Source organism: Haliotis asinina, chromosome 14 (genome assembly GCF_037392515.1).
Source record: "Haliotis asinina isolate JCU_RB_2024 chromosome 14, JCU_Hal_asi_v2, whole genome shotgun sequence".
NCBI classification, from domain to species: domain Eukaryota; kingdom Metazoa; phylum Mollusca; class Gastropoda; order Lepetellida; family Haliotidae; genus Haliotis; species Haliotis asinina.
The window spans coordinates 4995992-5140170 of NC_090293.1; the positions used below are offsets into that span (position 1 = coordinate 4995992).

Here is a 144179-nt window from a genome sequence, read left to right on the forward strand (position 1 = left end):
AAAAAATCAGTAAATACAGATATTTACTGATCATCCACATTTACAGTGGGCATATACATGGTGCCAACACTATTTAAAACTGTTTCATGAACACAAACATATATTGTAAAGGAGTTCAATTAATCAAATAATTGTCACACGGATAATTTTAATTCATGAATATATGCACTGTAGTAAATACGTGTTTGTCAAGTGTGTCTGACATAAGGATAAACTTCAGTCCTTGATCCATGGTTCAACGAGTAATCTACAGTACTGACCCTATATACAGATACATAACTCCATCTGGACATTTGGGACAATGTATTAAACATAAAAGCAAATATTTCCTTAAATATCCTGAGAAAAACATCTTGGAGAAACTTGGCCATCGGGTATTTAGACCACACTTATATGTCTCCGTCTGTAGCAACTGCTCTCCTCTTGTTTTCTGTCTGTTATCACACGTGTGAATGGAAACAAGGAGCAACAGGTTAAACTTCAGCTTCAGGCACATGGATCAGCTGACGTTCAATACTGGTCAAATACCTACATTCCTGCAACTGATATACCCGCCTAAACTGTAGATATAACTGGTCAATTGCCACATACTTGTTAGATCAATGCATATTAACGATCGCGATTTTGTGTAGCAAATCCTACCCCCTCGATTTATTGACAAGAGACAAACTTCCTATAAGCTTCTTTCACTGGTCTTGAGCCTCAGGGGCGGTGGGATAGTCTACAGGTTGGGATAGTTCGCCCATAATGCTGAAGATCCGGGTTTGATTCACCACATGGTTACAATTTATATACTCACTCACTCACCAGCTCCATCTGTTGGAGTATACATTTCAGAACTTTACGTGAAGTTATGAAAAAACATGATTTATAACCACGTTTATGCCATAGACAGAATCACACAAAGAACTGTTTGTATTAGGTTTAGTCCGTAAGTGATGCTGTCATTGGTAGAATCAACAAAATGAAAAAGTGGAAACCACTTCTGAGAATAAACCCAGTCGGTACCAGGCAGCACGGGACGTTTGTTGTTATTCCCAATGGAATGGTCTCAAATGACAGAACTCTTACATGTAAGCTTTATTATATATACTTGCAACAAGAGTGGGATGCATCTCCTCAAAACGTTATTCAGAGACTTATCAGTTCAATGAAGAGACATTGCACAGTTTGTGTTGCTGCTAACGGTGGTCATACACGTAACTGAATTTCCATTTTGACTCCATCTTTCTGTCATTGTCAGCTGGATTAAAACGTCACTGTTTTGCTGGATTGCTTCTTGTTGTTTTCCTTCAGCATTCCTTGGACTACAAAAGTATCTCCAATTTACACAGACTGTTAAAGTATGCTCTTGGAAATCAAACTCATTCATATGGTGCGTTTTCTATGATGTTCAACATATAAGAGATTGGTATACGTGGTATATCACATACTGCTACAAATAAGAACATTGTGTAAACTAAGGGAGAAATCTGCCCAAACCATTCAACGGTGCAACCAATGTTTGCCTTGACTCTTCAAAGGTCAGGTGCAACCAAAAAGTCAAACATTATAAATTTTGTTTTAAAAGTTACAATTACAGTTATCACTTGTTCACGATATGTAAAATGCATTGGTGATTGTGAAAAAACATATAAACACAATTATAAGCGTATAATCACAAATCAAAAGTGCAATCTTTTGAACTTGGGTCTACCTCCCTCGAAACGAAGCAGCCGCGATACCGAACCCAGTCAGGACCGGTGGCCACTGGTTCATTTCCGATTCGCTTAGCCGGCTCCTTTATGGCTTGTAGCCAAGCCCGATAGGTGTTAATTTCAAATTGCAGATGGTCAGTAATTGAAGTTGTGCATTGCATGTTGTCATCAGCAGACAGGTAGGCAGACATATAGGTGTCAATAAACTAGACATTGAGTTTCCTCTGTGACAGAATGTGCTTATCACAATCAACACGATGGGGTTTTTTATCATTTACTTGTTTATGTACACGACATTATACTCCGGTCAGGCATACTGTTTCAAGCTCCGCGAACCTACTTACTGCGCATGCGGTTTTAGCGCAGCGCAGCATAGCTGTTGAAACCACTTTTTTCCAAACCGATAAGTGAATTGTTTAGCGGGCTTTTTTCATTGCGTTTTTTTCCTACTTTATAGGTTGAATTGGCATTTTTGTTCATTTGTTTCGGTAAGTGCACACATAAAGGTTTCAGAATCTGCAAAGTTTACGTTGCATGTGACCTTTAAACCTGAAGCCATGTCCATTCCTCCTTTGTAATACATAAAATCCGTACAAGGAGAGATAGATTGATGGTTCCAGCAAATGCACCACTAACTCCCTGTCTCAAGGATGAATCACAATCCTTAACACTTATCAGGGACTTTCTCGGCATTTATTTTACGTTTTTGAGACAAGAGGAACTAATTCCATGCGAATTCCCTAAAACCCAGTGGATTTTCCGGCAGTTCCGCAATCTCAGAAACGAACCGAGTTCCGTTCTATCGAAGCATTTGACTTTGAAAAATTGCTAACCACTATCCCAAATAACAAACTTTAACACCCTGGATACCGAGGGGGTTTTTTTTCAGGCGCACATAAGGTTTGAAAAGTGAACTTTGTGCGAGAATTGCTCTCGCGTGGTCCTGGAACTGCGTACGGCTATAAAAGTACACAGGAATGTAGAATAATTTATTTCCTATCCGTTGGTATAAATGTAACTGCAACTACCTTAGGGGATTTGAGAAATAGACACTGCTAAATGTTATCGTTAACTTTAGTGTGCGTTAAAACACAGTAAATTTCTGGCCTATTTTTCAGTTTAGCGGACTTATGCCCCTTTATCTTTGTACCTCCATCGCCTCGCTGTCGATATGTGACGTCATCTAGAAACAATCATTTCTTAGAATTCATTGCGGGTCTTTTTTAATGTTGTACGTTATGTATTAACACATACATCCATGTCAAGCTGTATTTTCTTCGCTCACACTTACCGTAAAAATGCCCAATAAAAGAAGAAATAAAAGAAGAATAATCGTAGATTCGTGCTTTTATCGATGCCCGATAGAAACGGACCACCACCCCAACCCCCCCACCCGACCCCCCCCCCCCTTCCAAAAAAAAAAAAGAAAAGAAACGCATCCATTAATTACCTATTGTGTTCGAACAATCGACAAAATATGTAACAGAAGTGATGATAACATAATTTTACACAATTCCACAAGTTAAAAAGCGATTTTACCAGAAAATGTTGATGTTGATGAGATTTCTTACAAGGATTAGAAAGGAATCGTCACAACGCAACACAAATCACCTTCAAATTGAAACTGCGCGGCAAAGAGCGTTCACTGTCTGGCTATAAAAATCCAGAATATTCATTTTGAAGGAGTTTCAAGGTCACCACGTCACGTCTTGACTCTGCGAAACAGAACATCGCCATTGAAAGAATGCATGCTGGAGATTACCAATCTTCTGTGACCAGGCGTCTGTCAGTATGCTGGTCTGAGCAAGATATCACAGCTTGCAGCTCGTTGCAACCAAACAGGTATGTGTCCGTCCCAGTGGAGGCAGACCTTGATTTACCACTGCAGCCCAAGATCAGTACATCCGGATACCACAGTTGCGTGATCGCACTGCCACGGGTGGGAGCAGAGCAGACAGGGTGGCTGGTCTTCAGGGGATATCCGGTCAAACTGTACGGAACAGGATGAAAGAGATTGGTCTGTGAGCCACGAAAACCGACGTCGAGGTCGTGCTACGTCAAGCTCAGCGTCTCCGTTATTTATAAGTATCCACTTGGTTGTATAGACATTACCTTCTGCTAAACTGGTGTAAACTTTCATGCACTATAGTCTATTTATGGACGAGTTATACATGTTTGAAAATACATTTTCGCAACAGATTTCTCCTCTATGTGTTTCTTGCCTTTGATAGTACATTTATACCAACGGATATGAAACATATAATATTCTACATTTCTGTATAATTTTATAGCCGTACACAAACCCAGAACCACGCGAGCGCAATTCTCGCACAGCGTTCACATTTCAAACCTTACGAAACTGTGAGCCTGAAAAAAAATCTCGGCATACAGGGGGTGATTAAGTTATATCACGGATGCCTGTGAAAACCCTAATCCGAGCAAGGCAAAGCAACTCAATGGCAGACAGCATGAAGTGCTACAGTGTTGCAGGGACACGATCAGGCAAGTCCAGGTCCGTGACATCCAATCCTCATCATTAGGGGGTGACGTCAAGCATGGTAGTTGTGGAACCCTGCTTTCAAATCCCACCACGGTTATTTGATAGTATCTTGCTATAAAACATGAGCGTGGACACGTCATAAGACATGTGAGACGCTTTTGAGCTAGTGTACATCACAGATGATATAAGACGTGTGTTGGTTTGATTGCGATTGAGTTGCTGACTAATAGCGCATCGTCAGCAAGTATGATGTTGCACGCAATGATTTGTTATTCAATACAGACATAACTTAATGAACAGTGTCAGAAAGGTATCCTCAAGGTTCACGGCAACGTAATAGATATGAGACACGGAATCAAGTAATGAAGTATTCATGGATGGACATTAGCTCTGGGAGAGACACAAAACCCCAGGATCTTCAGCCAAAGACAGAAATAACGATCCAGGAAACAGTAGATTAGTGAAATGCTCTTGGCACCATGGATGTACGGATGAGCATTCGCAATTTGTCTGAGCTGTGAAAAATGTTGTTCATCAATATTTAAACACAATTTGTCATTCTATACATGTTCAGATGTCACTTCTGGGTACATGTTTAGGGCTGGTTGAGTGAGTATTGAATTGCGGTGGGAGGTATTGCATGTGTTAGACGTAGATATGTCTACGTGGTGATTTCAGGCTATAGTTGGTGTCTACCCTTTCCTGATCAGACCAGGAGACGTGGTAGACTGGATCCCAAAACTTCTACATGTCAAGTCTTCTTCAAAACGTCAAGGCAGAATTACGCATTTACCTATGAGAATACTGAAACAGCCCAGGGGTTGGAAGATTGAGGGAGCTATTGGGAGTAGAGGAATACAGGGTGTAGATAAAAACAGGTTCGGTAACTACTTATTACTTATAAAGCAAGATGAAAGAGTATCATGTGTGTACAGTTACAACATGATCCAAGCTCAACAAGTGAGTGAGTGAGTTACAATTTATCGTCACATCGGCAATATTGCAGCCAAGTCGTGACGAGAAAAAGTAATAATGATATTGTAGAATGAATGAATATAAGAAACTAAAACCCTGTTGACGAAGAACAGTAAAACCACTAGTATATATCACAGATATCCATTTAAGACTAGTAATTAAATCTAAAACAGTTTAACTATAGAGGACAATACAATCTAAAAATGGGCTATAGACTGCCAACAACAGAAGGTAGATCACAACACTAGGGACCAAGGGGACTTACACTACTTTTGCTACCTGCATGGACCCTAGCTGGATTTAAACCACCCCTCAGTTGTTAGAAAGTTAGACACATCTAGCCATACATTTAAAAGGACACATATACTACGACTGAAACAGCGGAGAGTTTGAACTTACTTTGAATGTTTGTGGACTTACGTACCCTATCAGGAGGACAATAATTTTACAGTACTATAACCCCCCTCGAGGATACAGCCACTAACTATCTTAGTTATCAATTTAGACTTCCAATCATAAAATATTTACCTATTTACCAGTCTCTTATCAAATTTAATTCTTTTATAAATGCAAAAATTAAACGAGAACTTGTGTTATTAAAAAGATCCTTCATAGTTCGTGCTTTGAAATATTTATTCTTTGTGATGGAATATTCGACAAAGTCAATCCAAGCTCAACGAATTAGTGGAGAAATGCAACAGTTATAATTTTAAACATTTAATATAAATTAATTACTTGATAAATACTTCGGTAAAATGAAGTTACTAACTGAGTCTTCCCACTTTGAAATAGACTAAAACTGTAGTGTATAACCTATAACACCAAACTGGAGAGATTCAACAGCAGGCTCAACCAGACGTTGCCCCAACGCCATCCAGATATCTTCAGATGAAATGAAGCGATTAAAAAGAATGAGCCTGCAGAAACAGGAAAACGTATCTACTGACATTAGAACAATCAGACACTGTGTTCTGACATTTAAAATTGAAACCAGTTCTGACTTTGATATAAGATACATACATTTTAAAAAATCGTATAAAATACTGATATATTACATGTTAAGATATTTATATGCCAATAAACAGTTCACCATGCAGCTATAATCTCCCTAATTAGGCCTAATACTAGTCGGACTGGATCATCCAGTGCACTTAAGGTAAGGGACAGGGGATTTGCTGTGCACTGGACCGTGTATTTTGTTGTTTTAGTCTGTAGAAGTTTTGGAACGTTGAAGTTTTGGCGTAGACTCATAGAAAAAAATGAAAAAACGTTGCTTTCATGATCAAGCATTGAATTGTTGAATTGTTCAATCCAGAGTCGATAAGCTGAAAGCTCTCGTCGGGAGCGCGACCTGAAACAACAAACTAAACAACGCCTTACAGCTGCATGTGAGTCGATAGCTTAAGAATGAAGATTTTGCATTTCACTTCTAAATGCCCTTCAAAGACTTGAGTCGATAGCTGCTGCAATATCCGCCTCTAAAACAAACAAGACCACTGACATGGTTGAGATGTAGCAAACAAATACTCAACACTTGAAAAACATCTGATCGATTCCAACGAATAGTGTACATAGCATGTTTGGGCCCATAGCATTTTAGCATTACTATCGTCTTTCATTTCGGAGTGCCCATCACGTTGTCATGAGTATGTTTGATTAGAAATTAGGCTTATGTTAGACAAAAAAACAGCCCATTTTTATTTACTGATTCATTTACTTATTAAATGATTTTGACTTGTTGAACACATGTGTGATAAATATACTCGTCAAACAGGATGAACAAATGCTTATTAATCTGATCTGTTTCCATAGACGAACCCATTAGTGAATGATATCCTAGGTCCAAGACCAAAGGGCCACAAAATATACGTGTGCCACATCTGAACATTTTCTGTGCTGTTTTTTCGAAGACAACACACAAACTAACTTGAAATCGTAGGTAGAACTCCCCAATGTTATCTACAAGTACAGCTTGTTCTCATTAAGTGAGTGCTAATGTAATTCGTGACCGTGTCACAACAGGTTGGGTCTATTACAGTGAAGGGGTGCACCTTTGCCATTTGATCGTCAACATGTCTAACAGCCGAAACGAGGTTGCCGTTTGACATCTCAGTGTCGAGAAATGATCAGCAATGTCTCAACTCGACCTGCCGTTCGTACCAATTGACTTCATGCATGTGTAGAGTATCTCAGGTCAAGTTGAACAAGCTGTAGAAACAACTGATCACATTCAAATAGATTAGTGGAAGAACAGCACGTTAGATGTCTTCCATTTGGAAGTTATCACAGATGGGCCCAGACAACATCTTGATGATTATTGAGAGTACTTTACATTTTCTGTAAGAATACTACATGAATAGGCTTATGTCACAATAACATAGGATGCATATAACACCTGTTACAACTAACCAACCTTTAGACTTATTTTTATGAAAAATAGGCCTCAGACTGCAAGTGGAATTGACTTGGTGTCCCGCTGGGATTCGCACTTGCGAACATAGGAGAGCTGAGACTGTAGTTGGAGTTAGTTGCATGGGTTTAGTAATCAAACCTGTCAAAAGTATGTCTTATTCGTAGGTTTTTGTAGTTGAACTTTCTGTAAATTACATGTGAGTAAAATAGATAGAGACTATTTAAACATACATTTCTGTTAATGAAAGTATTGATCACACATCCTTAAAAGGTTGTGACATTTTACAGTCAAAAACAGATGATGTTTATGTACACAGGTTCCATGACATAGGTGGTAGCAATATATATATATTTTACATCCGTGATAATTTGTTGTATATATGCAGTAGATTATACCCGTATACACGGTTTCGTTGATACAAATATGTATTGAACGAGTTATCATGACTGGTACCATTACTCTGATAACATGACCACCACCAGTGCGACCGTCTCCAATACTAGTACTAGAACAGCACAGTGTTACCGGTATACCGCAATACCAGTCGATACCTATTGTAATATCTTCTCCGAGAACCTGTGCATTAGGTGAAGAACATATATAAACTTTTTGTGATAATGCACTCCCCAGGTGTGTCGCGTCACTCTTTGAAGCTGTTAGTCAGTTGTACTCTTCAAGAATAGATGTTTCAAAGTTTACACAGTCAATATCAGGATCACGATTCATCTATCTAGTCAATACATCTATCTTGGCAATTCATATTGCCCACAGTTCCTGTCACCTTCGGTGTACAGATGAATTCTAAATAAGCAAATAATAAAGAACCGCAGCAAGGACATCTTGAGGTTATCATTTATGAGTTAATTGCGAATATACTATGAAACTTGGCATACATTGCGACCAAAGACACCCTCAGGTGTAAGCAAACTGTGTCAATCACACTGCTGAAGGCTCAGGAGAGTCTTCTTCCTTAGCGACAGGAAGTTACTGACATCGATTGCTCTCGGGATTTTAATGAAGCCTGTGAGAGAACCTCATGGGCGTGGCAGATGTTACTCTTACGGTTTCATCAACTGACAACAAGTGGATACCTTCAGTTAGATATGTTATCAATCCATGGGTGTGACCATGGACGAGTCGCATAATACAAACGTTGATCCTCTTGTGATGTTGTGATCAGAAAGTGTGACCATGGACGAGTCGTATAATAGAAACGTTGATCCTCTTGTGATGATGTGATCAGAAAGTGTGACCATGGACGAGTCGCATAATACAAACGTTGATCCTCTTGTGATGATGTTATCAGAAAGTGTGACCATGGACGAGTCGTATAATACAAACGTTGATCCTCTTGTGATGATGTGATCAGAAAGTGTGACCATGGACGAGTCGTATAATACAAACGTTGATCCTCTTGTGATGATGTGATCAGAAAGTGTGACCATGGACGAGTCGCATAATACAAACGTTGATCCTCTTGTGATGATGTGATCAGAAAGTGTGATCATGGAGCTGATGGCATATATTCAATGAATTTATTCAGTACTTTGGCCACATGACCTATTTACAACAGCATGCTAGAATGAATGAGGGACCTGGTATTAAATGCATTTTAGAGTGAGTTGCAATTTTACGTCACATGGGCAATTCTTCAGCAAGATAGTGACGAGAAACATTTGGTTTAACCATTACTAACGTCTGTTTCAAAAGACAGTGAAACAGTAGCAAGTTATCACAATGGAAATAAAAAACCTAATCAATTCAATTGATAAAACACTAACAACACAAAGATCAATAATACATGTAACACCAATAAAATACGAGCAACTGACCGCCAGTCACCAAATCCAGACCATCATACTGGGGATCATGGGAACTTACGTTTTTATATACAGATTTACTGACGTTCGTATTTGTGCTACTTAACAAATTTATCATACTTTGAGTAGCAATAAACAGACTTGTTCGGCAAAAACTACACATTAGAGATGGATACTTACTATAAATAAACATTACATGAAACTCATCTCCCATACCACAATAACATTGAGGGCAACGCGTATTCAGACTTACATGATGCGTGTATATATGTTACAGGGAATTTATGAAACCAAGGATTTCACGTCTTTCGTCTTATTCGTTTTCCTTCGCGTTGACCAACGTTTTCTCACTGGGAAGTTCATAAACCAGTTTTAAAGAAACGTTTATTCCTTAGAAGGCGTTTTAGATTTTTTGAAAAAGTGTTAGACACATTAAATCTTGGCCCCTCCGTTACAGAATGAGTTCGACTTTTTACAGTGGCATTTTTCAGTCTGTGTCGGGGATGTCGACAGGGAGATCCTTTATTGGCTTACCTATTTAGAATGTGTGCAGAATCGCTTGCCATTTTTATTAAACGTAAAGACGTATACCCGGGATTAATGTGAAAGGTGATACAATCTTCTAGCTCAACAGATGAGAACAAAGTGTATCAGAACTCATGAAGACTCCGAAAGAATTCGCTATTTGCTCCGGGTTGAAGGTCAGTTATGACAAAATTTCAGCAGCTGTGATAGTATCAATAAACGGTTCGTGTGATAAACTGAGATAGAAGAAATAGAACTGTGCTGATTAACGATTGGATTAAAAACGGTAGACGTATTATCATTTTGTAAATACATGAAAAGAAAATGGGTAAAAAGACTACTTTCCTCAGTGGGTTTTATTGGAACACCCACTGTGATATCCATTCGAATGTGTGAGTATATGTTATGTACAAAAAGAATTATTGCAAATGGCAATTTTCATATATGCGTGAAATCCATTACCCACACAGGTTTGTTCATGAGTTCTTTACTTGAGTAATTTCGGTAATTTCATGAAATCCGTTTGAATTCTTAGGAATTCATGAAATGCCTGAGGACACAGTGATTTCAAGACATCACTGATTCTTTTAAAAGTCACATACAAGGTAAAACACAACTTTGCAGATTCTGATACCTTTCGGCATGCACTTACTGGAACAAACCATCCAAAATGACAATTCAACCTATAAAGTTGACAAAACGCGATGAAAAAACCCCCGTGAAATTGGAGTTCAAACGATTCACTAAATTTCACCCAGCGCTAGGTGAAAAAGTGGTTTCAACAGTTGGGCTGCGCGCATAACGCATTCGCAGTGAATAGGTTCGCGGAGCTTGAAACAGTATGCATACCCAGAGTCTGAGGTCGTGAGCAGTAGTCTAATCTTGGTTGTGTACACAAACTGTGTACACAACTAATCTACTCGTTACATAAAAAGACCTTGTTGATTGTGGGAAGCAGCCTCTGTCACAGAGAAAGCTCAATGTCTCGTTTCTTGACACCTGTCTGTCTGCTAGAGACAATATGCAATACACAGCTTCAGTCATTGACCACATGCAATTTAAACGTAACACCTATCAGGCTATATGCCATAAACAACATAAATTCATTTATCACTCGTGCACCCGAGTCCTGTCTCTGCCTCATGATGTAATTAGGCAGGTCTGATACTTTTACACATGACATGTTTTTATGTCTGTGGGTTGCAAAGAAACTACATGTACATCCATTTTTCTCGGGTGACTGGATCTGACGGAAACTGGCACAAACTCTTGTCAGTTTCAAGTGCTGCTTTGTACTTGGTCGAATGACAGTTTCCAGTAGTTCACAATCTCTCCTGAGATGATTTTTTATTGGATCGAACGGAAATTCAGAGAACATGTACTAGTATTTACAAAACCCAACATCTCTACATACATTGTTTATGGATAGCAACTTCTTCTAGTGTATATGATTTTGTTTGACAACGGTATATGAATCCATACTGAAACGACGCATCAGGTACAATAAATGAAGCTGTTATCCACAAAGAATCTTACTTTCTTGTGACTCGCAATACTTCTAAAATGCCCATAAAACAGATATTTGTTCTGAACACACTATGAGCCCTCGGCGTATCAGCAAATGAACCAGCCAATCGGAAGCCGTCGTTACACTTGAGAGCACATCTACCCGCTATGACTGGGTTCGGTCTCCCATGGGCTTCGTTTCGGGGAAAGTAAGCCCAAGTACAAAATATTGCACTTTTGAATAAGACTGTATGCTCATAATATTGTTTATTTGTTTTTTTACAAGCAGCAATGTATATTATACGTCATGAATAAGTCATAACTGTGTTTTAATCATATTTGATTTTTTGGTTGCATGTGGCCTTTAAGGGTTTCGTGAAACACCTGGTTTCACAATTCCCTGTAACATATACTTCTTCTCTATCAGACCAGTTGTTCAGTTGTTGGTGATCTATAACCTATTTTCATATTCTTTCTTGTCCAAATCGTGCTGTTAGTTTCAACTTCGTATGCTAGTTATACATTCGAATTGTGATACTCTGGGTTTTTTTTACCGGACTTTCACGACGAGTTTTACAATGTATAAGTATTCTTTACAATCATGTTTGTTCTCGTCACGATATGGTAGACATAATACCGATGTGACGTTAAATGTTAACTCACTCACTCACTCACTTATCAGACCAGTTGAACCAATGAATATCTTTGGAACACTGTAAGTGGCATCACACACAACAAGAGCAAAATGCAGAATAACATAAAACGCAAAATGTTGTTCTTGGTCAAGTAAGAATACACTTTGAAAAAGTAACACCTGACAGGACTTAACGAATAGCCATATGGACGAACTGATAGATTAGTTCTTCAGTTCTTTGTCCTCATCTCTGGGCTGAAACTGATGACAGGCAAGGTAAGTTTGATAAAAAGACGACTAAATGATTCTTGAAACTCGGTAACGTCACCGTTTTTCCCATTATCAAACAGCGTAACAAGCATGCATATCAACCATAGCTTTACCTTTGGTGTTACATTCGTAAACTGGACTTCGTATTCGTGGTGAAACACACGAGTGAATACGGCATGTATGTTTCTAACAATACTATGATCTCACGACTTTTCAGTTTGAAACTTTGGCTGAAAAGAAACAACAAGGACGAATTAATCTATTCGTTTTGAAGTAATGAACCCGTATCCGTTTCTGTGGGTCATCTCTATATAAAGACAACGTCTTTCATTCTTCCGGAGCAACAACACGATACCCACACAAAGCATACTTGAGGCGTGATGGGAGCTAGAAACTAAACCTCTCAGCCCCGCCTAACGTCAGGACTTAGCTTGGTCTATACGTCACACTAGGAATCGTGACTATTAATCGATTATACCACTTGTTTCTCTGTTCCATACACAGAAGTGTCAGAAGCTGTCTTACCGCGGAGATAGTAGTAGGTAACATACATTAACATTAGCTTAAGACTATCTTAGCGTTAAGGGAGCTTTCAAAATCTAGGCCCTGGAAAATGGAATTTAAACGAGATGTAAAAAACTTCTTCATAAGACCTTACAAGTATCGTTATTGTCTATGGCTCTGGGTGTTCTCCTTGGTCACTTAGAGGCGACATAGATTTGGGAAAAGAGAGAAACCATAAACGGAAGACTGATGGACAGCGGGATTGTGTAGTCTCTGTAATATTCCTGTATTGGTTATACAACAAGAACATATTGGACCAGAAGGTCAACACTCGCATGATGTATGTTATCAGTACATTCTGAAGAAATGTGAAAGAAACGTTCCACAAATACGTGAATGAAAGTCAAACAAAACGTTCGTAAAATATGGCAAAATGTCTGAGATCAAGATTACGATATATCAAATATGGATGTTATAAATCAGTTGAACGACTAAAGGAATATTCTAGCACGACATTGTGACATACTCGATTCTGATTGGTTGACTGCTGCACGTGACCGTCCTTAAACCTAATTCAAAGGACCGCTAATTACATGTCGACCGCTTCACCTATGATACATAGCACTCGCTGACCTTTTTGTTTGTAAACAAACATGTCGTTTGAATTAGACATAGGCGATGTTCACCTTGGTACCTTCTACGAGATATTCGGAGGAACTTGATCTAAAACCGGAATGGTTCGATGACGACCTACTGGAATCAAGCGGTACAAATGAAATACAGGTACATCTTTCGGCACTCATTGAGTGTCACTGAATTAACGCTAGATTCCACATAGAGCGGTGCCGGGTATTACAGAACTGCTAACATCACATCACGCCTAAGTTAGTAATTCCCCCGATGTTTCATCACTCGTAACACAAATAAATACACAAAACGAACCTCACAATATCTATCTTTATATGCGGGGATGGAATTTTGTTCAGTGACGGCCGCTTGTTCGGTAATACTCGACACCGCTCTACAAAACAGTCGTACAAGACTGTACTGCATACGGTTGCCACTCCATAACAAAGCACAAAACAGTGTGAATTAAAACGAAAACGAAATTTATTATTATAAACAGCAATAAACTTAAAATACATTAGACCCGTGAAGGTCAGGGTTAGAATAGGCCTTCAGCAACCCATGCTTGCCATAAAAGGCGACTATGCTTGTCGTAAGAGGCGACTAACGGGATCGGGTGGTCAGGCTTGCTGTCTTGGTTGACACATGTCATTGGTTCCCAATAGCGCAGATCGATGCTCATGTTGTTGATCACTGGATTGTCTGGTCCAGACTCGATTATTTTACAGACCGCCGCCATATAGCTGGAATATTGCTGAGTGCGGCGTAAAACTAAACTCATTCACTCACTAAAATACATTAACATTATTTCCCCAGACACAACACTACGCCTTTACTCAGTCATCCTTCGCACCGGCAATCAAAACACTCGGCCTATCCCTAACCTGATGCCTTTGGTCCCCGCTGCATCGTCGGTTGTTGCACCATCCACAGCTACTGTAAACGTGTCCAATATTAAAACTGGTATGTCTGGTCTATTCCAAATTGGCAACAGCAGCGTGGTGATTAATAATTTCTTCCGTGAGTAAGTTTGAAAGTTTGAAGCGTCAACACTTTACAGTCGTTCCTACTTGTAGGTCATGGGTGAGTCTATAGTAATGTACTCTAGGGGTGAGGTGATGTTTCGGTTGCATATAATTGTATAAAATTGTTTAGGGGTTCTGCACTATGTAACTGACAGCATTGTATCCATAAGTAAGAGGCACAAACAAGTTGTTGGAGCATTCAAAATAAAGAGCCTGTACTTTGCAAATGTTTTGTCTAAATCATTGCACATCTTGTTCTTGAGTGAATCGATTCCTGGAAAAAGGCCCCATCACAACCCTGTGCTCTTGCGCGCGAAAGTGTCCGGATTTCAAACGCGTGTCAGTCGTGCTAGAATGGAGATGAAGGCATTCTGTTTTCATTTTTGCGGTCCTTTATGTGTTGATTTAAGACCGGTTAATGTTTCATTTAAAGCCGAACGCGTTACCGGTCTTAAATCAACACATAAAGGACCGCAAAAATGAAAACAGAATGCCTTTATCTCCTAAATGTTTGTTCTGAATTGCATTAGAAACAGGAGGCGACTGATGTGAAACTATTGTTATAGGTGGAGCCTAGGGTGTTGCAGTAGACGGTGTCCGGAAAGGTTCTGACCAGTCTGTGTATACCGCTTGCATGTGCCGGTGGAAATTTATACACTTGATTAGGCCTCAGGATAGAACATAATAGTCCGCCGTCTTTGATTGAGACAAGATACAAACGACTATCACAAATGGCTCAATTACAAGTCTTGTACATGTAGTAGCGTTAGGATGCGGTTCCTTGAGACAAGAACCACAACGCCGATGGGGTGTGAGGTGACGGACGTTTTGTTACAAGAAATGTAATACAGAAGAACCAAGTCTAAAACATGGTACAACAACAATATGAGTTTGCAATCAGTAATTGATGCCATTACTACATAATAACTTAATTAATGTACATGTATGCATATACATAATTTAAACACACACACACACGCGCGCGCGCGCACACACACACACACACACACACACACACACACATATATATATATATACCTCTACATCATGACCACGTTATCTGTGGGATGGATAAATACGGATAAATGCAGATAATGATATTTAAAAGAGTGACTACAGTAAAAGCTACAAACAACAACATCTAACCACACATACACACAAACATCCACAAAAGCATTCACTGGTAAGGTTGATAAAAATATCAATGACAATAATGCTCCAAATTAGTAGGAATATGGAAAGTAACATCATTGCTAAATGTTATACTTAAATGACATAGAAACTGATAATTATATGTGATGCTATGGTGTAGATAATTATATAATATAGCAATTACACAACTCATTGTACTGTGAGTCAAATTGTAACCTAAACCAAACTCACTGTACTGTGAGCTACATACAAACTAAAACAACTCACTCTTATCACTTAGTATAAATATTATAACATAACTCACTATACTGTGAGTTACCATCACATAAAATATTTACACGTAATGGAAAGTGAACGCTGACATAAAACATACTTTAAACAATAGTCAATATAACCATCAGCTGTGAAATACAGGTAACAAACCACAAGAAATATATACACAAGACTAGAGATTACTCACCTTTATACATGAAATACAGTCAAGATCACCATGATGATCTCGATCCAAATGAATATGTGAAAAACCACAACCTGTGCGACGATGACCACATGATAGACTGACAAAGAACCAGATCAAATTCACCTATAAATTCCTTGATACCTTACACGCTTGGGTGAACACAAAACAATAGAACCTATACACTAGCCTGAGCAAGGGACATGCTTTAAAAGGGACTGAAAGGAGAAATGCATGCAGTTCAAATGAGTATTACTGAAATAGATTACATTTTGGGACTACATTGATGTTTAGAGAGCTTGTTTAGAGTTTAGTTGGATCACAATGTTTGGGGTTTTCACTCACGTTGTTATGGGTCACATTTCGTATTTTAGCGGCACGCCTTCTTAAGGTAGCACTTTAGAGTTGCCTCCCTTTAGGCGCTCTTCTGTATACGAGTACATGTATGTATGTATTTTGACTGTTGGTGAACACGAGCCAAACGAGAAAGTTCTAAGTTAATGGCGATGCAGTGGCACAGTGCTCGAACGTTCCAGAGTCTGTGACTGTATATATAAGGCTGTTGTTGTGTTGACGGGACAAACATACGGACTGGAGTTGTGTCACCATTCCGCCAATCTACATCTGTCTGCCTCTTCATCGAGGGCATTGACCTACATTCAAGACCCGTTCGCTGTGAAATATTTAGTAGACTGTTTCTTACTGAAAACGAAGACTTGTGATATATATTATATGTGTGATCAATACTTCAGATTTGACTCAGTTGTATTGTACTAAAAGCCTCTATTGTGAATCCTTGTTTCTTGCTATTTGTCTGCTCAGTGCATGTTATTGAACATTTTAGAGTTGTCCTTGTTCTATTTTGCTGGTTCATAGGCCCCGGGGATTACTTATACCTTTTGTCAAAGCACAGATCGTAGCAGACACCAACACCAACACCAACACCAACACCAACACCAACACCAACACTTCACTCCAGTCCTGAGACAGCTCCATTTGCTTTCTACCTAACAACGCGTCATCTCAAGATCCTCTGCTTGGCCTACTCTGCACTCCACTCCGACTCAGCTCCTGCTTATCTCAAAGAACGTCTGACTCCGCATCTCCCAAACACGCACTCCTCGCTCATCTCAACAACAACTTTTAGTTCCTTTTACAAGAACTAAACTGGCTGGTGAACACCTTACCACAGGTGATCATGTCCTCTGAAACGTCCGATGTCTTCTCCCAGAAATTAATAACTTTTCTATTCCAGCAGCAGCTACCCTCCTTTCTCCCTTATGTAAAGCAGCATTGGACAGCTTGTGCTGCATAACAGGTGGTATACAAACATAGTATTAGTGGTAGAATGTTTTACAGATAATATGCAGCAGAAAGGGTTCGGGTGATCCAGGTGGCACAGTCAGGCTGGTAAGGCAGATCATCAACTCAAGGCCCTTGCCCCCTCTACACGCAGCCAAGACAGCGACTGGGACTGCCTAGTCCAACCCACCAATATATATATTAGTTCAACTCCAAAATAGAACTATCTTTCCAAACTCCTTAAAATTCCACCATTTCTAAATACAGTTACAGTACTCTTGTCCAAAGTTACCTCTAGTCCCCATTTTCAGCAGTACCTTTCCAAAAAAATATTTTTTTTGTATACCCATGACCGAGTTAGCAATCATCAGCAAACAACAATAGCAAACTTTCCTGTAACGGGTCATGAACAAAAATACTCCTTAAGCTACTCTTAATTCATTTATGAATAAAATGAACAAAATAGGACTTAACATGCAACCCTTCCTAACACCAGACGATGTTTTTAATATGTCTATTATGAGATTTGACACAAGCTTGAATCTTAAGATACATGTAGCTGAGAACATTGTACAATATACCACCAATGCCCTTATTATATGTAAAATGTATAATAACTTATATCTGTTTATCAAATAAAAGGCTCATCTTTTAATCCATCGATAAATATCTTTTTTCTTCACAAACATTCCACCTGTATTTAACAACATTGTTTTGTTCACACACATGGTGATGGTTTTCAACAGGAATTTTAACTTTGTAAATAACAGGAAGGTGGTCTGATTCGCTTCTTCAATCCACAAATCGATCAGCAACATAATCAAACAGAAGAAACAATAACAACCAAACTCGTGTCATTATTTGTAATACAAGTAAAAGCCCCATTCATGTCGCCCGACTTCCGACCATTAACAATGTGTATACCCCATACACGACACAGGTCTAACAAATCTAATCCGTACCGGCTTGTAACCAGGTCTTGAGTTGCACGAGGTGCAAAGTGACCTTCAGTATAAAGGACACCCAAGTGCAATAGGTCAACATCCGACTCACCATCAATTGTAGTCATCGTTGCCCCCAGTTCGACGATTAAACGGGTTGGGGAAACCTAGTGAACGGCCTATTATAGCATAATTGGCCGATAACGAAATAGGCCGAACGAGCTATATTTGCACGTTTCCCACGCAGTCGAAATGTGAAATGCATCGGTTTTCGACTGAGCACCCGACAGTTTACGGTCATGAAAAAGTTCCCGTTTTATTGTGTCAGTCACTCTAAAGATTAACTGATTAAATATAGATGATTTGTTTGATGAATACGTTCAAAAGCTGCCGTTAATCACATATATAGAATTATCCGGTGGGAAAATGTTACTGTTGGTGAAAATATCTGATATAGCATGCGACAAGAACTCACCTCAATTTGGACGGGGTTACTGATCAATATGGTCACCTGAAACAGACATTTTTTAGTGATAAGAATAGTTTTATAACAGGATTAGTCTCTTTGCATGGCGCTGAAATCCGGGCACAGTGTCCGCTCACAGCGCTGCCTACATGACAATCCCCGTTCAGAGCAAGCAACCGTATGTACCCAAACACTGGACAACCCCCTGTGGATCACATGGTCACTGCGCTTGTTACTCGCAATGTACCCTCAGTACCAGCACTTCCACCCGGGGACTTGTGTTACAGGTGGATGAACTGAGACAATAGAAAGCTCAATATCCGCTAGAAGTCATCTGAATTCATAATGACATGGTCATTAGTACATGAACATTACACATAAAGAAAAAGGCTTATGACAGACACCAAGTAATACAACGAATTACCGTTCTCCGCACCGCACAAGCAGAGGACACAACAACGTCATCAATTTTCTCCTGGATGTTATGCAGAAAATTGATATTCATTGCCTCAGTACCCGTTATGATGTCAGTGTTTAACACAATTGTTAAACGATCGCCTCCTCCTCTGCCCCCGGTTCAGCAATGTCGCTATGTGGTGCTTCATGACATCAGCAGATACAGACTTGGTCTTGTTTTCGATAGTTTCAAACGTCTCTTTATCCGTTTTTAAAACAAAAACGGGCTTCAATCGATAAGCCTTTCCCAGGTCTTCAAAGGTGTTCAGGCTGGATAAGTACTGAATCCTGGAACATACGGACATGTATCGATAAACAAATATTGTTACGAGTGTGTATTTTCTATATATTTCTGTTATTAATTCAGTATTAATTATTATTGGGTCACAATGTTTAGTGTTTTGAATAGTAAATATTATGGGTCACATTTCGTTTTAATATCTGGTCAACACTTTTAGCATTCTGGTTTTCCGGAATTTGTCTGCTTCTAGTTTTCGATGTTTACTTCCAGGAGACTTATTCTAGGGCATTCTACAGTGTTGACGATGTTTGTGTGTGCCCGAACTTTCGGGAAATGACTTAGTTTATATATAAAGGCTGGTTGCCGTGTTGAGGGCGACACTCACATTCATTCATATTTGATGGAGTTACTGCCATGCTTACCCGTCAACGCCAGACCTACATTATCTGCTGTCGCACCGATCGCTGTGTTGACATTCTGCCATAGCTGTTCTCTCTCACACCAAGACTTTGGTGAGTTTGCTATATTGTATTTTGTGACCCATTGACTTAGATTTTGTCTCTCTTGAATTGTACCTGAAATCTGCATTGTTATATGGACTTGTGACTTTGTATACCTTGCTCTCGTTACAAAACAATAATAGAATTTGAACGTAAACAACTTGTCTTTGTTCTGTTTTGCTGGTTCACAGGGGATTTCTTACATAGTTTGTCACGGGAAATTCTTAATCGTAACAAAATTGGAGGCTCGTCCGGGATAGAATTCATTTGACATTTGAGACCATTTGTGAAATATATTCCAAATTTCTGCAATTTTGCACAAGTTAATTGTTGAACCAGTAAAATGGTGTTTGAACTTGAGAAGTTTGTATTGTCCCCTGACTCTGAGACAATTAGTCAGTTGAGGAAGTCAGATTTATTGCAAATTTCTTCAGATCTCAAACTTGATGCCAAACCTGCAATGAGGCATTTCAGATTTTGAAAATTCTTTGAACCACTATATTGATGAAGGAATTTTTGAGGATGATGTTTTGGAAATGGTGCCAGAGGAAGGTTCAAACCAGTTGGAAATGATAAAATTAGAAATAGAACTCAAAAGGATGGAAATAGAAAAAGAAATGAAAAAGTTTGAGATGGAGTAAGAAATAGCAAAAGATATAGAACTGAAAAAAAATTGGCAATTGACAAAGAAATTAAGCTGAAAAAACTTGAAAACCCATCCCAGTCCTTAGATTCTTCCACTTTTGACATTGCAAGGCATGCTAGGTTTGTACCTCCTTTTAATGAGAAAGAAGCAGACAAATATTTTCTACATTTTGAGAAAGTTGCAGAAAATCTCAAGTGGCCTAGGTCATGGACTATGCTATTGCAAACTGTTTGGAAGGGTAAAGCTCAGGATGCTTATTCAGCTTTGTCAGTACAACAAAGCTCAGATTGTGATCTTGTCAAGAGTACACTTTTTGAAAGCTTACGAGTTAGTACCTGAGGCTTATCCTCAAAAATTCATAAATGCTCACAAAAGGGACAATGAGACTTCTGTAGACTTTGCTAGAGAAAAAGAAACATTGTTGGACAAGTGGTGTGGGTCTAAGGAGGTCACAGATTTTGATGGTTTGAGACAGTTAGTATTGATGGAAGAATTCAAGCAGAGTGTTCATGCTGACCTTAAGACCTGTTTGGAAGAACAAAAAGTTGATGACTTACATAAGGCAGCAATGTTGGCAGATGATTATTGTTTGACTCACAAGAGTTCTTTTAGGTCTCCGGGTAATACAAGGTTTTCTGGCAAAAAGGGCTTTTCCCCAGTTAAAACTTCAGGACATGCAGGTTACAGTGGTGTTAGAACAGGTTCAAATTCTAGTGGCAAGCAGTTACATACTTTTCAGTCTAAGCCTAAGACTACCAGTGGTTCTGATCCTGTTTGTGCGTATTGTAAGAAGCCAGGTCATTTGATGTCTGCATGTTACAAACTCCAGTTTAAAAATCAGGCTACAGGTTCCCCAAATGCTTTTGTGTCCATCACACCTAAGCCTTTCTTTCCAGGTGGTTCTGAAGAGAGTTTTGTCTGTGAGAGTAAGTCTCCAGATTCCTGTAGTTCGGAAGGAGTTTTTGCCCTTTGTGTATAAGGGTTCTGTGTCACTTATGGGTTATAATTCTACCCCACGTCCCGTTATTAACTTGAGGGATACTGGAGCTCTTCAATCTCTGATTTTGAAGGATATTTTGCCTTTTTCTTATGAGTCTTCAGCTAACTCAGATGTTTTGCTTCAGGGTATAGGTGGAAATTCTTCTGTTCCTCTCCATTGTGTGAATTTGACCTCAGATCTGATTTCAGGTGAGGTGAAAGTTGGTGTTCTTGAATCTCCTAGTTCCAAGTGTTGATTTGTTGATCGGTAATGATCTTATGGGGGCTAAAGTTGGCGCTGATCCTATTGTCACTGTTTTGCCGGAGAGTTCAGTAGGACTGAATTTTGGTACATTTCTTTTGGCCCAGTTTGAGAAATGATGTGGGTGAATTTTGAAAGACCTGTCATGCATGCCAAATTGTTGGAAAACCGAATCAGAAAATTCCTTCCGCTCCCTTGAAACCTATACCGGCTTTTGAGGAACCTTTCAGTAGAGTTATTATTGATTGTGTTGGTCCACTACCTAAGACTAAATCTGGTAATCAGTATTTACTCACAATTACGTGTGCTTCTACCAGATATCCTGAAGCAATTCCGCTTCGTAGGATTGTTGCTCCTGTGATTGTCAAGGCTTTGATCAAGTTTTTCACCTTAGTTGGTTTGCCAGATGTTGTTCAGTCTGATCAGGGCTCAAATTTTATGTCTAAGGTGTTTCAACAAGTTATGTACCAGTTACGTATTAAGCAAGTTAAGTCTAGTGCTTATCATCCAGAGTCACAGGGAGCTTTAGAGAGATTTCATCAAACTTTGAAGAATATGATCAAGACTTATTGTTTTGAGACAGAGAAAAATTGGGATGAGGGTGTGCATTTGTTGTTGTTTGCTGTCAGAGAGTCAGTTCAGGAAAGTTTAGTGTTTAGCCCCTTTGAACTTGTATTTGGTCACAGTGTGCGTGGGCCACTAAAACACTTAAAAGAACAATGGCTCGATGACAGATCTGAGATCAATCTCTTCGACTATGTGTCTACATTTAGGGACAGATTAACAAAAGCAAGTGAGTTGGCCAGAAGAGACTTGAAAGTTTCACAAGATAAAATGAAGCTAAACTATGAAAGAAAGTCAAAAGAAAGAAATTTTACTTGTGGTGAGAAAGTGTTAGTTTTGCTTCCCATACCTTGTCAGCCACTGAGAGCAAGATAACAAGGTTCATATGTTGTTGACAAAATGGTTAGTGACACAAACTATGTCATCTTGACGCCTGGTCGTCTTAAACAAAAGAGATTGTGTCATGTCAACATGATTAAGATGATTGTGTTAGCAATGTGAAGTTTGATGATCTTAGTGATAATGTTTCACCAAAGCTGAGAAATTCTGATGTGTTAGCTCACCTTGATGAGAAACTATCACATCTATCTCCTGAACAGAAAGTTCAGATGTCAGATTTGATTTATGAGTTCTCTCACTTATTTCCTGATGTGTCTGTTCGAACTGATGTTCTTAGCCATGATATACATGTACTTGATGCTGTGCCTGTAAAACAACACCCATATCGGATGAATCCAGTGAAGCGTGAAATTCTACGGAAGGAGGTGAAATATATGTTGGACAAAGGCATTATTAAACCAGTCCATGGAGTTCACCATGTGTCCTTGTGCCGAAGAGTGGAGGTGGTTGGCGCTGCTGTGCTGCCATGAAAGCTGTCAATGCACTCTCACGAACTGACTCGTATCCTATTCCGAGAGTGGACGATTGCATTGATCGCATTGGTCAAGCCAAATATATAAGTAAGTTTGACTTACTGAAGGACTTCTGGCAGATTCCACTTACAGACCGTGCAAAGAAAATATCAGCATTCGCTACGCCAGATGGACTGTATCAATACAAAGTGATGCCGTTTGGTCTGAAGAACACTCAAGCGACGTTCCAGAGACTCGTCAACAATGTCACATCAGGCCTTGATCGTGTCGAGGCTTACATGGATGATGTCATCGATTACGACATGGAGTGGGATGACTCGTGCTTTGTTCGAAAGACTGTCTGAGGCAAAGTTAGCCGTGAATCTCGCCAAGTGTGAATTCGGAAAGCCACAAGTGGAATTTTAGGGCATGTTGTAGGGCACGGCCAGGTACAACCAGTTCATGCTAAAGTTGAAGCAATTGTACATTTTCCAGTACCTCAATCAAAGAGAGAACTCATGAGATTCTTGGGTATGGCTGGCTATTAAAGAAAGTTTTTTCAAAACTTCTCAGATGTTGTATTTCCACTTACTAACCTTTTGGGGAAAAAGGTAAAATTTCAGTGGGATAGCAGTTGTCAGACTGCATTTGAAAAAGTCAAAGCCATACTTATGAATTCTCCAGTATTGCAGGCACCAAAGTTTGAGATCGCTAGATGCAAGTGACGTTGGTGCAGGTGCTGTCCTGATTTCAAGAGGATGATTTAGGGATTGAAGATCCAGTTTGTTATTTTTCAAAGAAATTTGACAACCACTAAAGAAATTATTCTACCATTGAGAAAGAGACATTAGGTCTTTTGTTAGCTTTACAGCATTTTGAAGTGTACCTTGGTACCACCACTTTGCCAATTGAAGTTTTTACTGATCACAATCCCTTGACTTGTCTTCACAAAATGAAGAAAAAAATCAGAGACTTATGAGGTGGAGTTTGATCGTGCAAGGGTTCAATCTTGTGATCAAACACATTAAAGGCAAAGACAATGTTTGTGCTGTGCTGATGCACTTTCTAGGGTAGGAATGTTTGATGACTTGGTGATGCTGTATGTATATAACAGCATTTTGTCATTGTAATTTTGCAAGAAGTTTATCGTATTGCTCATATTATTAAATGTCATGTTATTATGTCATTATAGCTACGATTATAACAGAAAGTTTCTGCGAAACTTTCTTTTCCTCAAGGGGGATAGTGTTGCAAGTGTGTATTTTCTGTATATTTTTGTTATTAATTCAGTAATAATTATTATTGGGTCACAATGTTTAGTGCTTTGAATAGTAACTATTATTATGGGTCACCTTTCGTTTTAATAGCTGGTCAACACTTTTAGCATTCTGGTTTTCGTAACCGTAACAACATTATATCTGTATGATATCATATTTTGTGTGTTCCATGTATATGTTCATGATGTAATTGGCCCTTTGTATCACAAAATTATGATGGTGTGCTTTGGGGATGATTCCAGGTGAATGTTCATAATATTTTTTCAACCTAACCAGGTTTCGACATTTCTGTTCTGATCGATATTCTGGTAGTTTCCAGGATAATGTCTCTGCCTTCACCTTTGCTGTCATGTCCAGATATTGATATCGTTCTGGTGTCATCTATAAAGTCTTGCACGGGCTTTGGGCCGTGGTCTGGGTGTGGAGGTCCCTGATTGTCAGTTTTTGATACTGTGTCATGTTCATACCAAGAGGAGTTCGCTGAATTTTGTGTACATTTCTTTTGTAAGCACGTGATGGACCCTCCTCCATCCTGCTCTATACAAATACAGGCACATATGTCAACACGACATCAAAGATGAACTTGTAGTTGGGATTAAGTACATGACTGTAACACCGCAGCTGATTGGTGTACGAGGGCGTGGTGTTATTGGTTATACGCTCACGGGTGAAAGGCACCAAGAGTTCCCTGCTGGTACCAAAGAGGAGGATTTCCACCATGTGGTGGTCAGCACGCTGACATGTTGCAAGGGCCTTTGGACTGACATAATTCAGTGCATATGCCTTGTACTTCAGTATCAAATCCTCGGAACTTTACTTTACCAGCTTTCCCACAAGACACAGCTGTGTTGTGTGGGGGCGCCTGTGATGCAGTTTTAGTGTCAGTCACGTCAACTTCACCTTTGCTGTGGCCTGCTTCCTACTTGTGCCCTTCCCCTTATTGTTGCCAATGGGACCCTCTGCGGTCACACTCTGTGTGGATTTTGCCTCATCTTTGCCCAGGGAACAACTACTGACAAGTTCCTGAATGGTATCGGACCCAGCCCTGTGGGAAGTATACTGTTTGTATACATGGTGTAAATGGTCCTCCACGAATACCTGACGATAAGGCCGAAAGACATGATATCGTGATGACAACTTATCATATGTTTCAATTGTATAAGTTTCATTTGTTTGAAGGGGCCAGTTTTGTGGGGACAAGTGTGATTCCTTTTGCAGGTTATATGCAGGCTATGGACCCCAATGCACAACTGTCGTTATACAGCTCAAACGACTCTTGCTGTCTGTTGAAACTCTCCACTTTTGTTTTAACACCTGGTCGTCATTAAATGTCGCTAAGTCATGATCAGTGTTCAGTTTAACTGGACTTGGATGTCCAGCCATGACAAGAGATATATATATAAAGCTACAGGAGCAGTTCTTACTAAACATTCTGCAACTTTCTTGCTTCCGGTTGCCAAGTAGCAAAACACATTGTTTTTAAATGATATCGGGGCTATGGTTGATGGTTGTTTACAATATTTGTTCCATGCATTTTGCAATTGACAAATCGGTGGCATTATCAGAACAACCCTTCAGAAAGTTCACGCGCTCACTAGTTTGTTTCGCTAACCATTCTGCTGGTACTCATACTTGATTAATGTGTCAACATCCGGGCACTTTGTTGCCTTGGCTTCATGCAAAAACATTACGTACATTTTGTGTTTTCCCAAAGCATAGGCTATTTCGTACAAGTCATCATTTCGATATTTCCCACTTTGAATGGTCTTTGTTATGTTATCAAGTTATCTTTATCATGGTTTGATAACAAATGTATCTTGCATGTTCAAGCTGTGCACAATGCAGACTTGGTTTATTTCAACAGTTCATTCTCTTTCAATTTGTTCACAGTGTTTGCAGGCATCTTGCGCCACGTAATTTTCAGTACCTGAAAGTCTTTTCGTGATGAGAAACTGTCATGTTCTGTACAGCCACAGAGCATCTTGCAGTCACCGTGCTTTCTGACACCTGCTGTGCTTTCTGGCCCTTTTTATGTCTAATATTTGTGTATTGTATGGCGTTCCTATCCAATCAAACCGTGGATGAATTGTCACGAAGAGCCTGTGCGCCGACACGCTTAACTGTACTTGCGAGTTTTGAAGGATTAGAATTGTCAATTCACACTATCACTGGCAAATATACGTGAATCTTAAACGTGGCCAGTTAGTTGTTCATAAATATTTGGCCCCACTTCTCCAAATCTGTTTAATGTTTGGCAACATACAGGAGCACGCACGAAACACTTCTTGCCACTCTGACGCATGTGCACTTATGTTCTTAGTTTCTAGACGTACTTCTAGTAATGTCATTTTGAGTACACTACTACTGTCGTTTTATTAGCTACTGGTGTAGATTGCCTCATATGGACAGGTCGAGATATCCTATGGCCTGTTACGAAATGTTGAAACAGTTCAGTGAACAAGGTAAACTTTGTTGGGTTTCACATCTTCGTAAGTTAATCTTTGAAACTGGATTTGCTTATGTCTGGAATAACCAAGATTGTGGTAATGTTAAGATTTTTCATCTATGTTTACACAGAGATTCAAAGATATGGAGTATCAAAATCGGCATTCCAAGATTTCAATATCATCCTTTTTGAATAACTATGGTAATTGTAAGCCCTTTTGGGAGTTGAGAAGTATATATTAGAGCTGTTCTAGTCAAAGGATCTCCTGGCAGTATACTGTAAATTTCGTTCTGCATCGCATAAATAAAATGTTCAGTTACTTCGGGTTTTTTTTTTTGAAAGACCATAACCAACTCTTATGTTCGAAGTGTAATTGAGGATTTGAGGAGGATGAATTCCATTTCGTTTTGTTATGTCCTCATTATAAGGCTTCTAGAGAATTGTTTATACCACCATATTATAATAACAATCCATCCCACGATAAATGTGTCTCATTAATGTCAGCAACAAATTCTGCTCATATACGGAGGATATCTTTGTTCCTCAAAAGAAATTTACCATGTTAAATCGTTGAACATTATATATTAATTATATTTTGTGTACTGGATGAGTTGTAAGGAGTATGTATTAGAACTGTTAGAGGTAGAGGATCAGTTGAGACATTTCTTGGTGCTTTACATAGATAAAGTGTTCATGCTCAACGTTTTAAGCGAACGTTTTAAGCGTTTGAGATCTGTTGAAGATAGAGAAATCTCATTTCCCTTTGTTATGTCCTCTTTGTATGACATATATAGATCTGTTAGTGCTACGATATTATTATAACAATCTATATCATAAGTCAGTTCACTACTGTCAACAATAAATTATGTTCTTATGAAGAGGCATTACTTTTCCCAAAAGAAATGCATCATGTTAAATAGTCTTGCATTGTAGATCAACAATGTATTGCGCACTGTATTACTTGTAACTAGTATATATTGCAGTTGCTTCAGTTAAATGATCTCTTAAGTGTGTACTAATGTGTTGTGCATTGCATAAACTGAGCTAGCTGTTATATTGTTTGGAAGATCACACCCAACTTTCATGCTCGAAGTATGGTGCAACATCTGTGGATAAATGTTTTTCCATCTGTTATATACTTATTATAAAAGGGCATTTTGTACAATAATCTAATAACAATTCATCCTATGATAAATTTTGTTTCCTTAATGTCACCAACATATTCTGTTCAACCGAAGAAGATAGCATTGGTTCCTCAAAGAAATGCTTCTTGTTGAGTATTGTATTGTATTGTATTGTATTGTAGACCTATTGCACTGTGATGTTTGTACCCTAGCACTAAGGGCCATGAGACCTCAAATGCAAATAAACCTGTCACTTGAATAGGTACGAATGGTCAGGAATGGCTTCCGTGGCATACTACGTCGCCAACAACAGTTTCTGCCATCAGTGTATATTGTTGTATAGTCCGACAAGTTCACGAAAAACCCCAATGTTAGCAACGTATACCTGTGCAAATCAAATTGTTTTAAACGTTTCAGCAAGTTTTCAGTGAAAGTTACTACTACAAATGTTGAAATAGATCCCAATTAGATCCGTAGATCAGGAAAGAAATATGCTATATACTGAGTGGACTGCATGAGATGTGACGACACGGTGGCTACCCGTGTCAATGGTACTGTGGTGACCGCATGGGACGCTGGTAATAGAGTGCGAATAACAGGCACCACGATGGCTAGGCCATCCGTATACTCCCAGTGTTGTTTCATTCCAAACAGATATTCGCCGTGCAGATTAAAAGGGAGATATCATCGCGCATGTTCAAAGACTAGTATACTTTACTTACAACACTGAATCAGTATATACATGCTTTATACAATATCCCAGGTTTCTCTTTTAAACAACAAGTATTCGATATTAATGTATTCACAATCATCATCATCATCATCATCATCATCATCATCATCATCTTTATTCTCAAAAACCACTGACGGTGGTACCTAAGACAGTAACATGCAAATAAATACAACAAATACATTGACAGCAGGGATGTACATAGACGTTGATAATACGTACATATACAAAGATATATTATAACTAAGTGAAAAGCGTAGATGTTACAAATTGGATTTTATTTGCAGCCTTTTGAAAACAGGCCTAATATATTTTGCGAAGTTACAAAAGGGACATATCTGAGAAGAATACAGACACAGTATCGATCTGTGACGTATAGTGCTGCTGAAATGCACTGACAACAACTGGCAGTGAACACAGAGGGATGATGTCATCCAAGCGAAGATGTAGCAGATTCATAGTGTGAGTTGTTATTTGATGCAGTATTACTGAAAAGTAAGTGCCACTTTTATCATTCTTCAATGTCTTATAAAAACCGATAGTAAGAAGGAAATTACATTGAAATTATTGAGATAATTTGCATATACACATGTTTATGATACAACATGCCAGAGGGTTTATTATGACATTTAAGATCCCGCAAACCGACGGATTAAACATGAGTGTTTATCCCGAGGTTAAGGTTTTAAATCTCATAAAAACCCGAAGATTAATGTTTTATCAGACTTACAAACTGACTGAACCTATACTTTAGATATTAGTTCATGATATTTGGTATTTACTGTTCTGAAATCAACTGGCATGAGACTGACCACAGGCACCTTTCCTTGCACGTGCGCTCCCCGCACTGCCTGTTTTGTGATGACACACGATTCATACTGACAAACAATGTCAGTATTAACAGCGATCCTTCGAAGTCAAGTGGATGAAACCGTTAAGCTAGTAAGCGAACAGTTGCAGTATCGGCACTGTATTTTGGAAGTGATCGATCTTATGACATTTTAAGATCCCATTCAGTGATAGCAAGTTCTAGCAATCTTCAAACAATGTGATGATTCTAAGTGAAGGGACGTTTATGTTACATCCCTGGGATTGTTAAATAATCCATGGTATTTTGTAAATATTATGTGATAGTTTGTGTAGTGGCGTGACATCATGTAACCCCTTGCATTGCATTGAATGCCTTTTTCGTAGACATGGTTTTTCATGGCAAAATCATTTATTCCAGTCAAAACGAATGTAAATATTAGAGTCTTGATCAGGCAGTCTAGTGACTGACACCATAAACATCAATCTGCTAAAAGCACGAAAGCATGTGTCAGCCAAGTCAGCGAGCCTAACTATTAGGGCTGTGCAATATTACTGGTAAAAAGGTACAATATCCCGCGATATGATTATCGCGATATGGATAAGATTCTGCAATATATTGGGTCATCGCGAGTTGGCTCCCTTTGCATTATCTGAATTCCATGGCAACAAATATGCTTTAAACGGGCCAAATATGCTTTTATTTCTGTTGGATTCATTTCACAAATGAAAGTGTTTGTAAGTGGCTCTAAAAGAGCCAAATATTCTACCAAATGCTTTGAGTTTTGTGTGTTTGAATGGTTTCGTGTGTGACGATTTTGAGATGCTGAGTGGCCTCATATGGACCAAACCTTTCAGAAAAGCATGATTTTTGGATGTCAGCTTCTTGTTATGAATAATACATAACACGGCATTTCGGAGCGTATTCTTCCTCTTTCACCAAGTCATGAAGTAGCAAGCACACACACACCGAAACGCCGTGTTATTCACAACAGGAAGCTGACATCCATTAACTTTGGTTTTCTTTCCTTCATTCCCCTCCTACACGCCTTTCAAAGTTTTAACAAATATTTTATTTGGACTCATTAGTAGAACCTCTGGCTCCGAGTCACAATTGTGATTGTGTTATAATGAGACATATGTTATCAGTGTAACATTTAACAAAGGCCAATAAATTGTGTAGGACAATAATGAGCGTCTTGTCAAGGAGCTTAAATTTTGGAGGTCACATCAGATTTTAAGCTCAAGTAATTCACCTTAACCATGTTTATTTTGCAAAGGTTCATGTTAACATATATTAGGTTTATACTGGAGTTGAATCTGAATGAATCACTGTCATACCGTAAACATGTTTACATAAACATATTGCATTGAAGTGCATACTGTTGGAGAAAACAATGCTAAAGGTGAACACCATGTTACACTACTACCATTATCATCGTAAAACGTTGTTGCAAAACAGTACACCAAATAAATATTCTACATTAAGGCTCTGTATGATTTTATATGTCGGTAAACCACTGACATACAGCCATACACAATGAGGACGGGGAGCCCGAAAGTATGGTGTAACAGCAAAAAGGTGATGTCACACACACAGAGCTATTATGAATTTATGACGTAAGCACTTGGACAGGAACCTAATAGTCAATATATCAAAATGTGTATTGCAATATGTCTTACATTATTGCAATGTATCGCAATATGAAAATTAGGGCAATATGCAACCCTACTAAACATAGTTCCCTCACTGCAAAATGACAAACGCTAAGACTACAGAGGCATACTGGGATCTTGTCTCAGACCTGGTTCGTGCCCCTGTGTTGGAATAAGCATGTATGTTTATGAAAAAAACTGTTTATGAATATTTATATATGTCTTCAGTCTCCATTTACTTATTTTCTGAAAATGCTCGAAATGTGTATTTATGAAATTACCATGGAGACCAAAAAAAACCCCAAAATGTTATATTGCTAAAAATAAAAACAAATCGAGATGAAGTTAAAATGTTATTTGCTATGCCGAAACAAACTAAAAGTTAAAACCCTAATGTGTTAGGTATTACCGCACATCGGAACTAAAGCTTCCGACAAAAGGACACACGTACGTACCCACCCCTGTCGGCTGTAGGGGTTTCGGGAGGATACCTAATTATTAAAGTTGGAAATCTGAGAGTACGTCTGAGGTAGCGAGAAAGCTGCTCCTCAGTACTGGGGGATTATAAATCACATTGTTTAAAAGGAAGAAAGGCTTTTAACCAACTGATATAAATCTTAACAGAAGTATGTAGACTGTGATGAATGGGATTTTGCAAAGAGGAAAAGTCAAAATGTAATTAAGTATGGAATTCCCGATGAATATGAAATTAACAAGAGAATGCCAGACTGATGTCAAGTCTCGGTGGACCATAATCTCGCGACAAGCAGAGATGCTGGAAGTGAATGTTTCCAAATACCTGCAAATTAAATTATCATACGCTTTTTCATATACTAGTACTTGGAAATAAGGTGGCGATCAACATGGCGTTGGTATAGCTTGGAAGCTGTTGCATTTCTCTCGCAATTACTAGTTCTCATCACACAGATACATGAGACTCATTAACCAGTTCAGACCATGACTTACTTTTCAGCCGATCCGAATTTTTGCAAGTGAAAGTGAAAAGAGACACTACAAATACATATGGTTACACTAAATTTCTGGTCTGGTAAATGGTCTCTATACTAGAAAAACGAATACTGACTGATTCTATTTCGAGAGCCATCGAACGAAGCCCATTTAGACTGAATTTAACATCACACAAACATTTAATTCCTGATCCGACTTGATTAAAAATGAATGAGCATCCAGAGCAGAAAATTCAATATGCTGGTCTTTCGCTTCCCAAACAGCCACATTATCGGGTAAATTCATAACCTGAGTGGTATGTGAAGTTCGTTGATTAATTGGTAATTGGTATACCGAATGAATTAATTTGATAAACAACAAGGAGAGTGGAATGAGTTTATAAAGGAACAATAAGCGAAATTAAAATTGATTCTGCCGTGCGAGAACAGTGAAAAGTGCGTTCCCGATAGTTTTAACTTGAATCCTTAGAATCAACGTGAAACAACATTCTGCATTGATTCAATTCCTTAGTTATATACCGTATATTTAAAGCTTTTTTTCAACTTCCGTAACTGGGGGAAAAGATTACTCAATTTTTTTAATTCCCCAATACATGTCATCAATTTCTTGTCGAATTGTTGCTAGATGCCAGGCGATCGAACCAAATTTTATAGTCATAAACTACGTTTCTACACATCTTGTATGTTTCCAGCAATTATCTTAATATTTGTATGGTTCAGTACCGAACTATCAGGAGAGGATGAACTACGTATTTGTTTGACCAAATCTGGCAAACTTGCATTTATATGGCACGAGAAATATTAGCTGCATGCGATTATGATTGTTTCCCAGTCGTTCTATATAGTCAACTAGCCGTGTTAAAAAGTGAAAGACTTCTTGATTCAATATATGGATAGTATTACTAGAAATGCGACGTTCATATTGGAGCATAGAATGATGTAACTTTAAATGAATCAGAAATATTGTATATGGACAAGTTTTATGGGTGAACAACTTCTGTGTCCAGATGATGTGACATTTCGATACAGATTCTTATATCGTACTTGCTTGATAACTATACAAGAATCGTTCTAATTTCTAAATATTGCTACACAAAAAAAGTTACAAAAATATTGTATCTGAACATGTGACAAGGGTGGAGCAGGCTCGACCACCTTGAATAGTTGAACGTTTGTATCGCAATCGTGCAGTGACACAACTGGCAAGAGGAGCTTTCCCTGTCCTGTACAGCCCAAGTCATCTTCTAATGTAGACAGGTGTCCAGTAAACCCATGTGAGTACTCTTCTGTTGTTTCCCTTAAAATGGATTTTACCAATTTTCCTTAATCAGGATGAAGCAGTAATGAAGTGTTGAATCTCCAATACCCACGCCCTCATTGATTGATAGTGTTTGAAAAGGTAAACAAAAACCGCACCAATTTTATAACCTTGTCAGAGTTCAGACTTATAAGGCATATGTCCTGTGAAAGTATAACAAAATTTAGCCTTGCTTGTTGTGTGGGATTTCCTTGTCACCACTGATTTAGATGAGATAACCTTCGCAGACAGGAATATGAAAAAAAGAAGAATTGACAGATTTTCATTATATCTTTAAAAAATTGTCTAGAAAGAATTAAACGTTTGGATTGTCGTCTAAAAGGAAAGTTTTTGGCCATGAAAACAGCAGTTATACCTTCTTTCCCTAAACCAAATAAAGATCGATCTTTACTAAAATTTGGAGGACAATGACTCTCTTAAATTTCCTTTCTAAGATAATCAGCACTTACAAACGGGTTAATAAAACACGAGAATCACTTATACATGGTAATCAGCCTGGAGTTATTTCATTCAAAACAATTAGTGAAAACACAGTGAGTGAGTTTAGTTTTACGCCGCACTCAGCAATATTACAGCTATATGGCGGCGGTCTGTAAATAATCGAGTCTGGACCAGACAATCCAGTGATCAACAACATGAGCATCGACCTGCGCAATTGGGAACCGATGACATGTGTCAACCAAGTCAGCGAGTCTGACCACCCGATCCCGTTAGTCGCCTCTTACGACAAGCTGAGTCGCCTTTTATGGCAAGCATGGGTTGCTGAAGGCCTATTCTACCCCGGGACCTTCACGGGTCGAAAACACAAGGCTATGATATTTTGTTTGAAACCAAACAAAGACATATTTCAGATGTACTGATTTTGATTGATTTTGAAAAGGTCTCTAAAAGGTTTAATGGTTAAGTGTTGAAAAACATGGTTTTGGCCCACAGATTATAAGCCGGATAGATTTCTTAACTTTAGACTCACTGCCAAGCAATACATCAATAGAACAAGATATGCCCCTGCGGAAATAAAAATTGGATCAACTTTTCTATTCCACGAAACATCACTATCATTTGGAAAAATTTATTTTTGGTGAAGATCACCCAGATTTCAAAAGAAAATGGTTATGTCTTTTTCAAAATGATTTAACCAACAAAACGTGAGTGAGTGGTGAGTTTTCCTTAACTGTTACGGTTAATAATTTACCGTGACAACAATGTAAGAAATCCCCTTATGAACCAGGAAAACAGAACAAAGACAAGTTAAAAATATTCAGATATTATTATTATTATGTAACGAGAGCAAGGTATACAGAGTCGCAAGTCAATATAGCAGATTTCAGGTACAATTCAAGAGAGACAAAATCTAAGTCAGTGGGTCACAACATACAATATAGCAAACTCACCAAAGTCTTGGTGTGACAGAGCATCAACTATGGCAGAATGTCAACACAGCGATCGGTGCGACAGCAGATAATGTAGGTCAAGCGTTGACGGGTTTTGATGATCAAGCGTAGCAGTAACTCCGGCAAATATGAATGAGTGTGAGTGTCGCCCGCAACAGGGCAACCAGTCTTTATTTATATTTACTAAGTCACTTCCCGAAAGTTCGGGCACAAACGAACATCCGCAATAAATTCCGGAAAACGAGAATGCCAAAAGTGTTGACGAGCTATTAAAACGAAATGTGATCCATCATATTTAATATTCATAACACTAAATGTTGTGACCCAATAATAATTATTACTGAATTAATAACAAAAATATACAGAAAATACACACACGTAACATTATATTGAACACGAAAAAAAACCATGTAGTTTTAGTGAAATTAATTATTCTCGTCCATGGGCCAATATGTTTTTCACCCATGGGCGAGATTTTTTAAAATCGCTGTCAGTTAGCAGAATCAAGTCACAACAAGCTGAAATTTGTGTCATGATACTTATTAACAGTTTCTCATTCATCTACAACCTCCAAAACATTTATTCTGGATGAAATTAAACACTTTCGCCCATGGGCCTGCCCATGGGCCTGCCCATGGGCCCACCCATTGGCCACTGTTCGCTCATGGGCGAGCGAGTTTAAATTTTGGGTTTTCGAACAATGTTTTTTTCATTTTTTCATCCTTAGCACATATACATAACAGCTGCCTGTTTAATTTTGCCTAATCCCTTGTGAGAGAGTGGCCACAGTGCTGAGAGTTTCTGGACTTTTGTGAGTCCAGAATTAAATTGTGACGTGTTTAAGGAAGACACATTTGGTTCTTCCTCTGAAATAAATATCCCACGACAGTTTGTTTGGTTTAGTTCATTGATGACCTCATTTAAGAAAAGACAAAATATTGTCAGGCAGAGCATGCATCCTTGTTGCGTTCCACTACAACAGTTAAAGTATTGTGTCGAGTTGGTATTAGTTCTCACAAACGATTACTTATGTATCATCCCATACAAAAATGCTGTCAACTGTTGACAGTCCTTTTTTTTAAATCAGCTGATTTTCATATATTACATTATTGTCATCAGACCACCTTTGAAGACGGTCGTTGGTAGATTTAGTAAATATTGCCAACAAAACGGGTAATAAATAAATGCCTCTATAATTATTCACACTGTTCTTATCACCATTTTGTTTACAGCGGACGACATACAACAGCTCTACACCATGATTCAGACTTAAATATCTCGTTAAACCGTCTCACACATATAGGAACAATGACATCGAGAGAATTCTAAAATGGCTATGAAGGAATCCCATCACATCCCGCTGCTCTATTTGTTTTCACATTAAGTATGGTTGTCTTCATCACCTGATATCTCTCTGTTAACCTGTCCAGGAGATCCACGTTCACAAGCTTCACATATTTCAGTGTCAATTATTTCCGATGAAATTTATCTGTCTGCATATATTTTTAAAGACTCTTCTGTAATGCGTAATTGTTTCATAGTCTTCATCTAGATCTGAATCTGAATCTATCTTTCGCCAAATACTTGTCCGTCTTTGCTCAGGCGAAATGATAAAAATACAACACTAAAATAAAACAGCTCCGGTGCACTGACTACAATACCTTTGAGAGCAATTCATCTGGGGATAAATGTTGTCTTTGACTTTTGGGGTGGGTACCTGCTCAGGTGCTATACGAACCAGATACGTGGCTGTTACTTGTAGGACACGTACTGAGGATTCCTATTTCATCAACAGAACCAACTGAAGCTTCTCTGTCTGTATGACCCCGACATGGTACAGAATCATCAGTATTATTTCTTGGTGCCGGCGGTCGTTGTCACGGCCACACAGATATGCACAGATGTCAGACTGCTACCCAAGGTACAGCGCGGTGTAAGAGTGACGCCCCCTTACTTTCTGCGCACTAAGGCATCCGGTCTCATGGCATGTGCTGCGGAATGTATGCTCAGGAGGCGCTGTAAGGCATTCAGTCATCAAAGTGGGGCCTGCTATTTACTGCAATACAACAGTTCGTCAAGCGACCTTAATACAGACCCGGATACATCGACACTCTTATCAGACATAGACCACTGGCCACAGGCATGTATGTGTGCGTTCGTGCGTGTGTATGGTCCGTGACTTCTGTGGTATATAATAAAGTAACTGTGCATGATTTGATATTATGCCATATTTTATTGTTATAACATAATAACATGATTCGTGGTGTTTTCCTTAATCACTGTTTAACTGCTGACATAGAAATTTCGAAATCTGTAAGATTTGACACTTGAAGAGATGTGGTGTCAAAAGTCAGTTCACAAATTCAACAGCGTGTATGTCGTTGATGCAGGTTTGACAACGAAGACGAATACACGACACTAAGCGATTGAGAAAAGCATGGGGAATAATATCCCATGTCTGAAGCAATGCTTGTTCCAATTCTGCTTAGCCAATGGCTGATTCTGGGGTTTGATGTAAACGTCGCTCCATTTCAGCTCAAACCTGCTGAATAGGGAACGGATGCGGAGAAACAGATGGCATTCATGGCGAGTACCTTCTCGCACCCAGCCGTGTCTCATGTGCTGTCTGCACCAGTGTAGACGTGCCCGTCGGTGACTTTGGAACAAAATTGGATTGCAGGCCGTCGCGGCCGGATGGTGTGCTCCCTCTGTCGCTTCCGTACGGTTCTAGGTCTGATTGGACGGAAGCCAGGAGTGGTCCGGGCAGTCACACTAGCAGACTGGAATTGATTCTTTAGATGATTCAGCCGAATGTGGTTGTCTTGCCCAAAGTGACGTCACGCGTGAATAGCCGGTGAGAGCATCCATAGAGATAATATCGTGTTTTCATGGACACCGAAATCTCTTGCCATTTCATTTTCGGTCAATCCAGTCTCCAGCCGTTTCATGACATACACGCTGTTTAGGCTGAAATAAACGACTTTCCACCTATTTGAAAGGTTAGAGAATAATCAATCGTTCTTCAATGTTCAATATCATGTGTCAGAACTCATGCAAAAGGTAAGTTCACAAGGTGCGCGTGTTAAGCGCGATACCTGGCATCAACTTCAGTGCAAAGTTCTTTGCTACATGTTTATTCACTGTTGATTTTATAACGTTTCAAATTACTTACATTGTATGTAATTTTATGTTATGCACGGTTACCTTTTACCGTTATACATGCTACAGACGTTGCGGGCCACAGGTGTAGTTATGTATGAGTACGTATATCACAAGATAACTGACGCTGTTTGTACGAACAGGTGAGATGTCATGGACGTCAAATACCGCATGTATGAATGCATGTTTGAATGAGATGGAGGGGAGGAAAGGGAGAGAGAGAAGCGTCTCAGATTACAACTTGCCAAATTCAGATTTATTGACATCTTTCTGTAATAGCATTAAAGGTATTTTATGCGTAATGTACTTGGTTTATGTATGACGGGTTATTTTTTTCCTTATAAACAAACGGCACATATGTTCTTTACAGAGTTTGATAGGAGCCTGTGCTTCACACACCTGTCCAGACAATGCGAGATGTCAAGAACGTTCACCAACAGAGCACACATGCATAGTTACAGGTGAGAAGAAGGGAACTGCACAGAGGAGCTCGCGAAGGAGATGTGTTGATCTCTCGATCATATCACTAGTGTTCCATACCCTGAAACTCCTGCACCTTGTCGAAGAAGTATCATGTTTCTCAAATTGTACAGGGATGTCTAGAGGGTCCTTTGTTATGCTATTCTCATATTCACTCTTACTTCGAAGCATGTTTTGTTATGTCCATTCTAGATAACGCTGGTTTGTTGTTTTAAAGGAAACCTATGAACTTCTGTGGAATATGTTGAGTCCAAAGGCTAGCGGGTTACACTCTTTTAGTACTGTGATAGAATAAAAGTCGAAGTAAAGAATCCATTTTCATTAACTAACTCAGAAATTTCGTTGTTACTATATCGAAATGTTTTGGGGTTTTTTTTTCTAGAAACATTATATCGAACAGACTAATTGTTTACAATATTTGCTTAATCGTTGCAATGGTATTATTGTATTATTACCAGATTGCCTCAGGTACCCAGACGTCAGTGACGCTACACTGACAGGAACAACTAATCCACCAGCAGAAACCCCCGTTGGCACCGTCATGAATTACATTTGTCATGCTGGTTTTCTACAGGAGAGTAGCACTGTCACATGTCTGGCTAACGGAACCTGGTCATCTGTTAGATGTCGACGTGAGTAATGCGGCCGAGGCATCTCTTTTCAAGGAGTGAGTTACATTTTACGCCGCTGTTAGCAATATTCCAGCAACATCACCGCAGGGGACACCAAAATTGGATTCACATATGTGTCCATGTGGGGAATCGAACCGACCGTTGTTATCAAAGATGATTACAATTGTTCAAACGTACTAAATCGAAACGTCCAGACTGGGTCTTGAATTGGCATGGAAATGCTGTCGGGTGATACTGCAACCGCGTGAATACGCGACTGCGTGTGATTGTAGTACTGTTAGGCCTCTACTTGAATTGAGGAGGAAACCGTGAGCATAGAATTAATTCTGGAGTGCAAGTGTTGGACAGTCTATAAGATTATATAAAATATTCATGCAAGATGTGAAGAGAATTCCATCGGGTGCCCCCCCCCCCATAAAGTGAACCGCTTTTTGACACGTATTTTCTCATCGATAGACAAACCGAATTTATTAAAACGTTGATGATATCCCAGGGTTACTCTGTGATTTAAAAAAAATAGATTTAGTTTCTCTCCCGCTACTTGTTAAAAAAACTGTTCACGTTTTGCGGGATACCCGATATATCTCCTTCCCGTCATCTATTCTCCTTGGCAACTGGTTAGGCCACAATCTGACCTAACACTGACACACTTTAAAAATCAGAAAATAATGAATTACAATATAAACAAGAATTTATTCAATCATAAAATAAGTACAATGCATGCAAATCCTTATTTTCAGATGGATCAAAGGGTGGTGGCTCTGTAGCTTGTGCCACTGTCATTGCATCCAGAACAATATCTTCTAGAATACTGGACAACAGCTCTATCTTTACAGCAGTGGCACACTCGCTATATTAACAGCCTTAATATATATATTATAACACCCTAGATAGTGAGAATGTATGATTTCGGACTGTCTTTCGTGCCTCCAGGTGATTCAAAAGCATTCTTCCAGATATCCACTTTAGTTAGAAATTATTGAATTGTATAATGATCTTGCATCTGGTCAATACAACATTGTCCTCTGTTGGTTGCATAGACATGTTAGTATTTCTGGTAACATAATGGCTGATCTCGCTGCCAAGGCAGTACACAACAAATCTGTTCCACCACTTCGCATTCCTTACTATGATTATAAAGCTAGCACTAGAACTTTAAGAAGTGGGACACGTCGGTAATTAAAAAAATTACATGAAATAACACCGTACATTGGTTGCACCTTAGGTTGTCAGTCCATATTTGAACATGTGTCATCATGCAACGATGTCAAACTGACCGTACTAGATATACATACAAATACTTGTTAAAAGGTGAACATCCTCCGTTTTGTATCCCTTGTGATGACAGAGTCACGGTCAGGCATATCCTGCTTGACTGTGTGGAATTCTCCATCATAGGGGATAAATATTTTACTGTAAAAACAGTTAAGGATCTTTTTGATACTTTAGTTCTCGTGTAATTATGACGTATTAGAGGAAATAGATTTAATTGATGACGTCTGATTAATATGTTCGTAATATAAATGTATTTTAATGATTGGTAGATTAAATTAGTAAATTTGATTGTTAGTGGCTGCATCCTTGAAGGGTGTTAAAACATTCGTGCTGTAACAATATTGTCCTCCTGAGAGGGTACGTAAGGCTTAAAACTTTCAAAGTCTGTTTAGCTCTACACATTTTTGGATCATAAAATATTTGTTGTTTTATTATGGCTAACTATCAGTACAATCGCCAATGGCTGAAGGCATGGTATAAATCGAGTTAGGGTCCATGCAGGTATCAAAGGTACTGTGAGTCCCCATGGTCCCTAGGATTCCGTTCCTTCCCTTTGTCTAGCTGGTTTCATCAGCTTACTGTCTAGCCGATTTCGCTTGACAATGTTACAACAATTTTTATCGAAACGTCGCTTCCACGAATAAAAGTTGTTATTAATAACGTTTGTTCTATATTGCAGTTCCCAACTTTTAGAATGTCACTCAAAGAAGTAATTAATCTTTGTAACACAATTGTCTTTTCGAACCACTTTCTTGGATATATACACAGTGTTGATAGGGAATGTCGCCCAAACATTTCATTTGTAGAGGAACATTCTTTGTCGACAGACGACGAGTTCTTTGTTGTAACAGATTGCAACTTAAAACGTTATCAAACAGGTGATGTTATATCTGTGTTAGCATCTACACCGAAACGTCGCTGAAATTGCAGTAAAGAAAGCCATCCACCACCAAATTGTTTCTCTGCATGATACAAGCTTCTAAATGCTACTCAAAGAAATTTCATTTGCTTTTGCATATACATATTAAATGTTACTGTGCTAAACTCACTTTTGAAAACAAAAACATATTACGAAAGTAAAACACGATTCTCTACAATTAACAGTAACCTTCCATTATTCTGGCATGCCCTGTGCACTAATTATGTGCGTGAACTATTAATATTTCAGCGCCGCCAACGTCTTGTGCTGAAGTAAAACACAGGGGCATTTCCAGTACAGATGGAGAATTCTGGCTTGATTTCGGGAAGAATCAAACGGCGAGAATATACTGTTACAACATGCAATCAACAAATCCACAAGAGTTCATAACATTGGCCAAACCCAACAGAGGCTATTACCCCGATGTACAAAATCTTCGCTGCAACAGAGAAAAGCCATTAGCCAAACCAGGTTGTGGAACAAGAATCTTTACGAAGATAAGAATAGAATTACAGGTAATGAATAATAAATAGTTATCAGAGACCACTGCATGTCCAACACCTTGCTAGTGGGTACCCTTTCTTTGCTCAAACAGCGTATCTTAAAACACATGATGGCATCGCTCGTTGCTTCAACTACTGTCTTCGCCATTCCTGTGGCTTTGACTCCCAGGCCCATCCATGGTACGACCCTTAACATGTCCAGGGCGTAATAAAGAAATGATGCGTTTCAACTTCTGTGGAATAAGCCCATATGCAACCTCACAGGAATTCTAGCCATCAAACTTGATCTTCCTCTTTTTGATACAGCCAATGAATTTATTGTGTCACTGAATTTTCTGTCACTTTTGACAGTAATGTGATTGGCAAGATTCAGGAAACGTATTCTAAACATGCGTACCTAGCCTTTGAAGTGTCTCGCTTGTGTCCCAAGTACACTATCGTCAGAATCCTCATTGTTCTCGGTGCCCTTGATTCGGTACCTCCTTGTCTATTGGCACAGATCAGGCGAACTCAGCACCGGGGGCACAGTCCTTCTGACACTCTGGGTAATGCAAGAGACTGCAGTGTTTGGGAGTATACATATTCTCTAGAAAGTTCTTCGTGGGTTAGACAAGGTAGCTTTTCCTGGGAGTAGTTCCAGTCGCTGTCTGGGCTGCGTGTAGATGGGGCAAGGGCCTTAAGTTGATGATGAGCCCTACCAGCCTGACTGTGCCAACGCCGAAACTTTTGGCATGTGCCCAGCGATTTACACAACATGGGGGCTGCGGATGGCTGAGCCATCAAGACTGACCAAGGGGCTATATAAAGGGAGATGACCAGGCAGAAAGAGGACGAGAGACGACCGGGATAATTTTTATGAATGTGGAAACGGCTTGCGTCTGCCTTGCAACTCTTGACACAAGAGCACCCTCCGAAGAAAGGGTTAAGAGTTACCTCGAACAGCAAGCATCTCTGTAAGGTTTCCGATTTCTCTCTGCAGAATCGTGCCCCTTGAACAGACCAAGCACCAGTTCGCCCTGATTGTGTTAAAGTGTATCATCTCAGTGAGTGTCGCCGAATCGGTTTCACAACTCCTAAATACAGCCGTGATGTTCATACAACCACACACTCACAAACTCTTTTTAATTACAGAATTTAACTGTGATAGTTAAAGATACGACATTCGCGCGTGGCCCACCAGAGCTGAAGCCATACGGTGGAGCCTACGACTGTTACACCAACAACAGAAAATGTGGTCCTAAAGGAACGTTCAACATTGACCTTTCAGGAACCGGATTCCGACTGAATCCCAATGTAAGATCATACATTACAAGTTATTCCTAAATTCCACAGCACCACACAGCCAGCCTAACCCGAACGACTTTTTAACCGAGCAGCATTTATCTCTAACCTTTGGGCTTCATGATTTATGTGCAACCCTCTTCTATATCGGGACACAGGTATAGGTAACAAGAAGTCTTGTTTTAACGGCCGAGGAATTCCCTTCAGAGAGTTACTTCCCTTTGGTGTGCTCGTCAATTCAAATATTCGTCCCGATTTGCCAACAGATTGACCAACAACCAGGACTGATATATTATTTTGCTGTTGGTACTGACTTAGTTTTTGTATAATTAGCTCTCACGACATGACAATTTCTATAGTCATCTATAGTATTTGGGTGCCGCTTTTTAAAAAAATGTTATCATATCGAATAACAGTCAAATAACTCCAAATTAGTTTGTGAATGTAATGTAAAGCTTTGACGCTTTTGACTTTGACTTTGAGTTTTCTAATCATAAACATTTCTGTTTCTGTTTCAACAGCAAACCTGGAAAACTGAAGACTATTATCCAATTGCAAGAGTTGAGTGGGTTGATTCTGCGAGGGTTAATCTATTTTGTGGTGGCTACTGCGGATGGTGTTTGCCAGAAGGCTCGCTCAAGCTTGAACTGAACAATAGTTAAGGTACAAAGATGCATAATGACTGATCCAGGGTATACCGCCACAGGCATTTGTGAAACACTGAATATGTTTTCTGTAACCGGCCTCTTTGTTCCATGTGTTTCATTAACACAAAGCGTCAACCTGGATCACAACGTGTATCCTCGTGTCATGTCTTTTGGCCGAGGATCGAACCATCAACTTTCTGATCCAGGTAGACGTTGTACCCGATGGGCCATGAAGGTAGTGTTCAAATAACCAAACCCCAACAAAAAGCACAAGCAACCACCAAATGAATAGTAGATCACAAAATTTGTTTGTTTCTTTTTTGCTTAAGCCCGCATTTAGCAATATTACAGCGGTCTGAATAATCGAGTTTGGCCCAGACAATCCACTGATCAGCAGCATGAGCATCGATTTACGCAAATGTTATTGAAACATATAACGATGCGCCCGATTAAGCATTAAGAGGTGGTCAACAGCATGAGCATCGACCGACGCAATTTGGGATACGATGACACGAGTCAACCATGTCAACGAGCCTGGCCATCCGATCCTTTGGTTGTCTCCTACGACAAGCCTGTGTTACTCGAGACAAATTCTAACCCAGATCTTCACGTGTGCTTGTAAATGTAATGTCGTGTACCTTGACAGCACCATATATTACCATATCTCCGAACATGAATCCTTTAGAATTTTGAGAAAATAACTAAATAACGAAATACAATATTACATACAACCACATTTTAGACATTCTCTATGCAGTTGTGTTGTGAATAATTTATATCATCCCTACTTCATAATGTTGCATTACATCAGAATGTGTATTTTGGTCAACAGAAATTGTATATTGTGTTAGTAAGTTCGGTTTCATATTGCTTTTAGCAATATTCCAGCAATATCACGGAGGGGGACACCAGAAATGGGCTTTGCACATCGTGACCAAGTGGGGAATCGAACCCGGGTCTTCTGCGTGATCGTCGAACACCTTAACTATGAGTCTATCCTACCGCCCCTTCATCTTTTGTGAATTGTCGTCCAAGTGCATGTAAGAAGTTCTGAGCTTAGGTCGACTACATAATCTCTGCGACCTGTACGGTGGATTTTTCATTTCAGTTTTCTTTTCTTCAAACGTTATTGGAAAATATATATCACAAACCACTATGTTAAGATCCCAGCGTGTTATAATTCAAAGAGTTGATTTACTGTAAACAGAGTTTAATAAAAACGCTGTGTACTTGTAGCGTATATGCTTATTGGTTTTGTATATAATACCCTCTGAAGCCTTACACATTGCTGGGGACTGAATGCCATTAGTGAATCTCTCAAAGTGATTAAAAGTTCTCCACAGCAAGAACCATGTCATCATCATCATCATTCGCATAATGAGTTTAAGAGGAGCCAAAAGCAAAAACCATACATTTGTACGCATGTGTAACAAAACCAAAATACATTAATTAGAAAGTCTTCAACAACATTGATTTGATGTTTACACGCATTTAAGTGAGTGAATTAACTTTACGCCGCACTCAGCAATATTCAAGCTACGTGGCAGCGGTCTGTAAATATCGAGTCTGGACCAGACAATCCAGTGATGAACAGCATGCGCATCAATTTATGCTTTGGGGATACGATGACAAAGGCAGCGAACCTGACCACACGATCCCGTCAGTGACATATTACGGCAAGATTGGGTTACAGAAGATCTATCATCTCTGTCATCTTCACGGATAGGGCAGTTAAGCATGATTTTGACGGTTCATTGCTGTTCTAGAGGTGGCCTAAATACAGGATTCCTTCGGATCCGGGGTAACCGAGGCAACAGTATACTGGCACTGTAATTAAAAAGTGTTTCCGGTGTTGTTGTTGTTGTGTCCGGTGTTCAAGGTAATCAAGGGACAGGACTGAAACCAAACATTAGATTCTAGGGAATCAGGACATGGGACTCAAGTCAAGCGTATGTTTCAGTCATTCATGCCGAATCAAGTCTTTAATTGGCATTAATCTTAAAACTATGATAATATACCTGACCAGAGAAGACAAATACATGACAACACGAACACAGAACACGAGACTAGTCTCTGACTTGAAGTTTTTTTATAACGTGAACATCTTTGAGTCACACAATACATCTAGTATAATTCGCAAATGATTAAAAAGTTAAACCATTTGGAGATTACAATCCACAATATTTCTAAAATTTATTCTCCTGCAGGAGACTCGCAGATGACGTTTCCTAGTTGCGTACATTTCCTGTTGAACCATTTCCCATCGGAGGAGCGCAACCGTGCGCATGTCCCTGTGGACCTCCATTTAGTGGGACCCTGAGACGAAGCCCAGTTGTCAAAACTGAACTTGGATCCATCCAGCCACTCAAACAATTCTGACGATGAGCTGTACTTGGTACCTGAAACACACATTTGCATAACGCTTACCAAAGCTAATTTAAATTATGTTCTTGATATTGCTACGGTTGAGTAGTTTTCGGGTGGCGCTCAAAGTGTTTTGTGTTTATGTTTTAAAAAGAGAAAAATAAATATTTTGAAAATTGCTTTGAAGTGACTTTCATGTCACAAATATTGGTGTACATCTTGCCTGTATGGTGCTGGCTAATATATCTAAGTAGTATGGCAGCTTGAACACAGTGGGTTTGTATGTCACAATCTGAACACTTTTCAAACTATTTACATCGTTTTTCTGTCCCAATGCACGAAACGTCTGTTTTCTTTTCCATCACATTATATCAAGTTTATATTGTATTATCCATAAAAGTTTCTCGATTTTTACGCTTAGTCTAATTATTACATGCTAGTCGTAATCTGTGATAATCTTGTTATTTTACTGCCCTTCATTCAATACTGTGAACTGCCAACTGAACCTCTATCCTCTACAACAATATACGTTGTGCCATATCCACAATGGCTGCATTACCAAGGAAAACATGTTTTTGCTGGGATACGTCGTTCACGGTTTTGGCCACAAAATCGTTTTCCGTCTGACTCTGGATGGTGACCATGCTACTGACGCCTCTGAAAGAAAACAATACATTACTAGTACCCAGTGTAAAGAGTGCGTGGATGAGTTTAGTTATATGCCGCATTCAGCAATATTCCAGCTATACGGCGGCGCTCTGTAAATAATCGAGTCTGGACCAGACAATCCAGTGACCAACAACATGAGCATCGGGAATCGATGACATGTGTCAACCAAGTCAGCGAGCCTGCCCATCCGATCCCGTTAGTCACCTCTTACGACAAGCATGGGTGGCTGAAGGTCTGTTCTACCCCGGGACCTTCTTGGGTCCCCAGTGTACAGAAGCAACAAAAACAATTATAAAAATATCATGATGAGAAAGTCTTGTGGTACTGACAATCGCATCATAATTTAGAGCAGAATCTGGCATCTGAACCCATGATCTGCCATGGGGTAGTGGGGCAGTTGGGTAAACTGATTGGCTTATCATCAGGAATCCATAAACTAACTAACCAAACGGAAAAGCCAAATTGTACAGCATCAGTATCCTTATGTTTACTGACTGAGTTTGGCTTGACGCTAATTTAGCAATATTTCAGCAATATTCCAGCGAGGGACACCAGAAATGGGCTTCGCAGTGTTTACTTCGATACATGCATTTCCTATAATGTGGGTGATAACTCACTGCGTGCACAATGCCTGAGCAACGTCAAAGGTTTTGGCAAAACCACCGGTATAAAGGTAACAGCTGCTGCTGTCCTCTAGATACTTCCACCCTGAAAACCATAAAAAAAGTAGATTTAAACGTGACGCAAAGCCTTATCTCGAATCCCAGCATTATTATCATGCTTCTTGGTTTCATCAAACTGATAAACGTCTACGACTTGCATTACTTCGGTCCCTCCTCCCGCATCAAACAGAACAGTTATGATTTGACTTACATACTGTTTATAGCAGTTACTGCCTACTGTCTGATAACTTTAGTTTGACCGAAGTCCAGAAGTTTGTAAGAGAATAATACAGCATACAGCGTTATTGAAAACAACGTTTTGTTCATTGCATTGAGCCACGTTTCGTGTAGATTCTTACACTGTTTTCAAGCGTTAAGTATTTTACTGTTCATTTCTTAATCCCTCCTGCTTATTGGCTTCATGGCATGTGATATTCAACTTCACAGCTGACCTCATTTAGGTGCTATTCAATTACATGATGTTGTTAATGTTAAGCTGGTGTTTTTCACAACATTGTATCTGTACATGTTTCTCAGTTGATGGCTGTAGTAAGATTAAGCTTGACAGCGGTTGTTAGACAAAAAGGTTGTATGTTTTATTATTGGCTGTTGTCTGCCATGTCAAATGCAGAAAGTCTTCCTTGCATTGAAATAGAAGCATTCTCTTCAACGCTACAGACCATAACTAACCTGTTGAACATCTCTTGCTCGCTGAGACCGATTCTGGAATATAGAGGACGCCAGTGTTATGATGTTCTGCATCTAGTTTATAAAGTATAGGAGTAGAAACGCCATTCATCTGACGCACAGGTTCGTTCTTATAATATACAGGCGATTTCAGGCACAAAAGACATAAATGATTCTAAAACTGTTAAGTAGGTTTTTAACATACCCAGTAAACACACAGCGCCATTTTTCTCGCCACCTTGTACAGCTGCTTTGTCGTAGAGTAAATCTGAAGATAATTCTGAAAAACAACAGCTATATGTCTGCAAAAATGTGAATGATTTGCTGTGTTAGTCTCGGGATACTTCACTTCCTTTATCAGTACCCGGCTGATAGTGCACAATATACAATGACATATCAAATCTATCTTACAAGTTTGTGACAGGGAATATGTCTACTTTAAAACGCATTAGTACATCCAAAAGAAAAACAACATACCACTGCTAATACATTTAGAGCGTCCTTCAAGTGAAATCAATACAATCATTATACACTTTTAAAACAAAGTAGGATCTTAAAATCTTCAGTGAGAAAAATAATTAAACTGTGAAACTGGGACACGCGAGTGAGGTTTGCATTAGTCGATGAAAGTCAAATGACATTGGATTTTGTGAGATGATTGACCAAGGATACCTGACGTCTATGTCGCCATGTATCGCGATGAGTTAAAGTCATTAACGCGTCAATCCGTCTCCATTCTCAACATAATCCAGTAATCGACGATGCATGCTCCTAATCAAACGTCCAGCGTCAGCTTGGTTATTTCATCCCACTTTTCCTGCAGAGCAGCGGCTAGTTCCATGAAAGTATAGTATAGGACGGGGGCGCACGCGTCGTCCAAGGATATCCCAGACGTAATAGATGTGTGACAAGTCCAAGGATATCTCAGACTTAATGGATGTGTGACAAGTCCAAGGATATCTCAGACTTAATGGATGTGTGACAAGTCCAAGGATATCTCAGACTTAATGGATGTTTGACAAGGCCAAGGATATCTCAGACTTAATGGATGTGTGACAAGTCCAATGATATCTCAGACTTTATGGATGGTGACCAGTCCAAGTGTATCCTAGACTTAATAGATGTGTGATTAGTCTGAAATTAAGTGTTTGTCAGGATATGAGATTAACAATACGAGCAATAGGTGTTCCTCCATTTTGACAATTGAACAGGGGTATTACTGAGCCCTTCCCAAGTCTAAACTAGTGAGTGAGTGAGTGAGTTGAGTTTTACGCCGCACTCAGCAATATTCCAGCTATATGGAATAAACGTCTACACGAGTTTTACACAACTTCCGGTCTGTTTCACTGTACTTTTCGTATTTTATACCAGCTATGTTCAAATGGTCAACAGCAAAGCAGCTTCTACAGACGTCATAACTGAAATAATGGAATAGTCATGTTCTAAATTCAGCTACAATGATGGCAACTTTGTTCCCAGATAATATCACCTCAAAATGGAATATCCCAAACTTAGTTTAATAGTATCTGATGACCCATGCAATGACATAGTGAGTCGTGGAAATAATTTTAAGTATATTTTAATAAAAAAAACACTAATTAAAGCACAGAAACAATGTTCCAACTAAAAACATTAATGTGTCTTATACTCACTGTAGAACTTTTTATTTTCTTCTCCCCTGTCCAGTAGTCCACCGAGTCTCCATATACATAGACGTGTTGAAGGATCTCAGCCTGAAAAACAATTCTTACAAATCACTTATCATGCATATACCAACGAATATAGACTTGTCCCTTCCGTTCAGAAAGGACAGATAACTTACTAGAAAATGCGTGGTGGCGAGGATAAATGATAAAATGTTGGCAACGCCACATAATCTAAACTGAAAAGGATGACAGTTTTTACCAATTTTGTACATAGCAGCATTTCATAATGTTTATGGAGTTTTCAAAGAACCGAATTTCTGTCGAGGCAGATCCCTTCATAATGATAGACAAGAATAAGATGCAAGCAGCACTTAAAATATTAATGTACACTTGTGTGGTATCACTGGGTGGTTGAATACGCGTTTTAACAAACACATGAAGCATATTGACCATGTTTAAACAGTTATGGGTTAATGGTGACATCGACCTACCTTGTTGTTGTCCGTGACCGAGACCAGAGTGCCCATCCGTGTGTAGCAGGCATACTGGGCTTCAAACTGACTGCCCAGGGAGTTGATCACTGCGTAGCAGGATCCGGATTCGAACCGATTTCCAAGACCTTCGGCACCACAACTCTCTGTTTAAGAAGAACAATAATGATCGTCATGATTATTCTAATTTTTATTATCATGGCCACTAGTACTAGCGGGTGGTTCGATTCCCACATGGACACAATGTATGAAGCCCATTTCTGGTGTCCCAGAATACACTGATTTTTGTGATAAATTCACAATATGGTATGACTATTATGAATGGCAGTAAACGTCGAGGAAACACAACCTACTAAATATATTTGAAGGACATTTGAAATATGATGTAGAGGGTATTACCTCCTGTTGGCGGCTTGGCACCAACAGCAAACTGACACAGTGCCCTGTATTCCGACGAGAGGGGGCGGTCGTCCCATTTGTACAGAACACTTGCCCGAATAACTGAAATCAGGTGAAAAAAAGTCAGGCGAAAAGGATCGAAGATCGTCGAATCGCTGAACGAATATATGAGCTGCATGTAGACGATTTCTACTCGTCTGTCACTGAAAGCCCTCCCTTTTCATCATGTCCTACTCCTCATCATCATCCTCCCTTCACTACTACTACTACTACTACTACTACTGCTGCTGCTGCTGCTACTACTACTAATACTGCTGCTGCTACTACCACTACTACTGCTGCTGCTACTTCTACTTCTACTACTACTGCTGCTGCTGTTGCTACTACTACTACTACAACTACTACTACTGCTGCTACTACTACTTCTACTACTACTACAACAACAACTACTGCTGCTGCTACTGCTACTACTACTACTGCTGCTGCTGCTATTACTACTACTACTATTCACAAATGTGCCAAAACAGAATTACCTTACAGTACCTTGAAAGCGTGAAAACCAGGAATGATACATTTAACCTACACTCATGTTTGGATAGCGACACAGGTGCTATTCGAGAATAGGATGAGTTTGGTATTACCTTTTGGTATTACGTAATTATTGTTTCGTTAGGCCATAATGTGGGGATTTGCTCACCGTATCCATCCTGGTTGTCGCTGGTCCCTTGACCACTCTGAGTGTTGTCGTAGTTGCTGAAGGGTGTTCCGTCCACAAACACCAGCGTCCCTTCTTCTGCAATATCATTGAGGCCAAACCACGCGTCTGCCATCTTGGGTCGCATGTACTCTACCACTGCATCCTGGCATCATTGAGAAACAACGGTAAACCTCAAATTCGCGTATAAGTGCTTTCAAACACATTCAAACAGGCCAACCATCGCTTCATCTATACTCAAAGTATACAAACAAGTAGGGGAACCTGAACTTTCAATTTGGACAGGAAGTGTACGCGTTGATAAACGTTTCAAGTACATACATCTTATGAACGCACCACCAGTTCCGCTATTACCACATGCACAACGCGGTAGCCCCATACACGTGCATGGGGTCCCATTCTTCATTTGGACGATTTTCAAGAAGGTCGACAAATCACATAGAACTTTCATTTTGACACTCATCTTGCATCACACATCTGTTGACCCGTGAAGGTCCCGGGGTAGAACAGGCCTTCAGCAACCCATGCTTGCCATGAAAGGCGACTATGCTTGTCGTAAGAGGCGACTAACGGCATCGTTTCGGCACGCTTGCTGACTTGGTTGACAGATGTCATCGGTTCCCAATTGTAAAGATCGATGTTCATATTGTTGATCACTGGATTGTCTGGTCCAGACTCGATTATTTACAGACCGACGCCATATAGCTGGAATATTTTTGAGTGCGGCGTAAACTCACTCACTCACTCACAAACATCTGTTAACGTTTGTTTCTAGTCGTTTGTTTTAAAATGAAAATCGTACACATGCAAATTACATGCAAAATCGACTACATTCCAAAAAGCTATGGTTGTAAGGAAGTGCAAGTGGTGATGCACACTCAAAACATTCAATAATATAATACTAGTATATCATATCAACATTGAATCTCCTATATAATTTTAATCGTAAATAAAAAAATGAAGTTCCCCTACTTTTTTAAGAGTATGTAACAAAGATCAGGTCACTGATAAAAAAGTATATTTTAGGACGTTTATAATGAGTTTCCTTGCGTTTCACCTTTGACTTATTTTTAGTGTTATTCGTCCAGCAGTTTGTCATACCTGTGTCTTTACATTTAGTCATATTCGTCCAGCAGTTTGTCATACCTGTGACTTTACATTTAGTGTTATTCGTCCAGCAGTTTGTCATACCTGTGACTTTACATTTAGTGTTATTCGTCCAGCAGTTTGTCATTCCTGTGACTTTACATTTAGTGTTATTCGTCCAGCAGTTTATCATACCTGTGACTTTACATTTAGTCATATTCGTCCAGCACATTTAGTGTTATTCGTCCAGCAGTTTGTCATACCTGTGTCTTTACATTTAGTGTTATTCGTCCAACAGTTTGTCATACCTGTGACTTTACATTTAGTGTCATTCGTCCAGCAGTTTATCATACCTGTGACTTTACATTTAGTCATATTCGTCCAACAGTTTTTCATACCTCTGACTTTACGTTAGTGTTATCTGTCCAAACGTTCATCAAACCTGTGTCTTCACATGTAGTGATATTCGTCCAGCAGTTTATCACACCTTTGACTTTACATTAGTGTTAAGAATTCCTTGTATCTGTTGTAGACAGACCTTGTGACGTTCAATCAATGTTCAAACAATGTGATAATACAACTACATACAATGTAACGATTCCGCAACATTATAAAAGCCAGTACCGACTGGACATGGTGGCATTTCAGTAAATGTACAGATGACATCCACTCATAGCCATTCATGGTCATGGAGCTAGAGGCTTCAGAGTTGACAGCCAACATGTTTGAACCAACAGAAAAGTACCGAACAATAGCAGACTAAATGGAGGATATGATATGTGCACCCATGGCATACTATGTTTACGACACGAGGCACTAGTGTCGTAAACATGGTATGTTATGGACAGGAATATAATATTCTGTTTATTACCGAAGTCGTAATATTGAGAAAAATAAACCCAAATCTACTTTCAAACAAGGGCTGACTACACACCGTCGCCGCATGTAGAACGCAACGTCACAGCAGAACCGTGACGTCATGGCATTGTTCATGACGTCACGTTACCATGACAAAGTGATATTTTGCCCTATAGCCGTGATGAAATAGGTGATACAATCTGGGTGACTTCGTATGAAAACATGAATCCGATATGTTAGCCGTCGTAGGCAATAAAAATAATACTGCATATTGACAGATATTGAGACACTCAACTCATTTGCACTGTCCTACCTGAATTTCTTCTGAGCTGATGGTAGCAAGGTTCCCGCCAAGGTTAACACAAGACCTTTGGGCATCAGCGTAAGAGCCCTCCTCTGGCGTCAGATAATAGCACTGACTGTTGATCACAATACCGGCATTCTCAGGTCCACATGACTGTAGACTTGCACTGGTTGGCTCTGACCAAATATACGGTACAAACGGTATCTCAGTTACATGCTTTAAGTATAGGACAAAACACGTCTCCGAGGTTTTCGTAGACAATGTAAAACCGGAGGGGGGATTTTCTACCAAAACGGAGGAGAAGTGTTTTCTCTAACATATATACCGTAAGTGGTGGAAAATTACAATGTAGATTTACTGAAGCTACATAACAATAACTGAAGCGTGCGTGAAATAAATTTAACGACAGTTACTATAAGAAGATAATTTAACCCTACTACTTTCGTCGGCCCAGAGGCCGAGCTTTGGACGTCTGTCTACGAATTAGAGATTTGCGGTTCCAATCTCCCTTGGGAAAGCATTTGTATATTGTATTTAACTGTGAGTAAAATCTTGACAGATTTGATTTCAATTGATTTCAAACACTTATGTATCATTTGAATGTTGATGATCATATAAAGTTAGGAAACATTAGGTGGGAGGGGAGATGAAAATTGTTTGAGAGATGCGTTTAAGTAGTGAATGCCCTCCAAATTAAAATACAAAGTAAGTCACCCCACCCCTACCCAAGATCATCAAATATCCCTCCCTCTGCCCTCTTCCCCCAAATACATTATGAACGATACTCTACTTGCTTGCAATATTAATTATGACACAATCTATCAACAGCTTTAAACAAAAGCCTAACTGTTAAATCATCAGATTTCTTAAGTGATTCCGCTATCTTGCCTAAATATCGTTTCTTACACGAATACTGAATAGGTTCAGTTATTTTGATGATACCTATTCCTGTCTGATATACAGAGTTCCTGTCCGTGTCGCCACAGGTTGTGTCGTTTTTCCCCGAGCAGGGCTTGCTGCACTCGTCGGGCGTCTCGCCATATGCTCCATAAGTGTGTCCACAGTAACAACGGTTACCGTTCTGAAGTCCAGCATAGGCGTATTTCTTCCTATAGCATCTATATAACAGTATTACGTGTTGTTGTTGTTTACCAGTTGCATGTACTTGTATAAATATACATATTGGCCCCGATTTCTCGAAACAAATTTAAATCTGAGTTTGGCCTTAATTCTGAGTTTTTACTTAAATTTGAGAAAACGCATTTCACAGAGTGAACTGAAATCGACATAAAACTCAAATTATAGGAGACAATTTGAGTTATCTGGGCTTATATATTTTAAAAATGCAGTTGGGTTAAAAACTCAGCGGTTTCAAATTGTGAAACTCAGGTTGAGATTTGAGTAAAAGCTTAAGTTTGTTTCGAGAAGTCGGGGCCTGATTGAAGTGTTTAATCACAATACCCCCCAAACCATATGTCGATAGTGCATATTGTATAATAATAGAGGAACGTGCAATTATTATTAAATTACTTAAAGTTTTTTAAACTTCTTAGGCCAATTGCAGGCATGCGTTCATAGAAATCATTCATTTTTGCTAAATGTTAAATTTGATATTGCTCGATCCAAAGTGCAGTGGCTCTGCACGTTGATATATCTAGATGCTTAGAAACAGAGGTAAACACGTGTACTATACTTCCCACCCAAAGTTTAGACTCACCAGGGTATTTATATATAGACAACTTACGTCAGGAAGCTGTTCCAATGTAGATTTTGCAAAATATTCCATACTGTTTAAAGTTACTGTTTAGGCATGAACTGAAGTATTGTAAAATAACTTCGTAACGTCAAAAAATATTGTCGTGGGTTTAATAAATTATAAAAATCTGTCAAAGTTGGCGAATTCTTAACAAAACGCTACACCCAAGCGCAACTGCTTACATGCATCATATCTGCACATGCTTTTCAGCAATCTGATGCATTATCTTGTTGAATTCATCAGCACAGGGTTTGAAGTTGGTTCCCCCATGTTAGTTTCAAAAAAACAATCTTGGATGTAAACATATATAAACAGAGAGAGAGAGAGATACAGACACACAGAGAGACAGAGTGAGTGAGAGAGAGAGACAGACAGAGAGAGACAGAGTGAGAGAGACAGACAGAGAGAGAGAGAGTAAGTGTTTTAATTCAGTCTAAACTTTGAATGGTTGTGTACTGCATGCGGTTGCAATGTTGCAACGGATTCTATTGCGTGTTTATGTACCTTTCGGAACAATGTTCTATCGTCATAGACGTCCAGAGATCTATCCTTTCAAATGGCAGATCGTGATGATCAGAGACATCTTTGTAACAACCCTTGAGGACTGGCTCTGTGAAGCATTAAGTTCAAGTTCAAGTACAATGTATAATAATATCCTTTCTTGCACACAATATAAGTCATCTCAGAGTGAAATGTATTTTTTCTGTGATATGTACCGTAATATAGCATTCTCTGTAGTGGTTCATATTTTGAATAAATTGTTTACGGATATTGATGAGCGTTGCTTTAAGCGACGTAAAACTCACTCACTCACTCACTCACTCGTGAATTTCCAGGATTGATAACTGATGTCTAACTGATCCGTCCCCGTGCCATTATGACAATGACATTGGTAGGACGTCGTGTGACGTTGTCAGTAGCCATAACAAGTTTCTGACCCTCCTTACATCCTACTGAGCTCATGTTACAACAATCAACGTTCGCGTAAGCGAGTAAGTTTAGTTTTACACCGCTAGTAGCAATATTCATGGAGGGCAACAGAAATAGGTTCTAGAAAAGGGCATTAGGCTACCCCACCGCCCCCATTCGCCCATAAACATGCCAGAGACCTTGAGAAGGAAGTGCAACATACTTGGATATTCAGGGGCAGCTGGACACGAGGGTGTGGAGGGCCCTGTTGGGTAGTTGGTCGGCGCGATTGGAGCTCCTAAACCCTGCAAAATATGTAACTTGGGATGACAGTTGTCATTTGAAAAGTTCAAACGTACTAAAATATATAATCTTAACGGAGTTGGATTAATCCCTTGGATGCCATAGGGAAATATATGTCCTTCCTCTTCACCCCTCGCTTTGAAGTCCAATAAAATTCTAAATATACCAGGCACATAAATATACTTCACAGTTTTTAATTCTGTGCAAAAATTCCCTGGGTTTTGATACCATCCACTAATACCTCAGACCAAGCTTAAGTGCGTAAAACTACCTTTCAAAATAGGCTTCATCGTAAATGTCGTACTGCATTTGGAAATTAAACAACGGATGCCTTTCTAAACTAAAAATCAAAGCAAAACATGCGTCCGTGAATGGCTTTTCGTCGTAAACGATAATTTTTTCAGTTAAGGGGAAACACGGCAACGCGTAAGCTGGGTTCTGTCTTTACATGTAGCAAGTTGCCGCAGCGCACATTGACTCGGGAACCAGACCGGAAGCGAGAAGTTGGACCGTCGCTTATATCATTATAGAAGGAGAGTTATCGCCCCTCGCAACAAAAAGATCGCCCATTAAAATACTGGGGCTCTATTTTCTGAGCTCCCTTAGCGCTAAGATAGTCGTAAGTTTATTTTAATGTATAGCACTCAAGGCTATCTTAGCCCCAAGAGAGCTTCGAAAATATACGCCCTGGAAGGCCACTGGAGATCACGAAGTTAATCTAGCATGCCTTTGTAAAAGAGGGATTTAACAAAGTGACATGGCAAGTGATGGCTCCGGACTGCACAGTATGTCTGTGAATCTTACTGCAATAAAGAATTCATCTCACAATCATTTTCCCATTTATCATGAAAACATACTTTGAAAGATTAATTTTACTTTACTGTCTCCAGCCCCAAGTTACATGAAATGTGTGATGTGAATCAATGTAAGCCAAAAGTCACTGTGTTCTGTAATCTGATTGGTTGAAAAACATCATCAAATGGTATTTTGATTCCCGGAAACTACAAGACTGTTCGCTGCATATTGACACGTAGAAACATCGCAGACAATTCTTTTGTTGTGCCATTAACAGTGATGACGTCATTCAAATCATATTGTGACGTAAAGTTAGAATGACGTCATAAATGAACAACTCCAGATGCTGCCATGGGAACCAACTGAAACGGACAGCTGACGACACTTCATTGTTGTACTCGTATGGGATGTAAGAGTCATTTTCAAAATATGCCAACATTTAGTTCTCACGAAATGACAAAATGAAATGATTGAAAAGTTATGTTTTCAATCTTTAGATAGCATCATGTGCTATTGCTCTTTCTAAACATAAGAAAATTAGGTCTTAATTGCAATTATTTTTTTTTTAAAATATGTTGTTTTCTGAAATCACCAAATTTACCTTTCTTTCCCGTAACAACACTTTAGATGATGTAACATGTTATAAAAATGATATTTCTTACAATATTGTGTGACAGACATAAAGATAAGCTTAGATTGTATGTAGATCCACATAAATGTTTGAATTTGCATGGATTTCTTTGCTTAAATAGATTTGTATGTATACTTTTATACTATGACACATAGAACTAAGTTTCCATTTTGTTTTGGGTTTTTTTTGGCAAAAGCTCACTCAAGAAAATATTTTATTACATTAATGGTATTGAAAACATTCATACTTCTTGATGCAGTATCTTTAAAGCAATATGATTATTTAAAACCTTTAAATAATACAAAAAATATTTTTGTTACGGGAAACATACGCTTGTTACAGGAAAATGCTTAACAATCTGTTTTTCACATTAAATAAACATCAATATATTGAACCCCCCAAAATGTGAGTTTACACTGGTTTACACCTAAGAATATATTAAGACATATGCATATTTAATACAAATTTCCCCTGTGAACTGCTGTTTTTCTTTACCGTAACATACACGTTCTTTACAGTAATAGAATTAATTCTTTACTGTAACGGTTGCATTCATTGTAGATAAATCAGTATGTATATCTAGCAAATGCTGTTAATTGCATACGCATACGGTAGAGAATAATATTCATGTAATGATCACTCCTACTGAGGGTAAGATATTAGTAAAACCGTGAACATGATAATAACAGCAACAGATATATTCTTTTCCGTAACAATTACCATTCTCTACTGGAACAGTCTGAGGGGGGAAAATATCACTTATCATCTGTTTTTCACAATGTATACACATGATATATTGAACCAAAAGTGTGACGGGTTCACACCTAATAATATATCAAGATACAAGTTTATAGCATACATAGTTCCTGTTTAAACATCTGATTTTCCTTTCCTGTTACAAATTTTAGCGTTACAGGAAAGAATGTAATAGGAAAGAAGTACATCAACACAAATTACATTATGAGGAAATTAATGTCCCTCGCAAAAATTGGATTTTGAAAGTTTCAGATGTTTCATAGTTCAAATGCAATCACGGAAACAAAATTTTGCAATATTGTACATGTCAGTGCAACAGCATTGCTACAGGAAAGATACTTAATAAATATATGCTCCTAATATTTTACGCACTTGCACGTGAATACATTTCAAATTTCAAATATTCAATAACACCCGGAAATTGGCCAACACATGATGTTTATCTCCTAATTGTACGCTTGTCTGAATCTTACCTCGGGGGTTCTAATTTTACAAGTAGCTGGCTTTGGTATGGGCGCTGATTTCTGAAACAAATATAAGTTTTTACTGAATCGTTCCTTATTTGGTTATATTTCTAAAGCGTCCAGTGAGTTAGGGTCTATTTTGATATTATTTACGTTTCACCCGATACCGTTGAGGACACAAAGCAACATGTTGTTTGTCTTATTAAATCAAGGCTAGAGTGTGTGAATGAATTTAGTCTTACGCCGCTGAAAATTAGCACTATTTCAGCTATAACACGGTGGACGACGCCAGAATGAGCTTCACACACCCTACCCACGTGGGGAATGAAACTCGGAAACAGAAAACGGCTCTCATTGGTCTATTTCCACATTGCGATTATCACCTGAAAAATGACAATTGTGTGTTATCGCTTATGTAGAAATGAGAGCCGTTTTCTGTTTCCGAGTCATTCAGTGATTGGAACCTACTGATGTTTACCGAGGGCCGGAAGTTTGTTCAAAGAAAAGGGTAGTGCTAATGCGAGGCTCAGTTTTCAAGTATGAAACGCAGTCAAATTGAATGTAGTGATCAGAAAGATAAAAGAAAGCTCAACAAGCTCTAGACATATTTTTATGAAAAACGTAAGGTTCGATTGAACCATCCGTTAAAATAGTCAGACTGTCCAGTTTTCGATCGATCAGGTTTACGGCAGCAGCATTGACGCCCCATGTATATTTTATGTAATGGGTGTAGCGGTACAATCCATATTTTTTCACTGATTTCGTTCAAATTTGAAAGATATGTCAATCATAACATATACAAACAATATAGGATTGCAAAAATCTACATTTCTGTTTTCTTTAAATTATTGTTCAAACAGATATTCGAACCCCAGTACTTACATCCTCCTCCGTGGTGTATGGTCAATTCACGTAGGCATCCTTGTAACAGTTAACGGTGTCGTCGCTCCCACCAATGCGTGTGATCTTGATGTATGGGCACTTCCTACCTGGGCAGATCTCATGGTCAATACGGTCAGCCGTCCCGACTATCTTCACGAACAGCAGACTAGTTAAACAGTTCAGAAAATAAACACTGTTTAACCGAAAGCTCCAACACAGTTTGTAATGTAACTGGACACGAATGTTGGACAAAACATATAAGTGTAAAACTCGTGACCATGAGAGCTGTGTTGATTGGTTCACTCACTAATATCTCCACGACCCTGACACTCAAGTGCCTGAACAAGAAGTAATGATAAAAATTATGCATTCTTGACAAAAAAAAGTTGTAGACTAAACATGTTAGATTTACATTTGATTTATCCGCCCATGTTACCTGTTAACGGTTCTGTAACTTGATCTGGGTTTCAGTTTTCTTCTCAGTTATCAGAAGAGGCTGAAACTACTTCCCCTTGTTTTTGTTTCATATCAGCTATAAAATCATTTGGGAAATTGCTCCAAATGAGACAATTCCAATTGTTTGCATCTGAATAGTCACCCCAAGGTCCTACCCTCTTGCCTTGTCCCAGAAGTAAGCTGTTCCAGAAGAATCCATGTCAAGCTTTTCAATGGATGGCATTTGGGTGGCAGGTGAATCTTCGTTGATCACAGGAAATGTACTTTGGAAGGTAAACCTTTCCACATCTTTGGGGTAACACAAACCGATACGGAAGAAATCGCCCCTAGAAAAAAAGTCAAAATGTTACGATTAAGGTGAATATTTGCTTTGAGAAAACAGGACATTTTGTTTATATTGATTAGACAATTGAGTGGTGAAATGAAGTGATGTCTATGTATATATCTCTGTCATGTCATGTATCTAATGTAACATATATATCAGGTACATCATGTCTATTGAAACGGTTAATAAATTTTAACTGATTGGCAAAACATGGTCTTTCCTGAGTGAAGTGGAACCTCTGCTTTCCATTATCCGATTCAGGCCTTTATCCTTTATGTAGGAACCTCATTCAAGCAATGATAATTCCCTGTTACTAATACAAATATAAAGTATACAGAAACAAGAGATCCCATCCACCACGGGACTGTGTGGTAGCCTAGTATTTAAGGCGTTCGCTCGTCACGCCATAGCCCCGTGTCCGAATCCTCATAAGGGTTCATTGTGTGAAGCCCATTTGTGTTGTCTCCAGCCATGATAGTGCTGGAATATTGCTAAGAGGTGCATAAAACCCATCTCACTCACTCACTCAATCCCGTCGACCCGTTCTTCTTTAAAAGGGAACATAAAACTATATACTTGTTATCAACCAACAAAAATAGAATTTAAAGTAGTTGCTATGCTTTATGTTCACTCATTTTAGGCATGTGTGTGTTTTTCTGAAGTAAAATTATACTTGAAACCTACTTCTTTAGATTCTCGCCAATGACCTCGAGTTCCGTTGGAGCTGTCCCGTTGAAGTAAGCTGTGTAGGACAAGCCTTTTATGACTAGGTAGTTGATTTTCCTCAGACCTGAAACATTGTGATCGCAATACAAAGCCGGAGAAAGCATTTATGGTTCTATATATTAAACAATTGCAGTGAGGCAATCCTGGCTTGAAATCACCAGATAATATACTACGCCCTAAGAATTCTTAACTTTCATCGTAGCCAGTGTGTTAAGCCAATGGGTTGCTAGAAGTTCTCAGGGTTTGGAACGTTTCGAGAATAGCTAGCCTGGTGTCATCGCTTATTGGTGAAATCCATACAACTTTCACAGCTATTTGTCCCCTTATACGAAATGGTTTATGTTTCTAGGGGTGGTTTCGACAGTTCGTTACATTACTTTAGATTTGACTCAGATACATTGTACATGAAACCTCTATTGCTAATCTTTGCATCTTGTCCTGTCCAATACAAAATATTAAATATTTTAGACTTGTCAGTGTGATATTTTGTTGGTCCTGGTGGGATTTCCTACACCCTTTGTCACGGCAAATTATTAATGGTAACACATGTAATGGAGTATAATCTGCAATAGTTCTCTTGCAGCCGGTTCCAAACTGACTTAATGTTCTCAGGGTTTGGAACATTTCGAGAATAGCTAGCCTGGTGTCATCGCTTATTGGTGAAATTCATACAACTTTCACAGCTGATTGTCCCCTTATACGAAATGGTTTATGTTTCTAGGACGTTATTGTGCACCGGCTTTCTGTTTATGTAATTCTAAATGTATACATGTTACCGAGGATCTGAAATGCATCTGCTGGCCGGTCGTCTCTCCTCATCAACACTGCGTAGTTCTTCGGACGTGTTGTCATGACCCCTCCTTTCCCGTCCAGTATAACCTGGGAGAGAATGCAGCGTAATACTATTCAAGCCATACGTGTAACAGTTATAAGTAGATATGGCGATGAATACATGAGTTACGAGAGTGTATTTTCTGTAAATTGTATTATTGATTAAGTGATAATTATTTCTGGGTCACAATGTTTAGAGTTTTGAGTGTTTATTATATGTCACATTTCGTGCCATAAATGTTCCGTGCTATTACTAGTTTGGCAGCAGGCTTAAAGGTAGCGCTTTAGTGATGTGTTTACTTCCTCGAGTCGCGAAAGTTCTACGCTAATGGCGATGGTGGCACATGTGCTCGAATATTCAAGAATCGGTTACTGTATATATAAAGGCTGGTTGTGTTGACACACACGAGGACATTCACGGATAACAGGAGTACATCAAACTGCCTGCATTTGTCAACTCTCGACCTACATGACTGCTGCTTGATCGCTCGCCATGTTACATTCATTATAACTGTTTCTCACTCTCAAACCAAGACTTTGGTGTGTTGATATTATATCTGTGACACATTACTTTAGATTTGACTCAGATACATTGTACATGAAACCTCTATTGCTAATCTTTGCATCTTGTCCTGTCCAATACAAAATATTAAATATTTTAGACTTGTCAGTGTGATATTTTGTTGGTCCTGGTGGGATTTCCTACACCCTTTGTCACGGCAAATTATTAATGGTAACACATGTAATGGAGTATAATCTGCAATAGTTCTGCTGCAGCCGGTTCCAAACTGACTTAATGTAATATCAACATACTTATTTTAATCAACAACACACTGATAAATAATCACATCGGTTGAGCATTCTCTGAGTAAAATGTCCTGAGATCAAACTTTAATGATAGAATGCACCGTTCTAAGCCTGTGCTAAGGCTTGCATCATTAGCGACCTCTTCAAATCAAGATTGTGAATAAAGTAAACATCGTTCCAGGCACAAACCTTGCATGAAATTGGCTCATAAACCACGTATTCTTCATTGTAACTAAGATTTCAAGGTATTCCTGTGGAAGATATGCCACACTTTAATAAAATTGGCAAATATGTAAAAAAGAATTGGGAGACTATGTATAAACATATTTCAAACACATGGCCGTTTGTCCACCGCTTATGGAAAAGGGAGTGATGAGACTGATCCTTGTCAGTAAGTTGGTATGAAAGTCTCGGGGTTATGATTGGTGCCTAATTAGATTTTTTTTATATATTGTTAGGGAGTGAGTCTAGTTTTACTTCACTTTTAGCACATTCCAGCAATATCATGGCAGGAAACACATTGCGCTCATGTGGACATTCGCTCATGTCGAACCCGGGCCTTCGCCGTGACGAGGGAACGCTTTAACCACAAGGCACCCAAACACCCTCGCATATTGTTATGTTTAAGTACATGGTGACCGTGCATCGAAAAATGTTCGTAACTAATATTTGTGGACAGAACATCTCGCGGCAACCCGGGACAAGAGAATCATCATGCACTATACCAGTTATACCATAGAGAATACGAGAACCATGACCTTATCGACAATGTTAAAGTTACACCATAGAGGACACGAGAACCATGACCTTATCGACAATGTTAAAGTTATACCATAGAGAATACGAGAACCATGACCTAATCGACAATGTTAAAGTTATACGATAGAGAATACGAGAACCATGACCTTATCGACAATGTTAAAGTCATACCATAGAGAATACGAGAACCATGACCTTATCGACAATGTTAAAGTTATACCATAGAGGACACGAGAACCATGACCTTATCGACAATGTTAAAGTCATACCATAGAGGACACGAGAACCATGACCTTAACGACAATGTTAAAGTCATACCATAGAGGACACGAGAACCATGACCTCATCGACAATGTTAAAGTCACACCATAGAGGTCACGAGAACCATGACCTTATCAACCATGACCTTATCGACAATGTTAAAGTTATACCATAGAGAATACGAGAACCATGACCTTATCGACAATGTTAAAGTTATACCATAGAGAATACGAGAACCATGCCCTTATCAACAATGTTAAAGTCATACCATAGAGGACACGAGAACCATGACCTTATCGACAATGTTAAAGTTATACCATAAAGAATACGAGAACCATGGCCTTATCGACAATGTTAAAGTTATACCATAGAGGTCACGAGAACCATGACCTTATCGACAATGTTAAAGTTATACCATAGAGGACACGAGAACCATGGCCTTATCGACAATGTTAAAGTTATACCATAGAGGACACGAGAACCATGACCTTATCGACAATGTTAAAGTTATACCATAGAGGACACGAGAACCATGACCTCATCGACAATGTTAAAGTTATACCATAGAGGTCACGAGAACCATGACCTTATCGACAATGTTAAAGTTATACCATAGAGAATACGAGAACCATGCCCTTATCGACAATGTTAAAGTTATACCATAGAGGACACGAGAACCATGGCCGTATCGACAATGTTAAAGTTATACCATAGAGGACACGAGAACCATGCCCTTATCGACAATGTTAAAGTTATACCATAGAGAATACGAGAACCATGACCTTATCGACAATGTTAAAGTTATGCCATAGAGGTCACGAGATCCAGGACCTTATCGACAATGTTAAAGTTATACCATTGAGAATACGAGAACCATGACCTTATCGACAATGTTAAAGTTATACCAAAGAGGTCACGAGAACCATGCCCTTATCGACAATGTTAAAGTTATACCATAGAGAATACGAGAACCATGCCCTTATCGACAATGTTAAAGTTATACCATAGAGGTCACGAGAACCATGACCTTATCGACAATGTTAAAGTTATACCATAGAGAATACGAGAACCATGACCTTATCGACAATGTTAAAGTTATACCATAGAGGTCACGAGAACCATGACCTTATCGACAATGTTAAAGTTATACCATAGAGGTCACGAGAACCATGCCCTTATCGACAATGTTAAAGTTATACCATAGAGAATACGAGAACCATGCCCTTATCGACAATGTTAAAGTTATACCATAGAGGATACGAGAACCATGACCTTATCGACAATGTTAAAGTTATACCAGAGAGGTCACGAGAACCATGCCCTTATCGACAATGTTAAAGTTTTACCATAGAGAATACGAGAACCATGCCCTTATCGACAATGTTAAAGTTATACCATAGAGGTCACGAGAACCATGCCCTTATCGACAATGTTAAAGTTGTATCATAGAGAATACGAGAACCATGGCCTTATCGACAATGTTGAAGTTGTACCATAGAGGTCACGAGAACCATGCCCTTATCGACAATGTTAAAGTTATACCATAGAGGTCACGAGAACCATGACCTTATCGACAATGTTAAAGTTATACCAGAGAGGTCACGAGAACCATGCCCTTATCGACAATGTTAAAGTTATACCATAAAGAATACGAGAACCATGGCCTTATCGACAATGTTAAAGTTATACCATAGAGGTCACGAGAACCATGGCCTTATCGACAATGTTAAAGTTATACCATAGAGGTCACGAGAACCATGCCCTTATCGACAATGTTAAAGTTATACCATAGAGGTCACGAGAACCATGACCTTATCGACAATGTTAAAGTTATACCATAGAGAATACGAGAACCATGGCCTTATCGACAATGTTAAAGTTATACCATAGAGGTCACGAGAACCATGGCCTTATCGACAATGTTAAAGTTATACCATAGAGAATACGAGAACCATGACCTTATCGACAATGTTAAAGTTATACCATAGAGGTCACGAGAACCATGGCCTTATCGACAATGTTAAAGTTATACCATAGAGAATACGAGAACCATGACCTTATCGACAATGTTAAAGTTATACCATAGAGGTCACGAGAACCATGCCCTTATCGACAATGTTAAAGGTCACATGCAACGTAAAACACAACTTTGCAGATTCTGGTACCTTTCGGTATGCAATTACCGAAATAAATCATAAAAAATGCCAATTCAAACTATAAAGTTGAAAAAAACCCGATGAAAAAAAAGCCCGCGAAATCGGAGTTCAAACGTTTCACTAAATTCCCCCCAGCGCTATGGGGAAAACTGGTTTCAACAGCTGTGCTGCGCTGCGTCCATAACGCATGCGCAGTGAATAGATTCGCGGAGCTTAAAACAGTATGCATACTGAGCAGGAGTCTAATCTTGGTTGTGTACACAAACAAGTAAATAATCTGCTCGTTACATAAAAAAAACATGTTGATTGTGGTGAGCAGTCTCTGTCACAGAGAAAGCTCAGTGTCTGGTTTATTCACACCTATATGTCTGTCTATCTGTCTGCAATACACAGCTTCAATCATTGACCACGTGCGATTTGAACTTAACACCTATCAGACTATACGATATAAAGAAAATAAGTTGATTTATGACTCGTGCACCCAAGTCCCGTTTCTGCCACATTATGTAATTAGGCACGTGTGATACACATGACATGTTTTTATGTCTGTGGGTTGCAAACAAACTACATCCATTTTTTTTCGGATGACTGGATCTGACGGAAACTGGTGCAAACTCTTGTCAGTTTCAACTCCTGCTTTGTACTTGGACGAATGCCAGATTCCAGCCGCGCAGTAGTTTACTATCTCTACTGACGTGATTTTTTTATTGGATCGAGCGCAAATTCAGAGAATATGTATTTTCCAAACCCAACATCTCTATATACATTCTTCATGGATAACAACTTCTTTTAGTGTATATGATTTTGTTTGACAACAGTATATGAATCCATACTGAAACGACGGATCAAGTACACTAAAAGAAGTTGTTATCCATTAAGAATTTTACTTTCTGGTGACTGGCTATACTTCTAAAATGCCCATCAAACAGATCATCTTTCTGTACACACAATGAAACCTAGCATATCAGCAAATGAAACAGCCAATCGGAAGCCGTCGTTTCACTTGAGTGCATATCCACCCGCTATGACTGGGTTCGGTCTCCCGAGGGCTTCGTTTCGGGGGAAGTAAGCCCAAGTACAAAATATTGCACTTTTGAATCGCGATTGTACGCTTATAATTGTGTTTATTTGTTTCTTTAAAAGCAACAGTGTATATTATATGTCATGAATAAGTGATAAATGTGTTTTAATTATGTTTGATTTTTTGGTTGCATGTGACCTTTAAACTTATACCATAGAGGACATGAGAACCATGCCCTTATCGACAATGTTAAAGTCATACCATATTGGACACGAGAACCATGCCCTTCTCGGTACTAATGCAGTCATACCAAACCGAAAGTGAGAATCATGCCCTTCTGGTCAATATTCTAGTCATGCTATGAAGAAAATAGCTTCACTCACAGCACCCATATGGCTATTGACTATTTTATTACTAAAACAACACGTGGTATATACCGACTGATTTACAAATACATCTGATAATCTAATGCTATCTTAAAACCCTTTGATGAAATTAATCTAGGGATCCGACTTAAATGTTTTCAGTGTATTTATTTAAACTGTAATTATATAGCACATGGGATAATTTTAGTGTACCTTTATATGTTAGTTTGTGCCAATAGGATAACGTTCACTGAGAACTCACGTACCCTGGCATATCCATATGGGCAGACTGCCATGTTCCATGTCTCCTCGTACCGACATCTGCCAGTGGTGAAGAACCGTTCATTCTTCACCACCTGTGTCCCAGCTGTTCCGGTCACGCTGCCATCGTAGTCATGGAAATTGGCTTGTTTATTGCCATCATGATTGGCGAACCCAGGTACAGACAGGTTGCCATTGTAAACCCAGTTTCCTCCAACCTCGAAACAACTCAAATATATAAATATATATACACTTCTACACTTCTAATTTGATCATTTTGATCGTAATCAATACAGTGTTGGTCATACTCTTAAACACTCTTAATTAAAAAGTAAACATACACGTGTTTACTGGAAGAGTAAAAGTAGTAAAAGAGTAAAATAATTAGAAGAAGAATTATGCGCGAATCTTTCCACTGAGATGTTAAAAGTTGCAGTTATTATCTAAGACGCATCTGCCATGGTCAACATTCTTATCTTTCCGTAAAACACATTGATACCAATATATGAAAAGCAGACTAAAGATACGCAGGACATGCTTTACTGTCACTTGTTTGTGACTTTCAGCTTTTAAAACATGAACGTGATATATATGCAGACAGACATAGCTATGAAGAAACTCAATGGTTTTATCAACAGCGGATCTCCATGAATCTGTAGAGTGCTTGCATCTCAGTACACAGTGGATGGGTTAGAATTTGTACACCATGTCTCTAAGATATTGCGCTTTATAATAAACTGTTGAGGTTTATCCGGGATATCTCCGTAATTCACCATGCAGTGAGCAGAAACACGTAGTGTCACACACTGAGAGAGAGAGAGAGAGAGACAGAGAGACAGAGAGAGACAGAGAGACAGAGAGAGGGACACAGGGAGAGAGAGACACACACACACAGAGACACATACAGACACACACAGAGATAGACACAGACACACACACAGGCAGACAGACAGACACTCACACACACATATACACACACTTTCTCTAAATCATCATAACCCCATACTGATAGTGCATAAACTATGACGATCCTTATAGGCACCTTGTCACAAAACCCATATCTGATGCCGGACACCCCACTAGTAGGAGACGGATGGTAAGTAGCACTCCGTCTCAGGCTGACTGCCCCCGCAGCTCTGAACAGCGAGTCCGTGTACTTGAATGTGTAATTGTTAAAGAAGCAGTTGGTAGCAATGCCGGGGCCTTGGTAGAAAACCAGTCCCTGTAGAACCTCGTCCCTGTAGAGAAAGGACCATACAAGAAGCAAACGGAGATATTAAAGTGCATAAAGATGGACGTCGAGAATAGACCGACCACTTTTGGGACACCCGTCGTATAAGCTCGATTTCAGGGAGGGAAATATATGGGTACTTCGAGCGAAGAGGGCTTAGATTGAATCGTGCAAACCACCAACATTTGTCGACATACATGGGGCCCTTAGGTCCAGCTTCAAGCTTCTTGCCACACAGTATCTCGGGGTACATGGGACCTGTGTGTTTTTGAAGAATTCGAAGTTCAGTTTCTATAAAACACGCCATGGACACAGACTGACATCATTTACTTGCCCATTACCCGCGCATGAAACTTCATTTTGAAACATCCTTCAGTTACAATCGTATTCTGAATTATGACTTTGTTTGGTGTTCTCAGGATACTCGAGGCAACCTGACAATTCTATAAGGCAAGCCAACATTACTAAAGGCATCTTACAATACCGAAGGCAACTTAACAATACTAAAGGCAAGCTGACAATACTAAAAACATCCTGACAATGTCAGAGGCATTTTGAGCACCCTTATCGATCCCGACAATACTAAAAGGTAACCTGACAAAAATTAAGGCGACCCGACAATATTAAAGGCTACCTGGCGATACTAAAGGCATCCTGACAATACGAAAGGCATCCTGGCAATACTTAAGACATCCTTACAATATCACTGGCATTCTGACGATACTTCAGCCATCTTGACAATACTGAAAGCATCCTGACAATATCAGAGGCAACCTAACAATACAAAATGAATATTGACGATACCAAACGACATACTGGCAATACTTGAGGCATCCTGACAAAACTAAAGGCGAAGTGACAACACTAAAGGCTTACTGACAATACTTAAAGGGAACCTGACAAATACACACATGAGCATTAATTAAGCACCACCGATTTTCAAGATTGTGTTTAACACAAGACACTGGTCATTCATGATATGGAAACCAAACGCATAGTTCTAATTTCGTTAACTGAACCATCTAAAGTGTCAATCCCTGAACTACCAACACTGCAGCTACTTTCGGCTGTAATTAATTGACGGTCATATGGGAACACTAAAACGTTGTCAATAATCATGTCCAAAACTATGGTCACACAGACAATGTCTGTGGTTCAACGGACAAAAAGTTCTCAAAAAAATTCACTGTTCAATCCTAAGCCAACAGTAAATGGGGACATCAGTATTATCCTCACCTCGCACGGATAAATGCTGCAACCAACCTCCTCATGCTGGAAATCAAACGCCGAATGCGTATCATTGGAATCCTCTGCCATTCCTCAGGAAGAGCCTCGGCTAATTCCTGTGGATTTTGAACAGATGGATCCATTACTTGAACCTGACGCCTCAGATGGTCCCATAAATCCTCAACTGGGTTGAGGTAAGGGCTCCCAGGCCGAGATAATTTGTCAGCTGCGTTGTTCTGCAAGTATGCGAAAACAGCTCTGGAACGAGGACGGGTGTAGCATTATCGTCCATAAATACTGGCCGACTGGCGAGGGTGTGGTTATCAAAATGCGGGACAACAGCAGCTTCCAGCACTTCCTGTTGGTATCTCTGACCATTGAGTGTCCCTTGAATGGTGATAAGATTCAGCTTACAGTCATATGAGATACACCCCCACACCATTACAGATCCACAGCCAAAGGGTTCAGCTGCATGGATCATCCGCTGTTGAGATGCCTCATTACTCCTCCAAACTCGCCAACGGCCATCACTAACGTGAAGAAGAAAACGGCTTTCATCGGACCAATGGATCCTGCGCCATGTCCTCAGAGTGTGGTTTTGACGTTGATTACACCACGCCAAACGTTGACCCTTTTGTCTGTCAGTGAGTAAGGGACGTCTGGACGACGTGCACGGAGTCCAGCGTACCCGAGCCTCCTTCGGATGGTGCTTGTTGAGAGACACCCACTCTCCATTGTTCTCTCAGATCTTTGGCACTGGTCATGGGCCTGCGTCTCACTAGGCGAACTAGGGCACGGTCATTACGGGGAGTGGTCTTTCTCGGCCTTCCTGATCGTGGACGATCCTTGACCTAACTAGTGGCCGCATGTTGCCTATGAAGACGACTAATGACAGCGTGATTGACATTCAATCTGGACATAATGCCGCGACAGGACAAACCAGCTTCATGCATACCAATAATCTGCCATTTGGTATTTTCAGAAAGCCTATGCCTCGTGATGTCCAAAATAAGTTCAATTTCAGCACTGTTCACTTATTGATGCGTCGATAAGAAAGCAATGAGAATACTTCATTTCGCCTTTTTATACCCATCAGCCACCTGTACCATGACAAAACTTTAGCATGAAAAGCATGCACGTGTCAGCACCTGAATTTCATGCTAACCGCATGTATATTTAGATATAACTGGTTGACTTCTCTGTTTTGATCCCTTTTTGTTACAATCGACAATTATTTTTGGTGGTGCCTAATTAATGCTCATGTGTATATTAAAGGCATCTTTACAATACGGAAGTACATCCTTAAAATACTAAACGGCAATCTGACAATACCAAAAGCATCCTGACAATACCGGGGGCAACTAAACAATACTAAAGGCAGCCGGACAATAAATGGAAACACATCCTGACAATACTTAAGGTATCCTGACAATACGTAAGACATTCTTACAAAATCAGTGGCATTCTGGCAATACCTAACCAATCCTGACAATACTAAAAGGTAACCTGTCAAATAAAAAGGCAACCCTAGACGCAACTTGACAATACAAAAGGCAACCCTAGAGGCAACTTGACAATACAAAAGGCAAAATAACTAAAGTCATGCAGACAATACTGAAAGACAACCCGACAATACGAGAGGCAACCTAACGATGCAAGAATGCGTCCTGACAGTACTTGAGTCATCCTGAGAATACTAAAATGCAAACTGACTTTACTAGAAAACACATTTTGACAATAACACTGATTCCTTTCAGTTATCAGGGGTGTAAAATGTGTCAACGAGCCAAGTCTGGATGTTAATCAGCTGGAGCACGTGTGTGCATCTGCTGGTAACTGTATTTGCTGCCATTTCGGGGACAATCGGGAGTGCTCTTTCTGTCAAAGTTCAATTTCCTTTCAAAACGTTGTTTATCAGGGTGACAATGTATAGTACATGTTCCTTTCCATATGAGTCACCTTTCAGTGTCTAAAATCGACGCCCGATGCAAATCCTTATTTTTACTTTTGACTAGACGGTATGTTGTTGTATTTCTTCAAGGGGAAGCTAGCACTGTGGTAGAATATATTCGTCCTTTTGAGAACACCTGGTACCATCATTAGTCGGTAGTAATTCACCGTAATGGATGCTTGTAATATATTTCTTTTAATATGGATGTCTTCCGATTATTAAAGGATATAACTGGGTGATTGTTACATACTATTCTTGTGATTATTCAACGATCGTCGACCGTTTTTATCAAACACGTTTGCAATGCGTTACAAACTCGTGTATATATTTAAAATTATGAGATATAACTCACGGCATTCCAGTCCGGGAACGATTGAATGGCTTCTGTCGGAGACCAACGTTGTCCGTTTCGCCAACGAAGATTGAATTCTTAACTTCAGTGTATGTATGTTCAACTCCTCTGGACATGGAAAGTCCACGATTCGAGTCTGCTATCCTGAAAAATCAATTTGATGTCCGCCACAATGTTCATGCGCCAGAGTTAAGGGCGGTGGGGTAGCCAAATTGTTAAAGAGCACATATACTCCAGTGGGTGCAAATGCATTGACATCGTTATAAATGAAACCCCGTCATTAAAACTGCTCAATTCGATCTTTAATTACCTCAAATCGACCTTTTTGACAACAGTGCACAATTCTCAACCGCAAACGAAACCAATCAGAGCGGCGCGTCTCCGTGACGTAATAGTAGGTATAGATATGAGGGTCCTTGCAGAATTCATCTACATTTCAGGAGGTAAACTATTTTCTTTACAGGTTTGTAAAAACCTGAAATCGCGACAGCTATTGTGAAAACTGAAAGCTCTATGTTCTCACAATCTACTATCATTTAATTTTGTCTCGGGCTTTGCCTATTTTCCGAGTTACAACCCTTGTTTTCATAGACGATTTTGTCAAAATCACTTGGTGTCGCTAGGTTGTAATCCATCTTAGTTGGTATAAACCTATTTGTCATCATGCTCAGTTAATGAATTTATAACAGGTATAATTAGTGGTAACATCCCTTAGATTATCCGACAAAGGTCCCCATTTGGCATTTCTTGTTTCTGGATCGATCAAAAGATTAACCGATAACATGCCGATTGATTAATTACTTTTATGCGGATTTCAATGGGGATTTGTCAAAAGGTAGTGTTTATGTATGTACATTTACTAATCTATACTGAATACACTCTGTCGTGTCTATGTCTATATAAAACAACGCCCTTCTTTGAAAGGATAACCGCCAATACATTGATTGATGCTCATTACTGGCTAACTAAATTACCTTATTAAAACAATGACGCACATTATACAATTAGTTGCCAGGTGTGCTATCTTGGGTGACCAATGAGACTATACAGCAATGTGAAAAACCTGAAGCGATACAATTCGTATATTAGACCTGGGAAATCTGCAGATGAATTATATATCACTCGTTTTTGTGGATATTGATGGAAACATTCTTCGAACAAGGTAAGAACCTGGCATTGCTCCTATAACTTTAATTTGTTTTAATTTTAATATTTGCATTTTGTTTTTATTAAGTTGTCGTAGCTTTCAACAGAATCATTTTTTTCGTTGTGAAGTTGTAATGATACAGACGACATACACTAGGGCGTGCGTGCGAATTATGATTCATATAAGCAAACTATAAAATGCCTAGATGTTACATTCCTGTTACACATTCGCAGATCGCTGTGTCATGCAAACTCCTTTTGGTCATGATTCAAACACACATTTAACTACTAGTAGAAAGTAGTTTTGATTTTCTAACTCGATGTAAACAAACCATAATCTCATTAATTCAAATTGAGTTTAGTCCGTGACTTCACGATTTTCAAAACTCGCGGCGCCCTTTCTGAAGATAAATGCTATTTAAGTTTGTTTTCACCGACTTACAAAATCAAAATTACTTTTCACTGTAGTAAAATATGTTTTTCAATATCACTCTTGGAATCGAGGCGAGGGTCGATTTAATATTACTTGCAATAATATTGGCACTTCGACCACAATTTCGCGTCCGAGGAAGAAAGCGTTAGATTCATGCAAAATCTCAATTTTCTATCCTGGAAGCGTGGTAGGGGGCGAATCATCCGAGAGAGTATATATCACAGGCTTCCACAACACTCGCTTCGCACACAACCAGCAAAAACTTGTGGAAATCTGTGCATAGTGACACCATCACCCGACCCCAAGGAGCAATTGACCGCAACACAACAATTCGGCTTGTCTGTGGTGACGTCAAGAAATCATCAAAATGACGAGCTTCCTATACATTTTCTGTAAAACTAACTGAAAATCGTTCCTTCTAGGACGTCACTGCAGGGCTCTGGCGACAAAGCTACGTAACATGTCGGTGGTTTCGTTTGCGGACGAGAGAGAAGCAGACGGCTTTTTAGCAACTTTTACGCGCTTGGTGTTAATTAACTACAATTTTTAAAAAAAAAAAAAAAAGAATGGTGTTCCGTTTATGACTAACCAGAAATTGTTCATATGCAGTGGTAAAAAGAGTACCAAAAATTGAGCTTAGTCGTTCTTTAAGGCGCTCGTTTTGGTCGATCCTTTAGCTTTCCCGTTGCTCCATCGCCCGTGATTCCGTTTGATCTCACTGGACATCATGGCGTTAAATAGGGCCTAAATACCTGGCTCAAAATCGTCACGCTCTACTCCCGCACAGGACATAATAAATACACAATAATGTTTTCAATGGGGATAAATTATTGTACATGTGCTGGAAGTGTTGATCATAGCAAGTCATTAGTGTTTCAATGCTGAAGTGGACTTACGTGAAGCGATCACCAGATTTCCGCCTTTAGTCCATACATTGTGTATCCTGTTTTTATAAGCCCGGAACCTGGTGGAAACATAAATGACATGCATGTTCACCTTTCCCCTGTCCTCAGTTACAGTTTGATTATGAGACGGATAGTAGTGACGGATAGCAGTAACAAACAGAAATGACGGATATTAGTGACGGATAGTGTGTGTGTGTGTGCGTGCGTGCGTGCGTTAGTCCATGGCGGCGTAGGGTAATTTGGTTGTTAGAATTTATATAAAAGAGTGTACATATAAGAAGATGGTATTTATTCTAGATCTTTGTATACAGTATTCACGAAAGGTACGTTTTGTTGAAGTTTGTAATTAACATTTTATTCTTTCTAATTTAAAAAAAGTGAGGCACATTTTCACTCTTGGATTCGTACTGTGAGCGGAATAAGTAACATTGTAAGTAATTACGTTTCACAAAAAAATTGTATTTGGTGACAAGATTGCTTAAAAAATTATGACAATGCTTCATAAGTTGATCGTTACTAACACAGCTTTCAAAAGTGATGGGCAATACAATGTCTGTCCTGGTTTGTTTTGGAATATTAAATACCTGTCGTACGGGTGTGACATGGCCAATAGCAACATACCTGTTCATGTACGAAGTGACTAATTTCCCATCAGCTCGTGGAGGGTCCCTTGGCTCGTGGGTGGTCTCGTGTTGCTTCACTCCGTTCGGGGGAACATACACTTTACCGATATATTCCCCTTCGGACAGTCGATTATCAACACGCAGTCCTCGCTATAAGACGGGAGAAAAAAGCCCATGGTTTAACGATACAGACATCATCAACAAGCAGTCCTCGCTATAAGACGGGCGAGAAAAGCCGATGGTTTAACGATACAGATATCATCAAAACGTAGTCCTCGTTATACGACGGGTGGGAAAAGCCCATGTTTTAACGATAAAGATATCACCAAGACGTAGTCCTCGCTATAAGACGGGTGGGAAAAGCCCATGGTTTAACAACACAGATAAAGACGGAAGAGACTGTCCTATACCATCAAATACATGATTCATCATTAAGATGAACTAATCGGTTACAAAGCGCGGCTTATATTTTCACTGTCCCAGTTATGGATGCAACCAAATTGACAACAAAGCTTCACATTTGGTGTTAGTGGCTTTTCGAAACTAGGCAGGATGTGTGGATTTCAACTTCATTACATACCCTAGTGACCTTTCCACGTGGCCTTGATAATTCAAGAATACTTCCAGTCATGATGTCGTTCCGCGGCATTTTAGAAGTTGTTATCGATGACCAAGAGCTTTATAGATAAATCTTTTACACACAACATTTCGGGATTATTCCAAATCCCTTGGGTTCACCTGAAGAAGGGATCTGGATTGACCCCGAAACGTTGTGTGTTAAAGATTAATGGAGATTTATCCATAAAAGATCTGGGTCACTTCCAGTCATATTTCAATGAACTGCTCCGAGGTTTTATGCAGCTTTACAACATACCCCGTGACAAGAATGGGCCACATTGTTTTCAAACTCCAGGATCTTGGAATAGTAGGCATGTTTGTAGCCAACCAGCTTCCTCTCCTCCTGTCTCTCCCGTGAGGGACCAATGGGCAGATAGGAGTTGATGTACCAGAAGCCAGTATTCTGGAATACATTGAGGGATCAGACCGGCTTACCAATAATCTTCGAAGGATTATTATCCCAAATGAATATATTCCAACTTGCCTGACAGATAATCCTTAATCCCAGGTTGCCAGCATTAATCTTTAAATTACAGTTTTGTTTATAAACTATGAGAAAATGTGGGTTTTCTTATCTCAAGTTCAAACATTAGACATGTCTGTTGAATCGTATGTGACGACTTAACATTGAATGACGCCATCTTGAATAATGTGAAACACTATGCTGATATGACGACACATCTTCAAGAACAGCTACAGAACATCAGCCGGTGAGAATACGATGAAGACTATGAACATTGAGAAGGCGAGTACTGTATTGCCGGTATACGACACAGCGTGTTTGCAAAACGTATTGCAATATATTTTTCTGAGAACCGGTACATGTGTTCCCTATAGTATTTGACAAACGGCATACACAACATGTTATGAATTGTATTGAAATCAAACAATCAATGATACAACCCATTTTTTAAGGTGAATGTTATCTGAAACCTGTCGAAGATATTATCTGCATCTACAATCAGACCCATTTACTGTTCAACACTTAAACCCACAATATATCGCAACAACTATCGGAGTACAAATATATCTCACCATATGACAATAAAGGCTATTTGCCAATACACAGCCCTGTTAGTGAGCTTTACGGAACAAATATACCACTACCCATGTCCATATGAGTAGCATGGACAAATGTTCTCCCCATCCTCCATATGGCACTTACATCGGATCCTGCTGCAGCGTTGTTCCTGACGTAGTTGTTGGGATGAGTCACCCAAAAGGTAGACAGGGCACTGGAAATTAACAAAACGTATACAACAATCATATAGTACTATATGGTTCTAAATTGTACAACGATAAGACACTAGACTTCACAATTGTAAGGCTGTAGACTTTACAAGAATGAGGCACTAGACCTTACACCGATGAGGCACGAGGTGTACTAAACTTCACAATGATAAGGTAATAGAGTTAAAAATGGCAAGGCAGTAGATTCCGCAATCTAGAACCAAGGTATTCTAACCTATAGACATCTACATCAGTGCAGTTTTCAGTCTCTAAACCGCCGCATTATGTGCACAAGCCAGTCTGCAAATAGCCTAGCCTGGACCGGACAATCCAGTGATTGAAACCATAAGCATCGATTTACGCAACTGAGATTCGATGACAAGCAATCAACAGGTGACCATATGGTTGTTTCCTCATATCTGGAATCCCCACTGGGTTTTAAAGAGAAAACACGTGTACATGACCAGTGACAACCTTTAGGGATAAACACTATCCCTAAAAGTTGACACTGGTCATGGTACATCAGACATACTGCTTCCCAGCACTAACATCCCTAAGTGAGCGGTATTGGCCTGGCAGGTTATCAGTGGTGAACATGAGTCTTATTTATGCAACTATATGCCTTTCAGTTTGCTGTGTCAGGACAGGACACAGGACTCACTATCTACGCACACACACAGCAATTATGGCGATAGGCTCGGAGAGTGTGAGTTCGAATCCCGGATGAGAGAAAATACGTATATGTTATATTTGACCAATTATGTTAAAACACTGTGTATGAATTCTACACATCCGTCGCAAAAGTAAAACTAAATTAATGCGGTATTTTCAAAGGAAATATTTTGCCTTTGAATGTATTCAGAGATAACGAAGATCCATATAGATTTCTTCAAAGTATCTTTCTTTATAGCACCAGTTAGGCATGTCATATGTCTTGTGTAATGAACATCCATGAAACTACATACCAAAGCTTTTCTGATTACGTCACTTACTCGCAATATTCCTTCATCGTAGCATTGCACCACTCTTGACGCATGTCTGCGAGTGTATGTGTCCCGTGCTGGGTTCCGATACCGAGGTTACCGTCGAAGATGTTCCACTGTTCGGCGCTGTCCTCAAGGAAGTAGCTGTCACCATGTGTCAGGTAACACACGTTGTCGCTAACCTGTCAAATCATCACTGCTTTATTCAACGATCAAGGTTACGCATGACCAACTGAATCTTCCAAAAAGTTTGATTGAATGACATGTTAAGGTTTTTAAAAACAAACTGACATATCAGTGAAAAAGTGTTTTGACTTACACCATATATTCCCGATGGGTATCTTTAGTCAGTGGTTCTGGCAGTCTGAATGGTATTTAATTTCAGGTGTGTTATGTTTATGGCAAGAGTGTATGACTTGTATTTTCATGTGGGCACATCATACTCAACAGTATTGAGTAGGTAATTTTCATTTGACATGCATCTTTCTTGCAGCATTAATGAAAAAAGGGCGATTGGTCCAGCACAAGTATCTTTGATCCTAAAGTTCTGACTTCTTCGATGGGCATTTTAAAGGAGATGAAGAAAGGTGATACTTTTATGGATATACAACTTCCTTTTTTGTGAAAGGCGACGTTTCGTCATAGATTCTAATGTCGTCAAGCAAGTGATGACCCCGCTTCACAACGACAAATGAATCTATGTCGAAACGTCGCATTTCAAAGAATAAAGAAGTTGCACATGTATATCCATAACATTATCATCATTCCTAAAGTTCGGTTTGTCCTGAGACGCAAAATAAAGAAAGTTCAGTCCCAGAGCTCTCATTGTTGAGAGCATTGATGAGATGGAGCACTCCGTCAGCAAGAGAACGCAACAATGGACCAGTGTTTGTAAACTACCCACCTCTACATGATCAGATCCATGCACCGTTATACAGCGCGTCAGGGTATGATGGATGGAGTTACTGCGGAACCAGTTGCCCTTCACGTCGTCACACATATGGAAGTGAAGCGCGTAGGCTCCTGAATAAGTAAAACGAGAGTTATCCCATTTATATGATCTACAGGTCAAGGTCAACACGACGTGAAACTGTTAGTGCTGCAGAGTTGTATGACAGTAGGCTGCCCAAGCTCTCTGTAATCAAAAATGTCATTCCAATATTATGCTGATACTTACACTGTACCCATATAAAATGTGTGAGGTCTATGTCACCATGCTGGTTAACCAATCCATTTGTTCAACTCTATTTTGGGGGGTGGGGGGAGCACTTTAGTGCTGTTTAGGGTATAATGGACGGTTTCGTCAAGCGTATGTTACCTCTGTGTCTTCCCTTGCTAACAAATGGGATAAAACCAACCAGCAAGTTGTAGCTAAGTCTTGTCTTGTTCTTAATCAGGTAGGCAATGTTTCGGAACTTACCAACGAATTTCTGTTGCCCCATATGATAAAGTTCAACTCCTTCGATATGTGCAGCAGCGAACCCTTTAACGATCTAAATGAAGACAGTTGCAATGTCAGAAAAAGCAGGAATAAACAGCGACACGCGATTGTTATTTACAGAGATCCGTATTTTAGAGACGGTGACTTGCTGTGAGCTTTTAGTTTGTGTATGCAAACTGCTTATGAATACAGAAAATATATTACACTGAAACAACTATCTCGATATAAAACGAAAATGCTGTTGTCATTTTCTTTTCTAATATTTCAGTGATAAGAGATGCAAACAGTTATGCTAATTTCATCAAAGGGCAGAATTGCTTTTTGGAGCATTGTCATCTGCGTCTCCTGAAGTGAAACGCCTTTCGTTAGCGCAATATATGGAAAATACATTTTGAAGTATAAATTCACACTTCACCTTTACTTGTCCACCATGCATATCTCTCTTGAATATTTTGCAAAGGAACTTGTCCTGCTTATCGTTCTCGTAGCATTCATCTTCCAACAGGCCCTCAATCAAGATGTTGCGCGTCAGGAGCCCAACTTCCGCTCTCTCATCCACTCCGTGAGTTATCTCCCCATAGTGAACATACTTGAAGGAATCTGCAGCGAGACAGAAATATGTCTTAGATATTGCTTTTAGAAAAATAAAATCAGCTGTCAATATGCCATCAACCTATCCCATATAAGGATGTACATTAAACCATTTTCGATGTTTCTGATGTGTGCTAATAACACACTGTTGAGTTCCTGCAAATGAACATGAAACCTTATGAACGCTAATGCCATACTCTGGCGTTTCTGCCATGGAGATATACTATACTGGTTGATATATAGGGTCATACCATTGCTTGTTACAAACAATAGCAGTGCAAAACATACGTAAAAGGAACAATGCACTCACGATCCAGGCGGACTTCATTGACCTGACAGTCGTCACATTCAACTAGTGTAAACTCTTCTGCCTGACGCCAGTCATAATCGGTCGATGCCACCACAATCTTGTCATCTACAAATAAGCGGGTCTTTAATGTAGCAAGCATTAATACTATAGTTCAATACTTCCCATCAAGCCGTCAACGACATGTGGGTATGATAAACACGATAGGTTAATAGCTGATTCACCCTTGAGGTACATATGTGAAGTGTAACATAAATACTATATGTAGATTCTAATACTACAGTAAACTACAATTGTACTGTAATAATATAATCCGACACGTGTTATTATTCAAATAAAGAACTTAACATCCATATATTTTCGCCTCTATGTGTATCACTTCTAAATGCCATACAAAGACTCAGTTTTACGTCAGTCTAAATTGGAAATTACTGTTTTTGGTACTCATTTTCGTTCTGGAGGCTTGTCAATGATTTATGAGTTGTATCAATAACTGCTGATACTGACTGATTCGCTGCTATTATGGAGCGCGCCCAGTCATAATCATACCTGTGATTAATATAATTTCACCAAGCAGATAAACGTCGGAGATTTTGATCACTTTGAGCATATGGAAATATCTTCAAGTGAATGAGTGAGTTTAATTTTACGCCGTACCCAGCAATATTCCAGCTGTGTGACGGTGGTCTGTAAATAATCGAGTCTTGACCAGACACTCAACAGGGCAACATCCCACACATTAATCAGCGGACCTGACCATCCGATTCTTGTAGTCGCCTTTTACGACAAGAATGGTTTTCTGAAGTTAAGTTCTAACCCGGATAGACATCTTCCAGAAGACATTCCATGTACCACTCTGCCAAATTTGTATTGATTGTACCTTTTACCACAAGCATGTTAAACCACAAGGGAAACAAATTGTCAGTTTCTGTGTTGTGAAACTGAAACTACAAAACATAAAAAAAAACATAAACTTAAAACGGACAACAGAATTTATGGCCTTATACCTCTTTCTGTGAGTAAATGGTGCACAAGGAAGAATGATGATTTTGATCTGTTAAAAAATGTGCGCTTAAAATTTGGATTTGAAAAAAACATTACATATGCTGCTTTGCATACAACGTGCCAAAGGGTCACTGAACACAGTCATGATGTACACGACAAAACAACACTATTGCATTGTTGCTATTTGCGTGGTTTGTGTTTACCTGTCTAACGTGGGTGTTTAGTATATTTACCCTGGCATTTTATTATACTAGGCGTTGTTAATATAGGGTCAAATGATGTACCGTGCATGTAAACAAACGTTTCTCAGAAATAATAGAACTAACAGTACCATGATGATGTTAAATGTGTTGACAAACGTGAAGTTTGTAAAACATTCAATTTTATCGACAAAGAATTTACAACTTTTAAGAAATAGATTAATTTTACCTGTACCTTGACCTTCATTAATGACGCCGTGAATAGTTCCGTTTTAATGAACCATTTGGACTGACCAATGTTTAAGGCCATGTGGAAATGTGAAAGACGCGGTCCGATCGATCACATGAAACCATAACATGAAGTCACATCTTGATGTTGCCTTTCAGAATGTAATTTGTGTATTGCTTAAGCAGGTTAAATTTCAGTAAGACATTTGCGTATTACCGAATGTTTCTTACCGGGTTTCCAGGACGTGACGTCAGCGTTCAGCTTAATCCTAGGCCTTACGACGTCATCCGATAGAACACGAACCTCAAGATCTTTTTTCTTCTTAACATCGGCTGACACTTTGCCTACCACGCTGAATTTCAGGCTGTGGGTATTGTCCAATATGGACAGCTCGCTCGTGGACACAAACTCTTCTTTCTTCTGGAAGCGAACGTGCTCCTCCTGTGTGGACGACGCATCCCCTACAACACAAAGTGAAAACGTATGTACTATGATACACAACACGTGTTCGGATATGTACCCAACTGTATTCTTTCCTTGCTCAAAATTTACTTCCAAAGCACATCCCGTTTCTTTCAACACATCAGGTGTAATAATACATATATACTGAATTACTCTTACACTTCAGATCATGACAGATGAATTCAATAAGGGTTTTCCAATGACGTCACTTTGATGACGTCAGTTCTGAATTACACACCTGTCCTTGTGATGAAGGCATACGCTTCTCGTCCTCTGACTTGCCTCAGGAGTGATGACGTCAGACCCCACACACTTTCCACGGCTTCGTAGATCGTGTCCCAGTCACGTGACACTGACCCCCTGCCAAAGTCTCCGTTTACAGCGACTACCAGTATCTTACCATCGGGTATGCCTGTCAAAAGCAGTCATACTATGTGAGACATTCTACATTATATTTCAACAATTTTTCTTTTCAGTTTACCAAAATGTTGTGTTCTCTTCATAAAACATCAAAGATATAATTTCACGCACATTTGTAAAAGAACCATTAGCATCTGTAACCAAAGCTAGGTCAGCTCGTCACAGGCCATCGTGACGTCCTGTACGACGCCACATCGGGATCGACGTCATACCATATATCACATCATTTGATCAGGTCCAGGTTACAATAGTGGCAGTCAGTATCCCATAGGTGTCTTAAGAGGCGACTAACGGGTGGTTATTTTCGCTCATTTGTCTGACACATGTCATCGGTTCCCAGTTGCGTAGATCGATGCTTATGCTACCCATCACTGGATTGTCTGGTCCAGACTCGATTTTTTACAGCCCGCCACCATAGCTGGAATATTGCTGAGTGCGGCGTAAAACTAAACTCACTCACTCACTTGTTGAAACCTCACTCACTCACTTGTTGAAACAGCACGTTTCCATGTAAATCGTATATATTCGATTATACCGGGAGAAAAAAATAAGGGATCACATGCAATTTCAGATTTTAATCACTTCAAACATAAAAAGGTATGTTAAATGGTTTTAGTATAAATATAGGAAGTATAGAATATCCCCCACGTGCTCTCGCAACTGTCTGGCAACGTCCGGACATATTTCTAATCAAGTTAGGTCATTTAGATGTCGTCTCCTTATAGACAGATGCGATCATTTATCAGTATACCAGCAGTATATTTTATAAATGAACGAGAAGGTGAAACAACACAACTACACCTACCGTTGATGAAGTCATGGAACATGTCTCCAGCTGTCTGGATATTCTTTTCGTCTGTCTTAAAGACTCCAAAGTCGTAAATGTTGCCGTCCAGGTTAAAGACGATGCCAAACAATCCCTTTCCGCTCTCCCACTGGAACTTACTCTCCTGCAACAGGCACAAATCTCGTTGCATACACGTCGATACGTGGAGATATCTACAGTGGTGACGTAACTCAGCTCAACTATCTGACTGACTTTTAAGAAGCTGGTCAGTGAAAGTGAAGTGACAAGATCTTTTGTGGATAATAACACGTTTTGACAACAGCATAATATACTGAGTCAAAAAAGAAACTTCACAAAATGTAAGTTTTAAAAATAATGAATAATGTTTCTCTGATGTATTCTATGTATGTATCCGAAATGGGATCCCTATCTTCCGACTCTAGACAAACGTCAGCAAAACCCACTCAAACCCATCCATTCGTCGTGCAAATGACGTTAGTCCAAATCAGGTTTTGCACGTGCAGTCGATAACGTAATCTTCGCATCAAGGTTTCTTCATTTGCACGTGTTTGCATTGGCCTCAAAAGTTGAAAAACACCCTTAAACCACAGTTCTAACGGTACTTTACATGCCACGATTGTCAAATATGCAAGGTGAACGTGGCATGTTGCAGGTGGGAAGATCAGTTATTGACGTCGCATGAGCAATGGGATGCAACCGTCGTACTGCATATGACGAGGTCGTCTACAACAAACTAGTATCACTTCTGATCACCCAAGGTCGGGTCGTCCACGTGTGACGTTACGAGCCGAAGACCGTCAAATCGTCATACGTCACCTACGTGACAGATTTCTGCCGGCTACACGAACCAGGGTTGAGATGCTTAGTGGTCGACTGTCCTCACAGACCATTCGAAATCGTTTGCGGGCTGCCAATCTCCGTTCTCAACGTCCATATCTTGTTCCAATATTGACGCCGTTTCATCAACGTCAACGTCTGCTGTGGGCCCAACAACACCTCCGATGGACCTAGAGAGAATGGAATCGGGTTGTCTTTAACGATGAATATCCAGGTTTACCCTCAGATTCGTGGACGGCAGGCATAGAGTCTGTAGACGACTTCGTGAATGCGGTATGCCCAATGTTGTGTTCAGGAAGTCGACAGATTCGGGGGCGGAAGTTGCATGGTGCAGGGTGCTTTCTGTGGAAACAACCGTTCCCGACTTCTGGTCATCCGTGGAAACCTCCCAGTTGCTGCTTACCGCGACCAGGTGCTCACCCCTGAACTCGTTCCTTTCATGGCGACTCATGGCTCAGGTCTACAGTTCCAGGATGATAATGCTCGGCCGCACACCGCGATGTTGACACGAAATTTCCTTCAAAATGCTGGAATCAACGTCATCGAGGTCCCCTGAGCTTAATCCAATAGAGCACCCGTGGGATGCACTTGGGAGAAGGCTTCGTGATCTTAGGAACCAACCTCAGAATTTGCAGGAACTTGGCGCTGCCTTGCGAGAACAATGGCGTAGAATCCTCAACCACGTAATCACAAGCATCAGGCAGTCAATGAGGAGACAGTGTTTGGCACTGGTGAATGAACAGGGCGGCCATACACAATTTGAACTGAGAAACTTCTCAGCATTGAAATAAAAGCAATTTAACCATCTCTTGTTCTTTTATAGTGTCCCGAGGAAAGAATGTGGAGGTTTTTTTTTGACTCAGTATAGTTTGGCTTTATTCTGCAGAATTAGACTGATTAGCATTACGACTCAGTTTAAACTAAAATATATGGCAAACTGATATTTAATCCCAGCATTCTGCAACCCTAATGGCAAAATGAGCTTTAAGTATTTTTAAATTAAAATAAATACATTGTTCACAAATCCACTTTAAATGAGTACAATTTGTACTCAAAAGAGCCTATATATTCAGTTTCGGGTTTACATTAGTGTCTGATGATGCTCTAAAGAAATAATTTGTAAGAAAACAGATTGATGCTAAATACATTTCCAAACCATCATCTATACACTTAACGTCCAAGGAAACGTTATGTTCCTACCTTTATTAATTACTGAAAAAATATCGAAGATTTGTTAGAAGACATTGGTTTGCAAGGAAGCTAACAACACAGCTTTATGCAAATCACGAAAACCATTTCTAAAATATGTCATATTTAGTTCTGATTTTGCATCTTTTCATAAGACTTACATTGTCCAATTTTCAACCATTGCTAAATATACCAATAACTGTGATTCAGATATCCAAAAGAAAGGTGCAGAGAAAGAACCATTGGTATGTTGCAGATGGGTAGACATACAATGTTATTTCCAGCGCCCTTGGACGCGACTGGGGTCACAATAGACAGACCAAGAAGTGGACGTTCACGCATCACAGCGAGATCTACGACCGATATCTCCGTCGTAAAGTGATTAAGGAACCCATGAAGGTCCCGGGGTAGAATAGGTCTTCAGCAACCCATGCTTGCCATAAAAGGCGACTGTGCTTGTGGTAAGAGACGACTAACGGGATCGAGTGGTCAGGCTCATGCACTGGATTGTCGGGTCCAGACTCGATTATTTCCAGACCGCCGCCATATAGCTAGAATATTGCTGAGTGCAGCGTAAAACTAAAATCACTCACTTACTCACTCAGTAAGGGATTAATATAAATGTAACGTTTGTTTTGGCGTTTAGTATACATACAGTGAAAACTCTATAATAGATGATCTGTAGTAAGAGCATTAAAACATCCAAAAATTAGTATTTAATCAAAATGGTCAAATTCCTTTCTGGCGTTTTCCTTTCCTGTCTCGCTTACTGTCATCTTATATCACTAGTTATGTGTTAATTCACTGGCAAAATATACACTGATGCCAGTGTTTTGCTATACTCCATTTACAAGTGGAAAACACAGTGACAAATGACAACTATTGCAGTATTTTGCTTAGTGCATTATATACTCTTCTTTAAAATGTAATGAATAGTAACTAAGGAACAGTATTTCACTTTTAACAGATTTTCACTTTTAACAGTATTTCAGGTATAAATTCTATCTAGGAGACATGGTTCAGCTAATGCGGCCATATACCTATATATGCTCTGGTGAAATCTGGTTCTAGAACCCTCAGTCATGAGATTCTTTCACGACACTGCTTAACTCTCATTACGCTACATTTGTATCAAAATGTTGCTACCCGTATCTCATTTACTCATGAACCTTTCAAACAATTACATTTGAATATGAAATGAACTTACCCGTAAATCAAAAATGGCGCCGCAGGTTTCCGAGGGCGGCTTTGCTGTCTGTATGAGGTAGGACCATGATGTCTTCACGGCGCCGTGGAATTCTATAGTGCCACCAGCGTCCACACCTATGACCTTCTTACCTATACCCGGCAATTCTTTGCCAGTATTGGATTTACCTGAAAGGATGAAGCAGACATGACCATTTCTGGATGCCAGGAGTTATTCCCCCTTTAGGCAGGGTTTGCTCACCGTTTCGCAAACACTCGCATCATCAGTATTGAAAGTGAATCTTTACCACATTCTCATAATATAACATGGGTGAGAGGGATCGTGGAAGGACATGTCCATATTGGTTATTGTAAATCTCAGAACCATCACCCCATGTAGTTGTATAAGGCGGGGGTCTGTACACTTCCTAGTCTTGACCAGAACATACAGTGACTGACATCTGGGACACGATAACAAGCATCAACCAAGTTAGCTGGCCTTACATTCCGACAGTCGCCTTGCACAAACAAGCAAGGCACGGATCTTCATGTTCAAATATTTCACATTTAGACCCAGCATTTGCATACTGTTATTATTGAGTGAGTAAGCTGGGATTTTACAGAAAGAGAAGCATTGTTTTGAATTTCAAATGAACGACTGATAATTGTGAAAAAAATATAATTCAACTATTAAAAATGATCACATTCATGCACGTCGCGTATTATCGTTCGAACCACTTCAAGAAAATACATTAGATATATACTAACCTGCCAGGGACTAAAACAAATTACCGATGAGTAATATGATTGTAACTAGAAATGTCATCACAAATGATATTGCTCGGCAGCAACAACTCCTGAGTAGTAAAGTAATACAGTATAATAATTACCAGTCAACCTAATATGAGCTTTCTGGATGAAAGGACATTTTTTATCGCCGATGATAAACGAGCCCTTGACATGAATGTAGTCTGTGGTGACAGTAAGACCGCTGAAGTTGCCCCAAACAAGGCTAGCCCCAGACTCGATGACTATCCCTTTCAGATCTGGCGGAGAAACGTTGAGTCGGACGTGCTTTCCATTAGGGATCGTCGCTGTCCCCTTAGCCTTTGGTATATTCTCTTTCCCACCCCAAGTCGCGGGAGAGGACCAGTCAACGAGGCTTGGATTGTCGAATGAACAATCTGTAGCGGCAGCACACAGAGGTGCCACAGCGCACAGTGCCACAACCACGTGAAGCAGCATCTTTGTCTGCACACATCTCTCACCTGGTATTTATAGAGGGTTGTTGTATTGACCGGCACTTATAACTGTTTTCATTGGCGTGAAACTTTGTTTCTAATGACACTCCTAACAGTTCCGTTGGTAATGATGAAAAACGGAAATATGTTTCAGAAAACAATATTATCACGGAAGCATAATTCTGTCACCTGTTGACCGAATATCCGATAGGTTATTTTATATTTACAAATGTTTTCAAAGAGGAAGGCTTTCAGCAGGGAGATACGAATCAGCGAAATTTTGTACTCGAGGTAAATGTTCCGGCAAAAATTACATCAAGTCTTAAAGCCCTTAAGTGCCATTTAGAGGCGAAATGTACAGTGACAAGGGGCAACTATTTTGGCACTTTAGTATCTTAAAGTGTACATTTAAGAACTCGACCTCTGGAAATCAGTACTATCAGTACTGATGGACTTTTAATCTGGCAATATCCTTTCAATATTAGAATGTCTATGTATGTTGTGCTGAATATACAAGCACGTGTACATGTGTTAAACAAACCAAGGTGAAGACACCTTTTCACGAACACCTGGTACCGTCTCATAAACGCATGTTCGTGATACAGTCGGAATCGAACGATAGATTCTGTTTTCAACAAAATTGTCTTATTATTTTGGAAAGCGTATTGTCATTTATATTTGAATTACGGCTGATGCGTCCAGGTGTCAGGCCCTTAAGACACATGTCTTACTCTCCCAGTACTTACTGTGCACACAAGACACATGTCTTACTCTCCCAGTACTTACTGTGCACACAAACACACATGGAGAATCTCACTCGAGTGCCTACTGACAGCAATTATATCAGCCTGGCTTGATAAAGTTACTCATATCCGAGGTTTCAGAAGATGTTTTTGGCCTTTTTTCAACGTGTGTTTATATAATAATATTTCAAATCAGTAGACACAAGGGTGAGATTCTATTTATCACAAAAGGATCAATCTTCCTTATTCTTCAATGTACATCTCCGAACTCGATACTTAGACTAGCACTGGAGTGATGTCATGGGATTGTGATGTCATCAGGCTTGTCCCGTCGTAGCATTGTGAGTCATGTAATTGATGATGTCAAAGTATTGTGATCTGATGTAATTGATGATGTCAAAGTATTGTGATGTGATGTAATTGATGATGTCAAAGTATTGTGATCTGATGTGATTGATGATATCAAAGTATTGTGATCTGATGTAATTGTTGATGTCTGGGCATAGTATAAAATATACTGTCAAAAATATATCTTCTAACAGACATCGTTTGATATCACACAAGCAATATCTCCAGTTTTGGATGATTTAGCAATGTATACATACGTCATATGTGTCATTAAAAATGTTCTCATGGTAAATGGATTTTCTCGCACTTTTATAACAAATCCCTTTTAGTGGGCTCAGTCCCTCTATGTCGTGTCATTGAGCAATGAGCAAATTGCAGCCAAACTGAAACGCTTTATATCAAGTACTAATATGGACAAATTATATAAGAAATGTAGTTTTGCTGCAAAGAACCTATCTGTATGTGTCTGCTTGTGCTTTGCGGTGCCTTGCGGTGCGTGCGTGCCTGCGTGCGCGCCGGTTTTGAGCCTTTGGTTTTAATGTAGGTGTCACCTAGAAGTTCAAATTTGTGGCTGTATCCTCTCAAGCTCTAGAAGCAGCGTCAGAATCGAGCAAGCTGGTATTTTTGTCCAGTTTAATAACATTTCGTAATGTCTACATTGTACGTTCTTACATGCTGACGACAGACAGTCGCTAAGGTAGGTGATGCAGGTCCTACTGTGGGCCATACAGGCTGCAGAGATGCACTCCATGGAACTTAGCCACGTGGACTTGGATCCTTATTTCTCACTCCCCATTAGTCTGATTTTATTATTGTCTTCACACCAGCTATTAGTAAATATCTGATGTGTTACTGTGATTGTATTGACAGTTGACTACATGGCGTGTACTGTGTAAATGTTTCACTTAATCAGATAACAATATTTCAAGCGTGACCCAAAATTTTATGTCTCACAATGGAAGCGGAGCTAATCAAAACAAAACACGTTTCATTATAAACCGAACATTGACGTGGCATAGTGATAGTTATCTACATTGTAGCGACATGTTTGTCAGCCGGACCCGATACGACCTGGTGCCGATGCCGGAAACAATGTCAGGCGGTCCTGGGACTGATCAGCGATAAGAGAGTCAAGCATGACATTTGTACCATACCCTGGAAAATTAAATGTTGACTTTGAAGATGGAAACTGGTTCATTTGTTGTTAAACGCAACGCCGCACTCAGTAATGCACCAACTCTTGCTCGGCCACGTGAAGATATGTCAATCTGAACGAGACAGCGCGTGATACGACGTGGTTATCCTTCATGTACTGGGCAATAGACTCATCAAATGCTCAGGCTCCCGACTTCTTTGACTTTTGTCATCCACTGCTGTCGATTGTAACCATGGTATCAATCACCACTTTATCTGGTTATTTGTAAATAAAAAAAAACTAAAGGTGAGCTCCTTAATGGCCGTAGTGATACCCTAGTAAAGAGGTTGTTGCCCCTTGTGACATTCAATACGTTAACGTTCCAGATACTCTGGCAAGAATTAGAAACACTTCTGAAGAGATCTCCCCGTACACTGAAACTACAGATAACATATTATTTTCCTGTTCTCAGGGCAAAATGTATAGGACGTACAATAACTACATCTGGAGGCGTGGAAATAAGACAACGGGAAACAGTCAAGATGAATAATCTGATAAATTCTGGAAAGTATTAACAGAATATGACAGAAACTCAAGGCGATTTAAAAAACCATGATACACAGAGCGTTCTCGGTGTTACAATATTCACAAGACTACATTATACTTATATGTTATATACTTCTGGTTGCTCTTTTGTGGGTCGAGGCCCAGGTCAGCCACAGCTAACGTGATGCATCAGTGGTATACCAACGTCCACCGATGCTGAATACAAAAGGCAAACTGTGTAAAACATGGTAGATTAACTGTTATTGAAGGAAGCTGACCTGTATCATGTGTTGCAACTATGTAATGTGAATAACGAATTACCTGCTTTTTAGCGCTGTGGCATTTTCGGTTTATGAATAATAATGCAACGAATATGTGACCAGCATCTACCTTATTTGAAATGTTTATGTATGCAGTCTGGATCTCGTCAGTACGTGGCTGGAATAGAGCCGATGTGACGTAAAGCTCAACTCAACTCAACGTTATTGACTAAGCTGAAATTCATTATACGATTGAAACAGTTGAGTTAATTGCCCTGTCCACTGCCAAAGATACTATCTAGCTACAACCACGAGGCAGGATATGCTCGAGACATCGGAGAAATGTATATATCTGTCTATTGCTGCATTTATATGATTCATACATCCGTGATCCGTGAAGATCCGGGTTAGAATATTGGCCTTCAGTTACTCATGCTTGTTTATCCCTACCAGATGACCCATGACGTTGAAGCATATCTCTGTTAATGTAAAAATACTGTAGTCACGCCTGGCCAAACCTTCACTTACAACCAGTTCACAGAGGTGGGTGCGTTGAATAATGATTCTGCGAATGTATAACAAATGAAGCAACAAAGTATCCCATTACATATTTCAACATTAATGGTCATCTGTCTTCACTGATGGGTTCGATTTCCGGCATGTTTCCAGTGTGTAAAGCGTATTTCTGACATCCCTCAGCGAGTGCCGGAATGTTTTCAAGTGGGATGTCAAATGAAATCACTCACTCATGCAGTCGATACTCAGTAGAAGAAAGGATTTGCGCCCCATGAACGTCCCAGATGTCCGGGAGATATTGCTCGTGTGTACAACGTTGTCTGTTAGAAGATATATGTTTGACAGTATGTTTTAAACAATGCCCTGACATCATCAGTTGCATCAGATCACAATACTTTGACATCATCAATTACATCAGATCACAATACTTTGACATCATCAATTACATGACTCACAAAGACACGACTTCACAAACCTGATGACATCACATTCCCATGACATCACTCCACTGCTAGTCTAAGTGCAGTGTCGTGTTCGGTCATGTGCATATTTCAGTGAAAGTTAGGACGAATACCTGTCAAATACTTCATCAGTTTGCTGCGTGATATTTGCACAAAGTCATGCTTTTCCGCAAATTTGATGCATGTTCCCCTTGCAGTTCATCTGTGTAAGGTTTGCAGCTGGTTCCCCTAAGTTTGTGGAGACTTCATCTTCGATGTGACCATATGTATGTATGTGACACATAGTGAGTGCTTTGAGTGAGTCTACACTTTTGATGGGTAATATTCCGGTTTTAGGTGTCTTCGACGATGTCAGACAAGAACGTAATTTTTATGTTAAATATCATTTAAAGTTTTGATTTTGCTAACCTTGAGTGATAAAGATATATTCATTAATTTCGCACCAAAATATCATGTGTTTCATACAAAAAGAGCGTTGATGATATCACATAGGCGAAACTGTAGCCGCTTGCCACATCCGGGTATTATGCATGTGTTTTCGACGATGAGCCATACATTCCCTGCGCAAAACAAAAGAGCGTTTTGATCACGTGGCCTCCTGTTTAATACATAACCTATCAACAGCAGGCGACTGATCTTGCTAAATTTCGCTCGCTATTTTCTGTTAAACATGCAGTTGATTTTGCATCTGAAGAGCATCAGTTACCAATCCTCCAAATTCATGTGTGAGTGAGTGAGTGAGTGAATGAGTGAGTGAGTTGGGGTTTTACGTGGCTTAAAGCAACATTCATCAATATTCATAATTAATGAATAAGTTTCACTAACAGAAGATAACAGAAATTGCGTGCAAGAAGGGACATTATTATACTTGAACTTAATGTTTCACAGAGCCAGTCCTCAAGGGTTGTTACAAAGATGTCTCTGGTCATCACGATCTGCCCTTTGAAACGATAGATCGCTGGACGTCTATGACGATAGAGCATTGCTCCAAAAGATAAATAAACACGCAATAAAATCCATTGCAACATTGCAATCGCATGCAATACACAACCATCCAAAGTTTAGACTAAGTTGCGCACGTTTGTAAATACATGTAGACTTGCTGTCTCCTTCTTTGTGGCTGTTTGAGTAATCAGGGTTTGTAAACTAGGGTAACGTCCCTTTGATAAGTTACTCCTGGGATGAACCAAGGAATAGCGGAAGACATTCTGTCTTTTTGGCTGTGAGATAGTGACGCTGTTGTAAAAATGACAAGTTTCAGTCGAAAATATAGTTCCTGTTGACAGTGTCAACTGACCCATCACACTGAGGCATGTATAATAACGCACATGGTCAAATAATGTTTAGATAACGCCAGTAATAGATCAACATACTTATTTTGATAATATGATCATTGGTAGACGAGCATTGTAAAGAGCTTTTCATTTTCAAGTGTTTGAGGATGGTAAATATCATACCCGGGGAATAAATATACTGAACAGCGGAAGAAAAGCAACTGTCAAGTTTATAAATAAATAAACCTAAACAGTATTGCTTAGTTTCATGAGATTTCATTTTTCTTCGAAACTTGAGTCTCTTTTGCTGTTCAGTATACCATGTATTTATGAAATGTTTAATCCAAATACAGAATATTTACCTTATTAAACTAAACTCGTGTCTTCACGCGAAGTTGCTCTGGTTGAGAGAACACAGAAGCTATATGTGTCAGTAGCTAATGTTCAAAAGGACTATGGTCAAGGCTGGTAGGTATAGCACCACAAAGAAGCGAGGTTCATTAGCTTCTTTTGAGAAATATTTAGTACCGATTGTGATAAGCATGTAATGGCGAATAATAATAATAAACACGAAGTGATCGTGAACTGTACTGTTTATATCTGTGGAAAAACCAACATGTACTGTCAGTAACTCAACACGTCATTAAGGCACAGAACACGTGAATTGAAGCTTGCAAATAACCAGCAATAAAAAAGTGCCAAATATTAGCGAAGGTAAAACACCCTTAAACGGGGAACTCTTGAGTTTGGGTTAAACACCAATACAGTTAGCTGGAATTACATCAAGACCACACATTGTCTGTCAGTGGTAACGTCAGCGGCGTTCCACGTCATACACGGTAGTCAGGCTCTCACATATTGGCGGTTTTGACTATACGTTGGAGAAGAGGTTACTTGCAAGGATCAACTCGTCTGACAATGACAATTTCAACATACATAAATATACAAACTGTATCAAAATAGGGTTAACTTGAAGGCTTCACACCATGTGCTCACTTCACGGTCTTACGTCACGAACTCCTATCATTTGCTCGCTTCGAGTGCTTGTGTGCAGGTGTTTCATCAGATGGAGAAATGTAGTCCAGACCGTGAAGTAATAAATGGTGGTTAGTGCCCATATAAAGCACGCAACACACTTTGTAGCAGACACAGAGAGTTAATACGACAGCACGCTAACAGACAAATGTGGACGGACTTCAGGTTTAAAGCAACATGCTTGCAAGAACTGACACGAACAAAGACGTCATGGCGATGGCCACGTGTGTAGCATCACTACCACCTGAAAAAAAGAAAGTATCATTGGTCACACTAACGAGTGAGCAACTTAATTTGTTAAAAAGGATTGGTGAAATGTGATTCACATCCCTGATGTGTCCTGCTCGGGGTCGTAGGTAGACCAGGGGAGCAGGGGGCAGCTGCCCTCAGAAAGTCGTTTTCAAGATTATTTTACATGAATCAAGGCATTCACAAAAAAACTCTTTTAACGCTGATAACGCTTTTAACTCTTTTGCCCCTCTGATTAAGAAAAATTAACTACAGCCTGCTCAGACACTCACGATCTTCTGGAAACATTGCGTCAGGTTTTACTCCTTCACTCACTACTCATGGAAAATAATGCATTCGATGTCTTGGTTTTAAAATCCTATTCCTCCAAGGGAGGCAAACAATGCACAGCGACAACACCTATGCATCCAATAAAGGTACTTCACAGTAAAATTATCAAATTGCATAGTTGGACGGTTGTGATGTGATATTCACAGATATACTTACAAGTGTTGGCTGTTATTTTGGTGTTGGTGTCGGTGAGGAGGGCGGACTGTGTAACAGCAGTACAGCCGGCCTCCGTGGTGGTGGTGATCGCAGAAAGACACGTCCTCAATCCGGTCAGCACACTACCGATTATAGATGATCATATCACACTAACAGTCCACAAGATTCGAACTAGTGAACAGACACCGGCAGAATACAAGGGGTCAAGCACCCAACCTTCGTTTTCAACGAAAAAAGTATTCAGACGAGCAAAAACAGCATTTTGCGTCATACCGATGGGAATATATATTTGAGTTGACACTGTCACCCACGAAAAATAATATATACTTGTAGGCTGTCAGATAAGGTTGAAACATAAATAGCCTCCAAATAAAACCCAGACGAGACATATGAGAATGCATTGTAAGACTCCCTACTGATCAGACGGAATGGTGTGAAAGATAACGATGGTTCCGGTTTGTTGTGGGCCGTACAAGCTTCACGTACTGTATATGTCTGTGTCTCTGATATACGTTGCCTTGCCAACACTTGGACACGGCATGTTTGTTTCTTTGTTGTTTCATGCCGCATTCAGCAAAAGTAAAGCTCTATGGCGGCGTTCATCGATGGCATGTGTCAACCAAGTCAACGAGTCTGACCACCTGATCCCGTTACTCGCCTCGTACAACAAGCATAGTTTACTGAAGACCAGTTCTAACCTGGATCTTCACGGGTTTGACACGTACTGCACTTCAAGAAAAGAACACTGCGCTCACTCACTTGCAGAATTTGGCATCGCTGCCTGCGTCACCCTTGGCGGCGTTGATCTCGCACTGACATGACGCTGTGACAGCTGGAAACATTTAATAGGGAGTTGAAATCTTCAGGTGCAGATAAAGAATTTCATGGAGGGTCACATATTCACAACAATTACGACATCGGAGTCTGATTATTATCAGTTCAAATATATTGTGTGCACAATACAAGTATAACAAAACGTTTTGCTGATTTGATTCGAATTCGAATCCAGAGTTAATGAGTAAATTAGCTCCAGCATCACTTTAAGCAGTTTTACTGCGACGTCGGTAATACTGCTTGAACTGATGCAGATCTCTGGTGAGACACCGGAAACATACGAGCATGGTACTCGTCGAACCCAGGATCATACAGTTTTAGCCCACCTTATGCACACAGATCCACACGGGGATGTGAGTCTGACGTATTGCATTAATGACAAGACTTGACCCTCTCAGTTAAACCCAGTACCTACCAGGACAGTCAGCGGTGGGCAAAGCTGCACGAGCATTCTCGGCAGCGGTGGCGACGGCCATTTTCGTAGTTGTGCCGTCACAGCCTTTTGCTTTCGAGGTTCTCAGACAGTTCAGCTCATCCTTATAGGCACTGAAATGATACACAAACACAACATACAAATCTGGATATTTGGCGGTCGAAAACAAAACACGCCTTGGAACAAATTGTTGAGTTTCACTAGAATATGTACCACGGCTCTGTATATCATTGAAGGTCTGGATTAGGGCCCAGGTATCAAGTTCATAATGCATATTCGACACAGACAATAAAGGAATCAGGCTTGCAGGCTTGGTTGATGCATGTCATCATATCATAAATGTACAGGTCGATGACAGTAGGGCCAATAACGGGATATCTACATATTTTTTTATGAGTTACCCCCATCACAGCACAGTGACAGTGACTATATTCCCGTCACAGCACAGTTACAGTTGCAGTATTCCAGTTACAGGAAAGGGAAGTAGATCAAAGAAGGCATGCGGTTGACTTCTTTTTTCTATTTTCTGTTCTGTTCACCATCGAAATATTTGGCCTTGTTTTAATATAATTGTTTTATTGTAAATTTTATAAAAACACATCCACAGAACAACGTTTAAATCCGTTATCATGATGGGGCGGAGTTAGTCAAAGATGTATGAACTGACAAACTCACGTGCAACTCTCTGCGTCATTTGACTTGGTGGCAGCATCGAATGTTCTCTGACAAATACACGTGTCGTCAAATGCTGTGGAGCAAAGAGGACACTCATGTAAAAAACGATTTAAAAATTGTGCTAACAGTCCCAACACTTAACCTGCTGAACCGGCATAGACTACAATTCTGAATGTATATTATTTGGACAGTAACAGACAAGTCCATTTTAACTGAGAAGGAGCTCCAGGGAGAGCTATGACTGCAGAGAAGGCTTGGTCGTAGACAAAATAATGTGGTTCAGGGACTGTGAGACAAACTAGAACCGATACAACACACTACAGCGTGGATTTCAGCGATAGACAGGCCACCAGTCATCTACTTCTTGACATAAATCTTTGTTTCATCCGAGTCCGATGGCGTGGATGGTTGCATAAGATATCATGGTGTCATATTTAATGTTTAACAAGCCGCCGTGATGTCGATTGAATATTGCCTACTGTGACGTTACAAGACGATCCCTGCTGAATCCTAGTTGACTGCAGCACAATTATGGCGGAAAGGTGAGCCTGCACCCCAAATGCTCTTAATATAACTTGTTTATCAGAGAGTCGCATGTCCTTAAAAAGCAATGTTTTGCGAGTCCCTAAACATTGCCTTGAAGAACTTAGATACTGTTGAAGTGGATGTCAGTAGCTACCGCATGAGGTCGTTCCGGTCACAGATGCTGCTGCAGTTGTCTGCAGGGTTGCGATAGTGGTCCCACTGACACATGGAGCAGTGCTCAGTGAGTACACGCAGGCATACTGGGCCTTGTAAGCTCTGGAAGACAAACGTAGTAAATGGACACACACAAACAGATAAATGCATCGTGAATGGACATCATACAAATGCAAATTGCCAACAGAAACATTTCCACAGTAAAACGGGTGTTTGAGTAGGCATGTTCAATTTCACAATCCCAAATTTCAGTTTCACACTTTACACCATTCACTGTGGGATGTAGATGGTCGTACCCTGTTATTGTACGCTATTCCAAATTTACCTCTATACTCTGAAATATATTAGTCCAAGAATTTACGTATACGCACTTGCATATATTCCTCCAAGAATCTTGGTATATTCCCCCAAGACATTACCTATATACACTGGTACATATTCGTGTAAGAATTTACCGATAAACACCGGTACGTATTCCTCTAAGAACATACCATGTAAAATAGGCAGTGACTATCATTGTTCAAGACTTGTTTTAGTAGATTGTGCGAATCATCACAGAAAGTTAGATAATATCGGACTAAGGTGTCAATCCGCATCGTGTTGGATGAAGAGGCTAATCACTGCAAAATCATACAATTAATATTGCTACATCTGCCTGACTTGATGCACCATACTTACCAAAACCTCTGATCTTGCGCATTCAAGGTCGCATTAATGCGAGATAATCTGGCAGGTTAAGCCCGCTCTGTCACCCGCTTAAAAATGCATTTTTAGTTCGAATACTCACGTGCATTTGTTGGCATCAGAGGACAAATCGGCTTTGGCAGCGTCGATCTCACATTGACAGGCGGTGGTCACAACTGGTAATATGTAAAAAGTAGAAACATATGCAGAACATCATCTTGGAGGATGCATCTCAGTATCATACATGCAGATACATACAAGTGTGTGCGAATGAGCGTATGCGCGTGTTTGTGTGCACCCACTATATTTCCTCTTCTGTCATATATATCAGCTGAGACCTGACATTGTTTATGGGTAGCTGCGATCTTACTGTAAGAAGAAATGACCCTTTCAACGTGAAACACAGCAGTGATCGAGTTAGATTCTGACTTTATTCGAGGTACTTGAGTATGAAGAGGAAACAGCCTGTCAACACCCGATAGAGTGCTGCACCTCGGAAGCGGACGGCTGTGCCTACAAACCATGGGACATGATCACAGTACCATGAAATTCGCTCTCTTAAACATAACAGCATGTTTGGCTGTTTTTACTCAAGTGAACGAAACTTTGCATGACATTGTGTTTGTGACGTGAAACACCGGTGAAGCCGTATACGCTCACCGCTGAATATTTGATGACATGGTCATAGAAAGGATTTCTGACGCTTGTAATTTAAATGCGTGAGTGAGTTTAGCTATGCGCTGGTCAAGCCCTATTCCAGCAATATGACGGCGGAAGACACCAGAAATGGACTTCACACATTGTACCCCACCCTAGATATCTCCAGGGTATACGGTCCGATAACTCTCCACTATACCACTGGATGCATCTACGGCTCAGCCCGATAAATTTATTACCTCCCTTGGCAAGCTTTTTATCCAATCAGGTGTCTATGCAGGAAATCATACAGACACACTGACAGGTCCGAATCTTTCAAACATATATGAAAGAACGCCTACCTCTTTCAGAGTACCTCTGCATCATTTTACTGCCAAGGGTTTAATCGGTTAGATAATTTTACAAAAGCGAAAGTGAGTTGTAATCGGTTCATCTTCCTAGTGTGGACACCTGATTGGATAAAAGCAGGCCAAGGGAGGTAATAAATTCATCGGAGAGTGCTGTAGATGCATTCGGGGTATAGTGGAGATTTATCGGAACGTATACCCTGGAGATATCGAGGATGCTGGACCCTTGCGTAGAATCGAAGCCAGGACTTCTGGGTGACGAGCGAACGCCTTAACCACTGGGCTACCACACTACCCCGCTTGTATTTATGTCATCATATAGTAGAAGTACATGTAGATCGACATGGGTACTCACCACAGTCTGTTGTGAGAGCCGCGATCCTTGCTTCAACTCCGGTAGCGAGAGCCATTCTTCCAGACCCGTCACAGGCCGGGTTAGTCTTCCCCTTCAGACAGACGATGTACGCCTGGGCGGCACTACAGAAATACATCACATTTAACACTTACGGACACCCTGTATTCAAAACTTACTGTATTTCCTCTAATAAGCGCCCAGGCGTTCACGTTTTTCAACGGTTTCCAGTTCCGGCGCTTATTTGAGTTTTGCCTTTGCTGAGTGTAATTACCGCAACTGTTAGTGAGGTGCTTTAACCCTGGTGCTTTTTAGAGGAAATACCGTATATTCAAATATATCTACATGAAGACGTCGTTACAGAAACCATGGCAGTGACGGCAGACAGACACAGATTATGCACTAGTTCAAGTGGAGAATCTGTGTATCCACTGGAGATTTTGTTCACCTTCCGGAACATTTAGAGAAGTGGATCATTCGTGTCAAGGAATCAAATTATTCTAACCGGTATTCCCACAGGTGGGGTGATCACTTCGATTTTATACAACAATAGTTTATTACGTGCAAATTGCAGCTGCATTGGCGCTCTGATCAGTTCCCCAGAAGTCCCTCTGACAGAGGCAGGTGTCCGTGAACGCTGAATAAATATAGAACAATGGTTAAACAAGTGCACTTCACGCTCACATAGTGATAGTGAGAAGCTTCTAAAAGTGTATCAGTCATATGCGAATGCGTGAGCTAGAGTAAAGACCGAAATATTGATTCAGAACTATTCTGGTATACCTTAAGACATATATAAATAAATTTGTTATATATAACAAATATAATATTGTTCTCTCCCAACGTCTACAACGTTAAGTTCGTTCGTGTTTGTAATATTCAGTTGTAATTTATGTGTCTACGTACAGCAAGAAGCGGTGGTGTAGTCAGTGCCGATCGCAGCAGCATCAGCAGTGGCAGGTGGACATCCGGCGTCGCCCTTAGCGGACGTCTCCAGACAGGTGAGATACTCTTGCAGGGCACTAAACACAAACATTATGATAAGCATACAAACACACAAAATATAAAACGACGAGCAAGAATACACAAACATGACTAAACAAGCTGGAGAGAGGGAGACACAGAAAAAGGTAGTCCCATGCTTCAAACATACCGAATGCACAAATTCAAATGACCTCTTGAAATTTCGGAGAAGATGTAACTATGAGCATAGATATGTCCCAAAAGCCTTCCTGTAACTTCTGCGCAAGTGTACAAAACAGGATTTATTTTAAAATGAATAGAAAATAACGTTCATTTCAAGGAACAGATCTATTTAATGTCGCAAAAAAATTGTGAAAGCTTTGATTTTTCAGAGATTCATACCAGAACCTATACGAATCACACGGGTCTTCCCGGTAGATTACCGTCTCGCAGTCCTACACTTCCAAGACAGATACTGTCAAATCCATATCAGACAGGTCAAACTAAACCACAAGAAATGTCAAACATAAACACCGGGTGGTTTGCTCCTCCACTCGACCAGTGGAAGTAACTTCCGGTACAGTTCTTTGAGCCACCTGCTACTGGCGTCCATACACTGAACCGATATGACTACTGATGGTGCTGTCTGATGCTCTCACTTACGTGCACTTCTGTGCATCGGTAGCACCTCCAGCATCCCTAGCCGCCTCATACGTGGTCTTGCATGCCGTGCACGTTGTAGCCGAAGTACTGGGGCAGTAGGCTGAAGGGAAACAGAAAGCAACGATGTTTGTCAGATATTCTTTGGGCACGTGACGGCAGTAAGCGTGAGCGAGTATGGTTTTACGCCGCCTTTAGCAATATTCGAGCAATATCGCGGCGGGGGATACCAGAAATGGGCTTCACACATTGTACCCATGCGGGAAATCAAACTTGGGTCCTCGGTGTGACGACCAAACGCTTTAACCACCTGGCTTCCCCCCCCCCCCCCCCCCCCCCCCCCACCTCCTGATGGCAGCATGAAGATATCTTAGTCGGGACCGGACAATCAAGTGATCATAAGCAGGAGGACAAGCTATCGATCGAATCGTCATCTGCGACACTGACCACCCTGCCGTTCAGTCAGCTCGTATGACAAGCACATGCTTCTGGGGGCTTAACTAAAGGATCTCGGAATCCTGGGCCACGGATCATCAAAGACTGTAAACCACGACTAGATATATATACTATATAATAATTACAATTATATGTTAATTATCGTCTCCAATTCTGGCGGTAAACACGTTCTCTGCCGAGATCGCCACATCATCGGAACGCGTGCTGTATTCTTTAAATTTGCAGATCGTCGTATTTTTATGCAGTTTCTATGCATTCAATTCCACATCGTTGTGTTTGTATGCACATTCGCCTCTTAATGTGTACATTTCTATGCTTTTCCTCGCAATTCGGTTTTGTCTATGGTAGGCCTGTGACCGGCAACTAGGAAGTGGCCCAAGTCTGCGAATGATCAAATTTCTGCAATGTAACGAATAATGTTGTGTTTTTACCCCAACTTGGACAAATCATAACTTTTTCCCGCCCTTTCCGACAGGATTCCTCTTCCTTACACTTCATAACGTTACTTCCTCGTTATACCGCGAGAATAGGAGATGCCTAATTAAGTCAGTGGCAGACGACCATGTTTGTCACCGAGCTAAACAGTGGTAATGCACCTGACGGATCAAGCAGTTGATAGAGAAGGCTTTTTCGTGAACATGCCACAAAAACAGATACAATTAACTGGCGCACGTTTCTTTCTAAATTTGTAATTTGTAACAATGGTACTGTAAGGTATTACACGGTCTTCTGTTACCAGTCGATGGTGTGTTTTTGTGTTATCATATAGCCTACTTTCACCTCTTTCACATTCAGTCACCTGTGACGGTCCAGGTTAGAACAGGTCTTCAGCAACCCATGCTTGCTGTAACAGGCGACTGTGATTGTTGTAAGAGGCGACCAACGGGATCGGGTGGTCAGGCTCGCTGACTTAGCTGACATATGTCATCGGTTCCCAATTGCACAGATCGATGCTCATGCTATAGATCACGGGATTCTCTGGTCCATTCTTGGTTATTTACAGACCGACGTTACATACAGTCCGTTTGAGTCAGAAACGAATGAATTGCACATTTTATCATTTTACAAAATTGCCACACAAATATAAATAGTACACGTTTATCAATTACTAATACCCAACAGCTTTCTTATACTTGACTCCACCCTAAAAGTTGTATTGAGAAACTATCATCATTGCAAACGCAAAGTTGTTTTCTGTCGCGGCGGGGGGAAACCGCAGAAACGGAACAGCCAGTCATGGCGGGGGACGTCTCAAAATCTTTTCCGGGAGACCTGTCGGTTCCTCGTCTGTCGTAGTATCATAGTCACGACTTAAAGGAACGACAACTTGTGCCACAGTTGCCTATTGTAAGCCACCCCGAGACCTGTAAGCTTGTTCAATGACGTTAGCTACCTTGTTGACACAGTTTTGCCAAGTTTCAGTCGTGATTTTGTTCAGGGATTGCTTAACCAAAACCCCTACGTCATCTAAAACTTGTGTTTGATCTGGCAACATCTCCTTTAACAATACTCCATATCATTTCAATGGGGTCAAGGTCAAGGTGATAGGGTGGAAGTCGCAGAATATTGTGACCCTTACTTCTTATGTAACTGTCAACTTTGTAGAAAAGTTCACGTTTGTGGGTTTTGTGATGTCATATAACTGAGGCTTCGTTGCGTTTGGAAGCCGTGCGATCTGAAATTTTTCGAGTCATAATGTAATATCACCTTTTCGACTGTTCGATGTGGGGTTCCTGCACGCTGTGGTATGGGGCATTGCCTATTACGATACAAGGCCTCTCTGGTAGAGCTGGTACCAATTTATTTTTAACCCAAGCGAGGAAAACCGCACCCCTCATCTCGGAATGGCAGTCTCTGTTATCTGTGGACTTTTGCCCTGAATACTAAGTCCCAGCCTGGGAGAAAGCTCTTGCTGGAGCAACCAGCATGGAGAATGATTAGTCTCTCTCCTTTCCCTAGTGACAGCTTTCTACGTGACCCCTTATGACCCTCATCAGGTACCCACTGACTGTTGGCAGTGTGCGAGGCATTGACCCAGGTCTTGTCCAAGTACACTGGCTCGAACCCTTCCTTGCGCTTCTTCTTTATTACCCTGAGAAAATTATTGCTCAAGCGAACGATATCAGGGCGTTCAAAGAGTACTGACCTATTTTCTTCCGAAATTTTCTTATGACGATACCCGAAAAATTGTAAGAGTCGCCAGAGTGTGTGCTTTGGTACTCTGTGGTTTTCTTCTTGATTCAAACGCTTCTTTGAATTTTTCAGCGACATGTATTTGCTTTCAGAACAGAGCTTGTTGATAGACTGCCTTACAAGGTTCCTTTGAAAGTTGCCTATAAGTTTTTGTTTTTTTTATTTTGACACAACTCCTACCTGCTTCGCATCACCCTCACAACGTTTGTGTTCCAAAACATTTGCCAGTACCCTTGCTCATACTCCTCAAGCTTTTGATGCCGGCTTACGGAATTTATTAATGGCATAATGGTTTGCCCCTTTCGGCTTCAGCACGGAAAAAATCGGACTGTAGCTGGAATATTGCTGAGTACGGCGTAAACAATTTCAAGATTTTCGATAAATTATTTGAACAATTTACAACACATCATTTTACCCGAAATGCAAAAATAAAATGAAAATAAAAACAGTCAAAGTTAGCGCACATCTCAGACATGCGTAAATCACATTCAGAGTGATACAAAATCGGTGTGCTGTATATATCGGCTGCCTTTGAGAAGGTATTCAACGATTTCAACTGAAGTTTTGTTCTTAATTTTAGATGGTAGTAACTTAGTTTAGTTTGTAAATCATTTAGAAATATTCACTGTGCGTTATTGAGCGATGCAATTATAAGACTCTTTGTTTAAAAAAAATATTTTGACATCATTGACATTTTGCTTTTGTTAACTCGCGAGTTTGGGAATCAGCTCGCTTGGCAGCTAGGAGGTGTAACTATACCAACCCACACACAACACGAGAACCTGAGTGAATAAACAAGGAGTTTATTACGCCTGTCACAGGATGATTTGTGACTGTGGTCGTCCTTGTTTTATACCGTTTCCCAGTTGTCATAGCTAATCGGGTTTACTGATAATATTGCTGATAAGTTGTTGTATGTGAATCCTATTGCCTAATTCGACTACCGATAATGTGCCTACTGCGAAGTTAAGTTACTCTATCTGTCAGAATTACATAAGGATGTTCATAACTTATTTGACGACAACGGCGTTGACAAGCGAAAGACATGATGCATCTATTGACACATACAAGACATTGGTCTTGGTCATTCGTTATCAGTGTGACCACGAGTGAAGTACACGAAAAATTGGATTAGCCTATCTCTATCTGTTGACACTTACAAGATATTGATTTTCGTCATCAGTGTGACCCTTGGCAGATTGAAGATGTGGAACGTGTAGCATTCCGATATTTAGTAATCTTTATAAAATATTGTTCATTTCCACCATGTTAATACTTTTATTAAAAAGGCGCTCAATTGACATCGGGCGCGTCGAAATTACGAGTAAGGTAAATAATTGGTAATATGAAAATACGATCATTTTCGATATAAGAACAGGTCAGTGTTTGTCAAGAGGGAGGAGTGTCAGAAGGCATCGAGACGGCACAGCACAGACTAAGGATTTAACTAATCCCTCGTGACAAATACTAAACTGTCAGTATTTCAAGGATATTTCAAAACAGCCTTTTAGTATTTAGGACAGAAGTACTGCAAAAACCTCACAGAGTTGGTTTGATGTTCGATTATGATCAGCGTTTCATTGATTATTTTATGTTTATTTGTTTTTGAGTTGCAATTCATCAGTCCGCTTTTGAGCCAAACGGACTATATGAATTCGTGAACACATTTACTGTGGGGAAACCCTGCGGATAATAGCATGGTGGTAGCAAACAAAGAACGCCGATACTGGTGAACTGAGTTTCTAACCCAAGAGCATCGAATGCAATAGTCCAGCCAACAGATGCTCAAACAAAGGTTTTTCCTCATATACTTTGCTTTAAGCGCTTAATTCAAATATGTGACTGGCTGTTCCTGGTGTATCAAAATGCTTGCTTAAAACCTAGCCATGTTAATTAAAGTATCAGTGAAACCGAACAACTTACCCAGAAGTAAGGAAGCTACGATCAGGGTGAACATGATGGCTGCTGTTGGCGAGACCCCGCTAATACCTGTGGACGGATGGGTACTGTAACACTGAGCATTGCGTATTTCTATATGTAACCCCCGTTCCCATAGCACTGTCCTGTGGGGTCACATGGTCTGAAAATAACAAAGTAATTCAACACAGAGCTTTTTCAATGTGGATGGCGTTTAGGTAATGGAACACATCGGCAGTTGGACGTCTATTGAGTAGGCGTGACAGAAGACATGATTTGACATGCTGGGGGTATCCCAATGCGTGTGCTGAAACAGATGCCATCGAGCCATTAAAGCCATCTGATACGCACCAAACATCGTCGTTGCCCCAACAGAAGGATATTCAGTTGCTTCTAATTATCGGGTGACCGTGAGATCTGGCATCAATCTTTTTCCTGTCATTTTTGCCTGGCTGGGCACGAGAAGTTGAGGGTAACCTTTCTGGGCTGTCCCCTGCAGCGGACAATGGACGTGTTCCAAATTCTATACTCGGACTGAAGAGTAGGCTTTCGGTAAGGGTCGGGGGACTGGGATTTCTTATTTGAAATGTCAGAATACCCAAATCCCAGACCTATCTCCTACCTCTAAGTGTGAAAGGTAAAGTTTAAAAAAATAAAAAATGAGCCTTTGTTTTTAGCATAAAAATGAACTCAGTCTGTTTACATGTACGACATCATATATTAGAATTGTGTACAGTATACGATACCATATATTAGAATTGTGTACAGTATACGATACCATATATTACAATTGTGTACAGTATACGATACCATATATTACAATTGTGTACAGTATACGATACAATATATTAGAATTGTGTACAGTGTACGACATCATATATTAGAATTGTCCACAGTATACAATACCATACATTAGAATTGTGCACAGTATACGATACAAAATATTGGAATTGTGTACAGTATACGATACAAAATATTAGAATTGTGTACAGTGTACGATACCATATATTAGAATTGTGTACAGTGTACGATACCATATATTAGAATTGTGTACAGTATGCGATACAAAATATTAGAATTGTGTACAGTATACGATGCAAAATATTAGAATTGTGTACAGTGTACGACATCATATATTAGAATTGTGCACAGTATACAATACCATACATTAGAATTGTGCACAGTATACGATACAAAATATTGGAATTGTGTACAGTATACGATACAAAATATTAGAATTGTGTACAGTGTACGATACCATATATTAGAATTGTGTACAGTGTACGATACCATATATTAGAATTGTGTACAGTATGCGATACAAAATATTAGAATTGTGTACAGTATACGATACAAAATATTAGAATTGTGTACAGTATACGATACCATATATTAGAATTGTGTACAGTGTACGATACCATATATTAGAATTGTGTACAGTATACGATACCATATATTAGAATTGTGTACAGTATACGATACCATATATTACAATTGTGCACAGTATACGATACCATATATTACAATTGTGTACAGTATACGATACCATATATTAGAATTGTGTACAGTATACGATACCATATATTAGTATTGTGTACAGTATACGATACCATATATTAGTATTGTGTACAGTATACAATGCCATATATTAGAATTGTGTACAGTATACGATACAATATATTAGGATTGTGTACAGTATACGATACCATATATTAGAATTGTGTACAGTATACGATACCATATATTACAATTGTGTACAGTATACGATACCATATATTAGAATTGTGTACAGTATACGATACCATATATTACAATTGTGCACAGTATACGATACCATATATTTGAGGTTTCTTGGGATTATGGAAATCGTTTGTTTTTGTTTTTGTTTTTTGTTGTTGCTTTTTGTTGCTGTTTTTTTTTCATTCTACTTTTTAAAAATCTTATAATCGGATTTAGTCACATTAATACTAGGGCATTTTGAGTCTTCAAATATAGGAGGAGGTTTGTGTCATACTGATTAAAATCTTACAGTAAATATCTTACAGTGTTACAATGAATGAGATGAATAGAGGAAACTCATTTACTACATCACTGAGACAGATGTTGCGCATCAATAATAATTCTTTATCAGTTAAACATGAAAATTCCCACGAAGGCTAGATTGCAGCTTTCGGGTGTAAACCTGTTGATTCAGCTTCATGCATGAAAAGACAAATGAAACATGTTAATCCTGAACCTAGTAAACTTCAAATCAATAAGGCGTGGTGCGACACTGAATATAATGGTAAAGGTTACTAAGGACATTTATAAAACTTGCTTAAAGTACGTTCAACTGTGATATTCAATCGTCAAGATCTGATCGACTGAATAACTCCCTAAACAGCCCGAAACTATTTTGGAAAAATATATCACAAAAGGAATGGTTATGTCAGTTTAAGAATCTATTTTCCAAGGAGGATATTGCTTACGAGACAGTGACAACGATGTGCTCAGTGAGGAGTACAGTGATGGTGATCCAGGCTTCGGCTGGAATCACCTATTGCGGCCTATGACATATTGGATGTTGTATCTCGTTTTAAAGTAAACCTTCTGCAGTTTGTGGTTTTTGTTTTTTCAGAAATGCTTAAACACTCATTACCCGACTTCATGCCCTTATAGGTTAAAATGTTCGATCGAGTATTTGATATAATTCGTCGTCCTTCCGTCTATTATCATCCAAATGAATAAAAATGGAAATGCACAAAATCTTGGCAATTGTCGGGATATTTCGCTGACTAGTTTTCTTAGTAAAGCTTTACATTTATTATCAACCGTGGATTAGCACAATGGCCATACGTGCAAGATGTAACACTGGAATCTCAAGAAGGACAAAGAAAGGACTACCCAGCGTTTGGTCGTATATTGTTTACACAATGCCATTTAGAAAGTGGTCAGATGTAACATATGTTATACTTGGGATTACACTTTCTTTGTTTAAGTACAAATTCTAGTACCTTTTGAGATGTGTCCCATTTGGAACTCGAACCCACCTCCTCAGAGTCATGTACCAAAATCGCCAGCACACAAAGTCAGTCGCTTAATCCGCTCAGCCGCCGCGACGTCATATATTAACTTGTATGCTATCCTTGCATGATTTACGATTGTGTGTAACTTTTGTAGACTCAAAACAGGCGTTTGATTCTATAGTTAACGTAAGAAAGTGAAAATCTGTAAAAAAAATAGGGGTTTGTAAGATAAAATGTATGGTATTATAAGATCGATGCATTCCAATGTAAAACCACGTGTCCGGGGGTTTTAAAAATATATTTTTGGATATTTTAAGTGACATTTTCGATTACCTGTCCGCCAACACCCAGGATGTGTTTAAAGACCTTTAAGTTTTTCCTTTTACATTAACGAATTATATCTAGATATCACAAAGTTTGACAAATATGGTAACCAACTTTCTTCCAAACTGATTGAACTTTTCATGCTATTATTTGCTGATGATGTGATTCTTATGTCCAGTTATGTATGCAGTCTTCAAATTCAACTGTATATAAATATACATTCCGCATATACAAATCAATGGCACTGAATGTGAATCTTGATAAACAACACTGTTATTACCCTTAGAGGCGGACTATGGTGTGCTTGAGTGAAATGTTCTTAACCTGGCGATGAGAGCAAAGAAAGCTCTTTCATATCTTTACTCTGTTGTTATATGCTCCAGGGTGTTCCACCAACCATTTATTTCAAATAATTTGATTCTCAGATACAATGGAGTTTACTACACGTATCTGAAATATGGGGTATTAAAGAGTATTTATTATACCATAAATTACATTTGATTGCTTGTAAAACGTCTCTGAATGTTGTTTTGTCAACGCCAGGTGTCATGGTTTATGATGAATGAGGGAGAATTTCGTTGTACATATTATCTTACTGCCCATGTTTAAATATTTGTGTAATAACTAATATCCCTGAACATCATTTAGCTAAAAGGCCTTAGTTGATAGTTTTGATCTTGATAGTTTTGTAAGAATAATAGGAATCCCATGTTTCACTATTTAGATATAGTTATGGATTGGTTTTATTTGGCTGTCCCAGATAGTTCGCAATGTAAACATATTTATTAGACATTCAGCTATTAGTGAATGATGTAGATATGATTCATATCGTAAATTTAAGTTGTAACTTGCGGCCGAAACTTAAACAGCTAACACACACAAGAGTAATGTCCGCACTCCTTTACCCCTTAATGATTTAGTAATTAGCCATGGAATATATTTACTATTGAAAAAGCAAAAGGTTATGTCCATTCTGTAACACTATTGAAGATGAATACCATTTTATGTTTATGTGTCCTGTATGTGAAAATCTAAAGAAATATTTATGTACCACAAATGCCTTTATCTCTGTGTTATATTACTTCTTTAAATTTACTTTCCTGCAAAGAACCTTTTTAAAAAACAACAGAAAATAGCCCTATTTCTTTTACAAAGAAAAGAATTGGTGATTTAAAAAGTTGATTACATATGGCATGTGCTAGATATATATAACAAATGGAAATTATTTCATTGTAGCACACTAAATTCCAGGGTTAAACTTCTCTTTGTTAAAGTGAAAACGCTGTTAATAATTCTGTTTCAGAAATGCAATATGCTATATATTTATATCTGTAAAAACAATAGCAATAAAAATGGGTACAATATATGGGTGTCGTTTTAATGAAACTGGATATAGATATTACTATATAAAAGTAAACACGCTATATTTCCCAATGTGCTTAAATCTTTTATCTCCTTTGTAGTACATGGTACTGGAACTCAGACATGGCGTTCCAGATTTCGAGGGTATTACTTTGAGGTATTTAATATGAACGTGTTCTTGAAAACTAGTCGACTCTTGTTAGAAAGTCCTGCCATCGTTTACTTGTAAAATCGTGAATCTGGTAGGTGGCTCAAAACCGTCAGCGAGGGGAAGAATATGTTACCTCTGTTGGTGATTGATTTCATTAGGGTTTTCTGTTCCCTATCCTCGGGCATCATCGGAAAACATGCATACCAAACTATTAACTTAAAAAATAGATGTTATGATTTGTTTGACAGCAAACAAATAAATGTTTTCATAATTACCTTATATTATTTAGTACCATCATGAAAAATGTACAATCATCCCGCCATCACATTTATTTTCAACTGTGTGTTTGTACCATATTATCAGAGTATCCCGGCCTGATTTTAATGAAACACTCTTTATTACGATGTCTGTAATACACCAAGTTTGAAATTTAGGGTGACCAGCCTCTACGCACGCAAACTCACTTCAAGGTACGTGACAAAATCTGCTGTCGAGTATTGCGTTATTGCGTCTTGCTTGTCGCGTCATGCAACAGTGGCCATTTTGTCATGATCCACCGAAGAGAGAAACGACTGAGTCGTTTTCAAAAGTAACACAGTCCCTAGGTTGTAGTGGAAGATGTCCTTGTATATGCCCGATCTGACACTGATACCTCCACTGGCAGTCTCGGATGGGTATCGTGTGCAATGGGGCATACAATCAGTATTTGGGAATGTCACGATACTTCTTTCTTACTTAATCCTAGGGATAAAGGAATATGTGTTAAGCGTCAGTTTATGAAGTTATTCCTTAGTTCCCTAACAATATGTCCCTCCAGAGGCGTCTCGGATTACTCAATGGTCGATCAGATACTCCATGTATGTATGTGATGGTAGCAATGAACCCGATGTTTAACCGTTACACTTATATGAACAATCAGTTTCCTGAATCTAATGAGATGACCTGTTTTTACGTGTTGTTCAGGTGAGTGAGTGCCCGAGTGATGCACGATTCTGTACAGACCTGTTTGTACATTTCTGTACATAGTACTCACGAAGTACGCCTACTGTTGTGAGGCCAAAAAAAGTATACACTAGAAAAGTGGATCTGACCAAATAAATAGTAACTTTATAAAAAGATCACTTGGCTGAAACCGATTGCGGGTACACAGAAGACTTAAGATCGAAAACCAAACTATGACTCCCGGATCACCTATATCACCATGCTATGATCATTTGGGTTTGTTTTTGTTTGTTTTTTTGTTGTTGTTTTTTATGTGTTTGTTTCATTTGTTTTGTTTTGTTTGTTTTATTTTGTTCTTTTTTTGTTGTTGTTTTGGGGGGTTTTTTGTTTTTGTTTTTGTTTTTTGTTTTCTTGGGGGGGTTGTTGGGGTTTTTTGTTGTTGTTGTTGTTTGTTTTTTTTGTTTTGTTTTGTTTGTATTTTTTATTTATCATCGTCGTTGTGATTTCCGGGAAATGAGTCAGAAACTTTAAAGCACTTCCTTGTACTGTCGCTATGTTGCTGAACAGGTGGGTCACAAAAATATTGAGGTTTCTTATGTTCACTTTGGACATGACTCTTCAGCCCTCAGTACTGAAAGAATCAGCTGATTGGTAGTTTTGTGGAACAACACAATGTTCAATAAAGACATGAGAAATGGTTATAGAAATGAATTTGCAAATCTGTGCCTCTAACTTGTTACAGGTGTTTATATCCCTGTCAGGAAAGGCACATTTATTGATTTTTATATACGAAAAATATATAAGAACATACAAGTACAATGCAAAGAAAAATGCATATCGTCGATTTTTAATGTTCAGTGAATTTTCAACAAGCTCTGGTGGTGTTCGTTATGTATGTTATACATCGTGGACTCTAGATGATTTCAAAATTGCTTAAGAGACGTAGAAGGTAAAAGTAGAAATGTGCCCTCTCCGGCAGACTAAAGTAAACTCATTTGTAGACAGTTGAATAGAAATGTTGTAAAATTATTACACAAAGGCATGCGGATCACATTACGGATTTCCACCGAAATTGTGTCTTTGGTCGTACAAAGACACTTTGTCACACTGAAACTACACTATACTGTTATTGCAAATTTCTGTAACATCCTCAGTGGCCATGGTATGTGAGGGAAGGAGCAGCGCTGCTCTCTCGTCTAATGAAGCTGAATAGCTTACACTACAAAACATTGTCTTTTACTGAGAACAAAAACTTTTGGATGATAGTGTATTAGTATATTATCGCCTTTTAGTGTTTGTTTACATAAAATGTATATTTTCTGAAATAGGGAATCCCTCCTTGGATCTGATGTAACAAGTTAGTGGTTTTCTGAAATAGTAATGTCATGGAACTCTCCCTTGCGTCTTATGATATGAAATACATATTTTCTGAAACAGTGATAAAAATTCTCTTTTCTTTGTGAAGATATACCACGCGCGCGCACGCACACACACACAAAGAGAGAGAGCGAGAGAACGATTGTCTACACCTTAATACTATTAAAACTTAAAACATTGACGATTTGCATATTTCTACAAATAAATTTTCGGTTTTTTTCAAGCTATCATATTTTGTCAATAAGAAATGATGTTACACACGAAAATTTTTAGAATTCGTAATGCTAGTTTAAACTGACAGTTTTGTTATTTTATTTGAGATAAAGAAAATATTTCTGAGTTGTAAAAACTATTTATACATTTATAAAAACGAAAAACTATGATTTTAGTATATGAAATATCATTGACAATTGGAAATATTACAGACTCACTGACCACATTCCCGCAGCTTTTCCTATGAATGACATTATATCTTTATTGTCTAGTTTTCGATATTGATATACTTACCATCTAAAGTTTAGACTCACTAGTGTAAATGTGGCCACTTGCTTCAGACCACTGTTCTGGAATGAATTTTGCAAAATATTCCATGCTGTTTAAAGGTACGGTTTACACATAAACTGTTGCATTGTAAAACAAACGTCGGAAAGATTATTGTCTTAAGTTTAATAAATTATACAAATCAATGAAAATTGCAGTCCTCTTGACAAACTTTATACTAAACCTTACAAACTCAGCTGTTCACGATATTTGCACATGCTTTTCAGCAATGTGATGCATGATTCTCGTGCAATTATTCTTCATAAGGGTTGAACTAGATCCCCCAAGTTAGTGGAGACAACAATCTTCGATGTAAACAAACAAAATATACACAACACATAGTGACTGCACTACGTGAGTCTAAACTTGTGATGGGAAGTATGCATGGAATTAATATATATCAATAAAATGGTGACAAGGGTAAACAAATGAAATATTGTATGAAATACTGCTTCTTCTACAATAAACATAGGGTTCTCACAAACGTGAATGGAGGTATGGAATATAAGGTGCAAATCAAAACAAACATTTGTACAATATTTCTTCTGTCACAGGTGAGCACTGCCAGAAAGCAGGTATCACAAACAGAAACATTGATGGAATCTGTGCTGTTGTTATTCGGTATAAAACACTTCATGCTTGAACTTTATGTTCTGAGTGCCCACAACTTCTAGTTGGCTGCAGTTATTTCAGAAACAATTTACTTACATCACTCCAAACAGTGACTCATTGTATAGTGTTGATGCACCTGTCAGGCACTTCATGTCTGGTGCGAGTACACATGCCTCCTTATTTACCTTTTTAATATGGTTAATACTAGCTTTGTTGGTGTTAACGCACACTTGTTAGCATGTCCTCAAGTGATTGTAAACAAAATCCGCTTAACGCAATACTTGTATTTGAAACGTTTTATTCATTTATCGCTGACTTCATGGAGGCGCGCCTGACGAGGCTATGTGCAAACTACGTGTAAGCGTCCGAGTCAAGTTTGATACACTTTGTGAAACCTAACAGAAGATACACTCCTGTGTTTTCCATGACGTGTAAACATTCACCCGTGAGAAAAGTACTTGTTTCCATGCTGTCAAACAGGTGGACCTTTTCATATTCGTATGCCAACGTGCTTCTTTGATAAATGCACGTACATTTGATATTAACGAGGTATTTGTCGTACAATAAGTAACTGTCTGTAAACATCAGTAGCTCCCTCTCGGCCACCTCCTCACTGATCAGGCTGTGGAATGAGGACAACAATACAGCGGCTCTATGATCTTACCTAAACGGGTTGTCAACCTGTTCAAATATCTATACTTTGTTCTATGTATCTTTCGGTGGGATACGGTTACAGCGGTTTCGAGCCACACACGACAATACTCCTCTTTGTTTGACGGCGACCTGGCAACAGACCTGGTTACTAGGCAACCAATTTCGGTCAGTTTCAGTAACGGCCAGGGTGGGAACAGGGACTGGGTCACCGGTTAAGGGTTCTACGGCAAACTGTGGAATCTGGCAGACTATTATGTTTTGTGGGGACAGTATTGCAAACTTGGAACTATTGTGCTTTGTGGGGACTGTATTGGAAACTGAGAACTCTTCTCCTTTGAGGGGATGGTATTGGAAACTTGCAAACTATTCTGCTTTGAGGGGATGGTATTGAAAACTGACAAACTATTCTGTTTGAGGAGACTGTTTTTTTACAATTGGCGAAGTATTCTGCTTTGAGGAGTTGGTATTGGAAACGAGCAAACTATTCTGCTTTGAGGAGACAATTTTTAACAAGTGACGAACTATTATGCTTTGAGGAGATGGTGTTGGAAACTGACAAACATTTCTGCTTTGTGGGGATGGTATTGGAAACTGAGAAACTATTCTACTTTGAGGAGATGTGGTATTGGAAACTGAGAAACTATTCTACTTTGAGGAGATGTGGTATTGGAAACTGACAAACTATTCTACTTTGAGGAGATGTGGTATTGGAAACTGACAAACTATTCTACTTTGAGGAGATGTGGTATTGGAAACTGACAAACTATTCTACTTTGAGGGGATGGTATTGGAAACTGACAAACTATTCTACTTTGAGGAGATGTGGTATTGGAAACTGACAAACTATTCTATTTTGAGGGGATGGTATTGGAAACTGATAAACTATTCTACTTTGAGGAGATGTGGTATTGGAAACTGACAAACTATTCTACTTTGAGGGGATGGTATTGGAAACTGACAAACTATTCTACTTTGAGGAGATGTGGTATTGGAAACTGGCAACTTTTCTGTTTTGAGGAGACAATTTTTAACAAGTGACGAACTATTTTGCTTTGAGGAGATGGTACTGAAAACTGAAAAACTATTCTGCTTTCACGAGATGGTGTTTGAAACTGACAAACTATTCTGCTATGGGGAGACAGTTTTTGAAAAGTGACGAACTATTCTGCTTTGAGGAGTTGGTATTGGAAACTGACAAACTTTTCTGCTTTGAGGGGATGGTATTGGAAACTGACAAGGGAATCCCATATCTCCATACCTGTTTCTTTTTATAACTGAAATCTTAGGATGTATGATAAGACAACTTGAAGTTATAAAGGGCATTATAACTGACGATCAAGAATACAAATTGGGTCAATATGCCGTTGACACTGAACTATATCTGGATGGGGAGACAATTTTTGACAAGTGACGAACTATTACACTTTGAGGAGAGGGTGTTGGAAACTGACAAACTATTCTGCTTTGAGGAGTGGGTATTGGAAACAGAACTATTCTGCTTTGTGGCGATAGTACTGGAAAGTGAGAACTATTCTGTTTTGAGGGGATATCACTGGAAACTGGGTACTATTCTGCTTTGAGGGGATAGTATTGGAAACTGGCAACTATTCTGCTTTGTGGAGACAGTATTGGAAACTAACAAACTACTATTCTGCTTTGTGGAAACAAAGAAGCTATGCTGCCCCTAAGTCCCTACTGGAGCGGCAAGTTTAGGAAACTCGGAACCTGTTCTGTCAATGAACCTCTAGTGGACGTTAGCTTGAGACTGACATTCAAGAAGGTGAAAAGAGCAATCGTATCTAAGCCACGAGTTAGTATAGTCCTCAGACTAATCACAAGATCATGAATATCATGAACAATATTACATGTCCCAAAAATTCCACTGCCGCTTAAACACAACAGCAACGAAGGAATTGGATAAACAGATATATAGGATTTCAACTAGTAACAGGAATGCCTTCGCATGTTAACAAAACGCTCAACAGAATGCCTTTCAGGTTTCGGTTGATAGTTACGTACCTACCATTGTGTGGGATGGGGACCAGTGTGAACAGCTTGTAAAATAGCTCCATGATAATGTGTTTATGGCGGGAACTACCGCTTGAGGAAGAGGATATACTCACCTATTCTCGAACACATAGTATTATCACAATTTCATGTGAATCAGTAATACATTTATCATTTATTTGTTTAAAAACCGAGGCCATATTACATAGTCGGTTGACCATATGCAACAGGGACCGGTATTTATCCGTTTTGGTTCATGTTGCCGAACAGGGTGAACTATTTTTATTGACGTTTTAGTGAGTGAGTGAATATGGTTTTACGCCGTTTCCAGGAATATTCCAGCAATATCACGGAGAGGGAAACCAGAAATGGGTTCACACGTTGTACCCATGTGGGGAATCGAACCCGTAACGAGCGCCCCTCAACGTGTTTACTCCATATAACAACAATACAAGACAAGACAAGACAACAGAGACATAAAGATATTTTAGTCCAGTCAGGTCGACTCCTCGGCGTGGCCTTTGGCTAATAAACTTTCAGACATTGTCAGATAGGCGTAGTGGGTTATATTGCACAGTGACTTTAATAAAACACATGTCACAACAACTGCCTTCTGCAAGCATAAAAGGGTGACTCTGCTTATCGTAGGAGGCACGTACCGGGATCGGGTGATCAGGCTCGCTGACTTGGTTGGCACGTGTCATCGGATCCCAGTTAACCCAGATAGATGCACATGCTGTTGATCACTGGATTTTCACATCCAGACTCGATTATTTACAGACCGCCTCCATACGGCTGGAATAGTTCTGAGAGCGGCGTAAAACTAAACTCACTCACCTTCTGCAGGTGAGCGAACGAAATAGATGGCACAACTATACCTACTGCAAATGACCCACATAGGATTTAGCACGTTCGTGTCCAGGTCGCTGCAGTGTGGACTGGAGTACACTACATACTTCACCACTTCCATATGTCCTCCCCGACAGGCCAAGTGGGGGGTGCCGAGACTGCTGCTTTTGACACATCAAGGCCTTCAGTAGTTCCATCAGTTCGCTGTCACGCCTCTGTAGCAGTCATCGCTGGTAAAGTCTTCATCCATCTTCTACTGTCGATATCGAACACCTCCTGTGACACTCTTCAACACCTCCACAGGTCCAACCCGCGCAAGTCAAGAGAAAAATGTCGTTGACTCATTCATCCACCCTTGACTCATCAGCTTCGCCACGGATACGTGTTGTCATGTCATTTATTCAATTCCTCTCCTCCAAAACATCGATGACTTCCAGGAGTCTTGCTCTTTTGTAGTTGACAATTTCAGCAATGTAGATGACACGGCGTCTTCATACGAGCATTTGATCCGCCCCTCTCCTTATTCTCATATTCAAGACAGTTTACGATATTTGAAATTCGAACTGAGACACTTATCCCCATTGTCACAATACCTAACAGTGACTGAACCGGAAGTGAGGTTCTCTTTCATCTGTGTCCACATTCCGTTATTTTGCTCTTTCAAATGTCAAGTATGACGTACCCGTTAAGATCCGGAACATAGCTGTTATTGATCAATAACCTATGCTTGTCGTAAGAGGCGACTAAAGGGAAGTTAACTAATTGGGTGGACACATTTCATCATATCTCAATTGCTGACATCAAAGTTTGAAGACATCGTCGCGTCAAACAAGGATATACACAGTAAGTTGGAAACTGTTGATACCTCATTACAAAATATAAACAGAAAGCTGACTGATGTTGGAAACTAGATGCATGAGACTAGAACACGAAAACAAACTTTTAAAAGACTGTATCACTAAGATGGAGGGTGAAATTGATTACCTAGAAAATCATAGCAGACGCTCGAATATAATATTTTGCGGGATACCTAAGACAAATCGGAACGAGACACTGGATGAGTGTGAATCTGCAGTTAGAACTGTGATCAGGGACAAACTCGAGATCGATGACTCCCATATATCAATCAGTCGAGCTTATCGGATAATGAACGGTAAAGTTATCATTGCGCTCGTATCCGATGATAAACATAGGCGGAGTATCTTCGCATCTCAAGGGTTGTTCGATATGGATTGGTGAGGACTGCTCTCGTACTGTTCGTGAGATACGAAGGCAGCTGAAACCCACGATGATGGCGGCGAGGAGGCATGATCAGCGTGCTAATATACGTTTCGACAAACTGATCATTGACAACTCCATGTACACATGGGATCTGGAAGGCGACCGTGTTTTGAAAGATCAGCCGATCAGAGGACGGGACGCGCGCACACGTGATAACTGTGGTGACACCAGTACCGCCTAGAGGCGTGGCCAGGCCCTGAGTGACACTGAAATGAACACGATCAACACGTTATCTACCCTGTCCTGGAATGTAAACGGATTTTCAAGTAAACTCAAAGATTGCGACTTTACATCTTTTGTGACAAGCTTTGATGTTTTTTGGTTTTCTGGAAGTATGGGGTAGCTGTACACTGTCTGACATCTATATATATATATATCTGATATACGTAAATCATAGAGATTTTAACCATAGAGGAGGTGTAGCAGTCGGACTTCACCGATCTCTAGAACACGGAATACTTCAAGTAATAACCAGCTTCACCGATATAGTCTGTGTAGTTTTAGATAACATTGTGTTCAATCTACAAAACAATATTTTCTTTTGCTACGTGTATGTGCATCCTAGTTACTCATCAGTAGCTACGGATACGACACCTTGTAAAGGTATAGATTACTTAGAACAATGTCTTACAGAGGTACTGTCTGAGTACACTAACTGTGACGTCATTCTCCACGGCGATTTGAACGCGTGAATGTTAGTGCGAGTTGTAGTATACCTAGTTTTCATGGAGAGATGATTGCAGGGAGCTGTTTATTGATTGTTTACGCAATCTGTTAGCTGCCTTCAGCGTAGACCAATGTGGTGAGTTGTTGAACCTGAGTATAGACTCTGCAGTGGAAAGACTTACGAACACTCTTCAAGCTTGCGCAGCCTGTTGTGGATTACAGGCAAAACGGTATCACACCCAACATCTCAAATCTAATTTATAGTACGATGATGATTGTGAAAAACTGAAAAAAAACTAAAATGTCACATTTGAATGAATTCAGGCTTTCTGGTGATAAAGATAAACTAAATGAATATTGTAAAATCAGGAATGCATACCGAAACACGTGTAGAAAAAAAGAAAGTAGAATCTGATGAATATCAGATCAAGGAACTTGTGAACCTATCTGCGAATAATGACAGCAAAAGGTTTTGAACTAGGGTCAAATCGTTGACATATTCTCGTAGCCAGTCCCCCAATATAACCTGCACACAGTGGACAGAATATTTTAAGGATGTATGTAATATTACTAATATTATTGTGGATACTGAGATGATCAATGATGCTGAATCGTTGTTAGATAATATCGATGGATGTCTTGACCATGATACTGATGTTGATCATGATAATAATATTGACTATTGTGAGCGATGACATCAACCATGGTGAGATTGAAGCTGCTGTAAAATGTCTAAAGCGAGGGAAGGCTGCAGGACTCAGACGGTATCAAGGCAGAGATGATTATTTGCTGCGTTCGTCTCCTGTGTCCGTATTTGTTACTTATCTTCAATAGAGTACTTGCGTCTGGCACGTATCCACGGGAGTGGTGAAAGGGTATTATTGTCCCTTTGCATTAGAAAGGTAGTGTTAATAATGTTGATAATTATAGGGGTATCTCGTTAATGGATGTTCTTGGTAAATTGTATTGTTATAAACTCACACGCAAAAGAAACGCAAGTCTGACATGTAGCATCACTGTATTTCTTTTTCAACAGTTAAGTATACAAATACGAGAGGAGTCAGATGTACAGAAATTTGAGCAAACACAGTTCATTGGTATCCATACCCGATAAGGTCTTTACAATTTGTGTCAGCAATTGCATTTTCCGATTTCGATCATTTGAATTACGTCATTCAATACCTGGTGTGCCCACCATTAGCATTGATCACTGCCACACATCTCCTGTACATAGAGTTGATCAGACGATTTGTGAAGGCCCTTGGGATCATTCTGCACACTTCCAGTACAGCTGTACGCAGGTCATCAGCAGTTGCAGGCGCTGGTTGCACTTGGTGGAGACGCCTCTGAATCTCATCCCACAAGTGCTCGATGAGGTTAAGGTCAGGGCTAAGGGCCGGCCATTGCATGACGTTTATGTTGTGCTGTTGAAGAAAGGCCATGGTAAGTCTTGCGACATGCGGACGAGCATTATCTTGCTGGAAAATGTGATTCCGATGTTGGGCAAAAAATGGAGCAACATGAGGTCTGATGACTTGGTCAATGTAACGCTGAGCTGTGATGCCGCGTCCTCGACCTTGACCCACATTCTGGAAGCACATTGGTCCAAGCCTAGCATTAAGTCCAATTCCGGCCCAAATCATGACACTAGGACCACCCCATGCATCCCTTTCCAACACGTTTTGGTCAGCAAAACGCTCTCGTTGACGTCTCCAAACCCTGACCCGTCCATCTGCATGTGACACACAAAAGCGACTCTCATCAGAGAAGATGACACGTCTCCACTCACGCTGACGCCAATTTTGATGACCCTGTGCCCATTGAAGTCGTGCTTGTCTATGGTGTGGTCGGAGTATTGGACGACGTGCTGGTCGGCGACATCGTAGGTTGGTGGCGCGCAGCCGTCGGATAACGGTGTCACGGCTGATGCGTCGATTATGTGTCCCGACAGTATCCCGAGCAGTTTGGCTTGCTGTTAAGAAAGGATCACGCTGGTGTTGCCCGTGTCATGAGACGATCTTGCCTAGGGGTCGTGACCCTTGGTCGGCCGCTTCGTTGACGGTCATTGGTTGACTGTGTTGTGTTATAGCGATGCTGGAGACGGTAGATTGTCGTTATGTTAACGTTAAAGTGCCGAGCAATGTGTTGGACAGACTCTCCAGCGTGTAAACGTCCGATAGCCTGATTCCTCTCATGTTGGTTTAGTCGCGTCATTGTTGAACAATGAAGGATATGTCAAAGTTCTTGGCGGTTTTTATACCCACTACGGGTAGTGAAAAATCGTGCATATTCAATTCCACGTGGGAAGTGTACATCATGTCCACATCTTCATTTGAGTGGTGCATTTTGGCGATTCGTTTTCGTCTTGTTGTGATCACATTGATCTTATAAAATGATACAGAAAATGTTCCAAGCATCGCCAAGCATCACTATGTACCGAAGGTATTATGAAATAAGGGGTCCAAATTTGGTTCTTCAGTTCAGATAGAAACTTGCGTTTCTTTTGCGTGTGAGTATAAATAACCGTCTTCAGCGATTCGCAGAAGTTTACGCTAAAATTCCCGAGGCACAAGCTGGGTTCCGTAAAGGTTACTCCACTACAGATAATATATTTACATTGCAGTGTCTCATTCAAAAGTATCTTTCTAAAGGTGGTGGTCGTTTTTATTGTTTGTTTGTAGACTTCCGAAAGGCTTTTGATTCCGTTAACAAGATACTACTTTGGTACTCACTTTTCAGGCAAGGGATAAGAGGCAACTTAATCTTAGTTCTAAAGGATATGTATTCTAAAATATTGGTGTCAGTTTGCCATTCCCATCTGTCAATTGGTAGATATTTCGAATCATTAAGTGGCGTATGTCTGGGTTGTATTTTAAGCCCGTTTCTCTTTGCGATGTGTATAACAGAATTTCAGGTCATGCTGCAGGATTCAGGTCTAAGGGTTATCTTTGTGGGATCCGATTATGTTGACTTACTTCTGCTGTTGTACGCCGACGATCTTAATTTATTTGATGATACTGTCATAGGATTGCAGAGAAAGATAAATATTTTACATAACTACTGTAGCTGTTGGGGTCTGGAGGTTAATATGGATAAGACAGAGGTTTGGGTATTTCGCAACGGTGGGTTCCTTCGTTCCTATGAAAAATGGATTTACAGTGATATTCCAATCAAAACATCAACATACTATAATTACCTTGGTATTCTATTTTCAACTCTGTTGTCCTGGACAAAGTGCACACAAACTCTAGTAGGTAAGGGCAGTAAGGCACTCTCTGAAGGTATTATTTAATAAATATCCTAACATGTCTGTAAAGTTAATGTTCAAATTATTTGATAGCAGAGTTACACCAGTGTTATTATACGGCTCCGAAATCTGGGGATTTGAGGAAATGAAGTCGATCGAAATGTTTCTTACTAATTTCTGTAAATATGTTGTTGGCGTTGGAAAACATGTCTCCAGTGATGGTATTTTAGCAGAATGTGGTAGATCACATATTTATGTGGATTACTACCAAAGGTGCGTCATGTATTGGTGTAAATTGTGAAGGATGTCTGAGGATCGTTACCCCAAACAGTGTCATTTACTTATGAAGAAATTAGATTCAGCTGGTCGAGTGACGTGGGCGACATCGTTTAAATATCTTTTAAATCCTCATGGCTTCGGGTATGTATGGTGTAGACCATTCTCTTCCCACAGAGGTTACTTGTCATATCTTCTTACGAACCTCTGTTCTAATACGGCCATATTTCGCGGTTCTCATAAAATACCCCCGCGGCAAAAAATGGCAGCAGATCTATCTCACATGTTACATCGATCTAGATTCAACTTGATAAATGCAAGCAATGTGGAGAAACAAATATGACATGACTGACTTCTGTCTAGAAGAAAACTTGGAGTATCGTGCTCGGGAAGAGGTTCTAGTTTTCACGATGCATCCGGAAATTACCGAGATCTTGCGAACGATCACTTTTGAAATAAGGTCGCTGATTGCACTACTAAATCTGATTGCCTCCAATCACGAGTCTTGAACACTCGCACCATGAAAGGGTCGTATTAGAACAGAGGTTACGTAGGAAGACATGCCACTGTGGGAAGAGAACGGGTATAGTCAGGATGTTGGTGATATTCCCCATCTCATTTCCCTTTTTTAGGAAAAGACTTCTTGATTGTGATAAGCAACGTATTCTCGGTAATATCAGAGAATCCGTCCATTTAAGGTACCTTAAAGAAGTTAAATCATTGTTAAATACTGAATATAATGTCTCTTCCATCAATCAAACAGCTATCAGAAGATATGTATGTTTGCTCAGATTACATGCACTTCCTTTGAGATGTAATATTCGAGATAATAATTTTGATAAGATATATAAAAAGTGTGACTGTGGCTCGAAAGAAGATGAAATTCACTTCATGTTTGAATGCAAAGCATATGATTTTATTAGGGATAGGTATATTTCCATGTTCTAGAATGGATAGCAAACAGACTAAATATTTCCGGCTCATAAGTAGTACTTGTATTCACACACTTTCTAACGGTTCTAAATATATTAAAGAAGCCCTTACTTTTAGAAATTCCATGACATCCTCTGCTACAAGTTAACTCAATTCCGTCTATGTAATGTGCTACTCTTTATGTTGTAAATTGTTTTCTGATTGTACATGGGCCAACGGCCTACAAAACCGAAACAAAGAAACTGAAACTATCTCAATTGTGTAAATCGATGCTCAAGCTGTTAATCACTGGATTGTCTGGTCCATGATCGATTATTTACAGAACTCCGCCACATAGTTGGAATATTGCTGAGTGCGGCGTAAAACTAAACCAACTCACTCACTCCCTATTGCCACATTTAGTAGCCCTTCCGTCAAGCGTTGCTGTGGTGCGATGGTCTTCCTCGAGCGAGAGGGATTTTAGGCCGCTCTTAGCGATATTTGCGTCATATTTCGGCATAGATTCAATCTTCGATGGAACAGACACTTCAAATAATCAAAAGCGACAAAACTGTTGCCATAAGAACTCATTGCTGAAAGCAGAATCGATTCTATGATTCTGTTTCGTACGCCTGTGTTGATGAATCTTCATCAAGCAAGGTAGATACACGGGTTTTCGCGAAAACGGGAACACATGCTCTCCCCACGCTCCCTGTTGCTACAGCATATTAAAGATTCATCTAGATAGATAAATTAAGAATGACATACATTGAATCAATTGTTGTATTTGCGGTGTTGGATTCAGACCTTTGAGGAAACCGTATCACATGTCGCGTTAACGCTGGAGTTCAGCGAAAACATGAACGTCTGTACGCGGTTATCTCCCTTGCACCACATCACGAGAAATGGAGTCAATGTGTTTTCGTTCCGATTGATGAGTAAGTAAGGTTTTATGCCGTTTATACTACTAATACAGAAATATCGGCTGAAATCGAACCTGGGTCTTTGGCGTGACGAACGAACGCTTTAACCACTAGGCCACCTAAATCCTTCTCTTATCTATCACTCAAACAGTCGGCAGTCATGTTTAACATTTATACATTGTAAGATTGTAGGTTATATTTTTTCCGTAACAAACACATTTTTTCCAGCAAATATGTAATTCCAAACGAAATGTTTCTGAGGATTATTTGCAGTCACATAAAAATATATGTTGGACATGTTTTAAATGTACTCTGGGGCTGTGACACAGACGTTCATGTAGGACCAACCTTTATGCCGGTGAGTGTTGGAAAACGCCCACCTCCTGCAATATTCAATATTCACTCACTAGCCCACTTACTGTCTGCACGGTGTGCTTACCGAGAACAGGTTGACTGTATAATAACGAACATAGATATACTCGTTTTCATAAACAATACCACATGTTTTTGTTTTCTTATGTATATTCGACGAAACAATCGCCAGTATTTGTGCGTGTCAGTTGTCCTAGTTAACACAGGATATGATATAAAGACGTATTTTGCATACGTGTATACAGTCAAAGTAACATATGTCTATCATGTAACCAAGTTTATATACCATTCAGAAAAGTAGGGGATATTGGATTTACCAGATTAATCAAATACAGATGATGACGCCAAAGAGGAAACAGATGATGAAGAGAAATTTAAGAAAAGTGCGACAATTCATTCCATTCCTTTGGAAATGTTTCATCTGTATGGATATATTTTACTTTTTATATGCACTCCCACTGGCTAGTGGTATGCTCGCAAAATGGAATATCCCATAATTTTTAAATGGTGGAACATACGTTGTTTCCCTATATATAAATCGATGATCCATGAAGGGGAGTGCGTGAAACTAGTTTATATAAATAAGTCAGAATCAAAAGAAACAGACTGTTTTCATGTAAACAAACATTTTACTCCAGTAACACAATACATAATATCAACAATTCATTGAGAAGTTTGTGTATGTGTGAAAAAAAAATACAGAAAAAGAGACAAACACCTGCTCTTGTGATGATTTCATATTGGAATCTCACTTTCATCGTTTCGCAAATTTCGTTGGCGACATAGAGACTTTGGTCTTTACTCAAAGCATCAAAACTGCTTTAAAGCTTCACTGTTATTCGAACTGAATGTCAAACCACCAGTGTTAACTTAGAGATACAGAGGATATAGCAGACTATATCTCCATGGAATGGGGTTACGTAGCACATCATGGTTGTTATCACACAACTCCTATGTATGTTATGAAAACACCACCAAATGATCCCGTTCTCATTCTGACGATGTCCAGAACACCCTATATATCTTGGACAGAAGGAACTAGAACCCATCTGTTCCTCCACCATGGGAGGAGGTGAAGCCAATGAGTGAGTGGGTTCAGTTTTACGCCGCTTTTAGCAATATTCCAGCAATATATCCACGGACTTCAGAGAATGGCTTCATAAATTGTACCCATACAGGGAATCGAACCCAGACCTTCAGCGTGACGAGCGAACACCTTATATAATTACCCACTAGGCTACCCCATCGCCCCTGAAAACCAATGAACGGATAGGACTGCTGTAGTGGAGCCTTCACAGGCCATATCATTAGGTGCTGGATTTCAGGTACTGATTTCAGGTTACGAAAGTGTAAAATACCTGTTTTGTCACGAATCTATACAATATGAACAGGGCACTCTAATATACATACTCTGTCTTGCAGAGTTTGACGCCATGTAGGGACTTGTCAGTACAACTGGTCTATGTGCATAAGAAAATTAAGTAACAGAACACTTCTACGCTTGGGATAATCTGAGACAAAATGTAGGCGTGTCTAGCACCTCGCCATTTGTTATCAATTCCGGTTGTTTGTTATTTAAAGCCACACTGATCATATACTACTTGTAAGAGGACTATATAAACAAAAGACAGGCACATAAACTAATTACTGTTATCATGAGCAACGACCGATGCTTTTGGGTCCCAATGTCATGAATCTACCATATTACCAATGAAGTCGCTTCTTACGGGACGAGTGTGCTGCTGGCGACGAGCCCTGACCTGGAACACCCCTAGTTGTCTCCACCACTGCCGACTATCTATGGACATCTGTTCCGGCTAACAAGGTGCATAAACAAACTATCAAGATCGCCGTGCATGTATTCTAATCAACAACAACAACAAACACACAACAAAGTGAACAATACTAACACAAGTCAGCAGCTTCCTGAGACCGAATTCCGTGAACAAACGAAATTGATTTGCAAGTGACATTTCATAAATAAGAAGGAGTCACTGCAGACACAACATGTTGAAAGGTCTTGTTTTATTCCTTCAAACAGTCACATGCTGAAGGCAACAACGCGAAGGAAATGTCGAATTCAGGTCTTTACGTTTCAGATTTCAGGACAGAATGTTTGTTGACGATATGAACCTGATCCTGATAATACAATCTTAGTGTTTCAAATTGTATGTTAATATTCACGTGGTCGGATGCAAATCCATCATCGTCTCCCAAGCGCGCCTCCCAGGAAGTAAAACTCAGGCCATCTAGCCTGGTACGGCTGCCACATGATGACAGGACGGGGTATGGGTTTGGGTTTAGCTACTGGTTTCGGGGTGGGCCTGGGAGGCTTGTAGGCCGGTTTGATATAGGAATACAAACACCCTCCTAAGGGAAACCCAACGCGGTTTAAGAACGGACACACGCGAACTCTCTTGGAGCGATCAGGACGTTTTTGACCTTGACCTTGAGATGGTACGGAAATGTTGTCTGTGGGTTTTCTTTCAGTGAGAATGAATTTTGGAACTGAACTTCTTGGTATGTCATTTTCACGTAGCATGGCCTCATTCAGAGCTGGTTGTGAATAGCTGCCATAGTGTGGATTGAAAGGTCCCTCATAATGCATGAGTGCCTTCAAGAACACGTCATCTGTTTGCCTTTGGTGAGGTTGGGAAACAGCGCCATCTATCTGTGATGACGTCCCTGCGTATGTATGTAGTACTGCTGATGACGACAGCACCGCAACAATAGCCACCAGTGGGAGCTGTAAGAAAAAGAAGAGTGAACTATCTTTAATGAGAATTAACGGGGATTTTTTTTTATTTCATAAACGGGCAAGGGAACTAATTAAGGAATAATCAACGCCAGGATTGATACTAGAAATGATCTTAAGGTTGTTTCTACACGTGCTGAAACCCATTTGGGGGAATAATTATATGGATTTCTCAACATATCACTCAGTTCGCATCTGTGCAGTATATCCTCTCCATTTTTTAAGATTTCACATCTTATTACTTTCTTTAAATTTAGTCAGTCGATCATTCAGTACACTTGTAAATATTTTCCCAGAACAACCTACTAAAATTATTGGTCTACAATTATTTGGATCGTTTCGATCTCCGTTTTGTTTGTTTGTTTGTTTTTTGTTTTGGGTTTTTTTTGTAAATAGACTTAGTGGTACCGTCTACACACATGTCTGGGACACACCCTGTGTCTAGAACAAGCATAAAGGTGCCCTAGCTTTCAAATGTTTCGACAAAATATTCATTAATAACTTGATCTGTGCTTGCAGTCTTCTTTCTAAACGTTTAACTGGATTTGCTTTCTCATTTAAGGTAATCTCCTGATTCGAAACCGTGTCGTCGAAGTCTGATTTTATATCGCTGTCGTCTGAGCAGTCCCTGTCTGGGTGAGTTTTGGTATTAAGATTTTGGATTGAGAATTTGGCGAATTTGAACTCATTTGCCGTAGATTGTGGCCCGTTGCGTTTCTGTATTTACGGGCGGTTCTCTTAATACACTGTTTGCATTTTTTAGGGTTAGCGTTAGCGTACTGAGGGGATACAAAAAAAGCATGTCAGGCGAATGGGGTTGCTTGAGCAATGTCTTTTTTCACTCAAATGCATTTTCCATTTTTGAATGGAAGCATGTCGAGTGTCAGTTTCATATCAGCCGGAAAGGGTACAAAAATTATGTAGATGCATTTGGGAATTGTTCTTCTGATTAGGATTTGATGCGTGAGTCGCAAATCCTAGCACAGGAATTTGACCAAATGAATAGTTGAGCAGATGACGAACTGACGCTTGCTTCCTAACAGACAGAAAAATAAAGTGTACCCTAAAAAGCCTACCAGTTTCTGAATATCGAATCTTGGATACTCTCGCAAAAAGTAAAAGTACAGAAAAGCAAACCAATGAGCTGTGCGGATTTTCGATTCCTGGCAGTATGAAAGGGATGGGTGTGACTCCCAGTCAGGCAGCATAATATTAAGTATATCTGAAGATATGAATAGGACGCTGAGTCTGTCTCAGAGGTAAGGACTCAAAGGGGTGAATGAGTTTTGTTTTACGTCGCATTCAACAATATTGCAGCTATAAGGCGGCGTTGTGAGTCTCAATCAGACAATCCAGTGACCAACAGCATGAGCACCGATGACATGTGTCAAGAAAGGGTTACTGAAAACCAATATTGTAACCCGGGTAAGGAGCCAAACGGGAGGCCAATACAAGGGCAGCATAATTCATGAGATTATTTCGATGCAGGAATTCTTGCGCCAAAGTGGTCGAGATGTCAACCTAACCACCGATTTCTCTTTTAGGGGTTTAAGAACCATGCAATCGCTGGCACAGGCTGGTTTGGCATGCATAGAAGGCTAGGCAAACTAACCACACTACACTACAGGAGGAGAATGCATTGTGTTGCTTTTATTTGAATGGGCCTGTTGTCCATGTACACTTCACCAACATCACATGTCATTGAGGTGAGCAAATAAATATGGTGATTGCTAAAAATCTTAAACTAAAAAAATAAAATTCATATCATTTAAAAAATAAACATGACTACGACTACAGTGCAACTTGTATGCGGTGTATATACATCTTGACTGCAGATCAGAGGGTGTAATGACTTGGGAATTGAACCCGCACCGCAGGCACTATAACCACTGGACTACCTCACCGCCCATGGACGCAATTAACACGTGAGTGAGCCTAGTGGTTATAGTGCTTGCGAACGCGACGGTGCTAAAGTGACATTTGACATGTAATGAATGGATGAAAACTTTGAGTTATTGTTTTTGTTATTACATTTTTCTGATTTCTGCGTTAGGACAGGTTCGGGACGTCAGTATTTGAAAGTGGGACTCAAATATCCCCATTTAAGTCGCCAATAAACGACAGATACTGGCCTCCTGTTCTGTCCTTATTGGAGGGGTATGTTGTGTAATGGTGGTTGTCTTAGGTTTAAATTCTGAGTTAAACCACGACTTATCTTCAGCGCTAACGCTCATGTGTGTTCGTGTGGGTTGATCAAACTCCAAACGTGGTGCATGCAGAGACGTGAGCACGTGCACGATGTTGTTTATCAATGTATTTATGATCTCTGGAGTGATACGATTTATGCACGTGGATACATTTTGGTGAAGAGTATCAAAGATAGGCTTTGTATCTATATTTGTACGGAATAACTCACTTATATCCGGTATGTATCTATGTGGTGTTTGCACCGAAGAGGAGTGTATTCACGCGGATTTGTAGAGTCAGAGGTAATGTTGTTTGGAGTGTTATTATTAACATTTTCCGACGTGAATCTACGAAATGTTTTCATCGAAGGTGAGTAACCGGTGTAATCGCATGGCTTTAGACTGAAGAGTCAGAAGTAATGTCGTTTTGAATGTTATCATTTAAATTTGCATTTTCCGACTTGAATCTATAACGTGTTTGCATCGAAGGAGAGTAAAAGGTGTATTCACATGGATTTAGAGAGTCAGAGGTTATGTCGTTTAGAATATTATTAATAATTGTCTCCGATGTGAAGCTACGAGGTGTTTGCAGTAGCCGGTGTATTCGCAGACCTGCAGAGTCAGAGGTCATGTTGTTCGAGAAGTTGTTATTAAAAATGTCCACTTTGAGTGTAACCTTTAAAGGGCAATGTACGTCTGAGAATAACGGGTTGAAATCATCAATACGGAGAAGATAAAACGTAATCAACAACACTTTTGTCTTTACATGTCGTCCTGCCCGTGAGTCCGTCGTTTCCAACACGACCACTACATATTAATACATTCAAGTCTTTACAAAGATTGATTAACATGTTGCCGTAATTATTTACCCTACAGGTGTCCTCAGTGTGCCTTACGAATGGCACGTGAATGGCACGTGGCACCGCACGTGAGGGTCAAGCTCATTTCGTCAATGTCAAGTTCAGATTCATCAATGATATGCCTATCAAATATACACCAATCTTGCAAGTTACCTGTTCTTGTGTTGAAATCCCCTAACAATATTAGATATTCGGTTTCACTGGCATTGTTATAAATTGTTTGTAATAGCCAGTGATGGCGCACGGATCGAGCCACAAAATGTGAACCTAATTCAGCAATGGTGGAAACTGAAATTAACCCATACCTCGGGAAGATGAAAGCAAATAATCTGCTTACTGACCACGTAGAAGGGAATAAATGAGAGTCAACTATTACATTATATGCCCGAAATTCTTAGTCCAAATCTACTTATTATTTACATTTCGTCGGCGGCAATATAGCAGCTATTTGGATTTGTATAGCACATCTCACAGTGACGACAGGGTCTTCTATAAACAATGATGTCGTTACGTGATACGTTCGAAAACCTAATCGTTTTATGTCTTTAATCTAAATGTCAGTATAGAGAAATGTTAATAAATACGTTTCGTCTGACCAGAGTCAGTGGGGAGGAAGTATATTTCTGGCTGTGTAATCTGTCTGTGGGCAATAGTCACGGAGAGTCATATATTGTTGCTGTGTGGTTAGTCTCATTCAAGGTATGTTTGTCATTGTTCGTGGTTAAAGTTTGGCTAATTTAGCTGATAATTACCAGCTGCTTGGTTCCTCGGAGTCTCCAAGTGTTTTGGGAAAGCTCGGTGTCTTACACTCTTTCCGGGAACGACTATTCCGTTTTCCTACTATCAGAATGCTCACTTCTTTACTCGGCGTTAAATAGACAATAAGTGATTGGTTTGATTTATAGGTTTTTACTCTAGGGTGCGCATGTTTAATTTCCTTGACAATATTAACCCAGCATTCTGATAACGAAGTGAGTGGGTGTATTTTTACACCACTTCTAGCAGTAGTCCAGCAAACAACACGACAGAGAAACCCAGAAATGAGTTTCACACGTTGCCCCCATGTGGGCAATCACGCCCGGGCCTTGGCGTTTCAGTTGAACGCTGCGCCACCAGTTGTACCCTGATAACTAGTCAGCGGACTGATTTCACTGCTATTGAAATTCTCTTAATAAATGGACATATGTGTGAAAATTATATTCTTTTAATTCCTCCATAGTATGATATGTTTCTTCATTTATCCGCCACTCAGGCCGGTAAGCGTCCGTTTCTTCTCACAGGATTACGGGTTATTCCCGGTGTATAATACGTTACCAGGCATTTCCCGCTGCCTGCATAATACATTCGGGTCCATAAGGCATATCCCGCTGCCTACATAATACATTCGGGTCCATAAGGCATATCCCGCTGCCTACATAATACATTCGGGTCCATAAGGCATATCCCGCTGCTTACATAATACATTCGGGTCCATAAGGCATATCCCGCTGCCTGCATAATACATTCGGGTCCATAAGGCATATCCCGCTGCCTACATAATACATTCGGGTCCATAAGGCATATCCCGCTGCCTACATAATACATTCGGGTCCATAAGGCATATCCCGCTGCCTACATAATACATTCGGGTCCATAAGGCATATCCCGCTGCCTACATAATACATTCGGGTCCATAAGGCATATCTCGCTGCCTACATAATACATTCGGGTCCATAAGGCATATCCCGCTGCCTACATAATACTTTCGGGGCCATAAGGCATATCCCGCTGCCTACATAATACTTTCGGGTCCATAAGGCATATCCCGCTGCCTACATAATACATTCGGGTCCATAAGGCATATCCCGCTGTCTGCATAGTACATTCGGGGCCATAAGGCATATCCCGCTGCCTACATAATACATTCGGGTCCATAAGGCATATACCGCTCCCTACATAATACATTCGGGTCTATAAGGCATATCCCGCTGCCTGCATAGTACATTCGGGTCCATAAGGCATATCCCGCTGCCTAAATAATACATTCGGGTCCATAAGGCATATCCCGCTGCCTACATAATACATTCGGGTCCATAAGGCATATCCCGCTGCCTACATAATACTTTCGGGTCCATAAGGCATATCCCGCTGCTTACATAATACATTCGGGTCCATAAGGCATATCCCGCTGTCTGCATAGTACATTCGGGTCCATAAGGCATATCCCGCTGCCTACATAATACATTCGGGTCCATAAGGCATATCCCGCTGCCTGCATAGTACATTCGGGGCCATAAGGCATATCCCGCTGCCTACATAATACATTCGGGGCCATAAGGCATATCCCGCTGCCTACATAATACATTCGGGGCCATAAGGCATATCCCGCTGCCTGCATAATACATTCGGGTCCATAAGGCATATCCCGCTCCCTACATAATATATTCGGGTCCATAAGGCATATCCCGCTGCCTACATAATACATTCGGGTCCATAAGGCATATCCCGCTGCCTACATAATATATTCGGGTCCATAAGGCATATCCCGCTGCCTACATAATACATTCGGGTCCATACGGTATATCCCGCTGCTGCCATTACTATCGTCTTGAGGTCGATTCCAAATGAAAGATAAAAGATATAACCGCCGAAGGAGAGTGAAAATGCTGATCAGTGTTGGAGGCAGGAGAACTAGACAGGTGACATCACTTCCAAAATACGAATGACACAAGAGATATGTGAGTGAGAATAGTTTTATGCCGCTTTAGTGTTTTTTCCAGGAATATCATGCCAGGGACGCCAGCAATGGGCTTCACACATTGTACCTATGCTGGGAATCGAAGTCGGGTCTTCGGCGTAACGAGCGAACGCTTCAACCACTAGCGCAACAAATATATCCAGGCAGCCTATGCAAGTCTAAAATGTGTGGCAAGTCTAGATGACCACAGATTCTGAAAACGCAGAAAGTCTCTTGGCTCCTATATTGTATTTTGTTTTAATTTTAAAGCTTTCTTTCTGTAAAACATGTTCATTTCAGAGATTAGCTTTTTGGCCAAGAGTAGCACTGCGCGTGTATCCTTCAGATACACCAGGATCCGGAGATAGGGTTTCGAATGTGAGAGTTGCCACGACAGATACATGGTCTGTCTGGGTCGTACAGGGCTTCACGCTGTGTCTAGTCGCTTGTTACTGCCTGCTGCCTTTGCACATTAATGGGTTGTTAGAGTAACCTAACGTTTAAGGCATTCGCTCTTTGCACCAAAGACCCGGGTTCGATTCCCCACATGGCACAATGTGCGAAGACCATTTCCTGTGTCCCCCGCCGTATTGCTGGAATATTACTAAAAGCAGTGTAAAACTCATGCAGCCCTCACACATGAAAAACCTCGCAGGTCAGAAACCTCAGAAAATTACGCTTGGCTACTTGAGTAGGAATCTGATCTACAAGGACCGGATCAGCACGAGCATGGACCACCACAGATGAACTGTGGTTCTTTAACACAGCATCCTATTCACTGCTGAAGTCGCTAAACAGCGCCTGATGAACTGCCATGGTCGCCACCCACATCGATTGAACTGTGAACTGTCATCGTTCTCGGAGAACTGTCCCCTGAACCTTGCCTCACATTAACACCATGTTGACAATCCAGGCTCATAACGGCATGTCTGTATGATAATCAACTGCTAAGATGCTTCGGTGAAACATCAATACTTTATCAGACGATAACGTGCACTTTTTGCATTACGTCACAATGTGTTGACGCAAGCGTCCTGGTGCTTTAACTATAATAGTTCAGGGCGAAAGTGTGCTTTATTACACTATACATGGTGGTAGGACGAACTGTATTTCTTAATACTACCGCATGTAACTGTACACAATATTGTAACGATTTCCAACACGACCCTTCCGATAGACTAATAACTAGTCTCTGAAATGAACATATTGTCCTGAAAAAAGTTCATAGTAAAAGAAACTAAAATGAAATGGAAGGGAACCCTGAGGCTGAAGATGTTGAAATCAAGACGTGCCACATTTTCTAGACTTGCGAGGCCTTTCTGCCTTATATTTGCTTCAGGGTCTGTACGACAGACTACCCTTCCGATTGTAGACAGCGCCTGATGAACAGTGGCCAGACGGTGATAGTGATGGAGAGTGATCATCCCCACCTCATTCAGTCCATCGGTCACTGGCTGACCAGATTCCGTTATTTACAAATTTATTTACAAAGGACATTATTTATTTACACACTACAAATCTATTTACAAGTCACAAATTCACCAGAGAAGAGACAGAACCTTTCCACATTCATATGCAATCTCTGCCAAAAGCAGAGTCGACGGTACGATTGTGATAAGCATATATATGTTCAGCTATATGATGGTGTTTGTGAACAATTCGGATCTGAACCAGACAATAGAGGGTTGTCGCCATGCGATACGACAGAACATATATAATTTGTTTACACATTTAGCTCAAGGCTGAGTTAAATTACAAAGTATCAAAATGAACCTAAAAGAATAGTTGTGTTTCTAATTACAACGCAGCTGAAGTGTTAGCAAGTATATTTTGCGAGGGATGTGAGCGTAATGCAGATGGTATTCTCTTGAGATAATAGCAACATGACAGTAATTGGAAGTTAATGGCAGTTAAATGAGCTTAATGGGGTCAAAGAACACCCTCTAGCTAAAATTAACACCACAGAACAAATGAGAACACGCCCACGCCAGTGTTTTCTTCGTAATCTTCTGTCTCCATTGTAACAAAACATTAGCCAGCAGGACATTGATAATCCCATGGGAATCAAACAGCGAAGTCCACCAGTGAACGTGCCTAGGATCGGATTGTCACACTGATCGTTAACTTGTCAATTTCTCCTGTAATAAGCGACCTGTTTTGTGTTTCATCAGATAACGCCTGGGTTCCAAGTTTAAAGATGTTTGAAATAATTGTCTGGACTAATTTTGGAGCAATCGAAGATTTGTGGTAATCATCAAAAGAATGCAAAATCGAGCACATTTTCGTATTTGAACACAAACGGAATGACCACCCCCACAATTCGTTTAACATATAATTATTGCTGATTCTGCGTGGGTTATTTTACCTAATACCTTTATCCTTTCACGTTCTTCATATTTTAGAAGTACTCACCAATTGTACTATGAGGGATGTAGAACATATACTTTTCAAAATGACATAGAAAATGTGGCTACCGATCTTAGAAACGTTATAAGAAAATAAAACAATTGTGTCATTAGTTGTATTATATTACAAGCATGTGTTTATCCAGAGCACTATCAAAACTAATGATGTAAGGTTATTGCGGAAATGAAAACAGTTCCCTGGCCCTACGGTCGGATATACACGCGAATCCAAAGGTGATATCTAGCAGAACACCAGGTCATTTGACACGTGCATTGTCGGTCTCACTGGCACTGCAATGCTAAAGCCCTGAGTGAGTGAGTGAGTGATTGGGTGTAGCCTTCTCACAGTCCCTAAACCTCAATATTTCCCTTCTGCCTAGCCCTCACTGCAATGGTAAAAGCACTGAGTGAGTGTAGCTCGTCTCACAGTCCCTAAACCTAAACATGAAAGAGGTGCCACCCAAGCAGAATATATACCATGTACTGTTAACATATCTTTTATCCATCGGTATACAGTCAAAGGTTTCAGCTAATGTACAATGCATATCCTTTACAATGCAGTTGTTGACAGAATTCCATTGTTGCTTTGACCAGGATTTGACCAGAGGCAGTTTACACTGAATACTGAGTGAGAATTGAAACCTGTTTCACCACAAACAAACAAATTACGGCCTTTTACACGAAAAATATTTTTGCAAAATCTTCAGTTAACTCTGTCCCAACTACCGCACTGTTTAGACTCTATATTTCCCATCAATCATGAATCACATCTAAACACATGCATCAGACATTTCTATTGAAGTTTCAACATCAAGTATATTACTCTAATCGGGGTTTTTTTTAAAGGATTACTCGCCATAAGCTTGTTTACTTGAAAAATCAAAGAATGCCTAATGTTCCCGAAGCTAGTGAAGAGGAGTAAGTGAGTTTAGTTTTACTTCACACTCAGCAATATTCCAGCCATATGGCGGCGGTCTGTAAATAATCGAGTCTGGACCAGACAACCCAGTGATCAACAACATGAACATCGATCTGCGCAATTGGGAACCGATGACATGTGTCAACCAAGTCAACGAGGCTGACCACCCGATCCCGTTAGTCGCCTCTTACGACAAGCATATTCGCCTTTTATGGCAAGCATGGGTTGCTGAAGGCCTATTCTACCCCGGAACCTTCACGGGTTCTAGGGAAGAGGACCTGAACTTCACAGTCGGACACAGCTTAACGGAGGATTAGTCACTTTGCCAGTGTTGGAAACTCAACCAAATGTCAGCCACACAACTAGTCTGGTAATTCTCAAAAGTTACCAGACCGTTTGGAAAGATGCCGGTGCAGAATTTTCTGGATTAAGAAAAATGAAAAGAAGGTAAACAAGAGGATGGAAACTGCTTAATGTTTTCAAATCTGTTTCAATCAAGGCTTTAGTCATTATACTCAAAGTGAGATTGGTGCAAGACCATCGGGTGTGCAACTTATTAAAATTGATCGCCCGGTCACAACAGACCGTCCCGGACGGTCTGACAGGCGTGAGTTTGCAACGCTGAATTTGCACACAAGAGAACGCGTTGTCGACGATCCGGGTTCGGTTCCCCTAATGGCTAATTAAACCCATCTCTTGTTTATACAACGTTATATTACTGGTCAACAGCTAACGCGTGCTTAAAATCCAGCTCACTCACCCATCCACTGTTTGCATCATGTATTTTTCCAAATACCGTTTAAGCATGTAAGCATGTTAGTTTCTACAAAGCTGAATTCAGTATAATACATATTTGTTGAAAAGCATCATGGAAATAACTGCAGAGTTTGTGAAAAATCTAAAGGATTTAAGCAAGCGGTTCCTTTCCTTTCATTTAAGAGTTGGGTCACATAAAATAAATCCATAAAATAGTATCTCCTGATATGAAAATTATGAGTTTACTGCTGAAACATCATTAAACATTTGGGCAAAAGCTTTAGAAAGAAATTAAGAAATAAATATTCTACTCAAACGATGTAAATCGCAAGACGATGACACGTTGAGGTAAACCCGAAAGCAAGTGCCTGCGCCATGCAAAGCGACCAAGTTGATGCTGTCAGTAGACTGGTCCATGACAGACGTGGAGCGGGACATTGTTAAGGCAGTTTAATCAATTAGTACAAACTTAAATGCACACGCCGTTAGTATATTTACAGCATAATGTTCGTGTATTAATCTGAAGCAATCATTTATGAATATGGAAGTGAAAAACGACTTACCATTGTGGCGAGGTCAGCTTATGAAGAGCACTGGCTACTGCGAGGAGGCCACCTTTATAAGTGACGGGTTGGGAGTGGGCGGAAGCAGCATACAGGTGGGGAGGGGGCGGGTAGGGCGAGGCGTTCTGGCCAGCCGCTTTACGGGGATAAAGTAGCGCCGGTGTAATATCCGTGTATACTTAACCAAGGAAACAATAGATACGTTCTGAGATAAAGATGATTTGTGTTTCTGCGGCCTTACCTATATTACTACATCCAGTGTTACTATGTCAGAACATCCAGCCTTACCAATATCACTACAAGCAGTCTTGCTTCTATCACCACAACCAGTCTTACCTCGATCACTACAACCAGTGTTACCTATATTACTACAACTAGTCTTACTTCTATCACTGTAGTCTTACCTCTATCACTACAACTAGTGTTACTGCTATCACTACAACCGGTGTTACCTTTATTACTATAACCAGTCTTAACTTTATTACTACAACCAGTGTTACCTATATTACTATAACCAGTGTTACCTATATCACTACAACCATTTCTCTCTGTCACTACAACCAGTCTTACCGATATCACTCCAACTAGTCTTACCTCTATCACGACAACCGGTCTTACATCTATCACTACAACCATTTCTCTTTCTCACTACAACCAGTCTTACCTCTGCCACTACAACAACCAGTCGTACCTCTATCACTACAACCAGTCTTACCTCTGACACTACCACCAGTCTTACCTCTATCACTACCAAGAAGTCTTACCTCTATCACTACAACAAGTCTTACCTATATTACCACAACCAGTCTTAACTAAATAACTAACACCATTTCTGTCTATATTACTATAACCCGTGTTACCTCTATCACTACAGTCTTACCTCTATTACTGCAAACAGCGTTACCTATATCACTACGAACAATGTTACCTATATCACTACAAACAATGTTACCTATATCACTACAAACAATGTTACCTATATCACTACAAACAATGTTACCTATATCGCTACAAACAATGTTTACCTATATCACTACAAACAATGTTACCTATATCACTACAAACAATGTTACCTAAATCACTACAAACAATGTTACCTATATCACTACATACAGTGTTACCTATATCACTACAATGTTACATATATACCTACAAACAATGTTACCTATATCACTACAATACGTATTTATATCACTACAGCCACTGTCTGACATGTATCACATATACGACAGTCTGACATATTTTCTATTCTCCTTTACCAATCACACATATATCTCATCTACCGCAACCAGACTGGCACACGCCCAACACTGCATCTAGGCAGTGTGTCTGTCTTATATCGCATTTTCGGCAACCCATATGAATTACATCACTGTCACTGCAACCAATAGATTTTTGTAAGAAAACCATTTTCACAAGATCTGTCCGCGACACCTCCGGCAATTGTAAAACTCCGACAATGTCATGTGCTGATTATTTACAATCAAATAGTCATGATACTTGTTGATCCTACACTGGCGATACGTTAAATACGGTAATTTTGTAGCCTGGATCAAACTACCTTTCAGCAAGATTCGCCTGACGGTCGTTGAAGCATTAGTAAATGGGCATGATATTGTAAAGACATGGTCATGACGAAGTCAGAATATAAATCGGCCCGAGTGTGGTAGAGTTTTCGTGAAGATTTGGACAGCAGTCTTTCGTTGTACACATCTAAGTAAAGGGCTACGATTACTATTCATAGTAGTGCTTCTGCTACTACAACAACTACCACAACAACAACTACTACTACTGCTGCTGTTGCGACTACTACTACTACTACTACTACTACTACTACTACTGCTGCTGCTGCTGCTGCTGCTGCTGCTGCTGCTGCTGCTATTGCTACTGCCACTGCTACTGCTACTGCTGCTACTACTACTGCTATTACTACAGCTGCTGTTGTTGTTACTGCTACTACTACTACTACTATTGCTACTGCTGCTGCTACTACATCTACGACGAGGACTACTAACACCATCACCGCGCTACTACTACTGCGACTACTACGACCTACATTATTACCATTACCACCACATCTACGACGAGGACTACTAACACCATCACCGCGCTACTACTACTGCGACTACTACGACCTACATTATTACCATTACCACCACATCTACGACGAGGACTACTAACACCATCACCGCGCTACTACTACTACGACTACTACGACCTATATTATTACCATTACCACCACATCTACGACGAGGACTACTAACACCATCACCGCGCTACTGCTACTGCGACTACTACGACCTATATTATTACCATTACCACCACATCTACGACGAGGACTACTAACACCATCACCGCGCTACTACTACTACGACTACTACGACCTATATTATTACCATTACCACCACATCTACGACGAGGACTACTAACACCATCACCGCGCTACTGCTACTGCGACTACTACGACCTACATTATTACCATTACCACCACATCTACGACGAGGACTACTAACACCATCACCGCGCTACTACTACTGCGACTACTACGACCTACATTATTACCATTACCACCACATCTACGACGAGGACTACTAACACCATCACCGCGCTACTACTACTACGACTACTACGACCTATATTATTACCATTACCACCACATCTACGACGAGGACTACTAACACCATCACCGCGCTACTGCTACTGCGACTACTACGACCTATATTATTACCATTACCACCACATCTACGACGAGGACTACTAACACCATCACCGCGCTACTACTACTACGACTACTACGACCTATATTATTACCATTACCACCACATCTACGACGAGGACTACTAACACCATCACCGCGCTACTGCTACTACGACTACTACGACCTATATTATTACCATTACCACCACATCTACGACGAGGACTACTAACACCATCACCGCGCTACTGCTACTACGACTACTACGACCTATATTATTACCATTACCACCACATCTACGACGAGGACTACTAACACCATCACCGCGCTACTACTACTACGACTACTACGACCTATATTATTACCATTACCACCACATCTACGACGAGGACTACTAACACCATCACCGCGCTACTACTACTACGACTACTACGACCTATATTATTACCATTACCACCACATCTACGACGAGGACTACTAACACCATCACCGCGCTACTACTACTACGACTACTACGACCTACATTATTACCATTACCACCACATCTACGACGAGGACTACTAACACCATCACCGCGCTACTACTACTACGACTACTACGACCTATATTATTACCATTACCACCACATCTACGACGAGGACTACTAACACCATCACCGCGCTACTGCTACTGCGACTACTACGACCTATATTATTACCATTACCACCACATCTACGACGAGGACTACTAACACCATCACCGCGCTACTGCTACTACGACTACTACGACCTATATTATTACCATTACCACCACATCTACGACGAGGACTACTAACACCATCACCGCGCTACTACTACTACGACTACTACGACCTATATTATTACCATTACCACCACATCTACGACGAGGACTACTAACACCATCACCGCGCTACTGCTACTACGACTACTACGACCTATATTATTACCATTACCACCACATCTACGACGAGGACTACTAACACCATCACCGCGCTACTACTACTGCGACAACTACAGTTACTACTACTACTACTTCTATCAGCACTTCCACTACTATCGCTACTACTACTACTACTACTGCTGCTGCTAGTACTACTACTACCACGACGACCACTACCACTACAAGTGACATTACTACAACTCCCACTACTACAAACACAATCACAACTACGACTACTGCTACTACTGTCATTACCACCATCACCACACTGCTACCGCGATGCGTGTTTAACTGTCTCGGTTATTGCAGCATATCATCCTAATGCGGATTAGTCCTGGTCACAGTTCCTTTTCCCAATGGTATTAGATTAAAGAAGCACCCGTCTGTTGTGAACGTTAGGCAAGCATAGCGCCTTCGGGAAATCTTTCTGGGTGTTCTGCGTCGTTAAACCACTGAACTCCCCTCTTAGTAACCACGGAAAGTGTATCAAATAGTTGAATGTAACATTTCAATTAACTCAGAGGCCCGCTTGATGTTATTACTGGCTACGCTTTCCGACAGCTAATTGAATATTGCGTGGGACGAACCTTGACCTTGTGACGTCTGACGTTTGATGAATGGAATTGTAGTATGATCTTCCGTGGTTCCTGATTCTCCCAAGGCATCTGAGTTTTGTCAAGTTCAATTGTATTCTACCATGAACACCAGTGTGAGCGTGCGAGACGTTAGCCTCTCTGTAAGGGCCACTGAGACAATTGTCACTGATGGCTACTGTTTCCAACTGACTCTAATCGCGCGGGATTCAGTTAGAGAGATGTGAGATCAAACTCATTTTACTCAGTTCTTGTGACATGCAACAGCCCCACAGTGGAAGTTGAACATGACTGAGAATACACAACCTTCGCCTCTTCTGACGTGAAAGACGCTGAACACCACGCTGAACACCTCATCTCACACCACCTACCACTCACTACACACCACCTACCGCTCACTACTTACCACCTACCACTCACTACACAGCATCTTCCACTCACTACACACCACCTTCCACTCACTACACACCACCTACCACTCGCTAC

At 39.9% G+C, this 144179-nt stretch overlaps 2 protein-coding genes and 1 pseudogene across 2 annotated transcripts; 1 reads left to right on the forward strand and 2 right to left on the reverse strand.

The window, feature by feature from the left end:
• Positions 1-36860: 36860 nt before the first annotated feature.
• Positions 36861-44016, forward strand: LOC137262024 (A disintegrin and metalloproteinase with thrombospondin motifs 9-like). Its single transcript, XM_067799820.1, has 6 exons — positions 36861-37169; positions 38559-38649; positions 39127-39300; positions 41744-42009; positions 43129-43290; positions 43800-44016. The coding sequence occupies exons 1-6, from the start codon at positions 36861-36863 to the stop codon at positions 43938-43940; spliced, it is 1143 nt and encodes a 380-aa protein (XP_067655921.1). The 3' UTR covers positions 43941-44016.
• A 2102-nt stretch (positions 44017-46118) lies between these two features.
• On the reverse strand, positions 46119-88887 carry LOC137262025 (inactive cell surface hyaluronidase CEMIP2-like; annotated as a pseudogene).
• A 5856-nt stretch (positions 88888-94743) lies between these two features.
• On the reverse strand, positions 94744-106893 carry LOC137261447 (uncharacterized). The gene is made up of 12 exons (XM_067799196.1): positions 106813-106893; positions 102244-102343; positions 101524-101639; positions 101179-101254; positions 100621-100742; positions 99365-99437; positions 98558-98679; positions 97879-97951; positions 97186-97316; positions 96696-96768; positions 95937-96058; positions 94744-95445 (listed from the first exon to the last, which is right to left on the reverse strand). The coding sequence occupies exons 1-12, from the start codon at positions 106844-106846 to the stop codon at positions 95369-95371; spliced, it is 1119 nt and encodes a 372-aa protein (XP_067655297.1). The 5' UTR covers positions 106847-106893; the 3' UTR covers positions 94744-95368.
• Between the last annotated feature and the right edge of the window lie 37286 nt (positions 106894-144179).

Coding starts and splice junctions, on each gene's coding strand:
- LOC137262024 (XM_067799820.1), top strand. CDS start 36,861: ATGGTACAGAATCATCAGTATTATTTCTTGGTGCCGGCGGTCGTTGTC. Junction 39,301..41,743: donor GTCATCTGTTAGATGTCGAC/GTGAGTAATGCG, acceptor TTAATATTTCAG/CGCCGCCAACGTCTTGTGCT. Junction 43,291..43,799: donor GATTCCGACTGAATCCCAAT/GTAAGATCATAC, acceptor CTGTTTCAACAG/CAAACCTGGAAAACTGAAGA.
- LOC137261447 (XM_067799196.1), bottom strand. CDS start 106,846: ATGTTCACCCTGATCGTAGCTTCCTTACTTCTGG. Junction 102,344..106,812: donor CGTAGCTTCCTTACTTCTGG/GTAAGTTGTTCG, acceptor GTTTCCCTTCAG/CCTACTGCCCCAGTACTTCG. Junction 96,059..96,695: donor AGCGATGCCAAATTCTGCAA/GTGAGTGAGCGC, acceptor TATAATCGGTAG/TGTGCTGACCGGATTGAGGA.